Source organism: Ursus maritimus, unplaced genomic scaffold (genome assembly GCF_017311325.1).
Source record: "Ursus maritimus isolate PB19 unplaced genomic scaffold, ASM1731132v1 scaffold_20, whole genome shotgun sequence".
Taxonomy (NCBI): domain Eukaryota; kingdom Metazoa; phylum Chordata; class Mammalia; order Carnivora; family Ursidae; genus Ursus; species Ursus maritimus.
In genome coordinates this window covers 13741115-13854854 of record NW_024424453.1, presented here as the reverse complement: position 1 = coordinate 13854854, position 113740 = coordinate 13741115, and the positions used below count along the sequence as shown (strand labels likewise).

The window sequence follows — 113740 nt, the reverse complement described above, 5'->3', positions numbered from 1 at the left end:
AAGTCCTGACCTCCTAATACCATCACATTGGGCTTTATTTAGTGTTTCAGCGTAAGACTTTTGGGAGCACACAAACATTCAGACCGTAACAATTAGCTATGAGAAGAATCTTTGTAAATGTCAGACCTTCTCCCTCCTTTCCCACAAGCTCCTTTCACAAGATGATTTCTGAAAGCATGTTTAATGCCTCTTAATTAGCAGTGACATCCACTTTATCTTTCCCTTTAATATTTTATATCAAACGCTATCCCCCCTGATTGCTATGCATGCAGCAGAGACTGCCTTGGGAAAGGTGCTGTAGCAAACACTTCTCTCTACCCGAAGTCCCTAAATCCTCCTGCTCTCTTCTCCCTGGTTTCGTATCTTCTCAGCAGTTCTTTTGAGGTCAAGCCTGGCTTTATAGACCTTTTGCTTCCATCTCTTTCAATCTGTAAACCTAACTCTATTTATTGTTTCTTGTGTCTGGACTGTCCCTACAGTTACAGAGAAGTAGATACTCTTTATCCCTGATGAAACTAACCACTGAGGGCTATCCCTCCCCTTCCTGCCTCCTACAGGACGTCCCTTCCATTCATCCATCCATCCATTTAGTCCACTCAGTAATTCAGTAATTTGTTCATTCAAAAAATATTTATCGAGAGTCTGCTGTATAGCAGGCACCGTTCCAGGCTCTGGGAAAGTAGCGGTATACACGGTTTCTGCTCTCGCTCGTGGTGCTTGGATTGGAGGAGGAGCACACAATAATTAGTGTGTCTGAAGGTCATAAGTGCTATGGAGAAACATAAAGTGAATGTGTGTAGGAGGGGTGCAGATCTGTGGGCAGGAATAGTTGATTGTTGATAGAGGTGGGCACAGAAGACCTCTCTAATAGGGTAGTATTTGGGTAGAGGCCTGAGGGGATGAGGGAGCTGGTCAGGGGGATCTCTGGGGAAGAGTGTTCCAGGCACAGGGAGGGAGTGTGGGGGTTGGGGGGGGGCAGTGTGGCTGGAGTGGAGGAAACAAGTGATCAATTGTGGAAGGCCTTTGGCTTTTCCTCTGGGGAAATGGGGAGCCATTGGAGGCTTTGAGCAAGGTGTGGTTACATTTAGACTCTGCTTGACAACTGGAGAGCAGGATCAGGGAGAATAGATAGGACAGGATAGAGATGAAAGGTTATGGTAATGGGCAGTATGTTTGAAGTGCAGCCCAAGGGCCAAAGAAATACTGTTGGGAATACAGAGATGAATAAGGAAGCAGAGAGGGAGGGGAGATGTGACAAGTTCTCAGATAACTGTAACAGAAGATGAAACGTGTGGCCGGCTGCCAGACAGGCACAGAGGATGTCTTGGAGCTCTGTGAGATTGCTCCTGGATAGGGACCAAGGAGAGGGGAATCAAGAGACACTCAGGAAGAAGGTGGTCATTACCTGGTATGACCTGGTAGATTATTTCTAACCCAGAGCCCCAGACATTTAAAAAGTAATACACGCTCACTACAGAAAATCTGGAAATGTAGGAAGTAAAGATAAAAGGGGAAAAAAGCCTACCCATATTTCTAGCATCCTGAAACAAACACTGTTAACATTTGAGGTATTTTCTGTCAGTCATTCTTCTCTGCATATTTATTTGTTTTACATCTTGCGAATATATATAACTTTGTACCATGCTTTTCTTCATTTGAACATGACATCATAAACATTCTCATCATTTTTCTGTCACATCAAGCAGACCTACCTCAGTTTATTCCATAATTTTTGCATTCAGTTAGAGAATTATCCAGCAAATATTCGATCTCAGTGCTCTAGTCTCTGAGGATACGTCTGGGAGTAAGACCTACAAGGCCCTTGCCTTCATGAAGTTTATATTCTGGAAGAAAGTTACATGAAGGCGTTAAAGAAGGAAACAAATAAATAAGCAGTTCTATCTGTATGATAGTAAATTTGTGCAGTTTTAAGCCACCAAGTTTGTGGTAACTTATTATAGCAGCAACAGGAAACCAATACATGATGCTGTTTCCACCTCCGGGCTCTCGCTCTCCCCTTAGCTCTCGCATGTCTGCTTCCTCCTCAGGCGGGTCTTAACTCAAGTGGCACCTCCACACAGGAAACCACCCCCTGGCCTCCAACACATCATCACCTTTTATTTTTTTCAAATTCTCCCCTAGAGCCTTTAGAAGGAACCAGACCTGTCAACATGCAGAACTTAGCCCTGCACTCATTGCAGACTTCAGACCACAGGAGAAAGGAAAACTGACGGAAGCAGTGGAGGGCAGGTGGAGGACTAGGTTTTCCCTCTCTATCAGTCAGCTAGGGCTGCCATAACGCAATCCCACAGACTGAATCAGAAACTAATTTTCTCATGGTTGTAGAGGCTAGAAGTCATGACCAAGGGAGCTAGCAAATTTGATTTCTGGTGAGAGCCCTCTTCCTGGCTTGCAGATGGCTGCTTGGCCTTTTCTTCCTTGCTGCGTGAGCCCAGTGGAGTGGGGGTGGGCTCACTGGTGTCTCTGCTTATAAGGACACTAATCCCATTGGACCAAGGCCCCACCCTTTTATCTCATTTAGCTTTCATTGCTTCAAAGGAGGCCTCATCTCCAAATATAACCAGCCTCAGAATTAGGGCTTCAACATTAGGAATTTGGGGAAGGCACAAACATTCAGTCTGTAACATCACCAAGATGGGGAAAAGTCTGAGAAGAAAAGGGGAGAAGGAGCCCCAAGAGGCTAAAAACCACGGTTAAGGGCATGAATTCAAGGAGCAAGTCTACTTGGGTTTAGATCCGGGCCTTGAAACTGACCCACTGCATGACCTGAGACACCTAACTTCTCCATGCCTCAGTCTCCACCTCTGTAAAACAGGAGCAATATTTAATACTCCTGACAAGCCCATGAGGTGGGCATTAATACTCTTTGTACCGATTTTATAGGCCATTCACAAGGGTTCAATGCGTTAATATATGTAATATCTTAGAACAGCTCCTGGCACATTGTAAGTATCGCATTATCCATTTACATTGGTGATTGTCTGCAGTCTTGCAATTAGCCAGAATGCTGTAACAGTTTGTGGGTGCGGCAGCCGTGTAGATGACTCTTTGAAAGCTTGTCAGTGATCCGAAACATAAGTGAGGTCAGGAAAAAAGAGACTTAAACATATAGATAATAAATATTCAAGTGTATTTATGGCCTGAGAAGGAAGTGGCAGGTTGATTATAAACTGTTTCCATGTTCACTCTGCCCTGTCAGGGACTTCTGTTGGTGCAGGGGTCAGCCAGGGTTCAGGCAGGCTGATTTAATAAGCTGCAGGCCCTACTTCTCCAGCTGTATCTTGTGAGACCCTTACCCACTCCTGTGTCGGTTCTACCCGAGGTCTTTGCGCTCCTCGAACACACGTGCCATCTCTCCCCTCAGGACCTGCCGCATGCCGTTCCTGCTCCCCATGTACTCTTCCTCTGTGCCTCACGTGGCTGACGCTCATCCCTCATGATTTCCACAAGGCTACCCCCTCTGCTACTCCTCTCAGGGGATGGCCCAGATCACAGGCAGTTCCTGCTTGTCGATTTGTCTGTCTGTACTTACTAGGTTTGAAGTCCCACCAGGGCAGGAAATGTTTCTATCTTGTCCTTCAATGTGTCCTGAAGGCCTAGTAGGTACTTAATAAAAGGAGGTGGATCACAGAAAATTAAATGGGTTTTAGGTATAATTGAGAATCCCTCACTTCACAGGTGAACAACTCTGGCTCAGAGAAGCTTGGTGGTTTATCTCAGGCCAGAACTAGTTAGTGGGGACTACAACTCAAGTCATCTGGCTCCCAGACAATGTTGTCTTCCCAACACCACAAAAGGTCCCTGTGTCCTTCCAGCCGTTATGATCAACCTGAGCCAATTTTTGAAAATACAAACTTTTAATTAAAATATACACATAGAAAAGTATATGAGTTTTAAGTGCACAGCATGGGGAATTTCTCAAAGTAAACACATTAGGACAAGTTTTAATGATTAGATATTAACTAAAATACATATAATTAGTGTAAACTCCATCAACTTGGTGTGAAAACAGTCGCATTTTCTTTTCCCAGTTAATCACTTAAGCCCTTAAAGTAACTCACCTGCAGAGGCGGCTGCCCTGGGCTTTCCAGAGAGGATCACCCACCCTCTGGTTGGTAAGTGCCCCTCTCTTAGGATCATAAAGATATAGCTCTTAGCCCCTTCTGTTCCCATCATAGCCGCCCCAGACCAGGTTCTAGGATCCACCACCTCTCAAACACAGAACTCCTGTCAGCTTTCTCCTCTGAGGCCGTGCACTTGAGGAAAGACCTTTTCCCTTAAACAGCCAGAGCACAAAGGGCCCGAGAGGGCAGTGGAGCTACGTGCCCTTCCGACCAAAGGACACAGCTTCTAGGAGAGACATCCCTAGGAATTCCCAGGTGCCCTACACATGCCCTCAAGGAATCTGGTGGCTTAAATAGGCTACAAATTCCCACCCCCCCCCTGCCCACACACTCCTTCGCAATGTAATTTTCCGCCTCCAATCAAGAGGCGAGTCCACGTCTCCGCGCCGGAATCTGGGGTTGGTCATGTGACTTGCTTTGGCCAATGGGGCATTAGCAAACGCGACGCGCGTGGCGGCCCCGAGCGCTGGTTGGGACGCTTGGCAGCTTTTGCTGCTGGCACCCTGAGATCGCCGTGGCATGAGGCCGGGCTAGCCTGCTGGAGGGTGTGAGGCCACGGGGAGCCGGGACAAGCTGGTGCGGCTGAGGGCCCTGGCACCCACCAGCTACCAGTCAGCCGAATGTGAACGGGAGCTCCAGCTCACCCACCGGCTGGCCCGGATCAGACCTGCGCAGCCGAACTGCGGAATCGTGAACTAAATAAAATGGTGAGTTTTTTGGTTTGTTTTTGAAGTCACTAAGTTATGCGGTGGTTTGTTGTATGACAATGGAGTTAAAAGTGATTTTCTGTTGTAGCCTAGATAGTGCAGTAGCTGGAACGTCTCTAAAGAAATGAATAAACACAACATTTGATACCCTTCAGGGACGGTAGCATCCTAGGTACGGATGGAGATACACACATGTATATACACATACATAGAGGAGAGGACTTTTTTTTTTTTTAAAGTTTAGAAACAAATACCTCTGGGGAATAGGCATGAGGGGTGGGGGGGGTGTGAAGAAGCCCTTTAATTTTAGCTCTGTATATACCTCTATATAGATGTTTTTGCAATAGATATGTTTTTACAATACCACCAGAGTCATTTTTGAGAGAGAAAGGAGGGGGGAGGGGCAGAGGGAGAAGGAGAGAGAGAATTTTAAGCAGCCTCCATGTCCAGCATGGAGCCCGACACAGGGCTCGATCTCATGACCCTGAGATCATGACCTGAGCTGAAATCAAGAGTTGGACATTTAACGGACTGAGCCACCCAGGCGCCCCAGAATACAAAATATTTGAATACATTTCAAATACGTGCAGATTCAGATGATACTGCACAAATAACTGATTTTACTTAATGGATTCGACCTAATCACTGGTGAAATCAATACTGACATCATGCTGAGGACTTCCATTATGTCCCCAACTCGTGGCCTGGGGGACCCAGTCCCTTTCCTCTCAATAGCCCTGTGGCGCTTTCCTTCCCTCAGGAGATGGGAGAAGATCCTCTCTGTAAGCCTAAATGTTAGAGGCTCGTAGCAGCCTTGGGAAGGTCTCTGCCCCCTTTCACTCCTTGTGTCCATTGGTGGGTGTGGGGTGGTGGAGGGAAGCCGAGGGAGAAAGGGAAGGAGGAGGAAGAAGTGGAAATGTGTTGTGTTGTTTCCAGAGGTGAAGAAGTAACTTCAGGTCTTTGGAAGGCTTGGGGGGCCAGTGTCCAGGGGCTTGTTCCATCAGCCCATTTGCTGACTCAGAAGCTCCTTCCCCTGGATGACTCAGTGGGAAAGTTGTGGGAGCTCGGGTTTTGAGTGCAGAACAGTGGAGAGCAGTAGGGGTCTGGGATTTCCAGAGACAAAAAAAAAAAAAAAAAAAAAAAAAAAAAGGCAGGGGCTGTGCAGAAAAAAAACCATGGCTGAGCATAGAGGAAGATGTAGGTCCCTAAAGTTCTTTACTAAGGATGAATTTAATTTGGGAACCTTCTGAGAGTTGACATGTTCCCTTGTTTAATTTTATTAGCTATCCACTCTCTGTCACTGTCATTATAAAGCCCTCTGGTGGGTAGTGATTTTTCATGGTGGCCCAGCATTCCTTCTCTCTACTCATCTTTCTTGTGGAGAACCCATTTCATGGATTTAGATGAGGATGATCCCAAAATCTCTCTCCATGATCAGGAGTCAGCCCACAGTTTCCTAATTCTATTTGGAAATTCTAGAATTCTAGAAATTCTAGAAAAAAAAAAATAGACTCTGTTCTGTCCTTTTTAATATTTTCAGATCCCCTCTTGAAATTCAGTCTTGTCTTTGGTCTCTTTTAACCTTGTGAGCGTAGTTATTTTTAAGCCTGTGTCCGGTAGCTCCAATATCCAGAACCCTCCAGGTTTGTTTCTGTTGTTTCTTTTTCTGCTTATTTTGTAGTTGTTGTTATTGTTCAAGTAGTCTTGTCTCTTTAAATACCTGTTTTTTTTTCCTTTTGATTTTTTTTATATAGTTCACACACGTTACATTGGTTTCAGGTGTACAACATAGTGATTCAACATACTGTATGTCATGCTATGCTCACCGGAAGTGTATCTGTCACCATGATACCTGGTTATTTTTTTATCTTGTGCCAGACATTGTTATTTGAAAAATTTGTAGAAGTAATTTGAGGTTTATAAAATATTATCTTTCTCTGGAGAGGAATTACATGTGCTTTAAGAAGGAACCTGGGAAAGCTCGTAATCCAGGATTACCTTAATCCAATTTTGGGTGATTACCGATTCAAAACTAGATTGCATCCCCCGTGAGGATTATTCTACTTCCTTTCATCTTGTGCTGGAATGCAGCCTTCAGTGTCCCAGTCTCAAGTGTGGGGGTTAGCAACACCTCTCTCCCAGAGTAGGTGGGCTCTGATTCTCTTTCTTTAAAAATTTCTTTAGCCCATTCAAGGCTGTCAAAAATCTTGCTCAGCCTCTCAGTCACCTCTTCCAGAATTGGCAAATGCCCTGGGAAAGAGCAAGCCCAAATGGACCACTTTGGATTTCCCTCTTTTCTGTTAGCTTATTTAAATTGCCTTGTTACCTCTTCAGTGACTTTAAGTAGATTTTTCAGAAATTAAGGAGATGTGTCTGGCTTTTGTAGAGGCCCTCAGTGGGAAAGTTGGTCCAAATTACCAAACCTGGGTAGGACTAGAAGTCCTTAATATCAAGTGGCAATTGTCTTGAATGGGAATATATATAAAAGGTGGATTTATGGGAACAAGGCATGAAATCTTAGCCTTAGGAAAGAAAATAGGATCGAAGCTCTAGAAGGGAAGCTCTGCCCGATAAAGAAGTATAGGTTAGGTTGTAACAGAGAGAGAGAGAGATAGCAGTTGAAGTGAAATCACAGTGTATTTATTTTTCTCTCGCATGACCGTCCAGAAGAATGTAGTTGAGGTTCTTGGGGCAGCTCTGATCTAGGAGCATCCACAGACCCAGGTGTCCTCTACCTTTCTGCTCCATTAGAGCAACGTGGTCCTCATCCTCAGAGCCAAATAACCATATTAGCATTCGGTTGCGGAGGGGGGTGGGAGAAAAGGAGAAGGGTAACTAGGTTGTTTGGGATCTTTAAAAAGATATAATCTGGAAGTTGAACGCATCACTTTTGTTCATATGTTCTTGATCCAAACTAATTATTTGCATAGTCATCTCCAGGGGTAAGAGACGATTGAATATGTGATTTCTTGCTGGAAAGCCCAATGACCTGTTAAAAGTTGTGGTGCAATGAGGTGGCCCATGATTGTAACAGTAAGAGGGATAAGGAAAGAATGGATCCTGAGGACAGCAGTCTCTATCATGGCCCTGGTTAAGAGAGGTAGAGAATGAAGTCTCATACGCACGTGGGCTAATGGGACAAGGAGAGACACCAGTATGACTTCACACTGAAGTAGGGGTACCTGGTGTTTCTGTGTGCTAGGGGAAGATGAATTCGAGTCAAACTTGAGTAAGCATCAGAATATCCTAGAAGGTTTGTCAAAATATAGGTTGGTGGGCATCATTCCCTAGGGTTTTAATTCTGTGGGTCTGAGGTGCTTCTGAGAATTTTTTGTTTCTAACATTTTGTGGATGATGCTGATGTTACTGGTCTGGGGATCAAACATTGAGAGTGCTCTGTCTGTGCCAACATGCTTGGATTGGTTTTGTAAGAATCGACAAAGAGAGGTGTGTATACCAATAATAATATAATTGAACCCAAGTTTTCAGTTGTGACGTTCTGGAATCCTTCACCGTTATATTACTGTGGAGATGATAGCAGTTTAGACTAAATCAACTCCTCACCATAAATGAGCATAACCACTTTACTTTTGTTTTCCTAATGCTCTGTTTTTCTCTCCAGCCAAATTCTGATAGAATATCTTGCAAAGCCATTTAAATCCCTTCACTTGAAGCATCTCTGATAAGCAGATTCCACTCTGTGTTTACTTCACAAAGATATATGCAGTGTATTATTTTTATAGCTGTTTATTCATATTTTAATGAGAACTTTATGAATATAGGCCTTGGTTCTTCAGGACAAAATGGAATGTGATTTATTTAGTTGCTTCCTCCCTTCTTGAATCGGCTAAGTGAGGTAGTTGAATTTCCATATACTCATTTATAGAATGAAGTCAAAACAAAGGCAGATCAATTTGAAAATAATTATGTTGGGGCACCTGGGTGACTCAGTCAGTTAGGCACCCGACTCTTGATTTCTGCTCAGGTCATGATCTCAAGGTCGTGAGATTGAGCCCTGCATGGGGCTCTTCACTCTCTCCCTCTTCTGCACCTGCCCGCATGCTCTCTCTTCCTCTCTCTAAAAAGAAAGAAAGAAAAGAAAAAAGAAAAGAAAAGAAAGAAAAAAGATTTATGTTTCCTGAGGAAATTACAAAAACTGGAAGGAATCTATTGGTAGACTTCATTTTTGATGATTGGTAGCTACAACTTAGGTAAGTCTGGATGGTTTTATTTCTGATTCCAAGTGGCACTGAGCAGGCAGGTGAGGGGAAAGAGAAAGGGGAAATTTTTTTTTAAAATATTTTATTTATTTATTTGACAGTGGGCAGCCAGCGATAGAGACAGCCAGCGAGAGAGGGAACACAAGCAGGGGGAGAGGGAGAGGAAGAAGCAGGCTCATAGTGGAGGAGCCTGATGTAGGGCTCAATCCCATAACGCCGGGATCACGCCCTGAGCCGAAGGCAGACGCCCAACCACTGTGCCACCCAGGCGCCCCAGAAAGGGGAAATTTTTAACCCTGTAGTATCACAGTTGGCCCCAAGCAGGACATTAGCAGACACACCGGGGACAATGGGAAAGAACCCACATATGAAGAGAACAAGGAATGAAGGACAAGTAGAGACAGAAAGAAGGCCCAGGGAAGAGGCCACCACTCAGGTCAAGTCCCAAGCAGCATGTGACTTATCCAGTGCGGTTCTTATTTTCTCAAATCATAGGGAATCCAATATGGTGGAAACGAGCTGAGGGTATAGGTTTCAGAGAAAATTTGGTAAACGTCTTGATACTAATTTCAGAGCTAGGTCACTCTAATCATTCTGTCGGAAGTCCAGGCAAAAACTCTGAATGAAGAGAAAAATAAGGTCAAGAGACCCAGGAAGGAGAAGGTCATGTAGGACTATGGCTGCAACTCAGCTTTATCTCAGAACGGTCTAGGGATTTCAATGTCAGATGAGAAGTAACTGTCAGTCAAAACTAGTTTTCTGGGCAAGCATGTCCTAGAAGAAGGTCAGTAGTTAGTCGCTGGTTCAAACACGTGGGTGAGACTGCCTGGTCAGACAAAGTGACTGTCCCTGAGGCTGAGTCAGGAAGATGCTTCCTTTAAAGCTACCCATCAGGAATGTTCTGAGGAAATCAAAGACCTCAAATCCTAAGAAAACATGAGAGGTTTGTTGTTGTTTTTTTCCTCTGAAAAGGGGCGCCTTTTAAAAACCTTTTATAGAGTCTGGGGTCATTGCCTTTGTGGGAACAATGCAAAAACTTGTGTTGCTTTGCATTTCAAAATGTATGTATTTATTTCACCTACCCGATAAACTTGAATTTGAAAGATGGCTATAGAGCGTTATCAAGCAGTATTTTTTCCAAATATGTCCTTTAATGTTTTCTTAAAAATTATTATTATTAGCAACCCTCCAGGAAACTCCCTTTTGTCCAAACCTCCCCCACTTCTAGTCACTACCCACCCCCAAGGGAAATCCCTGTCCTGTTATCTAACAGTGTCGATGAGTGTTGTCTGTTTTTGTCCTTTATATAAATAGAACCGCACAACATATACTCTTTTGCTTCTTTCGTGGTATTACTGTGGGTGGTTGTAGATTGTGTATTCTTGTTGCCATACGGTATTCATTGTCTGAATATACCAGTTTATTTATTGATATTCTGTTGATGGGTATTTGAATAGCTTCCAACTTGAAGCTATTATGAATCATGCTGCTCTGAACTTTCTAGTCTATGACTTCTGGTGAGCCTACATTCACATTCTGTTGGAGCTTTATTTTTAATGGTAGAAATAGTTGACCATCGCCCCCTTTAAGTCAGAAATTGGTTGCTCCTGTCAGAATTTAAAGGGGGAGCAAGTGGGGGTCTCTAAGAGCAAAACTCAGGAGACTGGTGAAGATGATCAGTGTGGTTCTGCATTGGCAAAGTAACTCTCTCCAAATCGCGTCTCTTTCTATATGTTCTCTTATTTAACCCTTCCAACAGTAGTTCCATTCCCCCCCCCATTTTATGTTATTTTTTTTAAAAAATTATTTTTTTAATTTGAGAGAGAGAGCACACGTGTGAGCCGGGGGTGGGGGCAGAGGGAGAGAATCTCAAGCAGGCTCCCCACCAAGCATGGAGCCCAATACAGGGCTCTATCCCATGACCCTGCGATCATGACCTGAGCCAAACCAAGAGTCAGACGCTCAACCGACTGAGCCACCCAGGCGCCCCTTTTCCCTCCATTATAGAGATGAGGAAATGGAGGCACAGAGATGTGAAACATCCCACTCAAAGCCACACAGGCAGCAGATAGAGGAGATAGAATTGAACCCAAGTGGTCTGGCTCCAGAAGCTGAGCTCTTTATCACTCAGCTTTGTCGCCTCTGTACCTCATCCTCCTGTCTCTCTCAATAGGGTGAGTCCTTCTTCATATTTAAATATGCCTCAGCTTGCCACCCTCCCATGACCACACATCTCCTTCTAGCTGTTCCCCTTCTTCTGCCCTTTACCTCCAGTGTTCTTAAAGGAGTTGCCTACTCACCTCCTCTCGATTTCCTCACCTCACTCCAGCCGACTTCAGCCGCTACTGTTCAGCACAACAGATCCTGCTAAGGTCACCAGTGACCTCTCTGTTGCTAAATCCAGTGGTTGTCGTATTGTTTCTAATATTGTTGATCACTCTCTCCTTGAAACTCTTATCTATTGACTTGAGTAACTTTCCCAGTTCTCATCCTACCTCTTTCATCTCTCCTCAACCTCTTCTGCTGGCGAATCCTCTTCTGTGTGACTTCAAACATTGCAGTGACTCACGCCTCATCACTAGGCTCCTCTTCTATTCCACACCTTTTCCCTAAATCAGATCATCTTCACCCAAGGCTCCACACTTACAACCTGCTCCTTGAGCATCCCCTGAGTTCTGAACTTGTATATCCGACTGTCCACGCCACTTCTCCGCTCGGTGTTTCCTAGGCACCTAAATTTAGCTTCTCTGGAATGAGCTCATGAGCTCCGCCAGCCCCAACCTACTCCTTCCCTTGGGTTCCCATTACCAAATCTGTGGCGCCATCATCCCTCCAACTGCAGAGTCATCCTTGACATCTTCCACTTCCTAGCCCCCAAATCCAATCATTCGCTAAATTTCTTCAAAATATCTTGTAGTTGCCTCTCAAATCTCTCTAGTGTCCCCAATTCTAGACTTCAGTTACCTTTGTCTCTGGCCTGGATTAGTTAACATCCCTTCCTGAAAGGTCTGCTTGCATTCCTTCTTATTTTTGCATTCTTCAAATTGCAGCCAGAGTCTACCCTCAAAAGTAAATTACATTTAAAAGTGCAAAAATGGAATATTGCCATTTGCAACAACGTGGATGGAACTAGAGGGTATTATACTAAGCGAAATAAGTCAATCAGAGAAAGACAGTTATCACCTGATCTCACTGATATGCGGAATTTAAGAAACAGGGCAAAGGATCATAGGGGAAGAGAGAAAAAAATGAAACAAGACGAAACCAGAGAGGGAGACAAACCGTAAGAGATTCTTATTCTCAGGAAACATACTGAGGGTTGCTGGAGGGGAGAGGGGTGGGAGATGGGGTAACTGGGGAATGGACATTAAGGAGGTCATGTGATGCAATGAGCACTGGGTGTTATAGAAGACTGATAAATCACAGACCTGTACCCCTGAAACAAATAATACATTATATGTTAGTTAATTGAATTTATTTTTTATTTATTTTTATTTATTTTTAATGATTTTTTATTATATTATGTTAGTCACCATACAGTACATCCCCGGTTTCCGATGTAAGGCTCGATGAGTTAATTGAATTAAAAAAAAAAATAAAATAATTCAGGTTTCTAAAAAAATAAAAGTGCAAACCCAATCCTATCATCCAGCTCCCCAAATTAAACCCTTCAAACAGTGGCTTCTTCCTGCTTTGGGGAGAAAGGTCAAAACCCAGAACACAAGTTGTAATACCTCCTATGATCTGGCTTGTGTCTCCAGCTTCATTTCCTTGGGGTCTGTACCCTGGCCACAGGCCACACTGGACACCTTTTGGTCCCTCTGGCTTGCTCAGCTTCCCCACCCTGCACGACCCCCACCACTTCAGTGCCTATGCCACCACCCCCTCTTCTGCCCCTGAGCTCATCCTGCAGATGTCCACTCAAACTTCACTTCCCTGAGCCCTCAGACGAAGTCAGGACCCTCTGTCATATCTCAGAGCCTCCGCTACTTCTCCTTTGCCAAGCTGTTCATGATTGTAATTACTTCGTTATGTAGATACTTGCTTGATCAGTGTCCCCTGATGGGATGTTAAGTTCCACAAGGGCAGAAACTATCCCTGTGTGGCTGCCTGCCCTGTTTCAGCACCCAGAACAGTCTCTCATCTCTCACAGGGGCTCAATACATGAATGAATTCATGACTTGCCACCTTTAGAATTTTCAACTCCATCTCTTCTGATTGTTCCTTACTCATATTTTATCAATATGTTTAGACTGTTCATAAAAATCAGACTAGGCTATGGTGAATTTGGCCTGTGTGGCTACCATATTACCAGTATCAAAAAGAAATAGTTTTATGCATTCAACGTCATTAGCCATCATACAAAACAGAACCACCATAGCTATTACTTCACCCGCGCTAAGATGGCTGTAGTCAAAAAGACGTGTTGGGAGGCGTGTGGAGAAATTGGAACTTGTATGTACTGCTGGTGGGAATGCAAAATGGTGCTGTCATTTTGGAAAACAGTCTAGTGGGTCCTTGATATGATAAATATGGAGTCACCATGTGACTCAGCAATTCCACTCTCAGAAATATACCTAAGAGATATGAAAACACGTCTACACAAAAGCTTGTACGTGAATGTTCATATCAGTGTTATTCATGGAAGTAATCCAAATGTTTATAAACTGGTAAATTGATAATTAAAATGTGGTATATCTGGGGCACCTGGGGGGCTCAGTCGGTTAAGCCTCTGCCTTCGACTTGGGTCATGATCCCAGGGTCCTGGGATCGAGTCCTGCATCAGGTTTCCTGCTCAACAGGGAGCCTGCTTCTCCCTCTCCCTCTGCTACTCCCCCTGCTTGTGCTCTCTCTCTCTCTCTCTGTCTCTCTGTGTCAAATAAATAAATAAAATCTATAAAAATGTGGTATATCCATTCAATGGAATATTATTTGGCAGTAAAAAGAAATGAAGTACTTACCCATGCTGTGACGTGGCTAAACCTTGAAAACATGCTGAGTGAAAGAAGCCAGTCACAAGGGACCCTGTATTACGTGATTCCATTGTTATAAAATATAGAATAGGCAAAATAGGCAAATTTATAGAGACAAAAAGTAGATTAGTGGTTGTCTAGGATCAGTGGGGTTTGGGGAAATGAGGAGTGACTGCTAATGGACATGTGGGGTGTTCTAGGGGTGATGAAAATGATCTACAATTGACTGTGGTGCCGTCTATCTCTGTGAACATACTAGAAGCCATTGAGTTGTCCCCTTTAAGTGGGTGAATTATATAAGTGAATTATATCTGAGTAAAGCTGTTAAGAAAAAGATGATTAATTTTTTTAAAGATTTCATTTATTTATTTGAGAGAGAGAGCGTGCATGCGAGAGTGAGCATGGGGAGGGGGTCAGAGGGAGAAGTAGAGAGGAGAGCCTGATGTGGGACTCGATCCCAGGACCTTGGGATCATGACCTGAGCTGAAGGCAGTCACTTAACCGACTGAGCCACCCAGGTGCCTCAGGATGGTTGACTTTTGAGGGTAGACTGAAAGCACATCATCCAGATATAATCCACGACAATGAATGTAACACAGCCCCTGCCATCGCATGTGGCTCTTCATTCCAGTGCTCTCTCTGCAGAGCATGGGCCCCTTGGCTTTGTTTGCTTTGTTTTGATGTGACATTTTATGTCTATCTCCTCCCTGGAATTGTGAGCTCAGAGCAACTAATAGCTCTCCCCTCTCAGGATTGTTGTGAGCATTAAGTGAGTTAACAAACGCAAAGCACTTAGTACTGTGCCTGTCACACGGTGGTAAGCGTACACTAAATATTACCTACTATTATTCCCACCCAAACCCAGAAGATTTTATATTGTTACAGAAAAAATAGAGCCATGGCTTATATTTTACAATTTAAGTGGCTATTATCTGTGTACTTTTGCAAGTCCTATCGCATATCTACTAAGTTTTTTTCCCCCTTCTGGGAGGTCAAGGGCCCAGACTTCCCTCCACTTCATCCACACCTTCTTACAACAGGGTGCAATAATATAGATGAACACGAGGGGGCGACATGCAACTGCAATTTAAAGAAAAATGGCACAGTTGAAACTCAGACCAGATCTAAAACATCTAGTATAAAGGAAAGTGAAACCTCTTTCTTTAATATTGTGTCTTGTAGTATTCTTCTATAGGAGGGAAATATTACTATATCAGAAGGGTATTGCTGCTAGAAGGCTGACCGCAGCATTATTCAGATTCTGCCTATATATGCCTGCCAAAAAGAGGCTTACAACCATTTCTTCACATGCTCTGTACACTCTATATACTGGCTCTCATGAGAACACTTAGCTTTCCCTGTGAGCTGGTCCCTCTGATGGGAGGTGTCTGGGAGCGTGTGTTAGTACAGCACTGCCTTTCAAAGCACTTTACTGTAGTATCTGATCTTCGAGGGTGGGGGGCGCAGTTGCGCTTCAAAGCCTAAGCTCCCCTTAGGTTCCTGTTGAGTTTCTGTTGAGGTATTCTGTGCTCCCACTTGACAGGAGTCCTTCAAGGCCAGGAACCATACCTCACCTTTACTGTGTGTCCCCAGAAATTTGCAGGGCTTGGCATGTCCTAGTGAAGCTGGTTAAATATCTATTGGACTAAACTATTCCATGAGCTGAGCCTGGAAAAAGAGGGAAATTCTGACCATCTTGTCCATGAGCAGTGGGACTCCCCTGAGTAGGACTGTTCTTTAATTATTCTTTCTATAGTACAAAAGCAGTTCATGCTCAGGATGGAAAAAACCAAGCAAAGAGAGCATTTAACATACTCAATCCCATCTACCCAAACCTGCGGAATACAACAGATTTCTTTTCACTTTATGTCAGAGCGTAATACATAAACGTGTCTCGGTGCGTGCGTGTACACACACAGTGTTTACATTTATGGCAGCATGGAGCATAGAATTCCACTCTATGATGGTACTATCTTTAGCTAATGCCCCTCTTTGGGGAAATTAACATTATTTCTAAATTTTCTTTTCAAGAGCAGTCTGGTGAATATCCTTGTAGCTAAATCTTACTCCACATTCTTTATTAGTTCCTTAGGATAAATTCCCAGAAGCAGAATTTCTGGGTGATGGGTAATTTACACTGTCACCAACAGTGACAGTGCCCTTGATCAGATGAAAAGTTTTAATTAAACATCACACCAGAGCTCTGTAATCTTGTCTGCGTAGCGTCATCACCTCTCAAAACATTTGGTGAACTCTGTGTTTGGTGATCCAGGCGATGACTCACACAAGAAAATAAATCTTAATCTTTCCTCTTGCCTTTGATCTTGGACTGTTTGGGAAAATCCAATTTATCTCGAAAGGACATAGAAAGCCACTCTGGAGGAGATTCATATGAATGTGCCCCCAGAGTCCGGAGGTAAGAGAGAAATGCAGGGACTACAGAGCATAAGCGTTAGGTGCCCCAAAGGCCAGCTCTCATTGTATAGGTCCTAATAGAATTGTTTAAGAAGTTGAAAAAGTAGTGGCATTTTCCAGGTGTGTTCCTCTTGATTCTTTACCAATATCAAAGTGTTTTTTTTTTTTTTTCCCTTTCACCTGTCATTTCTCTAAACCTTTTTGGAAATTAGGATGGAACGACTTCCTTAGCAGCTAAAGACCCCGATGGGGTGCAACAAGGAATCCCCTGTGACTGGCTTTTTTCTTAAAGGTTCCCAAGCTCCTCTTTTTTTAGATCTTAAAGATATACGCAAAGAAGTCAATATTTAAAAATAGAGGGATTTCTTCATGGGAGAGGAGGGAGGCAGCAGCACCAACTGGGGCCTAGTGTTTCTGTCTCGAGGGGCTCAGGCATGGCTATTAATTGATGGGAGTAGGGCTCCAGCAGTTGTATGGTTTTTATTGAATTCTAGGTTTATTTGGAGAAGTCTGGGGAGAGGGCAGATTGGCCTACGAGGGAAGGGACCACAGCTAAGCCAAGCCACCCTTGGTGCTGCCATTTACATTCTGCAGTGCACAGAAACATGCAGCGGCTCTGGGAAGTGTACCCAGTTAAGGCTTAAGGGCTGATTTTCAGGGCGCTCTGCAGTGTAACCTTCACCCTGCTTTTCCAGCCCTAATACCCACGCCTTCTTGACACCCGCAGGGATGTTTCGCATCCGTTTGGCCCAGCTGCTGCTCTAGCCACTGCTGTGGCCGACAGCTCTCTGCACCTGCGGCCCCACAGCTCTTACTTAAGCAGTGCAGAGAATCACTCATTTGCTGCCTGGTGTCTCCCTGACCTCGCGGTGTGGACACCCTTGTCTCCTGATTGCCTTCTGGATGTGTGAGGGACCCGCTGTGCTGTGGGGCAGACTTTGATCAATGGGGGAATGGGACTGAAGGGTGAAGACCCCCACTTCTGTCTGTTAGGTGGGCAATTCTGAGGTCCTTCTGAGTGGCTCTTCAGAAGCCTCCAGCGCGGGATGAGGCCCCAGATGCCCACGTGGTGACCAGAGGGCTTTCCCTCTTGCACCCCTGTGCTGGCTTTCCCTCCTTGCCTGGTCCTCTCTTCCCCATCCCTCACCAAGATTCACTGCGGGAAACAACAGTCGCCCTCCTATTTGCTACTTTCTGGTTTTGTTCCTGGCTCTTCATCTATTCATTTCTTTAATACCACTTGGGAGCCATCTAGTATGTTCCCAGTCTGGGGAAGGGCCCTAAAATATAGAAGTGAATCAGACACTAGCCTTGTTCTTTAGGAGCTTGTGGTTTAAGAGAGGAGACCGGCAGCTAAAACCTGGCAGTGGAACATGGTGAGTGCTATTCCAGAGAACCAAGAAGTGGGGGCCCAGGCGATAGGACAATTGATCCGGTTTGGAGTCTCTGGGGAGGTTTTCTTGAATGGAAATTAATTTGCTGGAAGAAAGTGGAGACCTTTGGGGCTGAAGGAATGATTTGGGCAGATAAGATTTATTTATTTGAGAGAAAGAGAATGCGCACAGAGGGAGAGGGAGATACAGACTCCCCACTGAGCAGAAAGCCCTACATGGGATTCAATCCCAGGACCTGAGATCATGACCGGAGCTGAAGGCAGATGCTTCACCGACTGAGCCACCCAGGCGCCTCAAGTCATCAATGCTTTATGTCTGGGATCTGTGGAAAGTTCGGGGAGACTGGAGCGGAGGGAGCATGAGGAAAGTACACAGAGGAGTCTATCGGGATCTGGGTGCTTGCTACACCCGGAGAGCTCTGAGAAGGGGCCCAGACTGGCTTCTTCTGTGTGACCAGCCTGGTTTCGTCCTTCTGTACTAGGTGGCCGGCCCACTCTGGCTGTAGCCACTTACTGGGTTGGATGTCTACAGGGATGCCCTTGGGTCGGGCCTGGGGCCACAGTCGGCTCTGGTGCTCCTCAGAAGCTAAGTCTTGCCTCACCTAGCTCATGGTACATTTTTCGCGAGGGTTATTTGGCATCCGTTTGGTGCTCTCAAGGAGAGGCAGGATGTAGCCCGCGCCTCTGGAGGAGAAGGGAGTTGTTAGAATTATATAGTAATTATATAGTAATCTTCCTAACTGCTGGTGGCTTTCCACGGCCCCCCATCCCCTTGTAGTAACCACGCGGTTTCTGACCCTGGGCCAGACCGGTGACTTTCAGAGTGGAGCTGCTGACTGGTGACTGGGCCAGTCAAGCAGACCCTCTCTTGCAGGTGTCAGCAGCAGTTGGGGGAGGGTAGGAATTCAAGGACACGCAGGGAAGGCCCTGGGCAGAAGCGATGGGGACAAGACAAGGAGAGCAGAAGGGCACCTGCGGGTTCAGTCCATTGAGCATCTGCCTCTTGGTGTCGGCTCAGGTAGCGAGTGATCTCAGGGTCCTGAGATCGGGCCCTGCATTGGGCTCCACACAGTGGGGGTGGGGGGGTGGGGCGGGGTGGAGCAAATTGAGATTCTGTCTCTCTCACTTTTGCCCCCCCCCCACGCACTTTCTCTCTCAGATAAATAAATAAATAACATCTTAAACAAGAGAGGAGAAGAGCAGAGAGGAGCAGGGTGCCGGCGGCAGGGTAGGCAGAGGCAATGTGGCTGAGTCACGGTGATGCAGCACGACTGGGAGCTGCGAGATAGTGACGGCTCCGCAGAGTCGCCTGGGGGGTCTTTCCGTTTCTGAACCACGCCCCGGACTCCAGCAGCCTATGCGTCTGGCTGGGCCTGTGCTCTCGGGAGCAGAGACAGACGCCTATGCTGCTATTCCCTCACACATCCCAACACAGAATGGTGCCAGTATGCTGGCCCTGCTGCCTACTGCTGTGTGAACACGGGCGGTTAATTGCCCTCTCTGTGCCTCAGTTTCCTCCTTTGTAAACCGGGCTAATATTGGTGTCCACCTTGTGGTATTGTTGTGTCGACTGCATGAGTTAAAGCACAGCACATGCAGAGAGGAGCCAGGCGCACAGGGAGCGCTCTGTAACCAGGGAGCAGTGTGGGTCTGGGCAGGACACTCGGTTGGGTAATTGAGGAGAGTGGAAGGGACCTTGACAAATGGTGTGGGTGAGGTGCAGGGACAGTGGCAAGGGATGGTGGAGCCCCCCGTGGCTCGTGCCTGCAGGGAGCCTTTCCCGGTCCTGGCTGGAGGGGGCATGGAAGGAGCAGTTACCAGACACCTGGTCTCTAGAGAGGGTGGCGGGACAGGAACCGTGGGCTCTGGACAAGGGGGCGGCTGGGCCAGTTGGCCCTGCAGGGAAGAAGTGGAGGGCATACAGACCCCCAAGCCCTCTCCTTTCTCACTCTCATCTCCTGCCCGTGCCACCCAAAGACCAACCCAATTGGAGGCGAAAGCACAAGGCAGGGAGGTGGACACACAGCACAGAAGTCCACCTGCCACCCAAAGCAGGAGGCGAAGGGCAGGGAGAGAATGGACAGCCAGGGGAGTCTACCTGGCACAATTGCCCACTGACGCAGCTGCTGCGGCCATCATGATGTTGACAATAAATGCCTGTCACCGCAGAGCTCGACTGCTGTCCCTTCCTTGTAAACCAAACAGCACAGCACAGAGAAGAGCCACCAGAGAGCACCGGGTCTGGCAGCAATCAGAAGGCACTAGGCTGTCGACAGCTGGTCCCCTCCCTGGCTGGCCAGACTCTGTGGGCAGGGACTGAGGCCATTCGGCTTTATAGCCTCAGTGCCTGGCACACGACCAGGCCCACGTCACCAAGGGCTCTGACGGGCCAGGGTTGAAGGAACCTGTGAGAAGCATTAGGCCTTTTTATTTAAACCCCAAGCTATGTGACCCACCCTTACGGCCCATTCAGAGGGATGAAATCTCTTACAACCAGGGTTCAACTGTATTTATCTATTAGAGTTTATTTTACCTACTCAAAGACTACCGTCTAAGCACCCACCTAGGGAAGTCACAGAAGATGAAAAAGGGAAACTTAGAGAGGCCCCTGGGTCAGTGGGAGTTTCCTGTGCTCCTTGGGGGCAGTGGCCCCCTCGGCCCCCAGAGAGCAGCAGTGGCCCCCCGCAGACCGGAGCAGAAAGGGGGCGTGGGGCCGGGAGTGCTGAGTCACGGCCAGAAGGCGGGGGCTGCTGCGCCCAGGCGATTACCGGAGCAAAACTGCTGCGTGTGTTTGAATGTGGACATCACACATGCTGGGGATGGGAGGTTGCAGGCGGTGCCTGGCATGGGTCAGGGAGGAGGCCCGGCCCAGCCCAGGCTCCTCCCCGGGGCCCCTCCGTAGTCAGCCGCACGGGTGCCAGGCTCTGGGCTTCCCTCCCCTCGCCGACTCAGGTCCCTGTGGTCCAGACCAGGACGCTGAGGCTGTAAGTTCAAGAAGCTGGGGGTCAGGGGTCGTTAGGAATGCCCGAATGGGAGCCCGGGTGTCGCTCTTCACAGCCTCGGTTCTTCAGCACTGAGCATTGCCCAAAGCGTGGTCACTGCAGGCTGCCATATGAATTTTTGTCCCTTCTCTGTTTTACCTGTATCACTTACTGAATGTTTTCCTTTTGGAAACTGACCTTTTTTTTCTGGTACTTTGAACAGTTTTTGTTTGAAAAGCAAACTCTATCACTACCATAAATGAAGAGCTATACTCACCTACCGTAAATAAGGTAACCATGCCTAGAAATGTAAAAGAGTTCTTGGCCTCCAGCCTGGCTGACTGAATATCAGAACAGAATGATTTCAAAACAGCTCCATCCCTTTCAGTCGGTTGGTTGTCCTGAGAAGACCCTCTTTGCTCTATTTGTCGGGTCCCTAAGATCTGTAATCACTGATATGACATTGGATTGGAGCCAGAGCGGTGCTGGTAGCTAGCTGGTAAATGCTTAACAACCAGTTCTCCAAAAATACACACACACACACACACACACACACACACACACACACACAGTACACATCTTACTGATAGCAATGACCTGTAGCACACAAGTTACAAAGAAAAGCATATAGTACTCTTTTTTTTTTTTTTTTAAGATTTTATTTATTTGACAGAGAGAGACAGCGAGAGAGGGAACACAAGCAAGGGGAGTGTGAGAGGGAGAAGCAGGCTTCCGCCTAGCAGGGAGCTCAACGCAGGGCCCTGGGATCATGACCTGAGCCAAAGGCAGAAGCTTAACAGCTGAGCCCCCAGGCACCCGGCATATAGTACTCTTTACTGTAATTCTATACAGTCAGTGGATTCCCTCGCAATGTTTTCACTGCTCTTTGCTGAGCTCACCTACCCCCCAACCTGACGTTGAAATTGACGAACAAGTGTAGTTCCAACATTAAGTGTGGGTTGCTACTAGTAAGGTCAGAGTGAAGAAACAAAGACACATGTCAGAATTTCACTAGTTTATCTAGGTCATTAATGGTGTGAGTGACTTCTTTGCTAAACTGTGTAATAGTTTTCAAAATACTGGAAAAATATTTCCTCACTATTTTCTTCTGTTTGCTATGTCATGATTCCTAATATGACATACTTTTTCATTAAAGCTGTACTACTAGCATTTTTTCCCCTCACTTTTTAAAGTCTAGACAAAGCAAAACAATAAATCAAGCCACAACGTGGAGCATTTGCTGACTTCTGTGGTATAAGTGCTCCTGCTATGACCCATTTCAAATGAGCTAATGTGCCATCACGGAGCATAATGCAGAGTTGAGATGGGAAGCACCATAGTTAACCCTTTCTAGTGTCTCTACCATACAGATACAGTGGACACAAATAACCTCAACAGCCTAGATAATAGTTACATGCAGCAAAATAATTGGGGAAGTGGGAGGACTTAATGCTTTTGTTTTTAACATTATTTAATTGTAAATTTATTATACATTTGTTTTTTTTTTTTTAAAGATTTTATTTATTTATTTGACAGAGATAGAAACAGCCAGTAAGAGAGGGAATACAAGCAGGGGGAGTGGGAGAGGAAGAAGCAGGCTCATAGCGGAAGAGCCTGATGTGGGGCTCGATCCCGTAACGCCGGGACCACGCCCTGAGCCGAAGGCAGACGCTTAACCGCTGTGCCACCCAGGCGCCCCTATACATTTGATTTTTAATAATAGCTGTGTTTATCAACTGAATCTCTGGAGTCCTCAAAAATTCTCTCAACACTTGTGTCCCCTCCAGTACACCAGTGATTGTAACTTTAGTGATTGCATATGCACCCCTTATGGGACCAGTTTCCAGAATAATCTCTGTTCTTCTTAGATGGACACACTCTACTCAGCTCTACCTCAAAAGAATAGCAGAGTTTGTCTCTCTCCTTATTTCTCTAACTTCATAGCCTACTTTCCTTCTTACTGACTCTGCTCTCCAGATATTCCTCAAACATACCAGGCACATCCACCCCAGGACCTTGGCACTTGCTGTTTTCCTTGCCTAGAATGTTCTTCCTCTAGATGTCTGGGTGATTCACTCCCTCATCTCCTTCAGATCTTTGCTCAAATGTCTCAACCTCTCAGTGAAGCCCTTCCTGACCACCCTATTTATAACTGCAACCCCTCCCCTCTGCTAGTCCCCCACTGACCATGCTTTCCTTTTATGCCTTCCCCACTTTATTTTCCTCTGTAGCATCAGTTACTTTCCATGTATTACACTGTTTAAGATCCTCCTGTGTATTTTGTTTATTGCCTGTTTTTATCCTTGAAAATGGAAGCAACACAAAGGCTAGGTTTTTTGTATGTTTTGCTGAATCCTCTGTGTCTGAACCAGTGCCTGGCACAGGGTAGTCAATATAAACTTGTTGAATAAGTGAATGATTCGATAGTGGATGCCTAGTAAATACATATTGAATAAACAGATGAATGAATGAATATTGCTTCAAGTCCTGGAGGCACAAAGTTACCAGGAGGAGATGTAAAAAAATATATGTGTATATATAGGTACGTATATGTATGCATATGTATGTATGTATGTGTATATATATATGTATATACATATATATCAGCTTCATTGAGATATAATTCATATGCCATACAATTCCCCATCTGAAATATACAATTCAGTGGTTTTTAGCGTATTCAGAATTGTGTAACCATCATTAATATAAATTTTAGAACATTCTCATTACTCTAAAAAGAACCCCATGCCCATCAGCAGTCACTCTTCACTGGTTCCCAATATCCCCAGTGCCAGGCAACCATTCATTTATTTTCTGTCTCTGTAGATTTGCTTATCTTGTACAGTTCATATAAATGGAGTCATATAATATGTGACCTTTTATATCTGGCTCTTTCACTCTTTCATGACATTTTCAAGGTCCATCTGTGTTATAGCATGTATTCGTGCTTTATTTCTTTATATTGGTGAATAATAATCCATTATATGAATATACCATATTTTATTCATTCATCAGTTGATGTACATTTGAGTTTTTGTACTTTTTGGCTATAATGAATAATGCTGCCATGAACATTCATGTACAAGTTTTTGTGTGGGTGTATGTTTTCATTTCTCTTGGATATATACCTAGGAGTAGAACTGCTGGATCATATGATACTCTATGTTTAACATTTTGGAGAACTGCCCACCAGCAATGTATGAGATTTTGAATTTCTCCACAATCTTACCAATGATTATTAGTATTTCTCTTTTTTATTATGCCCTTCCAAGAAGTGTGAAATGATTCCTCTTCATGACTTTGATTTGCATTTCCTTGATGGCTAATGATGTTGAGCATCTTTTCATGTGCTTATTGGCCATTTGTATATCTTCTTTGGAGAAATGTCTATTTAGATTCTTTGCCAATTTTTAAATTTGGGTTGTCTTTTTGTTGAGTTATAAGAATTATTTATGTATTTTGAATACCAGGTCATTATTAGATGTAAGAGTTGTAAAAAAAAAAAATTGTGAGCTGTGTTTCACTCTCTTGATGGTATCCTGTGAAGCACATTTTAAACTTTGATGATGTCCAGTTTGTTGATATCCAGAGTTTTACAGTTTTAGCTCTTACATTTAGGTCTCTGATCCATTTTGAGTTAATTTTAACATGTGGTGTGAGGTAGGGATCCAGCACCATTCTTTTGCATGTAAATATCCAATCATCCTGGCACCATTTGTTGAAAAGCTATTCTATTCCTATTGAATTGTCTTGGCATCATTGTCTAAAAACAGGGGAAGATTTTAAATCAGATTTGTGTGATCTAATTTGCTTTTTTGTGATTTATTTTGGTGGAAGCATTGAAAATTCTAGTCAAAGTCTATTTGGCATAAAATCCATACAAACTGGTTCAAGAATAAAGGAAATGCTCCTACTGCCTAGATTGTGATTTTTAAAAACATTTTAGTTTTTAAAAATTATTATTGAGGTATAATTGACATATAACATTATATTAGTTTTAGGAGCAAAGTGTAGTATTTTGATATTTGTATATATTGCAAAATGATTACCACTGTGTCTAGTTAACATCTGTCACCATATGAAGTTAAATATTATTATTTTTTCTTGTGATCAGAACTTTTAGGATTTACTCTCTTAGTAGCTACTCTCTTAGTAGCTTTCAAATGCGCAATACAGTCATGTTAACTATAGTCACCATGCTGTACATTACATTCCCATGACTTATTTATTTTATAACTGGAAATGCATACCTTTGACCCTTTTCACCCATTTTACCCCCACCTCTGGCAACCACTGATTTTTTTCTCTATATTAATGAGCTTTTTTTTTTTTTTTAGATTTTACGTATAAGTGAGATCATATAGTATTTGTCTTTCTCTGTATGACTTATTTTATTTAGCATAATGCCTTCAAGTTCCATCCATGGTGTTGCAAATGGCAAGATTTTATTCCTTTTTATGGCTGCATAAATATTCCATTGTATATATATACCCCATTTCCTTTATCCATTTAGATTGTTTCCATGTCTTAGCTATTGTAAATACAGGCATACCTCATTTTATTGGCTTCATTTCATTGTGTTTTGAAGATACTGCATTTTTTACAAATTGAAGGTTTGTGGTAACCCTGTGTTAAGCAACACTTTTGGTGCCATTTTTCCAATAGCATTTGCTCATTCGTATCCCTGTGTTATGGTTGGTAATTCTTGCAATATTTAAAACTTTTTCATTATTATTATATTTGTTATGGTGATCTGTGATCAGTGATTACAACATACTGGAAGATCAGATAATGGTTAGCATTTTTTAGCACTAAACTATTTTTTAACTAAGTTACGTACATGGCCTTTTTTTAAAAAACATAATGCTATTGCATATTTAATAGACTAAAGTATAGGGTAAACCTTTATATGCACTGGGATACTAAAAATTCATTCTTCTTGTTTTAACATGAAACTCACTTCATTGTGGTGGTCTGGAACTGAACCTGCAGTATCTCCGAGGTGTGCTTGTAATGCTGCAGTGGACGTTAGGCTGTGATCTTGAATTACAATTTCCCGTTAAAAGAATTGAAGATATTCCCTCAGAGACATAGTTGATTCTAGGTTGAAGGCAGGAAAAGAATGAGATGAGTCTGGAACATTAAAGACTACTATTTAGCTCATATCAAAAGGACCCAGGAATTACGCAGAATAAGCATTCACCAGGCCAAGATGGAATGGCATCAGCGTCAGTAAGGATAATAACTGCAATGGATTGAAATACATAAAAAATGTTTAAATCCATGATACATAAGGATATTTTTTAAAATGTTACTTCACTGGTTACTTTGGACGATGCCAAGAAATCATCTCACTGTTTTGTAAACTCATGAAGGAAAATAAGCATTTATCTTACCTTTCCCTTGTGAAATGTACCTTCAAATAGTTGAAAAGGGGAAGTTTCTTACTATAGAAGTTTTTTGGCTAATACAGATGGAATGATGGATTTGAAACATCATTTTGTAATCCCTAATAAGTGGATGTGGGCTATCAGTGGCTGATAACATAACCAATAGAGAGAGATTGATCGATTGATTGATTTTGTCCTTCCTGTTATGGAAGTACACAATACCCCCGCCACTTATGAAGCGGCCTCATTTAAAAAAGAAAGAATCAAATCTGACTTTGATCAAGCTACTTGTCTTAACCACTGATTTAAAAGAAATAGAAGGTGCAGAAGATTATATTAACTGATCGTCTGGAGATGTAGTGAAACTACAGGAAACTGCTATAGGAAATCTGGGTTCTTGAATAAAGAATTTCAGAGAAAGAAAAGAGATGGAGAGAGAATCTGTAGATTAAGAGTGATGTAACTATTTCATCAGTAATGACGTAGGATCTCACGTGGATTCCGGTTCAAACAGAATACATCAACCAGGAAAATCTGACTGGGTATTTGATTATATTAAGGAGTTATTCATTTTAATAGGTATGATAACAGTATTGTTACATAAAAGTTATAATTTTTAGATACTCTAGACTGAGGTATACAGAGAGATGAAACTATATAAATACCTGGGATTTGATTTTAAAAATCCACATGTGGAGGGCGCCTAGGTGGCTCAGTCGGTTGAATGTCTGACTTTTGATTTTAGCTCAGGTCATGATCTCAGGGTCCTCGGATTGAGCCCTTCATGGGGCTTGGCACTCAGCAGGGAGTGAGTCTGCTCGAAGCTTCTCTCTCTCCCTCTGCCCTTCCCCCCACTCTCTTTCTCTCTCTCTAAAATAAATAAATCTTAAAAAAAAAATCCGTACGTGGATGTAGGTGAGGGTATAGATGAAGCAAGACTGGCCAAGGGTGGATAATTGTTGGAGTTGGTGATGGTACATCAAATTCATGACATTGTTCTCCCTTCCTTCTTTTGAAAATTTACGTAAACAAGATGAAACCAGAGAGGGAGACAAACTCTTAATCTCAGGAAACAAACTGAGTTGCTGGAGTGGAGGGGGTGGGAGAGATGGGGTGGCTGGGTGATGGACATTGGGGAGCGTATGTGTTGTTGTGAGCCCTGTGTATTGTGTAAGACTGATGAATCACAGACCTGTACCCCTGAAACAAATAATACATTATATGTTAATTAATTTTAAAAAGACAAAATGAAGGGAAAAAAAGAAAATTTACATAATAAAAGGTTTAAAAAACATTTTAAATCTTGACAACAATAATCATAGAATGAAAATCAGAGAGACAAAGCATGTGTTACTTGCTGTAACAGTGGGTGAGAGTCAATAAAAACAGTTTAAAACTGAGAAAGGGAAAAAAGTAACTAGGGGAGTTCATTGGGAAGGCATAAGGGGCCATCTCCCAGATAGCTAAGAACAGGAAAAGGAGTGTCACTGGGCCTTGGTGGGTGAGGGGTGAGGACTGGGACCTGGAAGGGTGGGCAGTGTGGCTGCTCCCTCCACCTCTGAGGGTCCCTTGCTCCCGTGTCTCTGCTTCTCTGGCTGGGCTCATCTTGGTGCAACCCCAACTTCCCAGGACTGTGCGGGTGCCGTGCCCACCACAGACAGTCTTCCGCTCTCTCTCTCGAGAGAATCGGGTTGGTTGCTGCTCCGTCAACGACTGGGCTGGCCTAGGGTTAGGTCATAGCAACTGAGGCCAGCTTTGTGAGTTTGTGGGTGTGTGAGTTATTGGGGGTTCCTATGGAGTTTTCCAGAAACTAGGCAAATTCTCTAGAAGGAGTAGGTTTAATTGTAGGCAGGGTTAGTGACAACACTTATGTGGTATAGGGATGGATTAGATAAAGGAGAGACTAGAATTAGGAGATCAGACAGGACACTGTTGAACTCAACAGATATTCACTAGACACCTTCTGTGTGCATGACCTTGGATTAGGTGCTGGGGTGTAGGGATAAAGCAAATATGAGCGATGGAAAACCCTGTAAAGGGGATGGTGAGGCGGACAAGGCTGGACTCAGGCACTGACTGCATTGGGGTTGGGCAGGGAGAGGCTGCTCCTTTCTCTTCGCACATCCTCCCAACTGCCTCAGCCCTGCAAAATCCTGCCAAGCTTTCAAGGCCTCTTGCACACACCGCCTCTTCCAGGAAGCATTTCTGATCTCCCTTTGAACTCCATAGCAATTTGTATGTCCTCTGACGCTCATTTACTTTGTAATGACATAGTTTCTGTAGTTGCACATTTTGTGATTGTGATTTGCCTTTTTGTCTTCTGCTTTCAGACTGGAGCTAAACTGTTAAGGGTCCCTATCCTCGCCACATGTGCAGGCAGGCAGGTCTGTTGCAAGAGCCACAGTCCTGGGCTTGAATCCTGTTTTCACCACTTGCAAGCTGTGTGACTTTAAGCAAGTTACTTAGCCTCTCTGAGCTTCACTTTCTTCATTTGTTCATGAAAATGATAATATTCACCTTAGCATGTTTATGAGAGTTACATTATATCAAGGATGTAAAGAGCACAGAAGGAAGCACAGAACGATTGATGTGTGTGTCTTGAATGAGGAGGACCATGTTAGGCCTTGGAGAGTGAGTAGCATGAGCACAGCTGGACAGATAAGAGAGTACAAACCCGGAGGTATGCCCTCCGGTCCCTCAGGGGACAGGGGAGAAGGGTGGGTTGGCTGGGGAAAGGGGCAGCAAGTGTGCCACACTCTGGATAGGACATCTCTTCTTGTCAGGAGAAGCCTCTGTAACTCTAGGACTCCGGTAGCCGCACGTGTGTGTCTGGTGTAATGGAAACTCTGCCTTGGAGCTGCAACGTGCCTCTTACTCGGTATCACTGTCCCAGGGTCTGGAGGCAGTAAGTGGGTGGTACTTAAGGCTTGTCTCTCAGGGAACTGGAGATGGACAGTCTTCTCAGTGATGTTCCACCGCCGACCCCTCTGTTCTACTTGAATCTGCTGTTTTCCTGGGGGGTTTGTGACACCAAATCCTCAAGGGTTTCCCCCACCTTGGCAGCCACTCTTAGAAGTCCCATTTCTGGGCTTCGGTTCCTCATGTGGCGGTTGAGCGACGCAGGCCTGAGTCTCACTCTCCTCTATCCAGATTATCTCCCCCGGTCTTCTCATCCCCTCACAACTTGAACACCATCCATATGGTAGTGGCCCCCAAGATGATACCTCCAGCCTGGTCTCCCCTCAGAACTCCAGACTCAAGCGACTGTCTGGGTGCTGCCTTCACCCACCTGACTCTGGATTCTCCCTTAAACCACCTCTTTCCCTGGTCTCGTTCATCTCCGCAACTGGAACTCACCTCGTTTCTCAGGGGAGAAACCTAGGATGATCAGCTTTGGCTCTTCTCTTTTTCTTCTTCCTGTAACTGCTATTCTAACCCAGTTCCCCGTCTCCCCATCCAATCCATTAGCAACTCCTGCCAACTCTACCTTTAAAACTCAGCCCAAATCTGGGGCGCCTGCGTGGCTCAGTCAGTGGAGCGTCTGACTCTTGGTTTTGGTTTGGGTCATGATCTCAGGGCTGTGGGACTGAGCCCCACATCGGGCTGTGTCCTCAGTGGGGAGTCTGTTTACAATTGTCTCTCTCCCTCTGCCCCTCCCCACCCCAGTACCTGCTCTTTCTGTCTCAAATAAATAAATAAATAAATCTTTAAAAAAATAATAAAACTCAGCCCAAATCTGCCCACTTCTATTTAGCTCCCCCCTGGCCATCCTCGTCCAAGCCATAATTACATCTCACCGGGACTGAGGCACTAGCACCCAAATGTGTGCATTCTTGCCCATTGCAACCATTTTTTTCTTTGCTGAGCAGCTAGAGCCAGTTTTAAAAATCTAAACCTGATCATTTATGTTCCTTCTTAAAATTTTCCAATGGCTTCCCATTGCACCTGGAAAGAAATCTAAACCCCTAGCTTTGGCCTCACAGGGCAAGAATCTAGCTCCTGACTGACCTGCCTTCAAACTGTCTCCCCCGTGACCACTGTGCTCCGGCCACGCTGGCTGGTTCTGCCGCAGGCCTTCTGTACTTGCCGTTCTCTTCTTGCCTCGGTGCTTCCCTCCAGGTGCTTTTTCCTTGGCCTTCTGTGGCCACTCAGTCTAGCGTAGGCACCTGGTCATCTCCAGCACATCACTCCATTTATGGTGTCTGCAGAGCACTTCTTAACGCTCTGTTTTCTTGTTTATTTTGTTATCTGTTGTTCGTCCCCCCTCTTGAATGTCCATTCCTTGAGAACAGGCATGGGCCTGTTTTTGTACGCTGCTTTATCCCCAAGACCTAGTGTAGGGCCCAGCACACACTAGGTGCTGCAGAGTCTGGAATTGGGTTTTCCCCAATTTACAAGCTAGTAAGTTAGCCTTTTACTAGTCCCTGGATGCTGGAGGCGACGTGAGACTCCAGGGTCAGAAACATGGGAGTTTATTACTGCCAGGACAGCAAGCAGCATAGCACCAGCATGCTGGCCTCCAGTCCTCACGGGAGAGATGATGGGGGTCAGATGGAGACTGTCCGGGCAGTGAGTTTGTGCTGCAGGTGAGGAACACGGAACTTGGGAATTCATGACTTTTATAGCAAGCAGTAAGCAAGCCTGCTCTCCCTCCCCAGGGAAGGCATTACTTCATCCCTCAAGGTTGCTTGCTGATAACACAACCCTGAGAAATGGCCCAGGTAAAGAGCAGTCAGGCCTCATATCCCTGGTATACTGAACAAGGTATGCGGGAGCGTGAGAGTCCCACAGAGGAGTGTCTCCCCAAGAGGTATGTCACAAGTATTTGTTGAATGAACGGATGAAGGAAGGAAACCCAGTCTTGTGCATAGGTACCAGCTATTGATGCCTGCAGATGGACTCACCTGAGGTCAACACCTGCCTGGATCCCTGCCTATCACTTACTCTTGGATTCCCTTCTCCCATTGCTCTTCTCAGCCCTTATGTCACCTCTTTCCTACCTATACTACCTGAGGCCGAGTGCTTGTTGAATTTGGTAGTTACTTCTGGTAACTCTTGAGTCAGATACCATCTGTGCTTGCTGGATGGGGCTTTCCCCCAGTGTTCGTGGCTGGGTCTGTCTCTCCAGAACCTGCCCTGGCCTACTACCACATTGCACTGCTGTTAAATGGCCTAAGATTGGCCCTGTCTAACCACATGACCTGAGGAATAGTAACAGTGGTGCTAATAATGGCATTTTCTGGTACATATTGGATGTGTAAGACCAGAGATGTCTGTTGGCAGTCCTCCTGCTCCTCAGCTTAGAAAGTACTCCAAGGAATGGCCTTCAGGTGACCTTTCCCATTAAGTCCAGACTTATGGATTTGGAAAGTTCAAACTATCACTATCCTGGGTTGACAGAATTTAGTGATGCTGACTGATGAACAGAGTTCTCAGAGAATGAAGAAATATTTGAAAGCCAATTAATTTAATTGGCAGAAAGGTTTAACTATCAAGTTGTTGGAAAATTTATAATAATCTGCCCAGAACATTCTCACCCTGTAAGCAAATTACATGAGAAGTTAAATTGTATTCAGAAAGCTGTCTGGCAGGCACAGAATTAGACCCACACTACCGCACTACTAGGTGATAGGGAGGTTTAATGACATCCTGCTTTGAAAGCCTGATGCGTCTGTCTTTATGTTAGAAACATACCTATCAGCTTGAGCCTTATTGTTTACCCTGAGGAGTTCTTGGTTCTGAGCCAATCTTTGCCTCTTGGGCTTTTCTTTTTCAGTGTTTCTAGGTTGACAAGTCTCCCTTGTTGATCAATATTCTTTTTTTTCCCCTCTGGATTTTACTTCCAATTAGTTTCTATTCATTTACTGCACAATTCATTTGCGAATACATCTAATTGTAAAAGATTCAAGCAACATATACATATACAGAGAAAAAACACATGGAAGTTCTCATCCCTCCCTGTCACATCCCTCTGCCATCCCCCTCTCCTGTCCCACATTCAGTGGAACACCAGGGAAGTAAATGTATTGCTATACGGAAAGGATTGGACAGGAAGACCTCAATACAGATCAGTGATTATTTCTGGGAGAGGAGTTTGTTAGTGATTTTTATTTTTATTTTTTTTTTACATTTTTCTGTATTAAAAAGTTTTTTTTAAGACAACTGAGGTAATCTATAATAAAAAATATTTATTTTTAAATAAAGGTTATTTATTTATTTGTTTATTTGAGAGCGTGCGCGCACATAAGCAGGGGGAGCAGGCAGAGGCAGAGGGAGAAGCAGGCTCCCCGCCGAGCAGGGAGCCCCATGTGGCACTTGATCCCAGGACCCTGGGGCCATGAGCCAAAGGCAGAGCTTAACCGACTAAGCCACCCAGGCACCCAATAAAAAAATATTTCTTTAAAAAAAAGGAAAAAAGAACCTGGCCTTCGGAATCCTGCAGATAGGAGTATGACTGCTGGCCGTAGTCCTTTCCGTCTCTGTGGCTGTGTACGTGCTGACCGGCCTCCTTGAGCCTCAGTTACCTGATCTGTAAAAAATCGGTGTAACCCCTCCCTCCCTTATAGGTTGTTGTGAATAAAGTATGTGAAAGCACCTGACAGATGATTGTCACTCACGAAATACATTTCATTCCAATGAGAAGAAAAGGCATGTCACGCTGGGACCCCTTTTCAGATCATTTCTAATTATACATATGAAACGTTCCAAAGCCACAATATCGTGAAGATAGTGTGTTTGTGTAGGTGTGTGCAAGAAGAAAAGGAAGGAAGTATAAGAAGAAAACTGTTGGAAACATGCACAGTTATGTGAATGTACTTAATACCACTGAACGGTACCCTTAAAAATGGTTAACATGGTAATTTTATGTTAAGTATATTTTACCACAAAAAAAAGTTAAAAAGAAAAAAAAAACACTGCTAACACGGGAATGAGAGCACCTTTCCTTTCCCACACTCTTTGAGCCTTGTACTTTCTCAGGTAGAGAGGCAAAGCCATGTTTTGTGTTTTCTTAGTTTCCGTCACAGTGAAGGGGTTTCTCCAGAGGGGCTATTTCTACCTGTGTTAATTTCCTGTTCTAGTAAATACAGGTCAACAAGCAGTATGGAAAGTGGTTTTTGTTTGTATGTTTGAAAAATACTAACTAAAAGAAGAGATATCTTTGCTGGTACCAGATGGGTGGAACAGATGGGATGAGGGGTGCGGGCTGGGGGTGTGGGGAGCACTTGGAAGAGGACACCCCTTTTCACTTTCTGTGGACTTTCATCTGCTTCTTCCTGCACTTTTTCATCAGTATTTTTTAAAAGATTATTTACTTATTTATTTGAGAGAGGGAGTGAGAGAGAGAGGATGAGAGGGGAGGGAGGGGCCGAGGGAGAGGGAGAAGCAGTCTCCCCCACTGAGCAGGGAGCCTTACATGGGGCTCAGTCCCGGGACCCCGGGATCGTAACCTGAGCCGAAGGCAGACACTGCACCAACGGAGCCACCCAGGCGTCCCATTTTCATCAGAGTCTTAACAAAAGTTATATTAACACATTGGCTGCACACTTGGAGACGACTCCGGGGGCAGGAATTTCGATGCTTCAGTGCTTCGCTGCTCCCACAGCCACCTGCTGGCCTAGTGCTCTGCCGGGCAGTTGGAGAAGCCCCCATTGGTCAGGGTCCTGCCGTGCACACACTCCTTGCCTCTGGGCCTTGCATGAGTTTCTCACAGTGACCCTCGAAGGTGGATGTCAGCTCCATTTTGTAAATGTGGATGCTGAGGCCCAGGGAGGCTAGTGATTTGCCAAAAGCCTCCCCCTGCAAATTAGTGGCAGAATCAGGATCCACATGTTGATGTGCTTAGTCTCTAAAGTCCACAGTCTTCTCATGATACTTGGTAGGTCACTTCACTTATTTTAACTGCGGTATAAAACAAGGGAAGAATAAAATAAGGTGAGGGTTTGGACCAGATCAGTGGTTCTCTAACTGCATGTGGGACTCTCCTGGGGAGCTTTAAAAAGGCCACAGGAGCTCAGCCCTACTGCCAGGGATTCTAACTCTGGTCCTCATATACTTTTGTCCTCAGTGAGGCAAGTGGGTTGAGAACCTCTGGTCTTCACCAGTGCTTCTCAAACTCGAACTGCATCCAAGTCATCTGGGATTGTATTAAAATGCAGATTCTGATTCAGTTGGTCGGGGGTATGGCCAGAGATGCTACATTTCTAACAAGCTCCCAGGTGATGCTGCTGCTGCTGGTCCGTGGACCACACTTTGAGTAGTGAGGGTCTGAATGATCTTAGCTCACTGGCCCCTTCTAACATGCTATGACAGTAGAGAAAGCAGTTCGAAAGCACAGGTGTTCTGTATCCACCAAACATCTGCATGACTATACCCCCCGTTCATCCCTCTCTGTTACAAACAAGCACTTGTTTCTTTTGGTGGTCAAAATGTGTGCACGCCAAACATCAATAATGATGCGTCATGTAACACGGTGAAGGGTCATGGATGCTAGCAGCTGTTCCTATCCGAGTTCTGTTGCTTACTATCTGTGAGCTTAGGCAAGTTGCTTACTCTCCCTGAACTTTAATGTCCTCAACTTCAGATTGAGGCTAATAAACCCTTATCCTCATTGGGATATGGGGGAGGATTTAATGGGTTAATATAGGCAAAGCACTTTGCGCACACACAGGTGTGCAATAAATGGCAACTGCCGTTATCTTGCTGAACTTTGCAAGCTGATCCAATCTTATAATACAGTTCCCCATAGGGTCAAAGGAACCCTCATCTGTGCCCTCTGCAAGGATCATCAAACACAGAGCAGAGTCTGCCTTTGATATGAATGTCAGGTGACACCATGACATAAGACATTTTAGGGCACAGACCCTTCAGGCCAGCATTTCTGCCGTTGCCTAGAGAATGACTGGGACAGAGAGACTATTTCCTCCCTTCTCTGGGTTGTTTGATTATCTCCCCATTTCTGTTCCCTGCGTACCTGAGGCAAATTCCCCAGTGATTTTTGATATAAAAACAGACAATGTTAACTCTTGAGGTGTTTCTTGTAGTGCTGTCAGCAGACTAACATTGGTAGTAGTTTCTTCCATCAGCTATTCATGGTGTGCCCAGGTACCCAGGGATACAGGGATGAACAGAAATTCAGTCTGTACCCCCTGGAGTTTGTTGAGGGGAGGCAGACACTAAGCAAATAAAATACACAGTTGTAACTGTAGAAAGTGCTATGAAGGAGAAGAGGGCACCCTGAAAGAAAGTATTAAAGAGCTTGTGACACCAGCAACTTTCATTTAAAAAGAGCCTCTGATTGCCCATGTGTAGAATGGATTGGAGCAGGGCAAGAGGGGGCAAGTGGAGGCTGGGGGGTTGGGGAGAAGTTGGTAGAATCAGGACTTGGAGCAAATACCCTTCATTTGCATTAATTATTATAAAATGTTGGCTTGTAGTTGTAATAGTTTTATAATTTTCCCCCTTTTGATCAATATAGAAGATGCCATGTTGTCATCCTGAAAAATTCTAACCTGTGTGTGGCTTTCCCTCTGTAGGTCTCCTTCCCTCCCTTCCCCTCTCTTTCTTTCTCTCAACCAACCTTCCTTCCTTCTTTCTTTTTCTTTTTTCTTTTCTTTTTCCTTCTTTCTTTTCTTCCTTTCTTTTCTTTCTTTCCCTCTCCCTCCCTCCCTCTCTTTCTCTTCTCTTCTCTATTTCTTTCGCCTATAAAATAGTGGTGTTGATAGCAGGTGTTGGTATCAATAGGGTCTAACATTTTTCCTTGCCCTGTCATTTGAAGACTCCAATACAAATTAAAAGAATTCACAAATACAAAATTTTAAGCTTCGAATTAGTAGCCAAAGCAGATTTAACAATACAGAGAGTTAGATTTCCTATTCTTTAAGAACTCTTGACTTTCTTTCTTTTGGGCCAGCCCAGGTCGGTGAAATTATAATCATACTTCAAGCAGAGGCTGCATGAGTCAGGAAGGTCAAGGCCACAGGCGTCTCAAGACAGAACTACAAAGCAAAAATGGTCTCTATGCCCAGGCACCTGCCTAGCTCTAGACCGTGGGAATCTGAGAGGCAGCTGGAGCATGAGTCACCAGCTAACGCTGACTGACACCTGCTGGGTCACAATTATCCCAGAATCACCTCATATAAAACCTGGCTGGCATGATTTACACACCTCAACTTTAAATAGCTCAATTGTCTTGCAGAAATTAGTACTATAGTAGAAGCATTTAGAAAACAAAACTTCAAATGTTGCAAGTTAGGAAACGTGGCACCAGAGAGGTCAACTGACCAACCAAAGGTCACACTGCTGATACATGGCAAGACCCCAAAACTTGAAGTTAGGTACAGGTGTGATTTTCTTGGATGGTACTGTAGGAAGTTGCATGATTCTGCTGCTGAGACAGAGACACGCAGCTATTTGTCTGAATCTGCTGGTAGTTCTAGGTGGCTGAATATCACCAACCAAATTCGCCGTCGGATGCACTGGATAGTTTACTGTGGGCACATCACCCTCTTAATCCCCTAAATGTTAAGGTATCAGGGAAACCAAGACCTACTCCTGCTCACAAAGAGGCTGAGAATGCCTGACCTCAAGGTTAGTTGTTTTAAAAAATTTTTTGAAAGTATAGCATATAGAATAATGTAAATACGAATATAACACACTCAGTTCCTGCCACCCAGAATTAACAACTATGAACATTTTCTTCCAAAGAATTTTGAGCATCTTTTTTCTTTGGAATGGCTCAGGCATTGGAAGACATGGGTTGAATCTACCATCTTGTTTGATCAGCCTGATTTCTATTAAATTAGAATATAGAACTAGGACAGGAAAGGGAAATAAATTGTTCTTTATTTTTTTGATTTTTATTATTGTTTTTTAAGATTTTATTTATTCGACAGAGACACAGCGAGAGAGGGAACACAAGCAGGGGGAGAAGCAGGCTTCCCGCTGAGCAGGGAGCCCAATGCGGGGCTGATCCCAGAACCCTGGGATCATGACCTGAGCTGAAGGCAGATGCTTAACGACTGAGCACCCAGGTGCCCTAGAAATTGTTTTTTAAAAACAATATAGTACATAAGTGGACCATATGACGAATTTTGACAAATGCCTATCACTGTGTTTTAAATTGCATTTGCAACTGGAACTACATAAAAAGATGTTTTAATTTACATAATCTTTTTTGCTGTTTTCACTTCCTCTTAAAACAGGGAATAACCTGGGGATTTTTGCTTGTTTTGGGGCAGAAAATGCTTAGTTTTTTAAAAAGCCAGAGAGTAAAAGTTAAGTTTACAGATTTCCAGTGACAGAGACTAAGGGTAGCTAAATAACTCTGGAAAGCAAAAGTTCAGAGTTTTGTTGCCTAAAATTTTACTTTCATTTGTTGAGTTCTGGCAACATGTTTGAACTGGGAGTGTGGATTCTAGAATCAGTGCTGCCACTAATGCACTGTATGGCTGCTGGCACATCACTTTACGCTTTAGGAATAATCTGAGTCCACGATCTCCATCTAAATGGGCTTTTGATGATAGTTTTTTTTTTTTTTTTAAAGATTTTATTTTTATTTATTTGACAGAGATAGAGACAGCCAGCGAGAGAGGGAACACAAGCAGGGGGAGTGGGAGAGGAAGAAGCAGGCTCATAGCGGAGGAGCCTGATGTGGGGCTCGATCCCAGAACGCCAGGACCACGCCCTGAGCCGAAGGCAGACGCTTAACCGCTGTGCCACCCAGGCACCCCCCCCCTTTTTTTTTTTTTTTATCTTCGGTACCTTGTCGACCAGTGGGTCCTGATTTTCCCCATCACACAGAACAAGAAGGCTTGGATAGGGACAGGAAATGGTGATGACAAGCTAGGCTGGTTTATGCACAGAACGCACCGCCTGGGTGCTGTGTACACACTGGACAGCCCCATCTGGGCCAGCTCTGGCTCTGAGGGTCTGAGTCCACCTGCTGCTGGATGCTAGTTTCACCTCCACAGATTGCCCCTTGTACTGGCTCGTGATTTTCTTAGTAACCAGAGCTATAGTTCTCATTCATTTACCAGACTTGGTAGAAGCACCTTCTATTGCTCAGGGCACTATTTTTCACCTTTATTTGAAGAATAGCCTGGAAGATAAGTTACTTTAGCAATTCCTTAACCACCGTGTCTAGTATTTTCATTACCGTAAACCTCTTTGCCACAGACAGCTTTGCCACAGCATTTTTGCCCTGTAACTAATTGTCCGTAGGGCAATTTTGCTGTAAAAGATCAAATGTCTGGTTTCATTTCTCATTGATGAATCAACTGCCTTTGGCAGAGTTAATGTATTAAAACTAGCTGTCTGTTTCATTTCTCCATTGACAAAGTTCCCATTTTTGTATTACATAAATCTTAGCTAGCCCTCAAAATGGTCTGTACAGGGACAAGTATATGTGGAGGTCTTGAAACAGTGGATCGTAACAAGTACATATATCGACTTAACCGAAAGTATGGGGATAAAACTTACGGGAAGTGTGAAATGAGTGTAAAGCCAGATTACATTCTATACCAGAAAATGATAGCTCATTTTCAATGATGACAATGCTCAGTTACAGTGCTTATACTATTAGCATTTCTTCCACATTTCCCATACAACTTTGGAAGGTCTAGCAATGAACATGTGACAGTATGCCAAGAACAAACAACAGCTGAGAGGCTTTTACAACTCGATACAAAGCTCTGTTACAAAAATGTATCATAGTATTGGGAAGCTGCTACCTTTTCTTAACGAAGGAAAACGTTTCAGCAAAAAAAGAAAAAGGCTGAACAAAGAGATTAATCAACAAGCAAAAAAAAAGTATAATACTATGAATGAAAGACTTGAAGGCCAGTGATTAGGTATAATCCACCAAGTGAAATCAGTTATTTGTGCAGTATCACGGTGAATCTACACACATTTTATTTTATTTTATTTTTTATTTTTTTATGTTTTTAAAGATTTTATTTATTTATTTGACAGACAGAGACAGCCAGCGAGAGAGGGAACACAAGCAGGGGGAGTGGGAGAGGAAGAAGCAGGCTCATAGTGGAGGAGCCTGATGTGGGGCTCGATCCCGTAACGCCGGGACCACGCCCTGAGCCGAAGGCAGACGCTTAACCGCTGTGCCACCCAGGCGCCCCTACACACATTTTAAATGTATTCAAATATTTTGTAGTCTGGGGCGCCTGGGTAGCTCAGTCAGTTAAGTGTCCAACTCTTGACTTTGGTTCAGGTCATGATCTCAAGGTGGTGAGATCGAGCCCCGTGTTGGGTTCTGCGCTGGGTGTAGAGCCTGCTTTAAGATTCTGTCTCTCTTTCCCTCTCCTTCTGCAGCCCCCCGCCACCCCACTCGCACACTCTCTCAAAAAAAAAAAAAAAAAATTTTGTATTCCACAATCAAGTCTTTTTCGTTTTTTTTCATGTTTCATTATGTCCTTTTAAATGAATGTCCCACTTCTATTTTTTTTTTGTTTTTTTTTCTTTTACGGCAAAATTGCCTTATGGCCAATTAATTATGCAGTGAAAATGTTTGTGGCAAAAACACTTGCGGCAGAAATGTCTATGGCCGAGCTGTATGTAGTGAAAGTTTCTAGAACCTTCCTTAACTGCCAGAACTCTATCCTGGATAAAAACTCAACACTGCCTCTCACCTAAAAAATGAAAACAACTCTAAAGCCTTTCTTCCATTGGGTGCTACTCTAATGCCAGTAGACTGCTAAGTTAGGCAGTCTTCCATCCCCACCAGGCAAATGGGGCTAATATTCTGAATTCCTTTGAGAGTTCAGGTTTGGAACTGTGAGAGTGGGTCACCCTGGCTCAAATCCAGGACTCCAGATTAGGTCTAGCCAAGCCTCTTCCTTCTGTTTCTGTAACGCAGGAGAAATACTCTTCTTCCATTAGTGCTAGGGCTTGAAAGAACATCTCCAAGTAAGAGACCAGTAACACCAACGACAGCGCATGGTTCAGGGAAGCGAGTTTGGACCCCATTTCTAACACAGACCTGTGTAAGAACCTTGGACAAATGACTGTTTCTTCATGTGGAAATTGTGATAGCTCCAAGCCTAAGGTAGTGGTGAGGTTTCACACACCTGCACACAGTAGGCGTCCAATAAATAAACATTATTCAACTGGGAAAAAGAAGCACAGTATTCATTTTTGGAAAATATTTATTAAAAAACTAAAGTGAATGTGGCAAAAAAACAACAATCCAACACATACCTTTAAATAGCAAGCATATGACACTGGTTGTAAAGCTTTTCCAACTCTACTGATCTCGTCTTTCCCACCATCTACAGTCAAGGATGGCCTCCGAGGGAAGCCACATGTAAACAGGTCATCTGTACTGGTGATGAGCAAAAACTAATTATGTGACACCTATCAATGGTCATATGATTCGCTTTCCTAGGCAATTCACCCCAAACACAAGAGAGTGACCAAATCTCAGGAGTGTGTTCACGGGGATCTGCAATTCTGGTTTTAATTTGGGAGTGGTAGGTGGTGGGGGCATGAAATAGTCGAAAGAAAACAGTATCAGTAGAGGGCAATCGTAAAGCACCTTTAAAATCTGGACCTTTCCACAATTTAACTCCGTAATTCTCAAACTTTCTTGTCGAGCAGAATCACCTGATGAGACTGTTAAATTCACAGGCTCCCCAGATCTGCATGTTTACAAGGAGTACTGCAGGTGATCCATGCCTATTGGTTAGCCGCCCAGTTTGAGAAACACTGTTTAAAATGCATTAAAACAATTCCTACCCCCCCCTAAAAACAAGGTAAAAGTTAAGGAATCTATCGACAGTCACTGTGCTTTTGTCAAGTTGGAGGGACCAAGAGAGGGAGTCAGGCAAGAAGGAGCCTCCAATTCCTAACGTACTGGTCTACAGGAGCCCTGAGCAACCTGTCAAGTGCTGTTCAGGAAGTAAATAAAATTTAATGATAAAGTTGATTTTAGATCACAGAACAGACTCCAGATGACTAACAGGCCAACCCCATTCATCCCTGTTTAATGAACTCTCGTGGGCCGATGCCAGATGGGAAGCTGCTTGTTCAAACAGAATATGGGGTAACTGTGGGTCTTGATCCGTGAAGACACAGTGAATAGAACATCTGTAAAAACCTTTATTCCCCGTAGAGCACTGTGCCCGAATAATTGCGGCGCCTCAAGGACAACACGTAGAAATGGTCACATTGATTCCAAGGTTGCCATTATCCGCAAACAGATGCGCTATGGCTGTGTCAAAAACAAGGCAGTCGCTGTTCATGATGGCGGCGGCCACACCGTCGTGGATGGACCGGGGCGTGGCCTCCCAGGTCAGTCTCCGCCGGTTCCCGTTCAGCTCCAGTCTGTAGGCAAAGTTCTCGGCTTGCTTGCGGGTGCCGATGAGCAGCACGATGGCGAAGAACTGCTGGTGGCCCTCGTACTTCTCCTGCTTCTCCAGCACCAGCATGAAGTGGTGGCCGAAGCAGGACTGCATCATGACCCAGTCGACGGCCCCCGGCAGGTTAATGTCCGTGGCGAGGAAGACGATGTCTTCTCCCTGGAGGGTGGTAATGCTTTTGTGCGCGTGCATGAGGTGGGACATCACGGCTTCCAGGGATCCCTGCCACTTGCAGGAGGCCCCGGGGCAAGGGCAGGAGTAGGGGCGGTATTCACAGATGTCTTCGTGTTCTGGCTTCTCCGTGTGGTGCAGGGTCAGGGAACAGCCCGTGGTGGCGTACTGCAAGAACGGAAAGAAACGCGTTGAGCCGTCGGGCCTTCGCCACACTGCTGCTGCTGTGGACCTCTAACTAAGAGGGCTCACCCCCTGGGGTTGCTGGGGCTTAACCTCTATCCTCCTGTCAACTACGCTCGCTCGAGGGGAGGTAAAGAGTTACGACTACAAAGTCTCCGTTCATATTTGTCATCAGTCCCGCCGTTCATAAAATCGGGGGACTATCCTCAGCCAGGAACGGACTGCATGCCATTCCAACATGGTTGAAAATGGAACTGAAGCACTCTTCCTATTAACATCTCAAACAGGATTGCTGAGCCAGTGCGAGAAAACCGGGCCTGCCCCATATTTTCTGTGAATTTAAAGAATTTTGTAAAATTTAAAATGGCTTAGGTGTATGGCTGGGCAAGGAATATGCTGCCTCCAGTTTTCACCTAAAGACAATCAGGAAAACGGTATAGCTCCTCTTGGTTGTCCGCTGCCCCTTCTTCCTAGCTCAGATCGGTGGCTGGCAGGAAGGCTGCGGGAAGGCTGCCCTTCAGGTTCCCGCTCTTGTCTGCTGGAGTGACCAGCCAGGGCAGAAGAGGGCTGGACCCCCCTCACATTGCTAGAAATATTACCTCACTTTCTTCACCTTTCAACCCCCCAATCCCAAGGGGCTCTGGACATACTTTTTGGGCCCATCTTCATGACCAGGTATGTCAGGCTCTCATGACAGGCCCGGGAGGCAGAGGCACTAAAGTGGGTCCCACGGGAGGCTCCCAGGCGAGGATTTTGATACAGTCCAGTCCCTCAATGCTGCCGTAATAGGGTAGGAACAAATCCTTTCTCTCCCTTGCACTTGGGATGACATTCCTGATGAATAAATCACAGCTATCTTGGGAAAAGACCACACCGAAAGGAATTAGACTCTTGCTCCCAACCTTCACAAGAATGACAGTGTTAATTCCTAGATACCAGATGGGGAATCAGCCCACAAGTAGACACTTGCCCAGAGAACTGCGCTGTTGTCTTGTAAAGAGTAAGGAGAGCTGAAATCACCTTTTTGGGTGAAACTAGGAGTCAGAGCACACAGTGGCGGTAAACTGTCTGGGTCACTGCACTTGGATTCTCCCACCCCTTTCTGAGGACAGGAAGTCAGCAAATGAGGGCCGGGCCCTATGTCTAAGATGCTGTGTCCATCTGCTCACAAAACAAAGCCTCACATCTGTTTTTGGTTCTCTCTACCCTGCCTAGGGAATAAACCCCTTATAAACTTTAAGTCGGCCAAATTCTAACCTTTGCAGATGAATTTACCACTAGCAATGGGCAGGCACTGAGCACCTTCCCCATACAGGATCCTAAGCTACAGTCACTCAGAGGAAGCTGAGAAGGCCGGCTCCATTCTTAGGGAGATGAGTCTCCCCTAGCAAGGAAGAAGGGGTGGCTTGAACAAAGAAATGCAGCTGGCTCCTCCCCTATACCTAACGTGGATTATAGCAACCTTCTGTAGAACTGGCAGAAATATTTCCCTGTTATTTACTTTGCCCATAGGGAGTGCTTATTCACCTTTTTGAACCACGCACTAATTTTAAAAGCACGGGTATAAAAAACTTTATCATATGAAGGAGAAACAAATTTATTTACCCATACATATTTCTAGTTGGCGTTCCTAACAGTAAGGCCTTAAAACACCAAAATCCCTATTAACAGTGTTTTAAAGCTAGAGTGTGGCTAGGAATACAGAACCTTCTGATGTTCTGTGAGTGATGGGTGAGGCATCTGTGCCCAGTGTAAACACACATTACGCACAATAAAAATAGCAAGAATTAGCCCAGAGTCTGGCAGATCCTCCGGCCGAAACAAGCCCCTAATCTTTGGATCTGAAGAAGTTTCAGAATGGGCTGTTTACCACAGCTGCCAACGAACAACTCCAGGAACTCGATGAACTTTGGCAAAGAGTACAGAAAAGTACCACCTCCACCTCTTCCCTGACCCAAAGCCCCAAACCGCTCCACCTTCACGGACTCAGATGTACAACAAATATTTATCGTCCAGCAATTATTTTAGAACTTTTTCTTGTGTAGCTCAGGTAGGAATATTTATTTATATTCTGAATTATTTGGTTTGCCTTACAAGCCACACATTCTTCCTTCAACCCAAATATAGAGAACAGGGAACCTCCCCCCAAACAACACAAATAGAAAAGGCATACTGAGCATTTGTATGGACGATGACCTTACATAAAAACATCTTGCTACAGCCTCTATTAACTTAAAGAAATATATTTTTAAAGTGTTAGGTGCTTACTCTGCTTTTTCTAAACAAGCTGAACTTTAAAGCCAATCTATTCCTTCTCTTTTCCATCATGGGTGAGGGCGTGTCTTCATGACCACTGGTGCCACTTTTATGATAACTGGGTAAGAGAAGATCTCTAAAAAGAAAAGATCTACACTTTAAATAGGCGTGCACTCATGCGCGCACAGACACACGCACTCTTATTCCACACTTCATTCTTGTTACCGTCTTGGCATTGTTGTGGTAAAGGGGCTCTCGTCCAGGGATCAAAGGGAGGGTTCAGGGTCTGTGAATTCCCTGACAGTGCAGAACCATCTAGGTGCCTCTGAGCAGCACACCCAAATTACGCTGGGCCCTGGCTTGGGTTCTCCTGACAGGCGCCAAGGGTTCCTAAGAACTGCCAACCTCTGTCCTAGCGCACACAGAGGGGTCAGCAGAGGATCCTGCCCTGGTGGTGGTCTCTGTCGAGGGGCCATACCGAGCAACAACAAACAATTCAAAACTCTCACAAGTACAGACAGCTACTCGAAGGAAGTCCAGAAGAGTGACAGGTGATTTCAAAGTGGGGATGGGAGGAGGATGGGAGAAGGAAAGCTTCACTACAGGCAAAGTGGACAGTGGGTGGAGCAGTTCCATCTGGTTCTAAGATTGGGTGAGTGGAGCAAACAGCGGGGATAAAACCTAAATGAGAAGGCAGGTCCAGCTTCCTTCGGGGACTTGACTGACAATGTCGTTTAATTTCTGGGTTTCTCTACAGTTGCACTACAAGTTTTCCCTGCTATCTGAAAGTACAGTGTTCCCATGAAACCCTTGTAAGACAAATGGCAGAAGGCAAAGAAGCAATTTTTGAGCATTCCTAGTTCCAAAAATTTTTGAGCATTCCTAGTTCCAAAAAATAACTTCTCTTGGGCTTTTCTGATACCTTAGGACACATCTCGCTAACGGATGCACAAAATCAACTGAGATAAAGCACAGATGCTCACAAATGCCAGTTCAAAGCTATGGAGTCTTGATGCTAAGAGGCTGAGTGTAGGTCCCAGGAAAAGGAGCTTGGCGAGGCCACTCCTGCTGCTCAGGATGTGCACTGAAAAAGAAATGCTGAATGCTATATTCCCTTTCTGCCTTTTTTTTTGTAATAGTGAAAATCCTCTTTGGATTTCTTTTGGTTAGCACAAACAGGTCTTTTATAAAAGCAAAGTGACGTCAAGTGAACATTCAAAAAGCGGGGGGTAGCTGTACTGATGTTTTAGACCAGGTAACCGTTTGTGGCGGGGGCTGTCTGTGCATTGTAGGGTGTTTAGCAGCAACCCTGGCCTCTGCCCACCGCATGCCAGGAGCAATCTTCCCCTCCCCCACTGTGACAACCAGAAATGTCACAGGCACAGCCGAATGTCTGGGGAAGGACAAAACAGCCTGGGGTTGATTTTGATGGATGACAAAACCCGGCTGGGCAGCCACAACGACAGCTGTGAGGAGGGGCCCACACCAGCAAGCAGGACAGGCTGGTCACTGTCCCGCCCAACGCGCACTACCCAGGACGGCTCAGGAACACCAGCCGCCAGCTGAGACACACAACTGGGACTTAGTGGTTTGCAAATCGTGGAAGTAGGCTAGGGTGCTAGTTCTACCCGTTTTACAGCCTGACTGATTCATCCTGGCATCCCATTCGTGGCCACACTGCTGTCCAAGCCCTGCACTCCTGTGCTCCTCCTTGAGTGCTCTTTCCAGGTACATGATCGCTTAGGAGTCAAACAGTATTTTGAAGTAAAAGAAAGAATTCACATCGGTCTTAACCTCCAGTCCCCAACCCACCACACACACAACCCAAGAGTCCACGGATGGACTGCTTCTGGAAGCAAGTCCTATTACTGACTTCTTCCCTGGATTGCAAAGAGAAAGACAGCCCTGAAATCGCTTCTCCCTCAGGAATGAGGAGCGGCACCTCGCAAGCAGGTAACCAGTAATTAGGCCCTCCCAGCTGCCCTGGTACCTGGCAAGAAAGTTCTGAGGTTTCACTTTTCACACTCTGGCTAGGGCTTTGCCCTACCAGACAGAGAGGGCTCAAAGGACGCCTGCCTTCCTTGAGATGCCTGGCTCTTCCTGCACACTCTTCTTCCTGAGACCAGGCACCTGGGTTGCCTGTGTGTCCTGGGGACAGGTCCACAGCTATAAATGAGATTTCTCCACAGGGGAACAGCTGCTCACCTCCCCTGGGGGTGGGGTGAGGAGGGAATTCACTTTAAGTAAACCTCTTTCGGGGGAGGGGGAAGGAGACACAACCGCTCACAGAAGCCCAAAGCTCTAGAAGACATAGGGAGGGGGAAGATGACCCAGCAGAATGAGAAACACATGTTGAAATAACATTTCTGACTTCTCTTTAGAAACTTTTCAGGTGGCAGTGGCTCAAACGTCTTGTGCAAACATGTTCTGCCACAAGGGCCATGGGTGACCCGGTGCCACCTTTTTAAGTCTTTGCAGAAAGCAGTAAATCGTGCCAATTCTTTTCCTGGGCATGGGGTATGAAGGTTGGATTTCAGTTGAATTTAGGTAGGGCTTTTCCTTTTTTGGCAGAGAAATCTGTTGACACGCGAATATGATGGGGTACGTCAGAAAACAAACACTAGCCACCTGTTATTTACCTAATAAACACAGTCACATTGTATTTGTTTATGGAATGAGTACATAAACAGAATAACCCTGCTTCGCCAGGGTGCTCGTGAAGGTCACAGATCTTGTGACTGGTTTAGAACACGTCACTTAATCTATTTAATTAAATGTGAGTCCGTGCAATTCAAGACCGATTTCCTGAGCTTCAACAATCAGCAGTCTGCTTACAATGGAGGCGCTCTGAGCTCTGGGCAGAGACGCGTCCCCGCTCGGGGCCTGTGGGGTAACCGCCCTGCTGCCGCCTGCTTACACCTCCTAGGAAACTGAAATTTATTAGCCAAGTATCTGCCTGCGCCTCAGAGGACAGTGTCTCAGGAAAAACAAAGCACGCTCAGTATTTTGTTGTTGATGCTCTTAAACTTTTGAATTAAATCCAGGCAATGACCTTGTCTGAGAGTAACCACAGGCAAACTGTGCTTCTCCGTCCATCTCATGGGCTGTAATGATCACAAAATGCACACATACGGCTGCCTGCGATGCAGGACCCCAGACTGGGAAACCAGAACTGCCACAAAGGGCATTACTGGGGCAGCGACTGAAGTTTGAATATGGACTGTCGATTAGATACTAGTATCCACCGCATGTCACACTTCCTGATTTTGATAACTGGACCATAATTGTATAAGAAGGCGTCTTTGTTTTTAGGAGAAACACAGTGCAGTATTTAGGGGTAAAAGGGCGGGACGCCTCAATGTCCATTCAAATGGCTAAATAAGTGTATGTGTGAATAGAGAGCGCCCAAAATGATAAAGCAAATGGGGCAAAAAGGAAACAACTGGTGAATTTGTTGGATAAAGGTATATAAGAGTATTTTTGTATTATTAACACGACCGTTGGGGAAATTTGAAATCATATAAAAACGTGTTAAAGAATTCAGAGACTAAGTTAGCATATTCTTTATGGGATAGAGAGTCTTTTGGCCGAGTTGGCTGAGTGACTTAAGTGTTATACTAGTTTTTTTTTTTTTTTAAGAAAATATACTTTTAACTGCATATCTATAGGTAAACACAAGTAAGGCAATAGTTTTTCTTTTACTAGAAGGTCTTGGAACTCATTTTAGTGAACCAATAAAATTTTTCAATGAAGACATCATTGTTGTAATAACCAACACTTCTTAGGCTTGCCTGCCCCCCATGGAAGACCAAGCCTTCTCCATTGCTCCTCTGATCCTTCACAAGTTTGTGGGCACCTCACAGATCTGGGGCCCTGGACTCGATAAAGTTTCTAGCCACTGCAGTTTCATTACCCACCATGCTTAGTGGTCCAAGGGAAACCACTCCATTTGACTCCAGACATGTCAGAAAGAGGCTCTGGGAATGAAGCTACCCATGTCCCCTTTTGCTTACACAGGTAAACACCTTTTACTACTAGGGAGGTGAACCCATAGATGGAATCAGAGTTGTATGAGTTTAGCTGGAAGGACGATCTCCTGGCGGTATAACTTACTATGTATGATCAGCAGATAATTAGGGGACTATTGGTAGAGATCTCTGTCTTCTCAACACTCTTGAGACTTGTTCGAATAGGAGTTGTAGCTAAGCCTCGTAGAGAACCAAATCATGGTGAAACTTCTGTTTTAACCAGAGGTTAGCCTTTACCACTTTTAAAAGGACTTCTAGCAAATCAAACTAGCTCCTTCGTGACTAAGAGTGTACTAATCTCCCCTCAAAATATCAGTGGATGATGATCCCAGGTTATTTTCTAGTTAACTTATGGGTCTATTAATTTTGTTCATTGATTTACTGATTTATTGCCAGCTTCCCGCCCACCTGGTATGTGTAGGTAAATGAATCAATATTAGGTTTACGTGCAAAAGATGATTGCTCTCCCATTGTGTGTGTCATTTTTTTTTAAAGATTTTATTTATTTATTTGACAGAGAGAGACAGCCAGCGAGAGAGAGGGAACACAAGCAGGGGGAGTGGGAGAGGAAGAAGCAGGCTCCCAGCGGAGCAGGGAGCCCCATGCAGGGCTCCATCCCAGGACTCTGGGATCATGACCTGAGCCGAAGGCAGATGCTTAACGACTGAGCCACCCAGGTGCCCCGGGTGTGTTAATTTTACTTTAATTAAAATTCTTACTATGGAACTTAGAATTTTAAAAAATTCAATAGACCTTGAGATCATATGAGGAAAAATGTTGATTTTAGACTTCAGTCACTGTGGGTTTGTTATTTTTGATAAATGCTTTTCACATATTTTATTTACATAAACTATTTGGGGTGGGCATGTTTGAAGCTTTTCTGAAACCTCACATAGATGGAGAAAACAAGGATACTGTTGTCATTCAAATGGCTATATATTCCTCTTGCTTAAAATGACTTTACAACCACTGGTAGAATACAGTTAGAGTGGGGCGTCTGGGTGGCTCAGTTGGTTAAGCGTCTGCCTTCAGCTCAGGTCATGATCTCGGGGTCCTGGGATTAAGCCCCACGTCAGGCTCCCTGCTCAGTGGGGAGCCTGCTTCTCCCTCTCCCTCTGCCTGTTGCTTCCCCTGCTTGTGTGTGGGCTTCTCTCTCTTACTGTCAAATAAATACAATCCTAAAAAAATAAACAAAAATATTCTATATCCTTCTTGATATTAAAAAAAAAATACAGCTGGAGCTCAGGTACCTTGTATCTGTGTGACACAAATGGAACCTACCATATCCCTGGACTCTTACTAAGTTCAGACTTGGGCAAAAGGAGAAAATGAACTCTCTTCTTGTGCCTTAATCGTGATGCTCAACTTGCATCTGTCTAGCATGCAAGGTTCCTCTAAGAACCTTGGCGGATCTTCACTAACCCAAACAGTAGATTCCTTACCTCCATTATGACGTGGTGCAAAGAGAGAATTCTTAGCCAGTGATGCTGTAAAGCTTTCATGGATGCTAACCTGAGAAGACAGTATCACTCAGTGCCAGGATGGTTGAACAGTGGTGAGACAAAGAAAATACTGACATCTAACTTCATTAACTTTCTTCCGGAGAAGGTAATTCTAATTCAAATCTTGGGCTCAAAAATTCCTCCTTTTGCCCAAGAGAACCCCGACAAACCCCATGCTCAGATAGCTTTCCTACTAAAGGGGTCTTGGCGGAAGACTTCCGCACATTAGTGCACTCATCAGAGAACATCTGATGCGGTGGGGGGCCTCTGGCCTTACAAAGACTCCTTGGGCTGGCAGCGGTTTGTTTTTAATTGTAGAAACTTGAAACAAAAGTTGACTTTTGACCAAATAACGCTTCTTATCTGACCATGGCCAGAGTTAGCCAGCAACCACACATTGTCTTGGAGAACCAGTTTCGTAAGGTCCCTTCGGAGTGTAGGTTCAAGCAAACAAAAGCGTCTTAAAGTAAGAGCCGGAGTTGAAGGCTTGATGCCACACTCCCACTACCTTGCCCACTCTTTTTCAATATCCCCTTCCTCTTCTATGCAAGCCTCCCCCTGCATACTAACATTAATTGTCCGACATGCTTCAAACAGTGCTACAACCCTCCACGGTCTTTATTTCTCAACTAAAGCAATCAAATTCACCAGAAGACTTAAGTGTTAGGGTTGCTAGATTTAGCAACTAAAAATACAAGATGCCCAGTAGCCTCAGGCAGTATTTGGGTTATATTTACACTAAAAAAAAAAAAAAAAAAGCAAACTTGAAATTACACCAAAAATTGTTTATCTGAAATTCAAATTTTAGTGGGCATCCTGTATCTTACCTGGCTATGCTAATAAGAGGGCCCTTCTGGTATCACTGCCCATCCCTCCAAAAGCCATTATGTGAATTTGGAATGTTCCTCAGTGGGGTGAAGCAGGTAGCGGAAAAGGCAGGAGGCTGAGGTGGAAAAAACACTGTGTGTGTAATACAACGCCCATTCTGGAGTTTCTGTTCCCTGAACTTACAAACTGCATGACTTCAGGCAAATCTCTCAGAGAGGATACTGTGTCCTGTTTCCTTTACAAAGTAATTAGGAAAATAACGAGATCACATACCTAGTTCAGACAAGGTAAACAACATTCAGTATAAGCGGCTCCACTGGCCTCCCTGTGTAACCCCATCAGGATCTTCCATATGTCCCTTCTTCATGGGCTAACTGCTGCTTATCCTTCATAATGCAGCACTGACCCCACACTGCTGGGAGCTCTCCAGACTCCTCCGCTCCTCCTACTTCAGAAAGGCGCTGCTGGCACATCTGTCTCCACCGTTAGACTCAGAGTTTCAGAGGGATGAGGTTAGGGATGGGGCAATGACTGGCTAGGCAGATGGTCTGTAGGAGGGAGAGGCTGCAGCAGATTCCCAGGCAAGGGTGGATGTGACGAAAAGTTAGTAGGTAATCAGGAGGAGCCAGCTCTGGCCTGAGGTTACACCAGGGAGAAAAAGCAGGCTGTAGTATTAAAAAACAAAAGGATAACACCCATTGTAGGTGATGCTGAAGAGAAATGGGCACTCCACTGTGTAGGATTTCAAGTGAGAACACAATTTGGCTTTGTTATCAAAAGCTTTTTGATTTCTACACATACCCTTTGGACCTACCATCCAACTTCTGGAAGTTATCATTAGGAAATAATTACTTTCTTAAGCACAAGGACTGTTACAGCAGTATTTTAAAAAATAATTTTTTCAACAGTAAAAAACCGAATGATTTAATCATTTAAATCACAAACGGGAGCTTGATTAAATAACTTTGGTACTGTTGTAATACTATGCAGCCATTAAACATGACCTTCAAGACTATTTACCAATGTTGAAAAGCAGTCACGATGTGTTAGATGAAAAAATATGTTATGAAATAGTGTGTGGTTTCCCTATCTTACCTGCTTTTCTTTGAGTGAAAAACTCCATTGATGTAGAGGTAAATTTGTGAGGACATATGCAAAAATGGTATAGTGGTTATTTCCAGGTGGGAGGATTATAAGAGATTTTATATTTTATATATTCTACATTTAAAAATAATGATCATAACTTTTAAAAACATATCTTATAGGGGCTTTTGTGTGTCTCCGTTGGTTAAGTGTCTGACTCTGGATCTCAGCTCAGGTCTTAATCTCAGGGTCGTGAGTTCGAGCCCCACATTGGGCTCCACGCTGAGCGTGGAGCCTACTTAAAAAAAAAACTCCACACTTTATAATGTATAAAATAAAATCTACATGTTAAAAAACGTCGCCTAATCTAACTAGGCTTTCTCTTCTAAAAGCATTAAAGAAACGAAAAAAGTAAGTCTTATCACTGAAACACCAATGCCAGGGCCAGTGTACCCAGCTGTCTGAAAACCTACATGACTAGGAGGGAAGGGAAGCTCAGTGGGGGGGTCTGTGGAAGAAGAGAGTTTCTTTTTTTTCTTTTTCAAGTCTATGCCTGGACCTGACCTCAGACACTCGCCATTTTTTTTTTTTCTGCTAGCTTCTAACTGTGCACATTTATTTAGTGTTTCTTCTGTGCTGGGACTGTGCTAGACTCTTTGTATGAGTTATTACCGCGTTTGATCCTCACAGCAACCCAATCTGTACCCCATTTTACCGAGGAGCCACAGAGGTTTGGAGAGGTCACCAAACCCCTCATGTGGGGATGGAGCAGGGATCTGGACTAGGAGGTTCAAATAGGGCCTCCCTCCAAACTACTAGAGTAAGAGGCAGCCTCGGGAAGGAGTAACCCAAAGATACTACTTTTGTTGATTTCAGAGTTTTAAAATAGGGCTCAGGCCCACACATTTAACACAGGTGTAGCTTTCATCCATCTATAGTGTCTGTGGCTGAAAACTGGGAGGGGGGGTAACCTTTTTCTCACAGACACCATATAGTCTAAAAATCACTGTAGAAACTGGAAATGAAAACCCTTTCTCAATTTTTAAAAAACGAATGGAGCTAGATGGGCATCTGGGGCAAAGCTGATGAAATTCTGCTAGAGAATTTTCAGTATCTCTCCCAAGCCTTTGAAAGTACACTCCCAGGTTTAATATAAAGATACATTTAATCAGGAAAACTTTTTAGCTTTCTTATTTTCTTTTTCAGGATGTGCAGAGTGTTGTCACATTCTAATGTCCCATGTATGATCATGTCCTGCACAACTCGCCAGCAATACACAATGGCCCTGAAGGCTGGGCATTCATTTTAGCAAATGTGTACCTACTGTGTGCCCCTCTCAAGGAGTGGGGACCTTATGAGTTTGAATGAGAAATGCCACTGTTCGCAAAGTTCGTCAGATGCCCAAGTCTGGCACTTAAGACGTTTTATAGGGAGGTCTTACTGTAGTCGTATGCCTGTGGCACTTGGTACGGAGCGGAGCGTCAAAAAAGGGACCTAACACACGACAGCTGAATCTGATCTAATCTCAGGTTGGCGATTTTATAGGCCCAACCTGCTGTAGCTTTTGGTTCTCCCTCTTTCTGGTTGTACCAAAGCTCAACTTTAAGTAACAATGATTGACTCCTAGCTGTAGGAGGTGGTGACCTGTGTAAAGGGGCTGCCAGCTATGTGAAGAATCAGCATTAAATGTTAGTGCTCCAACATAGCATTCTAGTGCTTCTGTTCTTTTTTTTTTTTTTTTTAAGATTTTATTTATTTATCAGAGAGAGAGAGAGGGAGAGCACAGAGGGAGAAGCAGACTCCCTGCTGAGCAGGGAGCCCAATGTGGGACTCGATCCCAGGACCCTAACATGACCTGAGCCAAAGGCAGACACTTAACCGACTGACCAATCCAGGCGCCCTAGTGCTTCTGTTCTTGATTTTACACTGAAAAACTGTCAGTTGTGTTCTTGAAAATCTTGAGCCTCACCATCAATGTACGTGGACTCCGGTGCTTGCCAGTAAATGCTTTTGTGAGTAAGCCTGTCCAACTTCAGGCAGTAGGGAAGACCACAGGGACAATATCCAAAGTAAATGATTTTTGTCGTAGGGGAACTTTTTAGACGAAGAAAAGATCTTTGAAATGGTTCTGGCAAATTGGTGTATCCTCTCAGACTTCTAGGTGACTGATCACCCATCACCTAGCAACCACCCTGATACCGCCCACCTTCCATTTGAAATGGTGAAGCAAAAGACTTAACAGCTCTAATCTGATCTCAGAGCACCCACCAGCTAGGAATTACCTCCATTCTTTTTACCCGATAGACAAGCTCAGGGAAGTATGTGACTGGACCGAGGTCAAACAAAGGCAGGATGGGGACCCAGTTCTGTCTCTTGCCTAGTGCTCTTTTCCCTGGAACACTTCACTAGATTCTAAAATTTTAGGGCACAAAAAGATTCTTTTGTTTTTTTTAAAGATTTTATTTGAGAGAATGAGAGCTCGAGCGGAGAGAGAGAGCACATGGGTGGTGGGGAGGGGCAGAGGGAGAGGGAGAAGCAGGCTCTTCGCTCAGCAGGGAGCCCAACACAGGGCTGAATCCCAGGACCCCGAGATCATGACCTGAGCTGAAGGCAGACTCTTAGCCGACTGAGCCACCCAGGTGTTCCAAAAGATTCTTAATATAATGATCTAGTCCAGCTCTTTCTCTTAAAGACATTCAGGTCCAAAGAAATAAACTGACCTGTTCAAAGTCAACCATCTAGTCACTAGGACAACAGTTCAGGTTTCCCAGGGGGCCAGAAGAGAATATTCTCTTGGCAAAATACAGATGAAAATAGGGGCGCCTGGGTGGCACAGCGGTTAAGCGGCTGCCTTCGGCTCAGGGCGTGATCCCGGCGTTCTGGGATCGAGCCCCACATCGAGCTCCTCCGCTATGAGCCTGCTTCTTCCTCTCCCACTCCCCCTGCTTGTGTTCCCTCTCTTGCTGGCTCTCTCTATCTCTGTCAAATAAATAAATAAAATCTTTAAAAAAAAATACAGATGAAAATAAACTATAAATTCACCTGTAGTTGGGACTTCTCAGAATCCAAAGTTCATGTATGGTAAGAGTAAAATGAAAACTTGCAGGCTCAGTGAATGCTTTCTGAGAGAGAACCAGATCATTTTAAAAATTCAGGTTTCTGGCTTTTCTTGAAAAAACCCAAAGGTCTGGCACGCTGCATCCACACTCCCACCCCTGCCAATCATCCAGAGCTGAGTGAAAGCTGTCCTCTTTGGGGGTGTGTTCTCTGGCTCCCATCTCTACTGCTCCTTGAGGTCTCCTGAACTCAGGGCCGCGCGTCAGACACCTCTCTCCCTTGCATCGCCTGTCCCTGCTGGCGTTTAGGTTTGTCCACACTGAGGAGGCTTGAATTTTCAACGGGGTTAGCTGACTTGACTTTTTATTTTAAGAAATAAAAACAACACTGTCACAACCCAAATCCAGGGAAGACTTGTCTGAGGCTTTCCAGTTCAGTAATTATTTGGAGATGTGCTACTGGAAACTTTGAGAGAAAACAAACCCCCCAAAATGGGGAGAAAATGTATCATAGTGCAAGTGGGCTGGAGTGGTTTAGCATTCCCCACAGTTGTGGAGCGAAATGCTTGGCTGATATTAAAATAAAATACACTGTTGAGTGGGTGCACAGATGTGTCAACCTTCACTTCTCCCCCTATACCCACGCTCCACTGAGAGATGGTGGGTTTGAGATATGGGAACAGGATGTCAAAACTTCTCAGGTGTAGAGCAAGCCATAGAATGGACTAAAAATATCTCAAGTGGAAGAGAGCCTTACTCTGATAGAGATCCTTTTCTTAAAAGGAGACCTGAGCTAATAATGCATGTGATACCCTCTATCATAGATGCTGGCAACACTCTAGCCTTTAATTAGGTGGCCCCACACCTCTGTAAGGAAGCTGTTTGGCAACAGATCCATTTTTGGGCCAACTGAAGCATGAGCAGTCCAGAGCTGTGATGACATATTAGGTCAGCAGGCTATTTCCCCCTGGCCTTCCCACTCCTGCATGTCTTATAAAATTCCTGCCAGTGAATTTTATAGTGAACACGTATGTTATCTCATTGGGATGTTCCCATCAGAGCTGGTAAATTCATCCAATCAGATAGTTTTGTTACTATTGTCAACCTTAAGTTACAATGGGGAGCCCTGGAATACAGGCTCAGATGCAAAATTGCTATGTAGCACAAAGGGTGTGTGCCTTTGGAATGCCGGTTCATGAACTGGCCTACTGATCTTCACAAGCCACTTAATCTCTCTACAGGCATTTGTTTCTTCACTTGGAAAGAAGAAAGGCAAACTAATAAACAATGACCCTCTCAAAGTAGCTGGCACACAGAGGGCACCCAATAACCATTCCATACAGCCTCCCTTCTTTTCATGGTATTCTAGAAGCTACAGGTCCTTAGAAGTCAAGCAGTTCAGTCTATTTACAGGTGAGGAAATCAAGGCCCCCAACAGGTGGTCTCTCAGGCAAAAAATGGCAGCACCACACTACTCTTGAGACCTGGTCTCTGGTCCTTCATCCACCATTGTTTTTCTCACATGAGGCAGCCCACGTGGAAGAGATTCTGCGAGCAGGTAGGGACAGTGACAGGGCAGTGCCTATGATTACCAGGAGCAAGCACAAGCCAAGGGCTAGTTACACAGACCTATTTTGCTGAAGTCTGACATAGGTCTTACTACTCCCTATTTCCCTCAGTCCTCCTCAACTGACAGATCTTTGGTGCTTGCTGTATACATCCAAGATTGGTTTATCTAAACTAAATGGCTGAGCTGCCCCGTCAATAGTTGGGATTGTTGGTCAACAAAAGTTGAGGCATGTATTCTCTAGCATCGTAAATCTCACATACAGAAGTGACCCCAAGATCACTTTCTAAACTTAACGCCTGGGCTGAAGGGGAATGGTTGACCCTGTTTAATTTCAGATTGCAAATGACGGCTTTCCTTCACTGCATTCATACAGAATAGGGACTCGGAGCATCACTGACATGGTCAGAAACACTGATTGCCCCTGATTCCCAACAGAACTGCTTTTCAAGAAGGGCTTCCCTAGTATATTACACATGAGGAGAAAACATGCTTCAAGAGAAACCAGACTCCTAGATCCTGAAAGTGAAACTTCATAACTTTATATGGCATTAACCGTTTCCTTCCCTTCCTCTTGGGAGCAACACAATGCTCTTATGAGATTGCTTTTTAAAAAGAAATTATGGAATAGTGCCTGTTACCAAATGTTCATTTGTGAACTGTAATTCACCTAAAGCTGTTTCTTCTACTAGCTGCTGATGGTCTGGGAAAAACTGAACAGAAAAGATGGCTCCCCAGAAATCCTGTGGGGCACCCCTGGCAGCCCCCACAGTATATCTCAAACATCAAATACCCACTGTTATGTCAACTATCACCAAATCTTCTCTTGATCACTAGGCTGCCACCTTCTTCATGGCCCTAAAAAATTACAGAAATATTTTACCCAAATTTTATAAGAAACAACTACTGGGCTGGGTGAATTGGCTAGCATTATATGAGAAGTGGTTGAAAGCAGAGTAATATATTAAGGTTAACTGAAAACCCATAGCCCAAACACAGATTCAAATCTTTATTTGAATATGCTATTTTAAACTTAATTTGTGGCAGGGCACAGACCAAATTAAATCATTCATTTTACTGACTGGAGTCCCAAGCTTCAATTCTCTGGTGGACTATTTTTAATTTAAAAATAAGCTCTTGCCCTATAAAAATAAGCAGCACCAAGGAGAAATGCAAGACAGCTTAGATGGCCCAAGAGGCAGAACAGTTAACTTTCACAAAGAAAAAAGAAAAACAACTCAAAAGTATTAATGACATTATTTCCATTTCTAAGTTTAGAAAATGAACGTTATGGTCTAGCCCTAGATTATAATGAGGTACTATGGAGAGGTGTCTCTGAAACTACTCCGGAAGATTTTTAAGTGGTAGATGTAAGTAAACAGATGCTATAATATAACCACACAGTGAAAAACTATGCAGTCGTTTAAAATACAGCGAGGAAGAGCTAGGTTTCAGACCTAGAAAAAAAATGTGTGATAATATGACTTTAAAACAGCAATTTGCACAAGTTATTTCTGGAGAATTTACATCTACTGTGTGTGTTTATGAACCTGTTTGACACACACTGACATTCACGATCTCATATTCAGCTGTGAAAACTATTTAAATATGGCTAGAAAAAAATCTATAAAGATACACAGTAAACCTAACAATGGTGGGAAAGGGGGCAAGAGGTCTTGGTCTTTCCTTTGACTTTTCTTAAGTCTCTTTAGTGGTCTGCATTTTTTGCAAGAGCACTGATAACTTTTTAAACTAAATAAAGTGGTGGGCTTGGAAGAACTGTAACAGCTCTTGCGTGTCCTTCCTGTTAAATTCCTGATCAACTCTTGTTTTCACCCCCACCTAGAACAAATACACATCTCCCCAGTCCTTGGAAGGCTAGGAGAGGGAAAGGCGTGGCTTGCAGGGTTTTCTTTTTGCTGGAGGAAAACAGGCTGTAGGCGCCCTTTTTTTAGCTGCACCTCTGAGGGCTCCCACGTGTCAGGCGTGCGCAGAGGGCAGGCATCGGGCGCAGGAGAAATCCAGTACCAATCCTTCCAAGCCGAGCGCTGGTAAAGGGTGCGTTTAGCTGGCCCATCTCTTCCCTCCCCAGTCCCCCACAGTCAGCTTCCCGGTCCAAGTTTCACTGGTGCAGCCTAGCCCTACCGAGCACACCCAGCACACTTCTGCAGGGTACGCAGGCACCCGGCGGCGAGAGCTGCGATGTGTTCTAAAACGATCGCGTGCCAATTAGTCCGGGGTCAGTGCTTGGGCAACTGTCAGCTCAGAGTTACTCCCAAAGTGGACAGGTGGGCATGGGGGAGGGTGGACAAGTGTAAACATTTCTTTTTTAAAAATAAGAGAGATGCCACCTGCCTCTCAGCTCCTGTGAGTGGGCTGGAGGACACAGGAGTTCCGGGAGGTCGCTAGGCGGAGGTGCGCGGGTGGCACCTGGGCTTACCTTGCAGGGAAACAGGACTGCCGACGCCACCTTCTCCATAGCCAAGTTCCTGATGCTGGGCGTCAGGGCGCCCCTGCACGTCGGGCAGCAGCTCAACTTCTGGCGGCATTGGTTACATACCAGGTGCCCGGCCTGGCACTGCAGGATGGGGGGCAGGACATAGTCAAAGCAGACCGGGCACTCGAAGAGCGAGGTCAGCTCGTGGTGCTGCGGGGACACCGGGCCAGCCCCGCCGCCGCCGCCGGGGCCCGAGATTACCGCCGCCGCGGCGGGCACCGCGGACGAGCCGGGGCCCGCAGCCGAGATGGTGGCGGCGGCCGGGGGCGCAGCCGGGGACGGAGCGTGCTGAGGCTGCGGCGGCGGCTGCTTGCTGCAGGGTTTGTTAGCGCTGGGGCCGGTGGAGGACGGGCGGCTCATCGCGCTCCGAAGCAACCATGGAACTGCGGGCGCCTGCCTGCCGCGGGGCCGCCGGGGTCAAGGCGGTGCACGCCCCGCGGGCGGCAGGCTCCGAGGCAACGCCACCGCGCCCAGCCCGGAACCGAGCAGCGGAGACTGCCGGCCGGCGCCGGCAGGCCGGGGGCTGGGCTGCGCCGACGATCTCCGCGGCCCCCGACGTTCCGAACACCCTTCCGCGCCCCCAGACTCCTCCTCCCGGCGGCGTCGCGGGCCCCGAACCCGAGCGGTGCGCAGAACCCCGGCCCACCAGTTTCTGGAGCGGCAGCTGACGCAAGCCCCGGGGGCGCGCGCGGACGTGACGCCTGGACACGTGTGCGGCCGCTCAGGCGCGCGGGGACTGGCAGAGCCACCCTGCGCTGGGGCGCCGGCTCCGCCCGAGTCCAGCTGGCAGCGCGGGGGTTCGACTAGCGCGTGCCCCTCCTGCCCAGGCTGCGGGCCCGGCCCGCGCCAGTGAGCATGCCCGGCTCGCCGTGGCCGCGCGAGGTCTGCCTTCCGGGTTGAGGAGGGGGGCCGCCCTTCGGCAAGGCGTCGCCCAAGTCCTCTAGCCACACCCCGAGGAGCCACGCCGGCGTTTCCCGGGCCGCAAACTAGAAGGGCAACTTCAGGCGGGCGGGGGCTTGGGTGGTGAGCGGGGCGGGACGCGACGCCCCTGGACAGGTCGGAAAAAAACCGTGAGGTTTCTCTTTCCCCGGGTTGAGTCACCCTCGCGCGAGGGGAGGAGTGCGCCGCGGCCGGCCGGCCTGAGTCTGGAACGCTGGATCAGGACGCGAAGCTTTGGGCGGGAGCAGGGCAAGGGGCTCGGGTTGGGTCGGCAGCGGGCACAGGACCCAGTGCTGGGCAGTTAAGAGTGGGTGTGGACCACTCCTTAGTCTTGGTTCGCGGGGAGGGAGGTGGTGGGGAGGGAGGAGATAAACTCTTTATTGATTTACCCGCGGACCTGGCGACGTTGAATTGAGCGCCTCTGACTTGCACAGCGGGCCGGGGAGGGAGATCGTGGAAAGCGTTGATTAAAAGGAGAGTTCGAGATCACTGGGAGTGCCAGAAATGTAGGCTGGGTCTTGAGGCCTCAGGAAGATTGGGTGACCCTCCAGCACAACGCGGTGCGTCCTCGTCTTTGAAATCCCGTGAAAGTCCAAGGCAAGGTGTAGGCGCTGGCCCCGCACACCAGCGGAAGCCCTAGAGAGGCGATGATACTCCAGAGAGACCCACACGTTAATTTAATGTATACTGTACGCGCCCAGTCGGATTGCTGTTCTGCATAAGATGAGGCACTGATCCTGGAATTGGGGAAAGGTGCTACCTAGATGGGAATCTGATGATTCTTTGTTGGGCAGACAGTGGTAAGGAACAGAAGTCAGGACTGGGTGACGAAAGGTGCCCTGCGTTTGCCATCTGTGTGACTTTGGGCAAGGTCTTTAATTTCTCTGCGCTTCAGTTTCCTCATCTGTAAAAGTGGGATAAAAATAGTACCTACCCTGTAAGTGGGACAGTGAGGATTAAATGAGTTTGATAACTGCCAAGAGCTTGGCCTATCCTAAGCACTTATTCAATGTCAGATATTTAAAAAAATATTATTAGGGAATATTTAATGAATAAAATCATGTAAGAAATAGGCCGTTAGAGCCCAGAAGAAATAAACTTTAATCTTATAAAGGTATCCAGAAAGACTACGTGCATAGAATTGGTGAAATTTGATCTAAGTCTTGAAAAAAATTAATAGGCATGATGTCACTCAATCATTCAGTAAATGTTTCCTGAACACTTATTATGTGCCAGCCATTGTTTGGGCTCTGAGAATGGGATAAAAACCATTCTAGTAAGGGAACAATGCCAATAACTACCCATGAGGGAGGATTTCAGCTGAATACCTGGGGTGGAGTGGGAGTGAACACATTGTATGAGGAGCTAAAGGACAGTGAGAGAATGCACTTGGGGATTTACTGACACTTGGGAGAATGGGATGGTGCAATGAAACCCCAATAGACCTGGTAGGTCCTTTACCTCTTTACCTCCGTGAGAAGTGGTGACCACTGTAGATTTTTGAGTAGCACTATAACTCGGCTGAATCTGAGCTTTTGGGAAGGTACTCTGGGGGCATACCAACTAATAACTAATAGTTACTGAATGCCCACTATGTGCCAGGCTGGATGGTTCTAAGGATTTTGTAACAACCCTATGTGATGGGGACTGTTGTTTCCCCATTTTATACTTGAGGAGACTGAGACACAGGGAGATTAATTTGCTCAAGATGAAACAGCTGATAATGTTGGAAAATGCTCCGGAGCCCCCTTTTAACTACTAGTCTGTATCCCTTTCATTTTTGCCCAAGTCCTACTGATAGTCTTGTTAAGGAGTTGAGATCAGCACACTCAACACAGTCAGAGAACAGTTGTGGAGCCTTTAATCAAGCACCGAATTTTGTGGGCATACTTTACATAAATTCTTTCTTTAGCTGATTTTGCAAGGAAAAAAATTAAATTGTATTTACTTCATTTTTACCTTTTTAGAGCATACAGAACATAATAGTGACAACAATAGAAAAAAATCACCCACGGTTTCACTTTTATTGGGAAAAATATAATATTTTCCACTTTTAATTTAAAACCCAAGTGAGTAGAATTTATTACCAGAATTCGTATTCCTTCCCTCCACCCCCGGTCTCTCAGTGCAGGTACCCCGCACTCCCAGAGCTTGTACTGGCTTTCACCAGAGAAGCAGGGGTCCCACCCTGGCCATGTTGGCATGAGCTTCCAGTGTTCCAACCAGCTAGGCCGTGGTGTTCAGAAAGCAATTTGGCTTTGCAGATGTTGAAACGAAGAACAAGAAAACCAGTTCTCCTCAGAGACAATTGGTTTATTTTTCTAAAAATACAACTAACCCATCCACTCTTATCCTGTCAGATGCCTCCCATGGTATGAAGAAATTTCTTGTTTCTTCCTTTACGTCATTGCACTCTTGATTAGGTTGACCGGGGTAATTTAAGAAAAAAAAATCTCCTCTGGGCAATTGCTGAAGGTAGGTGGGACAAGAGTGGACAGGCCTGCTGGTTGACCCACATCGATGACCTCTCCAGGCTGCCAGACTGGCCTTTCTGGTCCTGCTTCTTTCCTGTTCCTTCCTTGGGGCTTTTGAATCAGAAGACGGTGGCTTTTGCACAGTGGGCACTGTGAGTGAGAACACTCTATCCCAAGGGGATGTGTGCTACGTGGAGTTGTATCTATTTGTCCTTGGGAGTTGCTGCTGTTGCCAGGCTTGTGTTTTATGTGTGACTTTGTGGCCTGGGGAGGTGGGTGGGGGGATCCCCCAGTCTTTGGTGATCTCCTGATTCATGACTCATTTACCACATCTGCTGGATGACAGGTTGGCCTCCTTCCCCCACCCACTGAGTCCGGATTACACAAAAGGGACAGGTATGAAGCAGGACACCTCTCCTTAACCCTTCTCCTCCTTTGTACTACTGTTGAAAGATGAGGGGGGTGTACTGAGTAACCTCTCTTACTTTAAAATACCAGGATGGGACTTGTTAAAAACAAAAACAAAAACCTCGCAGGTGAGCCTCTACTCTCCCTTAAACTGCTGAGCACAATGAAAAATGCTCCAGCTAGACAGACAAGCTCTTGCTCTTCTTTCTGTAACTTACAAATTGTGTGGTTTTGCAAATTGGGCAACTTCTGCACTCAGGCAAACAGCGTGCATTTTCAGAGCAAAGTGTGGTTGGGCTTTTCTGTTGAGATTTAAAGATGACTCAGGAGTGCATTGAAGCTTGCTGCACGGAAATTTCTGAGAAGGGGAAAGCTTGTGGGAAATTCTGGAGGTGACCGTGAGGCCTCCTGGCAATTATGGTAGGAACTTTTACTTTTATAAAGTACTTTTGTTTCTGGGGTAATTCCACATGCTCAAACTTGTGAGTAATTATGGGTATTTCTTGAACAACAATCGTGGACTTACTCCTGTGTATTACACTGTGTATGTTAGGCATTTGCATTGGTTTTAAGTATCCTGTGCCACTGTTCTAAGCACTTTACATAGTTTAATTCTTTTAAGCTTCACCTGACCTATAAGTTATATATTTACAGATGATTTTAAAACAGGTACAGAGAGGCCAAGATATTTGTAGTAAGTAGCCTTTAAGGTGGCTCCAATGATCCCTCCTCTTGGTGTCTGTGCCCCATGTAATCCCCTCCCTTTGAGTGAGAGCTGGACCTCCTAACTCGCTTTAAATGACTAGAATGCGGCCCAAGTGATAGAATGTCACTTCTGAGATGAGGTTATGAAAAGACAAAGACTTCCATCTAGCTCTCTATCTGTCTCTGAGTCTGCTCTGTGGGTGAAGCCAGCTGCCAAGTGGCAAATAGCCCTATGAAAAGCCTCACACCACCAGGAGCCTGACGTCTCTGACCAACAGCCAGGGAAGATTCCAGGACTGGCTGACAATTGGATTGCACTTGTAAGACCCTGAGCCGGAGGACCCAGATAAGCTGATGCTCAGAAATGGTGCGACAATAAATGTGTGTTGTTTTAAGCTACTGAGTTTGGGGGTAATTTGTTACATAGCATTATATGACTAATACACTTGTCCAAAGTCCAAAAGCTTGTCTGTAAAAAGAAATGCAAGGTATAGACCCCCAACTTTATCTTAAATTATTTTTATTATAATGCTGCTTAAGTATATAGAACCAAATCTAGGAACAAAAGTTTTATGATTATTGTTGTACACAACTATAAAAACAAAAAAATTAGAATACCCAAAAAATCAAGAATTCATGTTTTTGTTTCTTGTTTTGGTTTAAATTCATACTTTTTATTTTTTTTTAAGATTTTATTTATTTGTCAGAGAGAGAGGGAGAGCACAAGCAGGGGGAGCGGCAGACAGAGCAGGTGGAGGGAGAAGCAGGCTCCCTGCTGAGCAAGGGGCCTGATGCGGGACTGGATCCCAGGGTCCTGGGATCATGACCTGAGCCGAAGGCAGCCATTTAACCAACTGAGCCACCCAGGCATCTCTAAATTCATACTTTTTAAATGATAATTTCATATGATGGAAGGTGTGCTAAAATGAAATCATCATTTAGTTTGGAAACAGCCTCAATGTCCATCAACAGGAAAACAGACTATGTAAAGCCATCCTACAGAATCCTCTGCAACTGAGACAAGGTCTTGAAGACAAATTGCTCTGCAGAAAAAACAAGCTGCAACCAAGAAACCCCCAAAGAATCCCGTTTATGTATAAAGAACCAAGCCACGCAAAACTACTATTTCTTTGCATGCCCAAAAGGGCATAGAAAGGCCTAGAAGGAGACAGTGAACTGATGACAGTGATGGTTTCTAGGGAGGGGAATGTGAAGGGATGTGGGGAAGCTTTTGCTTTGTATTGTCTATATTTCTGTATTTTCACCTTTTCTTTTGCCTTTCTTTTTCTTTATTCGTTTCCCTTTTTTGCAATGAGAATTTATTCATGTGTAATTAAAAAAAAAAAGTGTTGTTCTTGTCTGTCTGTCCTTGCTTTAGCTGTAGGGTTGGTGCCAGAATGAGTGATGTGCAAAAGGCCAGCCAGCCAGAAAAGGTGGTCCTTGTCCTGCATGGGAAGGACCACGAGCTTCAGTCAGGTCCTTGCGTCTGGGAGATGACTTGCTGAAATTGGTAATTTAATAAGAGTAACTCAAAGGCAGTGTATGAGTTCAACTTGGAGATCATGGAGTAAAGAAACTAGACAAGTGTGGGGGGGCAGTGCTCCAAGGGATGCTTCCTGACACAAGCATTTAGTCCTGGGGCAAAGGTGAGGGTGGAGTTGTGAGCCAAGTAGTTGTGGCCACTGGTCAACGGACTAAATGCAGACATTTATTAAGTTTAGAGGCCAAGGCTAAAATCAGACCCAGGCTTTACTTCTCGGGGAGTTAGTAGCTCAGAAGGGGGATAATATGAATGGTAGCTCACTCTTACACAGTGCTAACTATGGATCAGATTTAGTCCTTTGTGAGAAGTGAAGAAAGGCAGAGGGGAGAGAGAGTCCCGAATACCCTCCCCGTTCTCCCCCCACCTCCCCAGCCTCATCTGGGATTCCCCAGAGAGCCTCATTCATGTAGGGCCTGATACAGAATGTGGATCATTGAGAACCAGCAAAATTGACATAACCTTGAGGCCTCAAATACATTCCTCTCCTTCAACATCAATTTCATCAGATTAAAAATCCAATAACAGGCTGTCATTGAGTCTGAGAAAAGAGATGGTAATAAAAGGGAGAATCTGACTCCATAATGGAAAGCAGGTGATTTTTTAAAATTGGTTTCTCCAGCTGTCTGTGCTATGGAAATTCAGAAAAGGTAGAAAAGCCCGTGTATCTATCTTCTCCCCAATTCTCCTCGCTTCCCTGCAGACGTGCTCCTTCCCCTTCTATTTGGTCGGACCAGGTGAGTGGCCCCATTATTGCCTCTATTTACCTGGCTGGGACGTGGGGAGTCATCCTCCCTTCTCCCTAGTTCTGTCCCCTCAGTCTTCTACAGCACACCCCTCCACGCCTTCCCTGCTGCCCTGCGGTTACTGATGCTTTCTATGAGTCACCTGGGGACTCTGCCTCCTGCCACCAGCCTCCCACCTGCAGCACCTCTTTTGCTACCTGTAAAGTGCAGACAGAACCCTGGTAAATGAATGGCTGGATACCATGTAATGAGAAATAACATGCAAATCATTTACCTCATTGTTGCATTCACCATGGGTAAAATTAAGTGCTTACTGTGTGCCCTGCCTTGGGTCAGGTCTGCCTAGGCTCTTTGACTGCAGAAGATGGAACTTAACTTCAGACTAATCTAGGTGGTGTCAAATGGGAAAAAAGGGTAGGCGGGGCTAGCAGGCCCTGACATCCGAATCAGGAACTGGAGAGCGTCCAGGACGAGGCAACTTGTGCTCTTTAATTCTTCCTCATAAAAGAGGATATTTATTTTTCTTCCTCCTTCTGCAGACTGGCTCTCACTGCTTTCCAGAGCATAGGGTCAGATGTAGCCAGTCGGTATATTTTGAGTTTATGGTTCTCTCTATTCCAGCTCCTTCCCCTAAAGAACGAAGCATTGCCAGGTCTTGGCTTTAAGTCCAGGTCTCAGATGAAAATCTGATTGGCGCAGCTTAGGTCAGCTGGCAATGTCCTGTCCAATCATGAAGGCCAGGCTGGCAGCCTCCCTCAATGCAAACATAGCTGTTGGCTGCCCACTCTTGTTGTGGGGGTAGAAAGAATTCAAAGAAGTGGAATTTGGGGCCTGTTATATGTTCTAAAAGCTGTCTATGATTCTATGATGTATTATAAGGAAAGACATGCCCTCTAGCTTCTTAGCATGTAAGCCCCATTGGGGAATTTGTTACTCAAACTCATGTAGAATCTTTGCTTTTGTGGAAAGAAGTTGGAGTTTGTGATGGAAGTTTTGATCTTGACTTTAAGAAAGCATAGGCTTTGAGTTTTGGAGAGAATGGTTATTTCAAATGAGTAGAATAGGAGGATCATTGGTTCCTAGCAGGAACGCATGAGAGCAGTGAAGACTCCTTCCTGGGGTAGATTCAAATTTGAACGGTGAGGGCTGAGATTAGATGAATAAGGGGGGAGATATTCATTGGAGGGATCTGAACACCAAATAGGTTTATACTTGTCTTACTACGGACAGTGAATTGGGATGGTTGAATGGAAGCTGAATGTATTCTGGAATCAGACGCATCTCTGAGTCTGTCCCTTCTTATAGTTTTATGTGATTTAGACTGGTTCCTCTGTATCCTCATCTAGAAAAGGGATACTAGTACTGGCTTCCAGTGAGCCTCTGTTGTTTTTGTTTGCCCGGCATCCATTCCCACTCCTGAGAAATGCTCCTCAGTGTCACCTTGGGTAATCACTCTAGTTTGGGTAGGATTGACTTCACCTCCCAGTTTGGGGATGGACACTGGCCCTGGCCAGGACTAACCGTACAGTACTCTCCTCAGGGCATTTTACTTCCATCTGTCGTAAATTGTTGTAATTCATATACAGATCAATGGTATCTGGTATGAATGGTGCCTCCTTACATGTGGTGTTTTGTGTACTGCATAACTTGCTCAGCTATACAGAGCTGCTCTGATCCTGGCCAACTAAAGCAGTCTACGCCCTGGCCACAGATCAGGGAAAGGGGAGTGACCCACATCTGGCCAATGGGAGGTAATTGCACCACATAAAAGAGTCAGTCTTAGAGTAATGCCAACTACAGCAGACAAAAGAGCTCAGAGACAGAGAGGCATAAATGCATCATGTGAACTCCTTGATCCTGAAGCTATGGAATTGCATCTCTAGAGGGATTTATCAGCTATATTACCTAATACTTGTTGAGAGAGGCAGTCTTCCATGGGTCCCTATTGCTACTATACATTTTATTGCCAAGAACCCAAGGCCCTGACCACTCTTTCCTGGGCCATTTCTCATAGTTCTGTTTGCAGTGAACGACCTTGAAGGACGAGTTGATGTCTGCCTCCAAGGACAAAGGACAGGCTTTCTTATTGCTTGCTAGGAAAGTGATAGATTTCCCAAGCTCGGTGTTCCTCAGCTGTGATGCAGACCTCCTGTGTGCAGAACATCCAGGAGCCTGAACCATGTTGTGTAACCCCCGAAGGATTCTAGGTAAGGAAACCAAAGTAGGTGTGCTGAGGCTCACGCTGCTTATCGCGCCCTGAGTCGTGAAGTCCTGTATCTCTGATCCAGGAGGTTTGAGTCTTCTGCCTGCCTCCGTGAAATAGTGAAAGGCTAATTTACTGGCTTATTAGTAGCGTACAATTAAATACCAGGTCTGACAATAAACCTCTTCTCATTTTTGTGTCTGAAGTTAGAAAGAATTGAGATTTTTGTCACTTGCCGGAAAAAGTTCTCACAAATTGTCTCCCTCATCAGTCGAGCTAACGTATGAGAAAACTTCTAATCTATACTGGGCTCCCAAGTATCTGTGGACCTGTAATAGATGGTTTTATCGAACAACTTTATTGGAGTAAACTGCACATATTTAAAGCATACAATTTGAACAGTTTCGACCTGGGTACGTACCAGTGAAACTTTATTACAACTAAAATGATAAGCCTAAAGATAGATTATTTTTCCTTTTATCACACTGATTTAAAACATACACAATAGTAGAGGAAATAGCGTAATAAACTTTCAGGTACCCATCACCCATCATGTCAATACTCTGCCATTTTTGTTTCATTTACCACCCTCCCACTTTTTTTTTTTTTTTTTACTTTTCTGGAATACCTTATTTTTTATTTATTTACTTATGTATTTTGTAATCTCTACATCCAACATGGGGCTCAAACTCACAACCCCGAGATCAAGAGTTGGATACTGTACTGACTAGGCCAGCCAGGTGCCCCTACTTTTCTGGACTATTTTAAGGCAAATTCCAGATATGACATAATTTTACACATAAATACTTCAGTATACATCTTTACAAGATAAGAACTTTTTTCTTTAATATAACGACAGTAACATCACATCCAACAAAATTAATCATAATTTCATAATATCATGTAAAAAACAATCTCTTGTATTCAGTTTCCCCAAATGACTACAAGAATATCTTTATACAGTTTTATTTTTCAACTCAAAAGTCAAGCAGGGTCCAAAGATTGCATTTGGTTAATATGTCCCTCGGGGATCCTTTAATCTCTACAAGTTTTTCCTGTCTTTTATTTTCCCTTACATTTCTTTGTTGAAGAAACTGAATCCTTCCTGTAGAATTTCACAAATTCTAGATTAGGCTATTTGTATTCTTTGATGGAGAGAGGCATTCCCTATTTCTCATATTTCCATGAAACTTGAAGTTAGGTCTAGAGCTGAACTGCCCATATGGCAACTACTAGCTACATGTGGTGACTGGACATTTTAAATGTGGTTTATCTGAATTGATATGTACTATAAGTATAAAATACATACCAGATTTCAGACTTACTACTTAAAAATAGAATATTTTATTAACGTTTTTATATTGCTTACATATTAAAATGATAATATTTTGGATATATTAGCTAAATAGACTATATTTTAAAATTAATTTCAACTCTTGGGGTGCCGGGTGGCTCAGTTGGTTAGATGTCTGACTCGATTTCAGCTCAGGTCCTGATCTCAGGGGTGTGGAATTGAACCCTCCATCGGGCTTCGTGCTGAGCATGGAGTCTGCTTAAGATTTTCTCTCTTCCTCTCCCTGTGTGCTGTGCCCCCGCCCCACTCGCATGCTCTCTCTCTCTCTCTCAAAATAATAGTAATAATAATAATTTCACCTCTTTATTCTTGCCTTTTTAAATGTAGCTATTAGAAAAATTTAAAATCACATATGTCTCTTGTATTATATTTCCACTGGAGAGTGCTGGTTTAGAGGCTTAATTTGAATTAGATTCAGTTTTTTCTTTTTTGACAAGATAATGTAGTGTACCTCTTCTTGCATCACATCTGACAACACGTATTATCCAGCTGCCCTAACTTTTAATGATGTTAAGATTGATCGGTGGTGAGAATGAGGAAAGCAAGTTCTGCTGGGAGTGGTACTGGTTGGCACACACAGCTAAAACTTTGTGTTGTGCTGTGGAACATCAACAATTTCACAGGACGTCAATATCATGGGAGACACTCAAGACACTCTGTGACCATAATGGAGCAGGAGAGAAAAACATTACAGCTCCATAATCACATCTGAGTAAAAAGAAGAGCATTGTGGGGCGCCGGGGTGGCTCAGTTGGTTAGGTGTCTGACTCTTGGTTTCAGCCCAGGTCATGATCTCAGGGTCCTGGGATTGAGCCCCACATGGGGCTCTGAACTCAGCTTGGAGTCTGCTTGAGATTCTTTCTCTCCCTCTCCCTTTGCCTGTCCCCCTGCTCATGCTCTCTTTTCTCTCTTTGTCTCTCTCTAAAATAAATAAATCTTTACAAAAAAAAAAGAACATTGTCTAAACCACAAAACTCCCCCTTTATGGGCTAATATGACTGGCTGTTGTTTCTTCACCGATTACAGCTTTAGCTTTCTTTTGCTCTTTCTGTCTTTTAGATGAGAAAATTAAAATACCCAATAATAGAATCACCCTGCTTTCTGACAGCATCCAATTTAAGGGCAAAGCTCTGTTTCCTTGAACTATCTCCCAAATCATTACCAAGCCCAAATCTTCTTTGTTTTTTAAAGATTTATTTATTTATTTTAGAGAGCGAGAGAGCGAGCGAGTGAGAGAGCACACGTGCGTGGTGCACAGGGAGTGGGGGGAGGGGCAGAGGAAGAGAATCTCAAGCAGACTTGTGCTGAGTGTGGAGCCCGATGTGGGGCTCAGTCTCACGACTCTGAGATCATAACCTGAGCCTAAATCAAGAGTCAGACACTCAACCAACTGCACCACCCAGGTGCCCCTCAAGCCCAAATATGATAAGTTCTTTCTAACACCCTCTTATTGAGACCTCCATGGCTCCCTTTGGTGTGTGTTCTCCCTCATTGGAATAAGACAGTTGACACAACTTTGTTTGACTGTAGGTGTGTTTCTGGCCGACTTTGGCTAGAGAGCATTAACCATGGCTTTAGGTAGTGTCAACCTCATCCTTCCCCAGCCAGGTTTGTGGGGTAGATTTGTAAGCACCTAATTAAAGTACAACTTAATGCAATTAGATGTTTCAGGAATTCCACAGATTAGTCACTGTTTTCAACCCTCGTGAAACTGGACTTATCAGTCCAAACAATTATTGAAGTCTTTTTCCAAACAGACCTATGCCTATCTGTTCATTGTATTAATTTGCTAGGGGCTACTGTAAAAAAGTACCACACACTGGGTGGCTTAAACAACAGTTTCATCATTGTCTCACAGTTCTGGAGTCTTAAAGTTCAAGATCAAGGTATCGGCATTGGCACTGCTGCTTCCTCCTGAGGGCTGTGAGACAGAATCCGTTCCAGGCCTTTCTCCTGGCTTCTGGTGGTTTGCTGGTAATCTTTGTATTCCTTGGTTTATAAACACATCACCCTGATCTCTGCCTTCAGTTCACATGGGTTCTTTCTGTGCCTGTATCTGTCTCCAGATTTCTCCTTTTTGTAAGGACTCCAGTCATATGGGATTAGAACCCACCCTAATAACTTCATTTTAATTTGATTACCTCTGTAAAGATCCCGTCTCCAAATGAGGTCACACTGTGAGGTACTGGGAGTTCGGACTTCAACATGTGAATTTTTCAAGGATACAGTTCAACTCATAACGGTCACTTGGAACTGTTAGGATCTTTCTGGTGTCAGTAGCTGCCAATCGTAGGGGTACATGACAGTGGATACTTCCTGACAATCTCACTATAACTAGTTTATATATAAAGTGAGTGTTCAGCCATATTCTATACACATATAGGCATTTATTTAATAAGCATGCATTAGTAAGTAGGCTCAGGAACAGTCCAGCAATCTGTTTTGTAATCTTAGGGTGTCCCAGTTCTCTTCTCTTTAGGGACTCTAACCACGTCTTGTATGAAGGATTCATCTGAGGCAGGTGCCCCAGCTCGAGGCAGGCTTCGGTTATCCTTAGGGTGCTATCAGCCAACCAGAATCTGAAGTCAGGGCTGGACGTAGGACCATTTCTGTTTCTAGCCCTGGGTGGGCAAAGGTTCACCTTGATTGTGAAAAGGTGAGGAATGTCTCTAAAACATTTTGTCTTGAACATCAGCAATTTTACCAGTGGCAGTCCATTTATAGTTTCCATTATGCTAATAAATGAGTCACTAATTTCACCAATGGAAGCCTATTAATAACATTTATTATAATTAGCAAAGCCTCTGGTGTTGATTGAAGGTAGCTAAAGCCTTGTGATACTCCTCTTTGCTGTGTGGCATTCTGATTAAGTGCTAGCTGTGAATTCTTGATTAGGGCAACCGACTGTCCCTAGAGTGTACACTGAGACTCACACACACACACATTTATGTCACACTGTCTGAGCTAAAGTATTTAAAAGTAAATTACAGACATCATAACCAGGCCACACTATTTTCAGACTTGTGCTTGGGAGGGTGCATAATAAATGGATGCACATTGGAGTGTAAAGAACACGGAATTGGGTCAAGTGTGCCCTTGATCAGCTATCTTTGTGACCTTGAGCAAATCATTTAAATGTTCTGGGTTTCAGTTTCTTCATCTATAAAATGAAAGGCCTGGATTAAATGATCCTTTAAGTTCCCTGTAGCACTTAAGTTCTACAATTCAATTCTAAGAGCTAATAATTCAACAAGTATGAAATCATATAATACGGAATGAATACATGACTGCTCAGAGGAAATGATGTGAAGGAGGGATTGGATTAGTTAAGGAAGACTTTGGGGAGGTAAGGCAAAGCCAGTTGCCAATGAGTTATTTCATTTGACAACGTGTGTGTGTGTGTGTGTGTGTGTGTATTTTAACCTGTAAGCCCATTGACCTACATAGATCAAAATGATTCTTGGCACTCCAAGATTCTAACTTAGGATATTAGACATTATAGGAGATGATCTTGTTAGCTTTTAGAATTTGTAGTTGGCGGGGAGGCAGAGTGTCGGTTTTGCTTGCTTGAAGTTGATGCATGTTTCTGTGGCTGATCTCTGTACCAGCTACAAACTCAAAAGAGTCACGTGTCCCACCAGTTGAGTTCTGTGCCTCCTCTAGGGAGACTTGGAGTAAAAGGGCTATTTCCATGATGACAGTCTGAACAAAGATGCACATTCCTTTCTGGTCGGGAAGCAAAGGGAAGAACACCCTGATTTCATATACCTTGATGAAAGTAGCATTCAAACTTTAAACATTGCCATGGCACACGATTTAAATAAACCCACAGGCAAATTAGCTGTACTTGGAGGGTGTGTAGTTCAGTACTTCCCAGTCTTCCTGCCCAGGGATGGTGGAGGAGAATGTAACAGCTGCCCTTGGTCTGGGATGAAAACACAGGCTGGACAGAAGGGGGATGGGACAGACTGCTGTGTCCACAGGAGCCAGGCAAGTCAAGTCGGCAAATGAAGCCAGTTGATATGAGTTCATAGGATAAGATGGGGCAGGCTTGGCCCCATTAAAGAGGGAAAGCCACCAACCAGCTCCTGGGGACCGTGCTGGTGGCAACCACATATTCAAGGTTTTGCCAGCTATGGCAGCATATCCAGAGTGGTCAGATAGTGCGATATTTGGTCTTCCCCTGAAGGTGGAAATCCAGATTTTTATGTGACAATTATTAATTGTGGAATTTTTATAATGAATACAGCCTTTTATAGCTTCATAGTCTGAACAAAACATCTCTTTGTGCAATGTGGACATTTAGATCATTGATTTTTCATGGAAAAAAACAACGAGGGCTGTGGACATACCTGGGACAAAGTTCAGCAAAGCCACCTACTGGCTATGTAACATTGGGTTGGTGTTTAAGATATCTGAAGCTAATTTTCCTATATGTGCAAATGAGGGTATCTTTATTGTGTTTGGTAGAGTTATCATGAATGTTGAATGAGAGAAGCCATTTGACGAGGCATGCATACCTTGCCACCTGGCATTTAGTTCATTAAATGCAATACTTGTGTTTGTTCTTTTCTGATATAATTGGCTGCCCACAGGTCAAATCCAGCCACAAATCATTTTTTTAAAAGTTGAGATATAATTGGCATATAACATTATATTATTTTCAGGTATACAACATAGTGATTTGATATTTGTGTGTATTACGGAAAGATCAACACAGTCTAGTTCACTCCATCACCATACATAGTAATAGTTTTTTTTTCTTCTGATGATCGCTTTTAAGACAAATCCTTTGAAAAACTTCTGTGTGGGGAATTTTTTTCCCCTGGGTTTTTGTTTTTTGTTTTTTTTCCCGAAGAATTTATTCACTTATTTGAGAGAGAGAGAGAGAGTATGAGTCGGGGGAAGTGGCAGAGGAAGAAAGAGAGGCAGACTCCCTGCTGAGCAGGGAGCCCAAGGAGGGGGGTCCTGATTCCAGGACGCTGAGATCCTGACCCAAGCCAAAGGCAGACACTTAACCCCTGAGACACCCAGGCACCCCTCCCCTGGGTTTTGACATGCCCTTTACGGGTCTGCTTACTGTTCAGACTGAGCATGAACAGGACAGCTTGTCCAGAGGGACTTCAGTCTTCTCTCCTTTGCTCATCGTGATCTGGCTCTGTTTTAGGATGTCAATTCATTGTAACTATAGCCACTCGCGTGATGTATGAAGGAAATGTAATAGTAATAATAGACCGCTTAGGACAGTGCAAGCCAGCTACTATGATAGCTACTATGACAGGCGTTGCCACTGGACCCTTTTAAGCCCAGTGTCAGCATATTGAAGACTTTGCCCTCTGTCTCCCTGCCTCCACGTAGATATGCTAACACTTTTGACCTTCTGAATTGTTTGTTACCCATCAAAGTCTCCGAGTGTCTCTGTTGAAAGAGCAGAGTTCCATGGCAGCTTTCATCTCTGTGTTACCAGATAACTACGTGGAGGGCATGTACACTTCGCTGGTAAATGTGGGACTAGACAGTTTATAGTAACCCATCCTTCCAGAGTTTCACAAAGCGGGTTTCGGTATTCCTAGCTCATTTGAACTTCCAAGCAACTCCATTTCTCTCCCCCTTTGTGATGTGAAAAGTGATAGGCAGTGGCGAAACAAGACTTGCCTATGGTTGTGAAGTTCACAAATCCCTTTGGAGGGTGGCCTCCAATTGTCTGGAGTGGAGCGTCCGCCTCCTCCCTTGATAGCAGACGTGAGCTCTTCAGTGAGCTCTTCAGTTGGTCGTTGTCCCCATCAGTCTGCTACTTTCAGTTTTACCTGATTCCTTGGCCATCCAAATTTGTGACCCTGGCATATAGGATATTCACCTGACCCTGAACGCTGTGTGGTGTATTTGCAATCCCTGCTGTATCAGACTTTGTTCAGTGATACGAAACTTCATGATGCTGACTGTGGAGAATCAAGAGAGACAGGATCTCCTGTGTAGAGGCTAGCCAGTGCAATCAGGACCATAGTAAATTTAACTGGAGGGTCATGTCTCAGACTTCTCTGGCTTCTGCTTTCCATGATATTTAAATAACCGAGTAGATTTATATGACTTCAGTTGGCCATGCACCAAAGCCTAGATGCTCATTTCCCCCAGCATATTCTGTGCTAAAAGCATGATATAAAAATCCAGCAAGCAATGTTTCCTTATCAAATAATAATTAAAAGGTTCTGTCGCAGGGGTTCTGGAAATATCATCGCTTCCCCAGGAAATAGCTGTGGAAAGATTTCCCACTGTGGCTTGCCGGTAGGTGGCATGGAAATGAGTGCAGCAGCCATGAAAATACGCACAAGTCCCAGATCCTGGCCTCAATGAAATATAATGGGCAGCTGGTGGATCTTAACATTTTCAAGCCTGGAAAATTATGATTTGGGGAGTTGTAAGCAGTTTATGCTTCCTAGGGTAGAGTTTGCTAATTTGTCTTCAGGGCTATATCAATCAGAGTCATTTGGTGCAAGCAACAGAAACAGACTTTGGCTGATTTTAGCAAAAGGGGTTTTATTGGGAGGATATGGGGTACCTCAGAGAACAGGAATAAAAATGGATGAACTGTGGTTTTCGATAGAACTAGGGATCAGTTGGCAAGAGCTACCAGACAGTCTCTTTGGGTCTGCTTTTAGGATGAATGATCATTCATTTTCAGCCTCAGAGTCACTTAAGGTTCAGATTCTAGGGAAGAATGTTTGATTTTCTAACATGTCTCTTACTCCTGCCTGGGAGCAAGTGCATCTTGATTGGCATTCTACTATCACTGCCTGCCAGGGGGCTGGATAGTCAAAATCAAATTCTCATGCTGATTCCAGAGATGGCGGCATGATGCCAAGAAGACATCTGTCCCGAGCCAGATCTTCCCTTTGTTCCAGGAGGAACTGCTTTCCCAGACATATTGGTTAAGCATCTTTAAGACAAATATCTATTGGTTAGGGGACAGGATTCAACCAGACGTGTGTCAGGTCCCCAGGGAAGGGCATCCCAGTGTCTAAGATCAGGTCAGACATCCCCTCTTGGTCCAGGATTACTGCTGTATGCAACTTGTTACCCAGAGATGTAAACAGAGTGATTAAAAAGCTATATGCGAGGTGGGGCGCCTGGGTGGCGCAGTCGTTAAGTGTCTGCCTTTGGCTCAGGTCGTGATCCCAGGGTCCTGGGATCGAGCCCCATGTTGGGCTCCCTGCTCGGCGGGAAGCCTGCTTCTCCCTCTCCCACTCCCCCTGTTGGTGTTCCCTCTCTCGCTGGGTCTCTCTCTGTCCAATAAATAAATAAAATCTTAAAAAAACCAAAAAACAAAACGCTATATGCAAGGTAACCAGTAATAAACTGAGAGGAACTTCAGTACTGGCAGAAACCCTGTTTCAATCTCTTGGAGGGGAGAAAACATGGATTCTGATTATTGAGACTGAGAAGGAGCTAGGCATGTTGAGTTCAGCCTCCCCTTTCTCTCTGGAAGGAAGCCAGTGGCAGCAGGAAGCCAAATGAATGGCAGTGCATTCTAGTACAGAGGTTCTTAAGGTATAGTCTCCAGAACACTGGGGGTCCCCAAGGTCATCTCAGGGGGTCAGCAAAGTCCAAAGTATTTTCGGGGTGCCAGATGGCTCAGTCAGTTAAGCATCTACCTTCAGCTCAGATCGTGATCCCAGGGTCCTGGGATGGAGCCCTATATCTGGCTCCTGGCTCAGCGGGGAGTCTGCTCCTCCCTCTCCCTCTGCCCCTCCCCCAGCTTGTACTCTCACTCACTCACTCTCTCTCTCAAATAAATGAATAAAATCTTAAAAAAAAAAAAAACCCTAAAGTTCTTTCGTAACAATGCTAAGATGCTATTTGACTTTTCCACTATGTTGACATTTGCATTGATGGAGTGCAAATACATGCGTCTTCACATGAATCAGAGCGCAGACAGAAAACTTTACTGGTAGTCACTGTTCTTTCCTGCCCCACACTCAGAAAGAAAGCCCAAATCAAGAGTTTCAGAATATCTTTAATGAACATAGTTAATTTTATCACACCAACTGTGGCGTGCACTGCTGCGGCATCCTGGAACACAGTCCCTGTCTACAGGAAAAGCCCTTGTGCTGTCGTTTGCGTTGTGAGCTGAAGTTCCCTCCAGAACACCATTTTACTTGCCAGCCACGGCTGACAAACAACTATGGTTATTCAGACTGGGGCATTTGGCAAACATTTTCTCTAAGGAAGTGTCTGTCATTTCAAGGTAACTGATAGTACTTGTTGCTAATAGTACAATTTGTGCTTATAAGCAAAAAATTAGAAGTTTAGAAAACTTGTATGCACCACCATAGGCTTGACAGCTTTCCAGGACTTAAAGACTTTTCTGATGATATTGGTGGCGATGTTCATGAATATGGTGTGGGGATACTGTAAAATGAAGTGAGGCAACATTTGGAAGATCTGCTTAACTCAGGTAACCAAAACTTCCCTAATATTCCATACATGATGTTACCAACATCCATTCAAACTGCAAGATTGGTCAGAGAATTTTAATTTTTTTAAAAAATATAGTCTGACTTTATTCTCTGTTTTCAACAGCTCTGCATTATGCACATTTCTTGTAAGTCACTTTAATTTCTTTGCAGAATAAGGCAGGAGACGGAGGGATGGTCTGGAAGATGACTTTATCCTCATGGACGGGACAGACACCATCTCTTCTCCAAACAGATAGTAGGCTGACAGTAGTCCACCAACAAAGCGTATATTTACTTCAAAAACGGAAACCTCAGCATTCACATTAAAATCTAGATTTTCTTCAACCCATGATTTTGCCTCTTCAAAGTCATGTTTCATTTCCATTATAAAAAGTGTATCCAGGGCATCTACTATCGTTGCTCCTTTAATACTACCAAAAAACTTCTTGAATGGCCTTCTTTTGATATAGGCTTCAGTTCATTTAATCCCCAGGTGTAATGTTTATAATTAGCATGTTTCATCATCTCTTTGATCTTTGCCCTCTTCTCGCGGATGGCGGCGTTGGCTAGTTTCTGGCCAACCGCCCCGATTGGGGGCACGAAGTCCACTGGGAGCAGCCTCCTGAACACCGCCTTGTCATGCAGCTGGTCCTGGGCCACCTTCTCCTTCTCCAGCAGGATATCTCTTTGAATCTCCTCGGGCAGCTTCTGCAGGGTCTCCTTGGCTTTGAAAAGTTCATCGATGTGGTTTTATATTTTACATTGCAATTAAAGAAACTACCACTTGTTGAGTTTTGGTGTAGTATCAAAGCAGAGTATCCACAGTTATCTGAAAATATTAAAATATTTCTCCCTTTCCCAACTATATATCTCTGTGAGGCTGAGCTCTCTTGATGTACTTCAACCGAGAAAACATATCGTGGGGTGCCTGGGTGGCTCAGTTAGTTGAGTGACCAACTCTTGATTTTGGCTCAGGTCATGATCTTGGGGTCATGAAATCGAGCCCCACGTTGGGCTCCTCACTCAGCACAAAGTTGGCGGTGGATTTTCTCTCTCTCTCTCCCTCTGCCCTCCCCTCCTGCTCTCTTTCTCTCTGTCTCTGAAAATAAATAAATAAATCTTAAGAAAAACATATTGCGATGCAGAAGCAGCTATGAGAATCCAACTGTCTTCTATTAAGCTGAACATTAAAGTTGTAAAAATATATAACAATTATACTCTTACTTTTTTTAATTTTAGAAAATATACTTCTTTCTTTTTTTTTTTTTTAAGATTTTATTTATTTATTTGTCGGGGGAGGGTGCACAAGCAGGGGGAGCTGCAGGCAGAGGGAGAAGCAGATTCCCCGCTGAGCAGGGAGCCTAATGCGGGACTCGATCCCAGGACCCCGGGATCATGACCTGAGCTGAAGGCAGATGCTTAACCAACTGAGCCACCCAGGCGTCCCAAAATATAATTATTTCTGACAAAAACAAGTTATCTATGTTAATATTTGATGGATTTATTATTGTTATTTTTAAATGAATTAATACATATTTAAAAATTTATTAGTTTTAACTCCTGTGGTAAACAGGAGGTATAACCCAGATAATTGAAGGCTTTTTGGAATTCTCATTAATTTTTAAGAATTTAAAGAGGCCCTGAGACCAAAAAGTTTGAGAGCTGCTCTTCTAGTGGAATTCCTTTCACGTGGAAGGAAATATCACGAGTAGGGAAAAAAGGTTTCTCTTTTTAACAAAAAGAAGCCTATCTCAGGAGTTGTTTTGGAAGACACTGTTGACTGGCTTCATTCAATAACTGGGAATTATTCACATTTCACAATAGAGCCTGAAAAACCAAATACTTTCCAAACATCCACTGTTTCTAAAAACAGCCACATGACCTAGTTTTGGAACATAAAATTGTAGAAGACGCTGCTGGTGGCCAGTCCTGCTCTCCCTACTGGGACAATGTACCTATCTCCTAACTGATGTGAATTGCCTTCAATCAAAGGCAGCCTCCTTGCTGCAGAATGACTAGAAGGGTATGCCCCATACCCTAGGCCGAAGTGAGATTTCAGCGGAATCCACGTCTTTGCCTAGCTCCTTCCCTCTGCTTTATACTGCTTTCTTTGTTCCCTCAAAAGTTTTACTGAAAACACTCCCTTAATCAGTCACTCATAGAAGAACCTCCATTTCAGGCTCTGGAGAACCCAGTCTAAGACAGACATAAGCAGAAGTCAGTGGGAGTGCCTTTCTGGGAGACCATTTGCTTTTTTGATGAACAAAAGGGAAAGGGGAGTATATGCAGCAGGCCTGGCCTCCCCCGCTTCTTCTTGCCAGAGCATTGCTGGAATGTCTGGATCTGGGGTTCCCATCTTGTGGCTAAGAGGCCGTAGATGTAAAGGAAAGGCCAAGAGAGTCTTAGAGCCAGTGCCAGCAGCTCCTGCTTCCAGACTTTTATATGTGAGAAAAATTAATTCTATTTGCTTAACTCATTGTTTCTCTTAATTGCAGTTGAACACATTACTATCTGATATAGTTACTGTGAGAATATAATGAGAAAATAAAGGACCTAGCATATAGCAAGCACTCAAAAAATTGTAAGTCCCCCCCCATCTCTATCCAAATTAATTTTCCTGGTTGGAGTTTATGAAAGGCCAGATGAAATGATACAATACCTTTGTATATTATATGTCAACATTAGCCCTTTCTGAGCTACATATATTTTTGAACCAATGCCTTGATTAAGAGAAGGATAACTAGGGGCGCCTGGGTGGCTCAGTCAGTCAAGCTTCTGACTCTTGATTTTGGCTCAGGTTGTGATCTCAGGGTCGTGGGATCTAGCCCTGTGTGGGGCCCTGCCCTCAGCCTGAAGTCTGCTAAAGATTCTCTTTCCTTCCTTCTCTTTCCTTCCACTTCCTCCCTCCCCCCGCCCACTCTCTCTCTCAAAATAAATGAATGAAATCTTAGAGAAGGATTACTAAATGATAGGAAGGAACAGTGAATTTTGTCTCTCCTTACATTTCAGCAGTGGGTGATGGCCTTATGTGTTGGGAGGGCTGACCCAGCTCATTGCTTTAATATCTCCTAAAGGAAAAATACGTTTACATTTTATAAAAACATGTTATTATTTTAGACTGGTATTGGCTAACCCTTCAAGTTTATAATAACAGCCCTAGTATTTGTACCAAAGCAGAAGAGTATGGTTGAGTGGCTCGGGTGTCAAGAACAGCAGGGCCTTTGTGTGGATTGTGATCCTACGTATGTATCGCAGCGTCACTTGGTTTGGGGGGCCACCGTTCTTGCTTTGTGCCTCTGCATCTTATTGTTTATGGAAAGAAAGCTTGTCCTTGGAGTAACGAGTTTGCTGGCGACAGGGACATATTGTTTGAAATGCACGGAATGCCTCGGGTTTACGTGCTGTTCAATAATGCAGTTCAACCTAATGTAGCGACTGTGTATTGAGCGCCCACTGTGTGCTGGACACGGTGAGGCCCGAGGGGGTGAATCCGCCACGGCCTGTCTCTGTGGGTCCGAGACCTGCGGGGGCAGCAGCAGACGTACATGCAGGTCACTTGCATACAGGGTTGGTGCTACGATCAAGGATCTGTGAGACTTTTGACGGAGGGAAGGACGATTCATTCCTCCTTGGGTATTGAAGAGAGGCATCTGATGTCTGTCAGAAAAGCAGACGCTCTCTGTCTGTGCTTGCTGTCTTCTTTCACCTAATTAGATCTTATGCTTGTTAAAATTTAAAATCCTTCCCTGTAGTCTAACGTAAATGAGTCCTTACCCCACCACCATGGGGTGGGATTGTCATGTGAATTTACACATGAAGTGTAAACTGAGGCTCAGCAAAGTTTAAAGCACTCGTGTGGCTTTACATGATGAAGAACCAGGTATACTAACACCAGATTTACTTCTTTCCCGTTTTGTGTTTTAGTGTTTTTTACGGTCCGTAGAGGTGGTTCACAAGCTAGGCTTCACATTAGAATCTCCCGGGAGGTTTTAAAAATCCTGCTGCCCGGGCTGTATGCCAATTAAATTAGACTCTCTGGGGGTGGGACCCAGGCATCCGTGTTCTGGTTTTTAAAAATTATTATTTATTTTTTTAAAATCGTGGTAAAATACACATAACAGAAAATTTACTCTCTTGGCCATTTTTAAGTATAAAATGGAGGGTCCTAAGGCACGTGCACATTGCTGTGCCACCATTATTGCCACCCCCACAGAACGTTTTTCATCTTGCAAAACAGAACCGTACACCCACTGAACAGTAACTTCCCATTACTTCCTTCCCCCAGAATGGCAACCGCCATTCTACTTTCCTCCTCGATGAATCTGACCACTTCAGGTACCCTATATAATTAGAATCATGCAGTAACTGTCCTTTCGTGACTAGCTTTTTTCACTTAGCATCATGTCCTGAAGGTTCATCATGTGTCAGACTTTCCTTCCTTTTTAAGACCAGATAGTATTCCCTTATAGTTTTATGCCGTATTTTGTTTATACATTCATTGTCAGTGAACACTTGGGTTGCGTCCACCTTTTGGCTGTCGTGACTAATGCTGCTATGAACATGGGTGACCCTGTTTTCAGTTCTTTGAGGTATATATCCAGAGATGGAAATCTGCTGGATCATATGATAATTCTATTTTTAATTTTTTGAGAAACCACCGTATGGTTTTCCATAGTGGTTGTACCATTTTACGTTCCCACCAACAGCGCATCAGTATTTTCTTAAAGCTCCCTGGTGATTTCTGCAGCCCACCAAGATTGAGAAGAAGCTGACCTTCTCAAGGACAAAACTTGACTTTATTCACTTTTTGTAGCCACAGCCTTCTGCACCAAGCCTCACAAACTGCATCACGGCATTCGTGTCGAGTGGAATTCCTCCATGTTGTGTTCGTTTTATTTCCCGCATAGCTTTTGTGAATCTATAGCTAAAGCAGCTTTCTCTATGATGCACGTGTCATGACAGACTTCTTAAGTTTTCCTCAGGTACGAACATGTATTTCTGCCCTAGTCACATTTATTCTGTGTGCACCAAGCGTACAGTAGAAAGTGTTGCTTCTACACCAAACGGAAGAGGAGAAATAAAACAAAAGAAAGGCAGCTGCCCAGTGTTCTTCAGGTCTGAAGCACATGGACCCACTATTTTCCATGACTGACTAAAGATCTTCTAGATGTGACTTCTTAATTAAACTTGTTCACTGGCCTCCGCCCTATCCTGCTTCCTGCAAACTGAGAAGGAGCTTTTACTCTTTAGATTGTGTTTTCCTTGGTGGAAATAGCTAAGGCCAAGCGAAGAGAAAGTTTGGGGTCTTGATCACAATCATCTCAATCTAAGAGACCCATCACCCCCTACACACACCTTATTAAGAATGAGAGCTCTGAGTCTGCAGGGAGAGAGACAGGAAGAGAAACCCAGAAATGGGAGGGGAGGCCAAAAGTCATTGCATTTGGCGTCTCTGTTTTTTCTTCGGGTTGGTGTCAAGAACAATTTATTTAATCGTCTTGATTTAGAAGACTTTTAGTGTCAGCGAGTGGTCTTTTTTATTACTTCTGTCTTCTGCTGGCCTTTCCTGGGCCTCTTATATTTCCATCAAGCTATTGGCATTCTGTCTGAGTCAATAACAGGCAAAGGTCTCTTTCTTGGATATGCAGCACACTATATTCTATCTGGAATCAGAAGTGAAGAATTATAGTTGTTTAGAATCAGAAGAGACTTTGAGAGATGTCTGACCCAACCTTATTTTCATTTTGGCCTGCAGGTACTGTGACGTAGCTGGTTAGTGGCAGAGTTGAGACAAGGACCCAGGTGTTCTCTCACTGAGTGCATTACTTTTGCCATATTTTTTGCATTCATTCATTTCTTCCTTCAGTATTTATTTAGCATCTGTTACATTTTAGACACAGTGCTGGGCATTGGGGAAACAGCAACGTAGACCTGTTTCCCATTCTTATGAGCTCTAGTGGAGGAGACACCTAACTGGTCATGCAGAGTGGAGTAAAGAGAGGCACCCAACCCCCTTGGAGAGGAAGATCAGGGAGGAATTCCTGGACAGAGTGATGTTTAAACTAAAATCTGGTGAGCGAGTGGGAGTTTGCTAGGGGAGAGGTAGAGGGTGTCCCAGGAAGAGCAAAGAATACAAAGAATACGGGCAAAGGCCCCAGGCAGAGGAGAGTGGTATATTTGAAGAACTGAGAGAAATTCAGAGAGGGGGAGAGAAAAAGGACTTAGATTAAGTTGGTCCTTGTCGGCCATACTGAAGAATGTGGACTTCATTCTGAGGGCAGTGGGGATCTGATGAAAAGTTTAAGCAGGATTTTAACATGATCAGAATTGCATTTGAGAAAGCTCACTCTCACTGCTACATGGAAGATGGGTTGGAGGTAGGCAAGACAGAGGGAAGAGAGACCAATAAAGAGTCCCTTGTGATAATCCAGATGAGAGAGGACAGTGGCTTGGACCTAGTTTGTTGCGGAGGGAATAGAGAGCAGTGGGCAGATTTCAGAGGCGTGCCTGTGATGGATGGGCCATGGGAGGTGGTGAGCCACATGGGCACCATATCTTGGGAAGGAATCAAAGACAAAAGATGAGGTCTGAGGAGTAAGGATGGAGATGACGGTAGACATGTTGATGCTAAAGAGCCTTTTGGACGCACACACACATCTTACGCTGACATACCAAATGATGCCTGTTATGGGCTGAGTTGCATTCTCTCCAAATTCACATGTGGAAGCGCTAAACACCAGTACCTCAGAATACGACTGTATTTGGAGATAGGGCCTTTAAAGAGGTGATTAAATTAAAATGAGACTGTTAGGGTGGGCCCTAATCCAATTTGACCGGTGTCCTTATGAGAAGAGGAAATTTGGACCTACAAAGAGATACACACGTTTATCTTGATGACACCTTGATGTTGAAATTCCAGCCTCCAGAGCCATGAGACACTAAATTTGCACTGTTGAAGCCACCTGTTCTGTGGCATTTGTTACGCCAGCCCCAGCAGACTAATACATCAGACAAGTTCATAATTTCCCTCCCTTTCAACTAACTCTTTTTAAATGAAGATATCCACAGGCAGTTGGATGCAGGGGTTGGCAGAGAGGACCTAAAGTTAAGGATTGGAAGTCCTCAGCACACAGACATAATTGGGGCTATGAGAGGGTGGGGTTGCCCACACTGTGTGGCTGGAGAGAGGAGTGCTAGGGCCTAAATGCTGAGAAAGGCCATCATTTCAGCACCAGAGAGACAGAGGAATCCTGATCCCTCATGCCCCGGGAGCCTGGGGAAGGGAGTGATACTTGTGTCTGAGGCTAAGAGGTAGGGCAGGTGAGCCCATAAGCTCAGAGAGCACCTACAGGGAAGTGATCGGAAGGAAGCCAGACATGGCTTACGAGAAACTTGGCAAGGTGGGAAGACATACTGAGAGCAGAATCCAGAGAGGGGCCGAGGAAGAATCTTTTTTAAAAGGAAAACACATGAGACACTTGAGCATGAGACACTGAAAACTGATGAGAAAGGGGCAGGCTCACTGTTCAAGTGAGAGCGGATCATCAGTAGAGCCTGGTCTCCAAGGTCATAGTCGAGGGTCCACCACCCTGGTCAAAAGATGAACCTCGTCCAGGGGGAGGGGAGGGAAGGCAAGGGCCAGCTGCAGATGCAGGAGGTGGAGGGAGCTACCCTTTGGCTGCTTCCTTGCTCTGAGAGCAAGGAGAGGTCACCAGTATGGGGATGCTATTGGCAGGGGGGCATCTTACCACAGATGTGAGGCGCATGGGGACAGTCTCCCTGAGTGCTGCAAACTGTGGAGGGAATGCAGACCCCATGACAAGCCAGACCGTTGCAGGTATGTCACAAACACCATTGAAAATCTGATGGATAAAATTACACTTGTTTTGTGGGTGAGAAATTAGGGATCCAGATGTCAAAATTCTGCCCATAGTTACATGATCTGTAAGTTCGGCAAGCAGGATTTAAACCCAGAATCCTTAAAGCCTTGGCCTATGTCTTCAATATCATGCCCTCCCTACCCCAGGCCAGCTCTAACTGGTGGGCGCCGTGGCGGGCTAATCATTTGTCCACCCTTAAAACCTACTCATGTTTGAAATGTCCTCCAAATTTATTTGGAGGAAGGGTCAATTTCGTGTGCAGGAATTGCAGAGAAGAACCCAGTAGTCCCCAACCTGTATGATCATCTCAGTGCAATGAAAGTCCGCAGGTTAATTGGACCCACTGTTCCTAAGGATGCAGTTCACAGGTCACCTCTAGAATTTGATGCCTGCCTGGCTGGGGCTGGGGGTTGGGGGTAGATTTTGAGGGTGGGAGGAAGTGGAGGACCTCCACACCCTCCCAACCCAGTAGCTTATCAAATTGCAGATGCTTCTTTATTTATAGATGGTTGAGGTTTAAAAGGTAGTTCCTAAATCCATTTGTGTATGGGTCCAAGGAGACTTTCATTAGACAAGCCACCACCACACCAGACGGGTCGTTGTCCCGACACGTAGCTTTGTTTTGGTCTATCTAGAAAAGATTCAGAGGTGAGTCGCATTTGTATTTCTTCCAGCCATGTCCAGGGACCTCCCTAGAAGGAACTCTAGAAAATTCTTCTTTCCACCTGGTAAAATTTCCAATGGCATTTTAGTGCCTTTATGATACTCAGCACTACAGATATGTCTTGGATAGTTGCCTGGCTGAGCTGCCGCCCAGGCCGGCTCTGGCCATACTGTGCCTCAGTTTCTCACAGAATGTCAAATAGTAGACCTGACTTGTTTTGGGTGTGTAGGTGATTCATTGCTGAAATCATGTAAGTCATACAGGCCTCGTGCTGTGAGAACCCATCAGAGCTGCCATAACTATGTTTCTATGAATTACTCATGATTTGTCAAGCCACAGAACATTTAACTTCGGAAATGTTGAGGTGCTGCCTTGACTGTGTCTGAGAAAGTTTTCTTTTCTCACTGTGGAGATTTCCACTGAAGTAAAATCCTTACGGTGCCTTGCTGTTTCTTAGGCCAGTTATGGGAAATTGTAAGTGTTCCAGGCTTAAAAGAAATCAGGCAACAAATAACCAAAAACCCCAGAAAGGGAAATCTAGGGTAGTTGATTAATGCAATCTTAGTGCCTCATAGGAATCTGTATTGTGGAGGGGGCTGGAGCATCATGGGGTGACCAACCCTCTTGTTTTGCCGTGACTGAGGGGTTCCAGTGATGGCAGACCTTCAGGACTGAAACTGGGTGAGTCCTGGGCAAACCAGGAGGAGATGCTCATCTTATTTTTTTTTAAATAAACTTTTTATTATAGACTATGTTAGGAGTTAAACAAAAATTGCAAAGATAGAACAGAGTTCCCATATACCCCAAACCCAGTTTCCCCTACTATTAATATCTTATATGAGTATGGAACACTTGTCACGATTAATAGACCAATATTAACATGTCATTATTAACTAAAGCCCACCTTTTATTTAGATCTTCTCAGTTTTTATCGAAGGTCCTTTTTCTGGTCCAGGATCCTACCCAGGATACCACATGACAATGAGTTGTCACGCCTCCTTAGGGTCCTCTTGGCCATGACATGTCTCAAACTTTCCTTGTTTTTGATGACTTCGACAAATTTGAGTCGGTATTTGATGACTTGACAAATTTGAAGAGGTCAGGTATTTTGACAGATCCCTCAATTGGGATTTGTCTGATGTTTTTCTTATGACGAGCCTGGGTTTGTGAGTTTTGGGGAGTAAGATCACAGAGGGAAAGTGCCATACTCATCATATCTTGTCAAGGACACATACTATCAATTTGTCACTGCTGATGCTAAACTTAATCACCTGCTTTAGGTCGTGTCTGTCAGGTTTCTCAGCTGCAAAGTTACAGATCCTTTCTTCTCACTTTCCGTGCCACGCTTTGAGAAGGAATTCACTGTGGGCTGCTCCCACTTAAGGAGTGGGAGACTGTGCTCCCCCTCTTCAATCAGCAAGTGTTTACATAAATTATTTGCAATTCTTTGTCATGGGAGGTTTGTATATTCCCCCTAATTTATTTATCTGTTGTGTTGCAATTCCCTAATGACAGGTGGTCTTTTCAGATACTTATTTGCCATTTGTATATTTCCTTTGGTCGGTTTTCTGTTCAAATCTTTCCTATTTCTGAGAGCAATCTGGGACTTGAGGCCAGGTGTGTGTGTGTGTGTGTGTGTGTGTGTGTGTCAGTGAAAAAACGTGCCAACCCTAGGTTTCTTCAACTCTGGCTTCTGAGACTTTTCTGGAGGCTCAGCCTACCCAATCCTCAGTCAGATCTGACCAGAGCAGGGTAGAGTTGGGAGGTAGACTCTGGAATAGACATAGGTGTGGTTCAGTTGAAAGCATTTTTCTCAGTTTTCAACTTACTTATATCCCCTGTCGAATACTTCTTGAAATAGACCAGGATCTAAAATATTTCATGATCCCACAAACATCCATTGCTTTTCCCCATCATTTAGAACTAATTTAGGCAGCATCAGCCACAAGACACATAAGCTTTGCAGGACTGTGAAAATATTCTGGTTTCTAGGCATTCCTATTTCACAAAGAGCCTGGAGCAAGGTGGGTTTGGATGGATGTGCGGACACGTGAACAATTCCTTATCTTGAATGCAGTTATTTACTCCTTTTAAAAAAGACAGACCTTAAGGGTTTGGAACCTGAGTTTACGGTCACGAGAGAAAATCAATTCAGGAGAAATGCCACATAGCACTGTCACATACAAAGGGTTGCTTGTGTTCTTTGATGTTTAGGCGTCTCTGGTAATTTCTCTGAGGTTACGAGATAGAAAGACCCTCTTAAAGGTGAAGACCCATTGCTTTCGTAACTTAACAAATGTCGGTGTTTCAAAGGAGATGTCGCTTACCTGTCAGTGGACTAGAATTTTGACAAGCCATCAAATGAAAGCAGTTCATCTGGTGCAGCTGGAGGCGGTGTGACCACTAGGGGTCAGGTGATGTCCTGATAAAGGAGGCAGAGTCTGGGGAGAAAGGAGTGGGGGAGAAGCGAACGGCGGGGAGAAGCCTCTGGGCAGCTTGCATTTTCCGAGAGAGGGGTACGCCGTTCCTGGATAGAACTGAAATGTAACCATTTCAAGCTTTAGCAGTAAGACTTTCTGTTTGTTTGTTTTGTTTTGTTTTTCTGTCTTGAAAGCTAATTCTCTGAAGAGAACCACAGATCTGTCATTTTGCCTATAATTTCTCTTCTCTGCAGATTTTCAAACGTCATTATATTTCTCCCTGGCTAGCCTTGTCTGGCCTTTCCTAATGGACTTAGGGTGTAGCAAATCTCAAGGTTCTATTTCGCACAACATTTTTATTCAGGTGATTTCTGGATAAAATGAAAAAGGGTCAGAGAAGGGAGGGCTTGGGGTGGGGAGAGGAAAGGGGGTAGGATTAAGCAGATCTCTGCAGCCTCATTGGGAGGAGGGATGAGCGGGTGGGTGATGAAGGTGATGTCTTTCCTCCTACCGAGATTGAAGAGCTCCAGGCACCTTTGAGCCCCAGATGCCAGTCCCACTGTCTTCCCACCTGGGGACAATAACAGAGTTCCCTTCCTGGGATATTGCCCCTCCAGATTCTTGTGCCTAGGGCACGCATTGCCACTCTCTCTTTTCTAGTGAGCTCTGATCAGCCCCGGAATGCTTCTCAACCCACTGCTTCAGGCAGTCACTGTAAACTTCACCTCTATTCCAGGTTCGGCAATGCCTAGAACTTGACATTCATCTCTCTTGCCTGTGTGTGTGGGGGGTGGTCATTGTTTGCAATTTTGATGTCTCCGGAACTTTGAGAATCTTCCTTAAAATGTGGTTGAGGTGTTATTGCACAATGGCCAAACCATGGATTAATTTCAGGTGCTGATTGGTTTCCGGCTAAGATGGAGTTTCGGATAATAGTTACAGGTCATGTTGCTAGAGACTTCATCCAGCATCTCCATTTTTGTCATGAGCATATTGTTTGTCCAGAGTAAAAGTCAGACCGACTAACTAAAGTTTACCGAAGAGATGAATCACCTTACTAAGCACTAAGAAACGCAAATTAACATGAGATACCCACTTTTTCCTCATTAGGTGGCAAAAATTAAAAAGGCGAAGAACATACAGTGCTGGTGGGGAGTGGAAAAACAAGCTTCCTCATACATTGTTGCTAAGAAGCTAAATTATTACTATTTTGGGGATGTTTTGTAGCAATGCCTGCTAAAATAGAAAATACATATTTTTACCTCAAATCTCATGTTGGGGAATACATTCTTCAGAAATGGAAGTGTAAGAACATAAAAATAAACAATCAAGGTTGTTGTTGCATACTTTTTAGGGGCAAAACAAAACCTAATTGAGATACTACCTAAATGGGGTATATTTTGGTATAAGTATAAATTGGCATATTCATAATTTCAATTTAAGTGAGTGTAAATGAATGAATTACATCTATATGAATTGTTCTAGAGGCTATCGATGGTAAATTTAATGAAAAAAGGAAACTGTGGATTCTTGAATATAGTATGATGCACTTTTTGTGAGAACAAAAAAGTCGAACTCTCTATGTAGAAATAAATGTACACAGCAGGGTGAAAGGTACAGGAGGGTACCCACTAAGCTTTTGAGCTTTGGGATGTGGGCTGAGAGGAAAGGTGTGTGTGTGCGCGTGTGTGTGTGCACGCGCATGAGGTGGGAATATTATCAGTTTGCTCTTTAGTGCATTTAAAAAATAAGATTCATGTAAATACTTTTATAAAAAATTGGATAAAAAAACATGGTCCCTACAAGGTAAAGGCTATGGACCAAAGTCTTAACAACTAGCTAATGGCCAAGCAGGAGCTACAGTCCAGGTCTGCTGAGCCCAGATCCCCTGTGTTCAATCCCCTGCCCAGGTTGTTGGTAAAAAAAATTTAACTGGCAAAACTCATGACTGCTTCTATTTGATGTTTTCGCCCCTCCCCTCCCTTCTCTATTGAGTAGCCAAGCTAAGAGAATGAGTGCTTTTCATTGTAGCCAGATCCTCTGATGTTGGGTCTCAGGCAGACACTTTCCTTTTGACTGGATAAGTTAATTTCCATGACTAGGTTAGCAATTGAATGGCAATCCCCAGAGTTGCAAGGATTGAGGAGGTGTCTGAAGAGTTATATATTTTCTCATTGTCCAGTCAAGATGTTCTCCTTGATCTGACAATTTTTCAGAAGCTGGCACTTTATTTCATTTCCAGCCTGACATAAAAGTGATTATGTCCTTGGGGTTATAAGAAATATCATCTCACCTGTGACCTCCCTTTCATACTGCAAGCTCTCTAAAGACTTCATGGAACCTACACAGTTTAATTTGGACTTTGCTCAGGCTTCTTTTGGTTAAAGTTATCCTGTGATCTCTTTTGAAATAGTTCATCATTTAATCCAGGAGCAGATTGTCACCCATCAAATGGAACACGTTGCTGTACCCACTTAATTTTTTTTCTTTTTATTCCTGGGAAATACTTTTTCCCCTGACATTCTTTTTTTTTTTTTTTTAAGATTTTATTTATTTATTCAGAGATAGAGACAGCCAGCGAGAGAGGGAACACAAGCAGGGGGAGTGGGAGAGGAAGAAGCAGGCTCATAGCAGAAGAGCCCGATGTGGGGCTCGATCCCATAACGCCGGGATCACGCCCTGAGCCGAAGGCAGACACTTAACCGCTGTGCCACCCAGGCGCCCCGTCCCCTGACATTCTTGACCTCTGTCAACAGTTTGGAAATATACAGTCACAAAGTGTGAACCTGAGCCTGAAGAAATAATGAGGCATTACGGGAGACAGAATAATGTCCTTGCAAAGTGGTCCATATCTAATCCCTGGACCATGTGACTATATTATCTGACGTGGCAAAGGGGACTTTGCAGATGTGATTCAGCCAAGGGCTTTGAGATGTGGAGATTATCCTTTGTTGGAGTGGGCCCAATCTCAGCACATTGGTCTTTAAAAGCAGAAACTCTTTCCTGGCTGTAGTCACAAGGAGATGTGACTATGGAAGAGTGGCCAGAGAAATGCAACATGGCTGGGTTTGGAGATGGAGGAAGGGGCCATGAGCTAAGGAATGCAGGAAACTTCTAGAAGTTGGGAAAGGAAAGAAATCGGATTCTCCTCTAGAACCTCCAGAAGAAACGCAGCTCTGCCAACAACTTGAGACCCATGTCAGACTTCAAGAGGCACAGTAACCCGCATGTGCTACTGTGAGGGTTCTGACTCTGTTCCCCACCATTCTCTTGACTTGTCCCTCCTTCATGTGGAAGTGTCTTCATGCTGACTTTCTCCCATGGTGGCAAGATGATAATCAGTAGCCACCGGGCAATAAGCTTCCTTGTTTACATCTGTGGGACAGAAAAGAAAACCTGTCCCTCAGTCATAAAATAAGGTATCACCTGCAGTCTGATTAGGCCAGTCGGATCACATGTCCACCCCTGGACCAGCCCCGGGATTGCTGGGTTGATGGGTTAAGCCTGGGTTTCTAAACCAGTAGCGAGCAGCAGGGCTGAGAGGGCCATGGTGGTCACACGGAGAAGAGGGAAGAGCCAGCAGAAGAGTGGGAAGTAGAGCTAGACCCTTCACTGTGGCACATTAGGCTCACCCTGCCTCCCAAAGTCCTGTTAGGCGAAATAGTACAGTTCTGTAGTATTCCATCCAGTTGAGTTGGGTTTCTCTATTCCTTGCTGCCCAGAACATTAGCCACGTACTGTCCACATGCACACACACAGGCCCCTCCTGCCCACTTTTTTTCTCTGATGGCACCTGACTGGCTCCTGCAGACTTTTCAGTTGATAACTTTCTAAACCTGACTATATCTGGTAAAAACAGCTTTCCTCCTGAGAACGGGCTCCCCGGCCCAGGGCCAGCCGTGTGTATTGCATGCCTGCTGCCTCTCCCCGCTCCCTCACCCCCAGCTGGCATTGCTAATCGATCACGGCACTCCTTCCTGCTGAAGCCACATGTGGTCTCGCTATGTCCAGCACCGCACTCCAGGCAGCCATGACTGGCTGATTGGAGCTGGCACAGGGGATGGACCCAATTTGGCATATTAGTGTAACTAGACATAGTCTTTTTTTTTTCCTTTTTAAGTAGTTGCTTTGCCTTGTCAGTTTGTATTGAGATAATGACCAATTGCAACTCTCAGGCCTCCCTCACTTGTCTGTCTCTGCATTTCCCTACGCCTGGGCTTGGCATGGCCTGTTGGTGGCCAGCCAGAAGCACCAGGACCTAGACTGTTAGCATTCATACACGAACCGCCACTGCTGTGCCATCTCAGTTTGAAATGTTCTTTAGGGTTAATTTCCCTATTAAAATACTTCATAGTTTTGGGGGGGTGCCTGGGTGCCTTAGTCCATTAAGCATCTGCCTTCAGCTTAGGTCATGGGATGGAGCCCGGAGTCAGGCTCCCTGCTCAGTGGGGAGTCTGCTTCTCCCTGTTCCTCTCCCTCTGCCCCTCCCCAGCTCATGCTCGCTCTTTCTCCCTTTCTCAAAAGTAAATAAAGTCTTTTAAAAAAAATAAAATACTTTATAGTTTTGTGGTATCGTTTGCATTTTATAAAGGGACTATAATTCACTACAATTCCAGGTTGGGGGAGTGTTTCTTCCTTAGAGAAAAAGTATCAGGAGCCACGTGGCGGGTTGGCCACTTATCAAGCTGCATGGCTTTGGAAAGAAGGCTTCCTCAGAGAAGGCGGAAACTGAAGAGCAGGCTTGGTGTTGTGGGAACCATGTGGACAACGACAGTGATGGCAGTCCTAACGGTTGCTTCGAGGTGGGCTCTTTGGCAGGGAGATGCACCAAAAGAGGCCTCTTAAAGACTAGTCCTGCTGTCCTGTGCACTAGAATTCCCCTTTTCTTGCCTCCTCACAGGACCTGTGGCAGTGATTTCCACTTTTCTCTCATTCCACCTAGAAGTAAACTTGGGTTTCTTCCGGATGCACCTCCATGCTATTCTGCCCTAAGGCAGGGACATGGAGGCCCAATTTTATGTAGGTTACCGTTTGTTTTATGGTGTTATCTTTTGTGTATTTGAGCCTTTTTATTCTATTTGCGTCTTAATAGTCATGGCTTGCTTTTGAAGGATGCCAGAATATGCCACCCAAGAATATGCATAAGAATGTTTTGAGCTGAAGGCAATTGAGAAGAAGCAGATACAAGAAAAGCTCTCTGCCCTCTGCCATTTGCCTAGAAACCACGCCAGATGAACCTACATAGCAACCTTACTAACCAGCCCTATGTTCCATTCGTTCCCTATACCCTTACCTTCCCACACGTGCCACCCTAGAAACTCCAAGCTTTTCCTTTGCCTTGTTAACTCTTTAAAAATTTATTTTCCTTTGTATTTATAAGATGCCATATAAGCTTGAGTTCTAATCAATATTTTGAGTTACTCACTGCTGAGTACTCTTGTGTGTATGCACAATGCACGTTCATACACTTCTCTTTATTTTTCTCTTGTTAATCTGTCTTTTGTCAGACTTATTTGAAGGGTCTAGCCAGAACACCTAGGAAGATGGAGGGGAAAAGTTACGTTTTCCTCCCCTGTACTTTTCTTGTCTTATAGGAACTTCTTTTTAGATCACTCTGTCATTTTCCTTAGCTTATATTTATTTCATCTCATTTTCTCTCATTGCTTTTACTTCTGTTCCCCCCCCCTGTTTTATTATAGTTTTTTTCCTTTTTATGATTTTTAACCATCATTTACATTTCTTTTATTTACTGCTTTTTAGAATTTTTTATTGTTAAGGTTCACCTCTCTTGGCTTACTCAGTGATAAGCAGCAAGGGGTAGCGCTAAGGCATCTTGACCTTGAACAACACTTGAATTCCTCCTGACAGTCTTAACATGTTCTCCATCAGCCTCATTTAGACTTTGATCAGAAAAATCCAGGAAACATGAATTCCTCCCCAGCTGCAATAGTGAAGATTGGTATAAGTGCATGTCAAATTCTGGAACGGAGTTTCCTTATCAGATCAAGCATCCTTCTCTCATTTTGTGAGGAATTAACTTAGGTATTTACAAGAAGGTTGCATTCACAGGTGGGAACTCAAGTCACGAGTACAGAAACAAAAGGAAAAAGCTGGGGCTATGGAACTGGCCAGCTCACTGGGACAAGGAAACAGCTGGAAGTTTACACCCTGGCCCTGGGCACATTCCAGCAATATTGGACATCAGCCTGACAGCCCCGTGACCAACTCCAGGCCCCACGGGACAGTTACCTGGAGCTGCTGGCCATTTTCTGCTTAGATATGGGTTGGCCCAGGGCCTGGGCCCATTTAGCTTGTGGGTGAAGGAGCCAGCAGAAGCTGAGACGTTTATCTCCTCCCTGCTCAGAAAGGAGCATGTTTCCAGGAGGTGATTCTGTTTTGCCCTTTTCTGCCTTGTCATGGGCAGTGGCTGCCTGGTTACATGACAAGAAGGGAATGTGGCTGCTGGCAACTTACACTTTGTAAATAACAGGAATGCCTGTGCGTGAGAAGCTGATTTCTTACATGGACTTAAAACTAAAAGTAGGGGGACACATTCTTCCTTGGGAATGTGCTACTTTTGTTGAAAACACTTTGAAAAGTTTTTTTCTGTTCTCTGTAATCTGGACCGACATTAGCTGGCACCCTCCTACACAGTCAGTCAACAACTGCTCCCCTCTTGTTCACCTTTGATAACAGACATTTTTGCTATCTTTTACTTTGTCATCTGAAGAAGAAGGGATGTTGGCCAAAGGACTAGCTTATTCAGCTTTTTGTGCCAAATTTTATTAAAAAATGAGGTGATCAAAATTAAATGCAAAACCTTACTGTGCCTCTTGGTCTCCAGATCTGCCTGCCTGAGGATGGCTGAGTCTCCATTGCTCTGTGCTCATCCCCAACAGTGGACCTTGTGGGGATTCCCTTCGTCTTTGTGTGTAAGAAGTTTGAAACATACTGTAAATACCTTGGGCCATAGTGAACTAAAGAGAATGAAACTTGAGAAGCACCACAGTGTTGCTGGCTGCCTGCCACCGCAATCCAGCTTCTCTCCCAGGGACTCACTCCTGCCTCACATAAAGCCAGACAGCTTCCATTTCTTCTGTTGTCTCTGCTGCCGGGTTTATAAACCTAGAAAGCTGTGTTAAATACAGTGGCTCGTCGTCATTTTGGGAGTGATGCACTTTTTGAGGATTTGATGAAAACCTTTCCCCAGAGAAGTTCACAAAATGTATGAACATTCCAAATGCTGCCTAGCATTTCAGGCTCTTCCCTGACCCTTGAAGCACATCCTGTGACCTCAGGTTAAGAATCATTAACAAGGTCGAGGCTATGGCATAATGTTAATTTTCTTGGGTAGTCTGTTAGTCAGGGTTGACCAGAGACACAGAAGAGTAGGGATATGTCTGAAGACATTTATTGCGCTGAATTGGCTTATGTGATGGTGAGGGGCTAGCGAGGCGAATGCTATAGAATGAATGCTTGTCTCCCTTCAAGATTTATATGTTGAAACCCCAAGGTGATGGTATTTGAAGGTGGGGCCTTTGGGAGGTGATGAGGTCATGATGGTATTGCCCTCATGAATGGGAGCGGAGTATCCAGAGAGGGCCCCTTGTTTCTCTACCGTGCGTCCAGGGATGCAGCAAGAAGGTGGTTGTCTGTGAACCAGAAAGCAGGCTCTTACAACTCACCAAATCTCTGGTGCTTTGATCTCGGACTTCCCAGCCTCCAGAACTGTGAGAATAAATATTTTTTAGTTAAGCCACCCATTTTATGGTCTTTTTGTTATAGCAGCCCAAACAGACAAAGATAGCAAGACTAGAATCTATATGGCAGGCCATCGGGAAGGGCAGGCTGAAACCCTTGGGTGTGGGGAGAAGCTGTCTGCAGGTGGAATTCCTGCTTCCAAGAAAGCCCTAGCTCTCTTCCTAGGGCCTTTCAACTGACTGAACTGATCCTACGAGATTAGCTAGGATCTCAACTGACTATGGATGTTAGTCCTATCTGTAAATTGGCTTCACAGCAGCACCCAGGTCTGCATTCGATTGAGTTACCTGGGGACTGTAGCCTAGCCAAGCTGACACATAAACCTGACCATCACGAGTGTGAGGCTACTATGGTTATGTAAAAAAAATCTTTGCTCTTAGAAGATGCATGTTGAAATATTTAAGGTGAGGTATCATGATGTGTACAACTTATGCTCACTTAGTTTACAAAACCTACATTAAGAAAGAGCAAATATGGCAAAAGGGCAGAAATTGTGCAATGTAGATGGAGGGTATATGAGAGTTCACTGTATTATCCTTTCAATTTTTCTGTATGTTTGAAAGTTTTCATAGTGAGGCTTATGACCTAAAGCAGCCCCACTCTCCTGGCTGGCACAGTGACCACTGGCGCATAGCATGTGCTCAGTAATTATTGCGTGAATTAAATTGAACGAAAGGCAGCATTTCACTCACAACCAGAGAAGTCAGCAAGATAATGTGGCCAGGGTTGTAATAGTAAGAGATCTTTTCCTGCACATCCACTACCGTGTGTTCAGAAAATTCCATTGATAAATAACTAATAGTGAAGGCATTTCTTGAGGTGCATGGAGGCTGCGTGATATAGTGAAGGAAATACTAAAATAGGAGGCAGGAGTTCTCTCTGAGTTATAATTATAAGCTGTGTGACTTTGGGCAAATTGCTTTCCGACTCTGAACCTATTTCCTCATCTGAAAATGGAGATTATTATCTCTGCTTTTTTCAGGATTGTTCTGAGGAAGCAATTCAATAATGAGTCTACAAGTGCCCTGTAAGCGGCAAATGTGCAGAGCGGTCCTGCCGCCCGCTACTGCCTGCAGAAGCTGGAGCGCATCCTTCCCCGTGCAACATCTCTGACTCAAGAAGGGTCTTGTAATTGATGGCACGTCAGAGTTTAATTGGTAGCATTTTTTTCTTTCTTATCGGTGCTTAAATAATAGTGGCATCTTAGATTCGATGACATATGTGACTGGATAGTATCGGTCAATGATTTAAACCCTTTAAGCCTCATCTTTTCCCTCTGCTTTGGGGATAAAAGTATTTTAAGTGGTTGCTATGATTAAATAAGCTTAACTCTGCGGAGCACTTAGCGTTTAATAAAGAGTAGTGCAAAATAGTATTATTGTACAAATGTAAGTGATTACTACCTGGTGTAGAACTTACATAGTCTCTAAAGATCCTACCCGTAAATTCCACCTTTGCCACCCCCATTATTAAAGAAGAAAAGAACTAGAACCTTAACAAGTTTACTTTGGAACAAATGACCCCAAATGAAATCAAGGCGATTGCTTTGAGTGTTCGAGCTAAAGAAACCGGAATATAGGGTGTCAGGACAGTGAGCCCTTTTTGCGCTTCTGGGGTCCCGGAACCCGGGTTGGTAAACACATTACCTGCAGTAGAGGCTTTTTTTGTGTGTTGACCTGCAAGGAGGGGATTTAATTTGCGTGATCCCTCCTGCGTGGGAGGTGTGTGAATCCCCAGCCCCTGCAGCCTGTGTGAAGTGCCTCCAACCAAAAGGCACAAATCAAATCCTGCTGCAGACACTCCAGCCTTCCCGTCTCAGCCAGTGCCCCTGCACACGGTTTGGGGGGCAGAGAGAGGGAGGAAAAGCATCTAGCAGGAAAGCAAAGCCTGAAGAAGGTCGTCCTGGGCGGCTGTCAAGAACCACTCATTCACCTGTAGGAGTGGAGTCTTTGTAGACATGGGGGAAGATGGCAATGGGACCCTTGGAAAGGAGTCTAGAGTGCCAGCGTTTCTTCTTAATCAGCACTTCCCTGGCTCTCTCTTGTCACGTGACTTTCTACTACCCTGTTCTACTCCCCCCCCCCCCCCTTAGCTGTTTCCTCTCTCAGCAACTGCAAGTTTCCTATTCACGGTAGTTTTAGGTCTTTCTATTTGTTACCCTTATAGCGCTAGCTCTGAGATTTTAAAAGTCTTCCTTTTTTTTTTAAAAAAAGATTTTATTTATTTATTCGACAGAGATAGACAGCCAGCGAGAGAGGGAACACAAGCAGGGGAAGCGGGATGGGAAGAAGCAGGCTCATAGCGGAGGAGCCTGACGTGGGGCTCGATCCCATAATGCCGGGATCACGCCCTGAGCCGAAGGCAGACGCTTAACCGCTGTGCCACCCAGGCGCCCCAAAAGTCTTCCTTTTGAAATAATTTCACTTACAAAAAAAAAAAGTTGCAAAAAAAATAATACAGAAAATTCCCATATACCCTTCACATAGCTTCTCCAAATAGGAACATCCTAATAACCAAATGTTTTAAAAGATAAAAAAAAAAAAAATTGATAGACAGTGCATTCATCAGGATCAAAATGAAAATAATCTGAAATCACACATTGAGAAGTCTCATTCTCACCCTGTCCTTATCCATACTGTTCTCATTGTCCCCTCTTCTTTGACAGGCAACTATAAATGCTGCTTTGGCAGTCTTTCAGGGTTTTTAAGGCAAACATTAGCAAATATGTACATTTCCCCTTTCTTACACAAATGGCAAGACTATGTACAGCTGGCTTCTCACCTAACATTATGTCCCAGAGATGTTTCCATTTCATCATTTACCATCTGCATTTGGTTATCAGCTATGTAATTTTCCATTCTGTGGATATCTTGGTTCGTTCAGGCTGTTATCACTATCACAGCAGACATTTATTTCTCAGACGTTTAGTTCTGGAGGCGGAGAGCCTGAGATCAGGGTGCTGGCATGTGCAGGTGAGGGCTCCTTCCAGGTCACAGGCTTCTCCTTATATCCCCAGGTGGAAGGGGGAATGGAAGTCTCTCAGCTTCTTTTATAAGGGCACTAATCCCTTTCCCAAGGGCTCCTCCAAAGCACCCCCAAAAGCTTCACCTCCTAATACTGTCATCCTGGGTACTAGGATTTCAACATATGAATTGGAGGGATACATTCACATCATAGCAGTGGATGTCCCTCAATTGACAGAAGCTACTGTTTGGCAATTTTGTTATTACTTGCAGTCCAATTCATCCTAAGTGATACGCCAGTCCACAGAGGGCAGAGGGTGAAGGAGAAGACCTAGCAAACCTCTTTAGTGGCAGAATGACTCTCACTGAGCACATGCACTGCAAAGCTTCGAGTGATCTGGATTGTGATTTCTAATTTAATTGCTGTGGGCAGGATATGAGGCGAAGGAAGGTACTAGAAGCACAAAAGGAAACCAGGCCTTATTGTTGATCCTTTGGAATCTGAGCACAAAGGAATGGGCTAGCATGTTGCACTGTAACTGACACTTTAATATTTTCTCATAAAGGAGAGTTCTGAATTCCTATAAAGGACACCCGGATACAGAATGAAGGGAGTGGGATCTAGTCCTATAGAACAACAGATTTCTCAGAGAAAAATGCGGTGGCCTCCTACTGCCTCAGGATCAGACTCCCAAAGTAGCAAGATACTGGGCAGGACTTTTCCTTGGTGTGGGAATTGGTGGCCAGGGCCGAAGCTAAAGACATCGGAGCCTTATATTCCCCACGTTCTGCAGATAAAGATGCCAAGGAACTGGTAAAAATTAGGGCCAGTCACCAGCTAACCCTAGCCATCACCTCAGTGCTCCTCTCCATCCAGTTGGCAGGGGGGTAGGTGGGGGGGGGGAGGAGCAGTGGAGAAAGCCATGTATTGCTGTTGTGAGCCATCAGTTTATGGGAGTGGGAGGGTGCTGTGGCTCTTCCTACTCAACTGTAAAGTCAAGGGAAGGGATCCCAAGGGGGGTCACTCATAAAGATGGGGATCCTGCAGGAAGGTGGATGGTCATTGTATTAGTTTTTTACTACTACTTTAATAAATTATTACACATTTAGTGGCTTAAAACAACACGAGGTTATTCTTATACATCTTTGGAAGTCTGAGTCAATCTCGGTGAGTTAAGTCAAGGGGTAGGCAGGGCTCCATTTTTTCTCACCCTGATTCACCCTGGTTCCGTCTTGACATGACCTTCTCCTAACTTTGACCTTCTCATTGGGACCAGGGTGATTACATTGGGTTTACCTGGATAATCCAGGATAATCTCTTTATCTCAAGATCCTTAATTTAACTATATCCGCCAAATCTCTTTCACCACGTAAAGTAACATATTCACAGCTTCGATGGGATAGGACATGGACATCTAGGGAGCCATTATTCAGCCAATCACTGTCTGAGGTCCTTGATTAGACATTGAGTTTGGCACTGGACGTGTTGAACTGCCCTCCGCCTACCCAAGCAGGGCAAAAGAGAATTGGAGAGGGATGGTGGGACTGCGGAGAGGGTGGAGTGGGGATAGGGGGACGGATGTCACTGACCGTTTAGAGGAGGATGAGAGAGTTCCCAGGGGGTCCAGAGAGTTGCCCGCCAGGTGAGGGGGGCCCCCAGAAGTGAGAGGCTCTGCACAGAGTTGCCAGGGGCCTGGCTGCCCCAGGGCAGGAGCTGAGGGATCAGATGAGGTGAGTCAGGAGCCGGATCTCCATCACGGATGTCTATGGGGGAGCAGGAGAACGCACAGACCACCACCTTGCCTCATGCCAACCCCTGCAGTCACAGCCTGGTTAGTTATTTGGAAGGGAAAAGCTTTGCTTCAAACATAAATGGCGAGGTATAAGCTGCATGGACTTTTTTTTTTTTTGAACAATTTTTTAAAAGATTTTATCTATTTGAGAGGGAGATAAAGTAAGCATGAGAGGGGGAGAGTCAGAGGGAGAAGCAAACTCCCCACTGAGCACGGAGCCCGATGCGGAACTCGATTCCAGGACCCTGGGATCATGACCTGAGCCGAAGGCAGACGCTTCACCGACTAAGCCACCCAGGTGCCCTGCATGGGCTTTTTAATAACTTCAGATAACCAGAAAGCCAGCGCTGCCCGGTGGCAGAAGAGTTAACACTTGGCAGCTGGGGTTCAGAGGCGAAAACCCCACAACTATTTGACGTTTGTGCGACTAGCAATGGCACACTCCTCTGTACCCTGGTTAGGTTTCTTCACGTCAGGGCCGGACTCCAGTGAGGGAATGAAGGATGGTGAAGAGAGTAAGTCACAGCAACCACCTTCCCTAGACTCAGGCTCATGGCACTTGCAGGTTCCCCCTCCAGACCCACAGTTCTGTGTGGTTGTCAGCATGGCTGCAGAGAGTGGGGCCCACTTCTGGCAGAAATAGAGAAAAGGATTTCCGCTTTAAGGGTGATCAATGAGCACTTTTTTTTTTTTTTAAGATTTTATTTATTTATTTGACAGAGATAGAGCCAGCAAGAGAGGGAACACAAGCAGGGGGAGCTGGAGAGGAAGAAGCAGGCTCATAGCGGAGGAGCCTGATGGGGGGCTCGATCCCAGAATGCCAGGATCACGCCCTGAGCCGAAGGCAGACGCTTAACCGCTGTGCCACCCAGGCGCCCCTCAATGAGCACTTCTTAAACACCTGTTCTTTCTGGAGGGAACCCCAACGGAGCCTCAAACTTGCCTGGAAGGAGGCATTTGAAGATGATCACCCAGCTTACTCCCCGACTCCCTCTTCCACACCCATGACTCCAGTTCTTACCTCCCGTGGAGAGAGTTCCACAGGAGGCCCCGGAGCAGCACTGTGAGGAGGATGGGTTTTAGGGGCAGACAACCCTGGCTTCTGATCCTAGTTTGTCACTACGAGGTGTGTCAGCATCAGCATTCTTCACCTTTTATGCCAATATACCAAACCCAGGTGGGCAAAGCGCAAACATCTCTTGGTAGATGTGGGGTACTCTTTGATATTTGGGGCAGTGGGGAACATGACGTGAACCACTGCAACATCACTGCTGAGTTGTAAGGAAAAGAGGTCTCAGGCTGACTGCTGCTCCACATAGGCGTTTCTAGCAAGTAAGTATGGATCACGCACACTCCCTGTTCAGTAAGCTTGATGGAATCCCAGCTCTGGATTCCTCCTAATGGGTGCCTCGCATAAAAGTTTCATCTGAGACAAATGCAGCTCTGTTCTAGTGGCAGGCAACCAGGACTCCTCTGGAATCAGCAGGTGGGTGCAGGACCTTTTACAAGGCCTGATTAGCCTTAGGGGTCATTGACAAGGGTTGAGTTTCTTGTGCACCATTCACGCAAGTGGATTCTTTATTTTAGTTACCCATACTTGTTGAGCAAACTGTTAAATTTACTAATGGAAACTCATTTCATTGTCCATTATGCTAATGAAAAAACTTCAAGTGCTGGTTAGAGATAAAAATAGCTGAGGAGCTTATAGTAGCCCCCTCTGGAGTGGGGCCTTTTGATTAAATGCCAGCAAACCACCCCTGGAGTGTATATTCCTGATTAGGGCATGACTGTTGCAAGGGTGTAGCCTAAACTAACACACGCATTTATAGCACACTCTATGTTGAACTCTTTTAAAGCCCTCTGCAGAAGACACGATACCTCTCACACCTTAGTTTCCTCTTCTATAAAATGGGAATAGTAATGCTTATTTCACACAGGTGACGCCAGTCTATTAAATGATGAGAAAGCTTAGTCTAGTGTCTGGTAAGTAATAATGGCTCAGAAAGTGTTAACTGATATTATTGTTATTTTTTTTGCTTTGATACAATCAAGCAAACTTCTTTAAAAAAACTGTACCCATTGAACACTTGGAGGTTGACATCTAAAATTTTAATTAACAGATTTACATAATAGCAAAGGATAGTCTCTGTGGTATGTAGCAATTATTACTTGTAATTAAAAGTGATATATTGATCTTTTAAATCTATCCAATGGAATCTAAATACTGCAATGATTTGATCCCCATTATCCTTATTTTATTTTTATTTTTTTTAGAGAGAGAGAGGAGAAGGAGAGAGAGAGAGGGAGAGAATCTTAAGCAGGCTCCATGATGCAAGGCTCGATCTTGAGACCCTGAGATCATGACCTGAGCCAAAATCAAGAGTCAGGTGCTTAACCGACTGAGCCACCCAGGCAACCCCTGCCCAGTGTCCTTATTTTAAAAACACATGAACAATCTTTTCTTTCCTATAGAAGCTCTTCTGCAACATTTATAGCAGGACATTTTATTTCTTTACTTTTTCTCCTTGAACTTGTATTTCCATTCCACTTACCCTATAAAATTTTATTCTAACATATTTTTATGCTTAAAAGTCTTTTATTGATTGCCCTGTTGTATTTTCTGCAACAAATTTATGTATGTAAATAAAAGTTTTATAATTCATTTTATTTCCTGTTACCTTAAGGCTCTAAATGTCAAAATCATTATTTAGATTGGGTTATCATTACAGTCATTTTTTAGTGTGGAGTTAATAAAAATAATATAAATGTATTATAAATTTTGATAAACATGTACTAAAGAAAAATTAAACTTGTCTCAGAAATAAACAATATGATTTGAAAAATTAATTCATATATCTGGATGAATATTGTTTAGTTCTAGAATGAGACAAGGTTTATCATCAATTATTTCCCAGTTTTATTTTTATTGATATAAGAAGCGAGAACATTCATTCATGTATGTAAGTAGATGGGAGAGGAAGGAGTCTTGCTATAGCAGTGGCATTCAATTCAATGAACTCTGCACATTTCAAGACATTATGACAACTCCTGAGAAGTAACTTGTAAGCTAGATAACGAAAGCAGAGAGGTTATTTTTTAAATCACGAGGAGCTGATAGAATTGACTTATTCACCCCACTTGGCAAGGAACCATGATTAGTCAAGGTATTTGCTAAAGGCAACTGGAACGTGAAAGATAGGAAGGTTAGTTCATGCCCAGTTGCAAAAATGTAATAGCTATGGGTGGGACAGTCAGTTAAATGTCCAACTCTTGGTTCCGGCTTAGTTCTGATCTCAGGGTCTTGGGGTGAGCCCCCCACCCCGACTCCATTGGCTCCACGCTGAGCATAGAGTCTGCTTGGGTTTCTCTCTCCCTCCTCCTCTGCCCCTCCCCCATGCATGCGGGCTCTCTCTCTCTGAAAAATCTTTTTTAAAAAAAGAAAAATGAAATTTTACTCTAATTAAAATAAATATTTCACGATATATAATAAAATGTTTTAACTAGACTGTTAACAATATACTGACCCTAAGAAAATGTTATCCAGGAGTGCCTGTGTGGTGTGGTTGGTTAAGCCTCCAACTCTTGGTTTCGGCTCAGGTCTGATCTCGGGGTGGTGAGATTGAGACCCACGTGGGGCTCTGCACTCAGCACAGAGTCTGCTTAAGACTTTCTCTCCTTCTCCCTCTGCCCCCACCCCTGCACTCTCTTTCTAAAATCAATCAATCAATCAATGTTTAAAAAAAAAAGGAAATGTTATCTAAAGGTTAATTCCAGTGTGTCTTAAAAATCTGACTAAGCTAGAAAATATTCTTGTTACATGTAAAAGAATCAGCATCACGAAACTTCACCACTTTGGCTGCTCACAGTTGCTTTTCTTTCCAGCTAATGACATGTTCTAGGGATGAGTATTGAGAATAGCAGAAAATATTTGCTTGTGTTTAAATACATGAGGAAAAGTTATTTTTAGCATCCAGAAAGTCTAATTGATGATCTCTTTGCTTTGCCTCAATGAAATTCTCCCTTAGATGATTCATTCTTTGAAAATAGGCTCATTTAAAGGGGAGAAAAAAAGGATGAGATATGAACAAAGAGTCCACAGAAAAAGAATTGCAAATTGCTTATAATCTTAAGAAAAAAATGTTTTGCTTCATTCAAAACAAAAACGGAGATGCAAGTAAAACCCGAGGGACATGAAAATCCTGGCGAGTTGAGAGGCTGGGGCCTGGGTTGTGCGATGGCTCAGTAGGTGATGAGCATGGGCCATGAGATTCAGAGCTGGGGGTTCAGGGAAGAGAGAGGGGCCCTGGCTTCACAGTTGCTTTGATGAATTAAGAGGACACACATGCCAAGATCTAGATGTGGGACAGTGGCCACCCCTTGAGATAGATGGCTGAAAACAAAACTCAAGACAAGGAAAAAAAAAAAAAGATAACCACTCTCCTGAGATGTAAAACTGCAAAAAATCAAATATTGGGCAGCTCTGTTGACAGGTCTCTGGGGAAACAAACTCTTTTTCCTTGCTGGGGGGGTGGGGGGATGTGAAATGGTATAACCCCTGTGGAGGGGATTTGACAAGATGTAGCGGTATTCCATATATGTTTACCTACTATCCTTGCTATCCTCCTTCTAGAAATCCATTTTAAAGATTCAGTGGCAAAAATAAGAAATTATACACACACACACACACATACACACACACACACAGATCCTTCATTGCAGCACTAAACTATAGTGTAAATGGAAAGAGTGCACATGTCAATGAATGAAGGACTGGTTGAGTAACTCTGGGATGCACTCATTAGGGAATGCTATGCAGCTATAAAAATGAAAGGAATTCCATAGGACAAATGGCGCATTTCTTTCAATAAATAAATGGCAGGAATGAAAAACAGGAAAGGGAAATTGTTATGGGTTAAATGAGATTTAATGCAAATACAAGGCGTGGACTTTGGATCCTAATTCCAACAGACCAACTGGAAAAAAAAGATATTTTTGAGACAATTAGGAAAATTTAAATATGACCTGGATATATAATGATATGAAGGAATCACTATTTTTGTTAGGTGTGACATTGTGATTATATTTATAGAAAGGTATAGAAATATGTGTCTGTTGAGCTGTGTACAGAAATCATTAAAGGTATGATGATATATAAGGTATGGTATTTGCTTCAAAATATTTCTCCCACACTAACAAAAAAGTGTGTGTGCATGCCTGTGTGTATGTGCGTGCGGGGAACCAGGTGAAACAAGGTTGGCAAGATGCTGGTTATGGTTGAAAATGGGTGATGGGTGCCTGAGGGTTTATTATGCTGTGATCTCTATTTTTGTATATGTTTGGAAATTTCCATAATAAGAAATTATATGTTTTTAAAATAAAACAAAAGTTGGGGCGCCTGGCTGGCTCAGTTGGTTAAGCATCGGACTCCTGATTTTGCCTCAGGTCTTGATCTCAGGGTCCTGAGATTGAGCCCTGCGTCAGGCTCCATGTTCAGCAGGGAGTCTGCTTGAGATTCTCTCCCTCGGCCCCCTCCCCAAATAGAAATAAAATAAATCTTAAAAGAGATAGAGGCTTGTTAAATAAAAATTTTATTCCCCCATCCACTCTACCATATATAGGTACCCCCCCCCGAAAGTAGAGTATTCCAATGAAACCTTTCCTAAGCTGAAATGGCATGAATTGAAGGCCTATTACCATTAATTTATGTTGAAAATATTGGGGGCATTCCCAAACCCCCAAAATAACATTTCTTGGGCTTTTCTGTTACCTTAGGACACGCCTTGCTAACGGATGCACAGAATCAATGGAGATAAAACACAGATGTTCACAGACAGTTCAAAGCTATGGCGGCTTGATGCTGAGACGCAGAGTGTGGGTCCCAGGGAAGGAGCTTGATGGGGTTGCTCTCGCTGCTTGGGGTGCGCACTGCCTCGAGGACAGCTTCTACAGAGCAAACACTGAATGTGATTTAGTCATTGCCTTTTTTCTGTAAAAGTGAAAATACTCTTTGAATTTCTTTTGGTTCGCAAACGTAGGTACTAATGTGGGCCTTTCATAAAAGTGATGTAACTCAAGCTTTTGAAAAGTGGGGGATCCTGTATTTAATAGCATCCCGACACAAGCCAAAATACCCAGTTAAATTGAAAAATTGTAGTTATATTTAAGAGAATCCTCGAACCATTGGCTTTCTCTGTTGTGAATTTACAGCACCCAACACCAGCCTGCCTGTTACCAGGCTGAGCATCACCCGTAACAGAACGGTGTACAAAACAGAGAAGGATGGGGCGGGTTCTAGGTTCCTAGCTGATTCATTAAAAAGACAGCCCTTTCATATCTTCAGGATTTTTATACCCTGGCGCAACACAACCATTCTGTGTGGGATGGGTGAGGGGTCATGTGGGAGAGAACTACTGTGAACGCAGCCCCCCTTTCCTCGGTGGGTAGGTTTTCACGGAGCACATAAGCCCGCCCAGGGTCTGGAAACCAGGGGCCGTGGGACGATCCATGCCTGCTGTCATGCTTCTGGCTGGTCTTTGTCTCCCTGCAAAGGCTTACACACTCATCGGAAGACTGCTCATCTACAGCTTGGTGTAGGTTCTCAGCATTTCCACATGTCTTGCTGCTTTGGCCCCTGCCAGGGCGATCTCTGGCCAGGGTGGCACTTTGTGCCTTGGACAAAGGGGCCAGAGTGCAGCTGTGGCCATTCGGTCTAGCCCTAGGCTCGCCAAGGCCTGTAGCCTGGCAAGGAAGGGGGTCTTCATGCAGCTCAGCTCCTGGGGTATTTTCTTTGATTTATAGGGGCTCTGTCGGTGTGGCTGGAGGCTCTGGGCCCAGGTGTCCTTACTTTATAGTCTTCCAGTCTCATCACCTGACCACTATCGGGACGTGGGGCCTCTGTCAGTAGGAACCCAGAATCCTTGCAGTTTGGTGCTTTTGTAGCTTTGTGTTGATTGTAGGAGTTGGTGGGGGAGGCCTTCCTCATATAGTCTATCCAGTCATGTTAAGAAGGTGGCAAACTTTGGAGTCTCAGGGAAACAGAATGTGAGGTATCTTCCTCTGATTCTCCTTTCTCCTTTAAGCTCGTATGCCCGTGCTGCAGACTTGGACGCTTTCTGCATCTTGAAAATTATACATGGATCCATTTAACACTAGATACACAATGCTTGTGACAGAAGTATTTTTAGAACGAGATTTTTCTGATTACGAAAAGAATGATATTCTTCACACACACACACACACACAGAGAGAAAACACAGCACAACACCTTGGACATTTTGTGAATAAAGGCAAAAAAGCTCTACCACTCAGAATAAGTGTTGTTAACACTTTGGTGTTTTCTAACTATCTCCTTTATATGCATAGATCTCCATGTAGCTCTATCTGATAATATTAGGAACAACCAGCATTGACAATTTCACAGCTTGCTTTTGTCCTTAAGTCTTTGAGCTCATTTTTGTTTGTTTTTAGGAGTTGAAGAGTGTAATAGGAAAGGCACTGTGCTCGGCCTTGAGGTACATATGTTTGTGCATTTGTGTGTGTGCGTGAATTTGTGTATGTGTGATTATCTTTTTCAGCTTGTTTCCAAAAGTAAAGAAGCAATAGATGTTATCTCTGCCCTTCCAGCCTTTCCCGTCTAGTAGAAGAAATAATACATGTGCATAATTAGCTTCAATCCGGTGGCAGCGTATAATAAATCATGAACTCCTCCGAGATAACTTGGAGGTGGGATGAATCTCCATATGCATATTCTGGGCACTTCCCTGTTCTAGTAGCTGACATTGAAGAACTATAACAGTAATCTTGAAGCTTCCCCCAATCTGTGAATGAACAGTGTCTGCTTTCAAATGCAGAAATCATTGAAAGGTTTGGTAAGCCTGTGACAAAGGGATGTTGGAAGCAACCGAATTTGTGTCATTTTCATTGTTCACCACCCCTGAAAGGTCACACTGCCAATGCTTTGTTTTGTCAAAGGCAATTAGAGTCCTGGGTAGCTGTGCCACCTGTGTCTGGAATGTTTGGAAGGTGAGGAAGAGATAAGACACGCGAAGAGTGAGAAGAGGCTCCGCTCCTCCCTTCTTGGTGTGCCATGGGAAAACACTAATTTAGAATAATTAAAGCTAAGTAATGGAGCAGCCATAATGGGACGTTAGCCATGCATGTGACACAACAGGAGATTGGCCCTGCTAATGAGGAGATGAGACCCGGTCTCTAGTCATTCAGAGACTAACTGTGAATTCCCGTAGAAAAAGTGAGAATTTCAGATAGGAGGGGGCTGGGAGATCAGACATGAACTTCCAAAGAATGAATGTACCCTTCCAGGGGCAGAGAATTCCCAGGTGTGTGTCCCTCCTGGTGTATTTCACGTCATCTGCTTCTTCTTTAGGGCCCGATCACTGCTGTTTATAACATGTATCATCAAACACCAAAGAGTTGCCTATGGAGCTGAGGCTCTGCAAGACTTAACTTGTTCCCCTTCCAGAAAATGGAGGTGGTATTCTAGTGCTTTTTGTGGTCTTTCCTGGGAAGCTTTCAGGATTTGGGTGAATTTGCTTGTACTTACTACCCATGGGGAAATCCCACTAAATCTTGATTCATGGTGATTTCATTTGGGGAAGAAACCACTTCCCCCACCTTCCAGCAAGGATTTGCATGTGTTATTTATTCTCCCTTAGTGCAGATATGCAGATATTTCACAAGAAAGTGTGCAGATCCTTATTTGGCGTGCTTTATTTAAGGGAGAGTCACGATTTTATTGGTATTCACCATTTCTGAAGGGAGGAAAATCATGACATGGCAGGCCTGGGTGATCCAACACCAGGTAGAGATATTTCAGGGAATCCCCCAACAGGAGCGCTCTGCTCCTGGGGCTCTGTTCAATCCACTTGGGACTTCCGAAGGATGAAAACAAATGGGTAAAGTCCTGACTATTTTTCTCATATGCTTGCATGGGAAAATCAGACTCGTAAGGAAGTCAGGTTTCGTCTTAAGAAGAGCTTCAATGAATTTACCCCTGCATATGAGGGAGCCTTTTGCAATGGCTTAACCCCATCCAGGTGGAAAATGATATTCTCGGTCATCTGACCGTGGATATTTTTCTTAGCAAGACAGGAAGTGGAAATTTAAGCTGTTACAGAATAACAATGGCAAAAGCAGTCATAAGCTTTCCTTTTAAGCAGAGACAAAGCAGTGAGCCCCCTTCAGATCGAGTTGTGAATTGTCATTACCGGGTAGGTCATCTGTTGATAAAAAACTCCGGCCACCCATTTTCACCATCTACGGTTCACAAAAATGTTTGTCTTGGGGGTGCACTGTGTGGAATAATATTTTCCTTTGTGCAAAGTTGAGATTCACTAAGAAAGAAGGCCTGACCTTTCTGACCCATGTGTCACTCTGCTGTCAAACTGAGCGCTCAAAGGCAGAAATCTATCTGACCAGGTCAGCTTCCTGCTTAAAATCCCTTAGGCTTCAGGATGAAATCCAAACTCTTTGATGGTCTGGTCACAGACTATCCCTCTGGCCTCATCTCTGACCGTTCTTCATTTTGTCCTCTGCGTTCCAGTCATACCTAAGTACGTTTTTCTTTTTTTTAAGCTACTGTTTGCTGAACCTTTTCGGCACCACGAGTCAAACACTGAGCTAAGGATTTTTACATGGGTTATCTCATTTAATCCTGATGACAACTCCGGAAAGGAGACCCACAGAGGTTCAGTAATTCACCTAAGGTCATGTAGCTAATAAGTGCTAAACTAGGATTTGAGCCCACATAGTCTGACCACAGACCCCATGCCCCTAAGTGCTCGGCCCCACCGCCTTCTTACCTGACAGCACCTTGCTCTCTCTGGCCTTGCTGTCTCTGTTTATGCTGTTTCCTGCATTCCTCAGGCCTTGTTAACTCTTTACATTGTTTAGAAGTCCTTATGGACATCACCTCCTTCAGGAAGCCCTACACATGCACTCCCATAGCACCTGCACTTCATTCCCTCTTAGAACTTGTCACACTTTGTGTGTGGGGGGGGGGATTTTTTTACAGTCTCCCTCCTCACTAGACTAACAGCTTCTTTTACATTGGAACTACATCTCTGATTTCCATATCCCTACTCTGAGTTCCTTGAACTTAGGAAACCCAAAGTACATAGTAAGACAGTCCATACAGATTTTTCTTGTAGGCAATGAGTGCATGATATGAACTTTTTCTCACCTAAGAGTCTGGATTTAAGCATTCAGGGCTGGGATTGCAGCACCAGGGAGAAGGGCCCCAGGCGCCTATCTTTCTCTTCTACCATCCCAAAGGTGCTGCTCACAGTGTCCATGTGGGCCTAGATGAACCACCACCACAATGTTCACCCTCTTTCAAACCAGTGCGAAGAAAGAAAAGAGTAAGGGGATCATTCCCTCTTTCCCTTGAAGACCCAGCCAGGCATTTGTACTACTCACTTCTGCTTAATTCCATTGGTCAGAACCGAGTGACACATGGTTGCCCCTTGTTATGAGTGAGCCTGGGAAATGTATTCTGGGAGGCCACATGCCCACATAGAAACTATTAATCTTGCTGTGTTCCTGTAGAAGAAAGGGAATGAATATTTGGGAATAACTATCAATTTCTGCCACAGTGAATAAGAATGTTAAAATCACTGTATCTTAGGTATATATTTATGCTGTGTTGAGTTAAATCAACAGGTGGATTGTTGAATTTTTAGTTTACTCAGTAGTCATTTATTTTATAGACTCTAAAGCCTTTAAATGAAGCATTTCCTGGCTGGAATAATTCGTCATCGTATGTATTATGAAGTGAATCAATTTGGTGGAGTGATAGAGGAGAGGCTTTTCACAGAAGGGTTCCTGGAGGAGGATCTGATGTGATTCTTAAAGCATGTGTAGGAGTTAGCCAGGTCGAGACAAGCCCTTGTCTCCGGGTCCAGTGGCTGCCGTGGTGACCAGCTATGCACGGACTCCTGTCAACGTCACGCAGTTACCGTGTGACAGCAAACCCGCCTCGTGCCTGCACCTCAGACCTCTTGCCTTCTGTTTGGGAGCTTCCCTGGGAACGTCGAGGCATGGGAAGTTGTGTGCCTACACACTTGGAGCCACTTGGTGCCTACACTTACACACCCGGAAGTGCAGGGCCTTCAACCTGAGCTGAGAACCTATGGGTAATTTTTATGTCTTTCTCTCCCAGGTGAATGGTCCTGAGGCACATTTTAAATGGCTTCTCGGAAGGGTGGCGTGAGGTCAGGCAGTCAGGTGCGCTCCACAGGTTGCACCCTCACGTGGCCCTCCCTCCTTCCTTGCTGTACCCCTACCCCTCATCCCTCACTCCTGCTCCACGGTCTTGCCACCCTTGATAAAGGAGGAGTACGGAAGCCTTTGCTTCTCAGACTCTGCTTTCTGGAGAACACCTTGTTTCCTTAAGTCCCATTTCACATTCCATCAGCAACATAAATCCATTCCCCTCTCTGTTATCTCTGGAAAGGGTTAGGTACACGGTCGCCATCCACTCGAGTACTTTCTTTCCTCCTTTCCCCAAAGAGGATTTTAACTCCTGCAAGGACTTAGAGATGCAGGACGTTTTCCGAAAGCCATTCAACCACACATTTCAATTTAGATCTCATTGATCCCATGTTAGCATGTAGAGAGAGACTTATTAAAGTCTGTGGTTGAGTGGTTGCTGCCCTTGCCTCTGTCCGTCAGAGGAGCTTGTCATCGGCGCGGGGGAGCCAGGCAGGGAGGTGGCGCTGCAGGCATCGGGCGTCCCAGACGCCCTTCAGAAGTTGGAGACACGTCTCTGAGTCAAGCTCATGTTAGAAGAACAGTTCCCCTCCTCGACCTCAGACCCACAAAAAAGTTTCCCTCAGAGATTCAATAAGGGCAAACAGCACAAAGGTCTCATCTTGACTATAGAGTCAATACTTTAAATGATCCTCAGAGGAAATCTTATCTCTTATCTGTTGACCAATCTTGCTTTTGCCTTTTTTTTTAAAATACAAGAAAATGACATAAAAGAAATTTAAGAAAAAAGATAAAAGGTAAGCCGCAATCTCCCCTCACTTGATCTAGTGTCGGCACTTGCGGGGAGTGGCTGGGGTAGCTGACCTTTGGTGTTGCCTGTGTCTAGGACTCTGGATCTTGGCTGTGATTGTGCTTCTCTTCCCTGTCCTGCTGATGCTGGTGACAGCCCATTACCTTCCCAAGCCCTCCTGTCAGCCCCCAGCTGAGCCCCAGTGCCACCATTCTCCCCTGTGTTCTGAGTGGAGTGGATCCTGGAATGGTCTGAACTGGAGGGTGCCATCCAGGTGGTTCCCCTCATTAGCCCTAAAAGGGCAACCCTCTGGGTCTGGGAGCAACTTCCTGCCATTAGGGGGGAACGTGAATGTTTTTGATACATTAGCGAAATACATGCGCTTAGGCTTTACTTTTCTTAAATAACTGTAGAAAATAAAGAGTAGAGAGCAAATCACCTGCAATACACCACCTTGTAATAATCACTCTTACTACTTGAGTATATTCCCCTCCGTATATACATATAAAGTGTTCTCGGCTTACCATGTGATTGCCTGAGCACCCATACTGCCTCATGAGCATGAAGCCCGGTATCTTCCTCTTTAATTCTGTCCTACCGATGCCCCCCTTTCCCCACAACTTGTTGTTGAGAAGCTTCAACATAGAGTGGTTTAGTC

General features: G+C 44.5%; 1 protein-coding gene and 2 long non-coding RNA genes across 3 annotated transcripts; 1 reads left to right on the top strand and 2 right to left on the bottom strand.

Annotated features, from left to right (window-relative positions):
* Nucleotides 1-40362: 40362 nt before the first annotated feature.
* On the bottom strand, nucleotides 40363-59403 carry SIAH2 (siah E3 ubiquitin protein ligase 2). The gene is made up of 2 exons (XM_008710983.2): nucleotides 58707-59403; nucleotides 40363-41931 (listed from the first exon to the last, which is right to left on the bottom strand). Exons 1-2 carry the CDS (start codon nucleotides 59121-59123, stop codon nucleotides 41374-41376), a joined length of 975 nt encoding a protein of 324 aa, XP_008709205.2. The 5' UTR covers nucleotides 59124-59403; the 3' UTR covers nucleotides 40363-41373.
* A 29171-nt stretch (nucleotides 59404-88574) lies between these two features.
* LOC121104262 lies at nucleotides 88575-97680 on the top strand. The gene is made up of 3 exons (XR_005836542.1): nucleotides 88575-88695; nucleotides 95394-95481; nucleotides 97293-97680. It is a non-coding gene; the product is annotated as an uncharacterized LOC121104262 (long non-coding RNA).
* LOC121104261 lies at nucleotides 95942-99339 on the bottom strand. The gene is made up of 2 exons (XR_005836541.1): nucleotides 99092-99339; nucleotides 95942-96277 (listed from the first exon to the last, which is right to left on the bottom strand). It is a non-coding gene; the product is annotated as an uncharacterized LOC121104261 (long non-coding RNA).
* Between the last annotated feature and the right edge of the window lie 14401 nt (nucleotides 99340-113740).

Coding starts and splice junctions, on each gene's coding strand:
- SIAH2 (XM_008710983.2), bottom strand. CDS start 59,123: ATGAGCCGCCCGTCCTCCACCGGCCCCAGCGCTAACAAACCCTGCAGC. Junction 41,932..58,706: donor CAGTCCTGTTTCCCTGCAAG/GTAAGCCCAGGT, acceptor CCGTTCTTGCAG/TACGCCACCACGGGCTGTTC.